Source organism: Haemorhous mexicanus, chromosome 2 (assembly GCF_027477595.1).
Source record: "Haemorhous mexicanus isolate bHaeMex1 chromosome 2, bHaeMex1.pri, whole genome shotgun sequence".
NCBI classification, from domain to species: domain Eukaryota; kingdom Metazoa; phylum Chordata; class Aves; order Passeriformes; family Fringillidae; genus Haemorhous; species Haemorhous mexicanus.
Genome location: NC_082342.1, coordinates 55,741,384 through 55,885,562, shown reverse-complemented (window position 1 = coordinate 55,885,562; position 144,179 = coordinate 55,741,384). Strand labels below are relative to the sequence as shown.

Below are 144,179 nucleotides of genomic sequence, written 5' to 3'. Positions count from 1 at the left end.
TTTGTGACAAATATGACTATTTAAAGAGATTAGACTAACAGAAACTGGAACTATCTGGAGATTAAATAAATTGGTGACAGATAAAGACAACTTGAAGACAGGCTGAAAAAGATTCTGTACAACTTTTAAAAAATGCTTCAGTCTACCCACAAATTTAGACCAAAACTAAAAGGAAACTTATTTTCTGTTTTATGACCTACAATTCTATAGTTCAGTTTTGATTTTTGGCTTCAAATTAATCTGAAAACCTTCAGAGACAGTGACGACCAAGTCCCTAAGTCTCTGCTGTTGCTGAGACCTGTACTGCTGTGAATACACACTGGCTGCTGTGGATTTCTTTAGTTTTTTTCCATATAATTGAGGGAGCAAATAGCTGCTACCCTATTTTTTCAGTTTTAAGAACTTTGAGTGTGTGAGTCCTGCACATATTTTTTGCCACTCTGAATAAACAGCTCCTTTCATTCAAACATTTGTGTTCACAGTAATAAAGATTTGGCTTTACTGTAATTAGTCATTGGTCTCTGAACAATTAACAAAAATATTTTGAGGAAAAAAAAGCCAGGGGGGAGAAACAGGAATACACAGCTTTATTTATACCTTATCCAAATTTAACGGGATGAGGCACAAATATTTACAGGAATGTCATGTCATGTCATTCTAGAAACAGCTGCAACTACACCCCACTGGGGAATTAAGTCAATTCCATAGAACTCAAAGGCAAAATACTTGGAAAAAATATAGATAGATGCCTGGCTACAGTGAAGACTTCATGGAGTAATCTAAATTTTATATACACAGACATTATATTTGTCACGACTAATTTTTTACTTTCTTTTCTTAAACAACGGGGGCCTAATGGTATTTTCAGTTGCTGGGATTGTGGTGCCTTACTCAATATTATGCACCTTGCTCCCAGAGATGGACATGCAACATTTAAACCTATGGGGATCACAGCTGTTATCAGTTTTGAAACAAATTTTCATTGGAAAATGTTGGTTCCATATAAAGCAGAGGTGTCTGCTGGTCTGGCAGTTTTGCAGATAGTTTGAAAAAATTTAATTCATTATGATAAGAACAGCAATGCCTGAAACTTTCATTTAGTTTTTTTTTTCCATCACGGTTGTATTTTTTGCATGCTGAAAAAAATTAAATTAGTAGATAAATTTCACTTTTTTTTTTTTCTAATAACTGGGAGAAGTTTATTAGAATTTTATTTTGCAGGTGAAATCAAAATTAGAATGTCACCGACATGTTTTATGAAAAATCCTTTCCTTAGGATTTTTTCCTCCTGAGAAGCTGAGAGGCCTCAGGAACAAATGTAAACAATGATTATCTGCTGCTGTGGAATGGAACAGGTGGATCTGTGATTGTTCTCATCTGGTTGTTTCTAATTAATGGCCAATCACAGTCCAGCTGTCCGGACTGTCTCGGTCAGAGACAAACCTTTGTTATTCATTCCTTTTCTATTCTTAGCTAGCCTTCTGGTGAAATCCCTTCTTCTATTCTTTTAGTATAGTTTTAATATAATATATATCATATAATAATAAATCAAGCCTTCTGAAACATGGAATCAACATTCTCTTCTCTTCCCTCATCCTGGGACCCCTGTGAACACCATCACAATGAGAATTTTCATAGAACTCAAACCTACACTTTGAACCATGGAGTTCCCATTTTAACTTGCCCCCTCATATGATAGATATCGCTGAGTTAGTAGGCAACACTACATTATAGGATAGGAATGGGAATAGGAAAAAAACCATTTTCTCATAAATTGGTTTCTTTTTCTCTGATGCTGGAGTATGAAACACTTTCCTGGTATTCTCCTGCATGGAAAGGTGATAGTGCAGTATGGGATGTTAATGCCATGCCCACAATGGATACAAGGATGGATGCTGAGCTGAATAAGGATGGGGGAGACACAGACTAAACAGCTGCCAACACATCTCACATTCTTGTGCCTCACCAGCCTATAAGGATGGTGGCAAACAAAATCATCTTGGCTCTCCTTTCCCAGTAAGTTCACATCACACCCTGTCCATACCCAGTGGCTTATTTGGATTGGTAGCTATATATTATTTTCCCACTCAGGGATGAAAGTCAGGGTGCACTAAGGTATCAGCGGGGTCAGAGGACACAGCAGCACAGCATCTTAAATGTTTTTATTGGGCTCAACTACTGTAAAGAATAATACAGTATTAGTTAATAATGCAAAGAGTTCCCCAAAGCAGTAGGTATGGTTGAGATCGTGGGGCCCTTGGGATGGTAAATCTGTTACACACCATTCTTGTTTTCCCTTTCCAGATGCTGTAACACAGTCTGACAGGACTGCAAGAGACATTTCAAGTGAAATCCAGTGTCTCTGCATTTCTCATTTTTGGTTTTTTAATTGTATTCTACAGTTTCTTCTGGCTTGTCTGCAGGAAAGTTTGTTTCAGGAAAGTCTGATTCAAGAAGGCAAATAGGTGAATCTGTCCTTCCAGACACGCTGTATAGCAGAAGTGTCTAGAGGAATATTTTTAGAGCTACTCCTGAGGTAAAAATACATGAAAATAAAAAAGGTGAAGCCATCTGAAACACGTTTTGTAGGAAATTACAAGCATTAAGCTAATAAGAAGGAGAATATAAATTTTACTATTACAAATCCCTCACCCATTGTAAAGTCATGCTTTAAATATATCTACATAAGAGAATATATGTTGAGTGTACTTGTGATTGGTCCAGGAAGAAAAGGAGCCTGTAGGCTCACTGAAAAGGAGTCTGTATGCTCAAATAAAATGTTTACCACTTCCTAAACTATTTAACTTCTTTGGTTTCATTGAAAAATGTTCTAATGTATATACATTTTTTGTTAATGTATAGAAGCCCGAATGAAATTGGAGGTGATGAGGCCTTGTAAGTGGAGATGTGAGTGCAACAGTCCCTGTCTGTGTACTGTGTTCCACTGTCTTTCTCTGTCAAATGTGCGTTCATATAACCCAATCTTTTGAAAGCAGATTTTACACGTCTCCCAGTTATTGGAATAAGTGCTAAGAACAAATTCAAAGCCTCCACATGAAACCCTAGCTCCAGGGCTCAGCAGCAGTGGAACCAGAACAAAGACTTTGATGACTTCTTGATTTGTCGAGAGAAAAGAGAAGCACGGAAGGAGAAAGCATGAGCCAAATGAAATCACAGTTTTTCTTTATACTTGGCTCCTGGCTGTCCAGCAGTGATTATTCCAGTTGTCTTTGTGGTTTTCTTTGGTGTGCTTTATCAAGTGATATAACTGCATGGTATGATAAGCTTATATTAAAAAAAAAAAAAATCTGTTTAAGCAGAGATAATTAAAGCTCTAATTCTTCTTTCTCTAATGAGACTCATATTATTTTTCTTAATTTAATAATCCTGGATATAAAGACTGCTGTACAAAGCAAAGAAAGGCACTCCAAATACTCATTCTGTTTGTCATTACCAGAAAATTAGCTCAAATGACGTCTGTTAACATTTTTTATGGAATTGCAATCTGCAAGAAAATTTTTAAGAAGAAATTAATTTGTCTGTTTATACTGTAAATTCCTCAGAACTCCTGACTGTTTGGATTTGATATGCTCAAAAGAAAACATTTTTTGAAAAGATTAGATACACCCAGTGAAGCCACATCACCCTGGGACATGGCGCATTTTTCCATTTAAAACCCAAGTGGAGACTGCAGAGATAGGAACCTGCTGTGTGTGAGCAGTGAGCTTGCACGTGTTGCTTCAGGCAGGGCAGCTCCAGATAAGCCTGGAGGCTGTGTACCACTGTTAGACTGCCAGCAGCCCAAGCACACACAGACCCCAAGGTTTAAGGCATCATCAAGTGCAGTTGGATAGTCCTCTGCAGCTTCCTCTTCTCCATGGCATGCCAGAGAGATTACATCTGGACAGACAATGGTCAGATATCCACCTGTAGATCCCAACTTCACAGCAACCAATCTCCTGCAGCATCTTCCCAGTTCGTCCAATTTGAAACCATCTTTCTTTAGCATGGATGGCTGCCATACTCAACACCAAAATGAGGGTCATACCTCTGCCTTGAATCTGACAGTTGTTTTCCCCTGTAGGAACACAAATATCAAATTTCCAGGAATCACCACTTTCTGTCTCACAATGACAAGATTCATCTCATCCTCCCTTTTCAGAATTTCACACTTTTTACCCATGAATTCTCACATCCAGGACAAACTTTTCTTTGATCATTTAGGATTTGCACTTCTACTATACTTTAGTTCTGCTATTTATATCCTTCTCTGTGGTTGATCATCACCCCACAAAGTTAAACCATCTTTTTCACAATTTCTTTTCATTCACATGAATATAAATTCCATACACTCTTTGACCTATTTCTTAAAGAGATTTCAAGTTTTTCATTCCCAGAATTCAAAATGTGACATAATTATCCCGCATCTTTAGTTTATCATTATTTCTCCATAGAAATTCCAAATATGAGTTATAAACATACTTATGTGTATTGTCTTGTTCACTACTATTAAGTTCTACTGTCCTCAAGTTATTTTGGTAAGAAAAGTTTTGGTTTTTTTTAAACTGTTTTATTACTTATTATTGTATTTCCTGGGGAATGCCCTGACGAAGGCAGGAATGATGAATCTGACTCCACGTTCTCAGAAGACTAATTTATTACTTTATGATACTATATTATATTAAAGAATACTATACTAAACTAAAGAATACAGAAAAGATACTTAATGCTAAAAGGCTAATAATGAAAACTCATGGCTCTTTCCAGAGTCTCAAAACAGCTTGGCCCCAATTGGCCAGAGTGTCAAAACAACTCACACCAGAATCCAATGAAACAATCACCTGCGGATAAATAATCTCCAAACACATTCCATATGAGCCAAACAGAGGAGAAGCAAATGAGATAAGAATTGTTTTCCTTTTCTCTGAGGCTTCTCAGGAGAAAAATCCTGGGTGAAGGGACATTTTCAGAGAATGTGAATGCCATAATTTATGCCTTCATAATCCGTAGTCTATATAACTGATTTACCCTCACTTGTACCTCAATCTCTGTATTAACCTTGCTAATCTATGTTGAGAAGTACATTTAGAGCAGGTATCTCAGTGTGGAGCTGCAGGCTGAGCTCTGGGCTGGGGGACCCCCAGAAAAGAGGCTGTGAAATGCTAACCCTTTGCATAACAAAGGATCTGTGGCCAGGTGAGGGGCACTCAGAACAGCAGCATCCCCACCCCTCTAACATATCTTAGAAACTGTCCCAGCACCATCTGGCATCGCAGGTAACCACAGCATGATCTACATAAGAGGCTGCTGGGTCAGCACACAGAGGGTCAGAATGCTGGAGGAGGATAACACTGCAGAAATGCAGCTGCTTCACAGTTTCACTATGATCAGCAAACAGCTGCCTGTGTGGCTAGACAAATCATATTATATCTGAACTCCTGAAGGCTTTAAGAACCCTTTGAAAATCACATTTTTGTGTCTCTATTTGACAGGGGCACTTTGCAAGACTTCTCTATTCACCCAGATATTTCTGCAATGTTCCTCATGCATCCATGAATCATGAGAGCATTTCTACGAGGTTATGCATTTTGCCGTGTGGATCCATCACTTGACTTAGGTTTTATGAAACAAATACTGTTTATGAAAACTTAATATTAGCCTAAATATTTTCGTAAAGCATAAAAACAGAGAGGGTCTATTTGTTTTACTGTTAATGTTCTCCTTGGTTTCATACTCTGAGCTGTGACATTAACTTATAATACTTGTGTATTTCAAGGCAATTTGTAAAAGAACTTGCTGGAAGGTACAGGGGAATTTAAAATCTCTAAATAGTTCCATTAACTGTGCTGTTTCTCAGTGAAGAATAGCAAGCTAAGAAGCATTACATATTAAAAATTTGTTTCCAGTTAGTATAACTGTTAGATTTTATTTCAAATACAAGCATAGATCTGGTGGGTTTTTTCAATCTAGCAGCAGATAATTTAAGAAACTTGGATCAGATATGGACAACATACATTGATTTTGATGCTGAGAATTTTTCCTTGATGAAAATGTTGCACACTTTGATTAATAAAGCACACTTTGATTAATAAAGCACACTTTGATTAATAAAGCACACTTCCAGTGTGCTTCTTACTACATCATCTGAAGTGAAACTTTGCCCAAGACAGTTTTAAAATGTTAGTTGTTTCAAGTATTTGGGCAGATCTTTATTTCTTTCCCTGTCATTACTTCATCACCGAGTCTCTTCAAAATGTTGAAACTAAGCTGAAGCTGTTTTACCCAGCACCAGAGTATGTGTAATTGTCATCTGTGATTCCAGACATCAAGAGCAGGTGACTGCATGTGGCTGCTCTTGCTGCATCTTGGAGGGCAAAAAATAGAAAACAGCTGCCCAAGAACAGCTGAAAGTACAAAATTTTAGAAATCTGCAGCATCTTCAAAACTGACCTCAAGTTATAAGAAGTTATGAGAAAGCTGTTGGGGAGTCTTAAAAACCTGCTACACTGTGGGGAATTATGTTCTAGTGTTAGCAAGCCCTGCTGTTGGTACTATCTGCCACCACTGAATCACCAAGGGCTTGACACGAGGACCATTTGTTGTGTTTAGGAAAAAACACATTTCTGTGCCAACGGGGATAAGGCTGCTTTGTTATGTATAACACTGAAAGTGCAACTGCTCTGATTTATCTCTGTAATCTCTACAATTGAACAATTAGTTTGAAATAAATTGTATTTATATATGGCTTAAATTACTGAGTGACACCTTCCCATGGAACTTACGGCCCTGGGAGCAGAACAACAGTTTGCAGGCAGTTTTCTATCCACATTAGGAGGGAATCTGATTCCTCGGAAACCTTGCTATAGTATACATTTATATAAATTACAAAACATAGTGGGATATAGCTTGTGTGTTAAAAAGAACCGGTAAAACTTACAATTCCATGCTCTCTGTTTTCCCCAATGCTTTTCTTTCTGTGAAAAAAATGAATGATAAACTTACTGTGGATTTATAAACAGCTATGCAGGACCATAGAGAGCTTTTTTACCCAAGACCTAATTCTTCAGTGGATTATACTGGTTTTTTATGTCAGCTAATGAAAGTAGAAACAGGCTACAACTCCCACCAGTTTATGATCCTATATTGTTGCTCCAGAAGTATGTCAGCTGAGGTGTCAGATATAAGACTAACTTTTTTCAAATACATATTTTTCAGAAAAAAAAGATATAAATTCAGCAGCTTGAAAACTTTTTGTATAGCTATTAAAAAATAAAATTTTCTTAAGTATATACTGTTTAACAATTTCAAAATAAAGCATTTCAAATTTTCCATTTTCAATATTTCTCTTAATTTTTAAAAATCTTTTCAGTTTTGTTATTTTATCTTAGAACATATTTCCAAAAATATAATGAGTGTGGGAAAATGTCCTCCTTTGACTGACCAAGAGTTTAGGAAAAATATTGAGAAAATAACAGAAAATATGCTTTCATTCATATGATTATGTTTAAGAAAAAAATATTACTTAGGTGAACTCCCTGTTCAGAAAACCACATTTTTTAAACCATTTTTATCATTATTAAAATTGCTTTTATGACTTCCTGATCTTCCTGTACTTGGAGGGGGAGGTATAAAAAAAGAGGGTGAGTGACTTCTTACACAGGCAGATAGTAATAGGACAAGGGAGAATGGTTTTAAACTAAAGGAGGAAAGATTTCGAATGGGTGCTAAGAAGTCTTCTGCTGTGTCTGGTGTACACAAAAGTGCCTTTGACACAATCAGGACATTTGGGGCAGCAGTGCAAAGGGACTTTCAAGAGCAGACCACCTGAATGTTACACAGTAGGAGTATCTTAAGGGGGTTGACCCACTTCAGTAGGGAGGTATCCATCATTACATTTATTGTTATGTGGAAATTGAGAGATTTGGAGTCATAATGTTTTTAAAGTAAGGCCAAGAATCATACATCTAGCCTGATTTTGAAAATAGTCTTTCTGCCATAAAAACATCAGGTATTTATAGATACTTCTTTCAGCTTTACAGCTGAAACTTCACACAACTAGTTCAGAAGTTACTTTAAATTCCATTTCAAAGTCTATATGTTAAAAAAGATTTTTTTTCAAGCAGGCAAACTTACTTTAAATTCATTGACCAAATGAATTCAAAAGCAGGTGAACAAGAAGTTATGTAAAAATCAGAAGAGAGAAGAATTCCCTTCCTAAATTTCTAAAACCTTTGCAGACCAAGTGTGACACAATGTTTTGTCTGTCTTTGTTGTGTTCTCCTGCCATGACTCCAAGTCAACACAATAGCATCTTGTTCCTGGCAGCAATGAGCCAGTAAAGACACTCTCCAGCAGTTAAATCAATGTGTTTGGAAGTGCCCTTTTTCTCAGATCTCTTGATAATTTTTAGGGGAAAATAACCCCAACTCTTCAGTTAAAAGATCTTTTATTAGTTTCCAAATGCTGGATGAAATAATACCTGAGGAATGTTATAAGCCACACTTTAAGCCAAATTCTGTCTGTAGTCCTTTTGAAAAGCACACTTTTAACCTCATTGAATAAAAATAGTGAAATTTTTCTAATTAATTACAGGTTCCATAATAATTTCATTAAAAATATACCTAAGGTGGAAAATAACCTCTTCCAAGAACTGCTTAATTTCTAAGAGGATCTGAGGCCCAGAATACCAAAATGTACCTTCTTGATACAGTAACAGAATGAAATAAACAGTGAAACCAGATTTCTTTACCCTGATTTTGCCAAACCTCAGTAAAGACCCTAGCAAAGTAGGGCTGGTGATTAATCATGTATGTAATTAACACTTGCTGTTTAAGGAATTTTTTCTACCAGTGTGAAAACAGTTTTATCTCACTGAGGGCTGTTGATGGAAAGATTCCTGACTTCCATTTCAATGTGATCAAAACTTTTCTGACTAACTAACCCCCCCTTTGTCTTTGGGGCCTCCCAAAAGCCTTCAGTTGACCTCATGCCATTACTGTAGAGCAAATGTAGGAGATTGGCAGAAGGTATGCAAATACACAGAGGGGGAAAATGTCAAGGAACATTTTAAGAACCTGTTTTTGAGGGGAGTTTTTTGAGTGGAATTATATTTTGATTGTTAAAGAGAAACTCTGTCTTCACAGAAGTCAGCTGGATTTTCTGCCGCCTTCAGAAAGGCAAGGATCAAATTTGCCTCTAGCAACTTTTCCTAATCCTTTTTCTCTGGATCTCTTCAGCACCATGATTCCATGATATGATTTGGAATAAATTATCAGATATCTTTTACTTGAATCCAAACTTTTTCACAAGAAAGAAAGCTCACAATGTATTTACTGGTTCATGGGGAATCAAAAATAAAGGCAAGTTGAACAGAGATGTACAACTGCCAAAGCTCAGCATTTGCACTTCACCATCATAATACAAGTACTCATCTTTAAAAAAATACACTCCTTTAACCCCAAAATATTATCTTTAATATAATGTGATCTAATTTATTGTGTGTTAATTATTATTATTATTATTATTATTATTATTATTATTATCCCTTTCACAATGAGAAGTTTGACAGCATGGTCCACTTCTCTTTGTTTCTCCTTCAGGCTCACTCTTTTTGCTTACACAGCTTATTGTTAAATTCCACTTTCTGGATTTCAAATGAGAGGATAAAATTATTTTAGGGCTATCAGTGCACAGAGAGACCAAAAGAATTGCTGCTGAAGGTGTATCTCATGTAACACTAAGACCATTAAACACATGGAGTAGAAAGAATCCAGCAATGTGTCATCTCTTTCCAGAGGCCAAGCTGTTGTGCCATTCTGGCAGCATGAAGCAGCAGATCTGGGGGTGAGTGCAGATAGACAGCACCTGCCCTCTGGCACTCCCTCTGACAACAGAAAGCTCACTCAGATCTCACTGCCCAAGTATCACTCTTGTACTCAACACTGAAGTAAAGGTTTGCCTTGTGAGAGCATTGCTGTTCCCAGCTGGATCTACTGACCCCTACAGTGCCACGAGCCACCACCTTCAGAGATGGCTGTCCTCAGAGCCCTGAGCTGGGCAGTGCAAACATACTGCAAAGAATTCAGCTGAATCCAGCTTCCAAATTTTATCAGTTCTGTTTTGTTTCCATATCCCTTCAGTTATCACCTTTTCTTGAAGCAGGCAAAGGCACAAACACCAAATTATGTTATGTGGCTAGCCAAGTTTCAAGGTCTACCAAGTAATTTTCACTAAGAAAAACTGAAAATTGAGTCAAGGGTCTTTGTTACAGAGTTATTTCTTTGCCACAGAATTAAAGCAAAGTGAAGACCCAGTTATTCCCATCCTGCAGGGATCTAAAATAGATATTACTTTACAGCTTCAAGCATCTTTCACCTGACATTTGAACCCTAAAATCCCCTTGTTAAACTTTCAATAGTGTCACTCATGTGTGGTTATTATTTCCCCTGTTTCTCACTTTGTCCCTTATGCTCTGCCTCAGAAATTAAGCAAACATTTCTCCATTCCTAAGTAGGTTACATGTGTGCTTTGCTGGTACATAAAGCAGGTCCACAACATTTTTACAACTGGCTAAAACAACCACTGTCTCATAATAGCAGTTGCTCCTGAAGCCCATTTACCACTTTCAGGGAGCCTAAATGTCTCACTCCATTAAGCAAAAAGCTCTACTAATGAAAACCTGTGTGAAAAACTGATGAAATGAGATAAAATAAAAGAATTCATGGCAAAAGAGTATGCATTTTAAAAACCCTGAAATTATTATTAGCCTCTAAATGCATGTAGAATTTTAACTAACAGCATATAAGGAGAAAGGCCACAGGATTTATGAGATAAGGGAGAGACTGCCTCACAGAAGGAAAGGCACTTTTATCCAACCAGGACAAAAATAGGAAGAAGTATCTGTTATTATCTGTGAATTTTTACTGTGAGGGTTAGTGTGGCTCAGGAGGGGCATATTTAGGCTGGAAGATATTACTGACCTGGGAACAAATGGACACGAAAAGGCCAGTGATAAATTCAGCTTGCAAAATACAAAGCTTTGACTCATTCCAGCGGGTTTGGAAACAGCCATTCACAATGAGTAGGCTTGGGGAAAAAAAATGAAATGGTTTTGCATTGGAGCTTGTAATTTAATTACATTATATAAACTGGTGGAGAATTTTGCAGTAATTAGAACATGGGCTTCATGACTCAGAAAGTCTTTGCCAGCTACAAAGACTACAGTCTGGTGTAAATCTCAGATCATGCATTCTTAGCTATTCTCATCATGTTTTTCCTTTTCAGTAACTTTGGATAAATGATAACTTTCTGTCACATGGTAGTGCCATTTAAAAAATCTCAAGAGTTTTTCTTTCCATGCTAAGTTTAGATTCACTGGGGACCTGAGTGATACCTGTATTCCTGAGCAAATCTGCTCACTGGGGCAGATTCTGTTTCTTTTGTTCTGTTGGAAAATTTCACTCTTCCAGGATTTTTCCACAGATCATGCTCTCAACTATGTGGGTAAAAAAAAAAAAAAAAAAAAAAAAGGCCAAAACTTTGGCCTCCAGTTTTTCTTCACAGGCTTTTGTGACTAATTAGGTTTTCATCCAATTATCCAAAAGTACTAATATCCTATTTCAAGCATTTAGACCACATCAGAATAAGACAAACCTAAGTTTATCCTCAGCAAAACTCCTTCCTTCTTATAAAGTGTGAAATCAGACTTAATGTTCTCTTGTAATGTCTCTTTATGGCCATACATCAAAAAGCTCGAGGGTTCACAGTCTAGGACTTTGAGGCCAAATAGTCCAACGCTGAAAATCTATAGAAGAAATCTTTATGGATCACAGCCTGAGAGTGAGACACAAATACTGCCCAGATGCACTTTACATTTCCACTGTTTGCTCCTTCCAGCTTTTGGTGGTAAAACCAGTCAAAGGTATTTGCAGCAGGTTGGCCTTTGGCATATAACTGGTACAGAGAGCTCAAGCCCTGGAACACACTGAAATAAAGGTAAGCCCTGGAACACACTGAAATAAAGGTCTCCACAAGAGACACACAAGAGTCAAATGTCAGTGTCCCCAAGCCTTCACAGGTGTGCATTTCTTTGTATTTATTATTTTATCCCAAACCTTTGGATAACCCATTTTGAGGAAATATAGCATCGAATCAATTAACTGGAACTTCTGATGTCACCTCAGCTACTTGATTTCTCATAGTGCATATACCAGCTTCAAATAAGATCCAAATCTACTAAAATCTCGTCCGACTTCTGAACTTCATAGGGCACTTTCTGGTTTTTGTCAGTGGCGGTGCTGCTCTCCCCATCAGGGTGGGATTTTGTGTCAGTGAGATTTTCCCTGAGATGGGCTTCCCAGCTTCCTTGTGCCTTTCATTGACACTGTTTCAAGAAAAGCTTCACTTTCACACCAATTCTCAGATTAACTCCCTTTTTACAGAAACACTTAGATGCAAAACAATAATTTGTCATTCAGTCCAGATCTTCATGCTCCTGTGTGTAAATGCAAAATTCTGATTTTATTTAAATAGTTCAGTTGTACTTTATTATTCTACATTTATTTATGCTTTAAATACTATGGTATTTATGTACTTTATTTATCTACATTTTTCTAATAATACATTTAAACTGATTTCACTGTCTGTCTTTTTCTTATTCCTTATGCTTTCCTTTCCTCTAGTTTTTATATGACACAACCAGATACTAGAAGGGCACTTTCTAAGACAATATAGTTTTCACAGGAAATTGCTGTGAAAGAAACAGCATCTATCACACAGCAAATTAAACCCAGATGCCCCATATCTTCTTTGGTGACTTTAGAGGTAACTTCTCTGGATATCTAAACATTAAAGGTATTCTGTATATCTTTCTCAGGATGGTCCCAGGAATTTTTTCTAAGGCTGAATAACACTTTTTTTTTAATAGCTCCCTTTGAGCTTTCAAGCTCTTTTATTTATAATATTGCATTATATAAAAACCAGCTGGATCTAAGCCATATACCTTTAGGCTTTATTTGGGATGCATACAAGTTTTATACATTCTCAACAGACTTGGAATTTCTATTGACATGAGTCGGTCAACCAGAAATTGTGTTAAAATATTTTAAGCTCCACAAGTATTGAAAATCTTGCTAAATGAATTTTACTTTCTCTTGGATTATGTCAACTCAAAAGAAAATTCAAATCAAGAGGAAAAATTTCCTGTTTGAATTGCAAGCTTTTAGAAAAACCTTGGTTACTAGAATTCATGGCTTACCCATGAAGTACATGAGAATGGCTTTATCCATGTACAAACATACAAGATGTTCCAACTGTGAAACTCTGAGCTGAGATGGAAAGAGGTCAGGGGAGAAGAATATGATTAGAATTAAATTAATAACTGGAAGACATCAGTGATAATGAAAGGCTTCAAGCTGAACATAAATTAATATGCATAAACTTGTTAATAAGGAGGAAAGTAAGTTTAAGGGGCATTAAACAGAAGAGTTTAGATCTCTTGGAATTTAGAACTGATGATTTAGAACTGATGAAGAGAAGCTGTTTATAAGCTGGGGACCTTTACCCTGTGTTGAGAGTCTTTCAGAGTGTGCTCATACCCACCACAGTATGAAACACATCTGGGAACACAGCTCATATCAATCCTCTCTGACATCTTCCTGGCTTGCAAACCTAATTGTATAGGCATGATGGAGCAGTCTTCCAAGTACAAGCCTAAATACTAAACTTGGTGGAGATGCAGGTGGTGTTGAAGAGCTCCAGAGAAATCTGGTGTAAAGCATATCAAGGTCCTGCCCCTGGAGGTTTCAAATACCATAACTTTGCTTCACTGCAAGCACACAAACTAAACTAAAGTACTTGCTTTAAGTGCAATGCTTGAAATGTCACCAGCAAGTTCAAACTGCCTCTGATTTCCTGAGTTACTCTCCCAGATCTCTTCACCAAAACTCAGATCACCCTAAAGCATTCATAATAACAATATAAGCAATCTGTAGTGGTGGCTAAGGAGCTACAGTCACAGGACCAGTGTGCAAACAAGATAAGACACAAAAAGTTCCCCAGTCTGTACAGAAACAAGCTATAGCTCCGTGTCACGCCGTTCCACAAATGAAAACAATCCTTCTGCAGCTTTTCCAAATTCATGATTTCTTGGTGATTTTTTAATTTATCTCTCTCCGGGGAAAAATGTGAACTTCACCCCAAAAAGGAGTGTTCATTTTGTATTGCAGCTTAGAAATGAATGCCACCAGCATAAGGGCAACATCTAAAAGTAGGACACACATGTCTCTGGGCAGCATGGTAGAGGAGGGAATCATAACAGAGACAAGCAAGGACACCTGAGGAACAAGCTGCACAGGCTAGGGGGTGGTGGTCACAATTAGAATCACCTAATACAAGAGTGTGTCAGGACGACACAAAAAAAGATGCAAAAGGACACAAAAGAATGGGTGAAGATAATAAAATTAAAATTCACTGCATTTTTATCCTACAGTGAAACAATGAATGATATAATGTTGATTTACAGCTTCATCTAAAAATGGTGTGAGCTGTACTTGTCACCAGAGGTATTATGTTTGGAAAGAGTGAGTTTCTCCAAGAGACAATGTACCTGTCAAAATGCAGTGTGCCTAACAAAAACGGATGAAACTCCCAGCCTAGAGATGAGACAGTACCTCATAAATTCTTTCTGCAAATTCAGTGCAAATTGGCGAAGGAAACAGGATAATCTGGAGAGCTGTTAACACAAGGTAATCAAAAACATATAGAAAGTTTCCATTCAACAGTCTAAGATTATTTTTTCTTTCATTTCTGGTCTATGTGACTACAGAGCCAAAATAACTTCATGTTTTGTTTCTATTTAATTCAGTTTATTTCTTGCCATATCTGACCAATGGCTTTGTGCTACGTGCGAAGAGGTACCTAAAAATCATCTGAATACACAGAGCAAAGTATCAATCTGTGTTTTCCAGTACCAGAAAAAAATGAATTCCTTTCCTCTTTCACCTTGTTTCTACTTCTCATCCACAGTCTTAGGGGAAAAAATGTTTATTTCATTTTTAAAACCTGAAAGCTGAGCCACCTAACACAGCTCACTTATCTGCAGAGATAAGAGCCTGTTGGAGAAGGCTGTTGCTGCAGAGCTTGTGCCAGGCTGTAAACATTGTAAGAGGCCATTTGATCTGAAGGGTTTTTCATTTGGGCCAGCCTCACATCCTTACATGGGCACTCACCAGATGAGCTTTGTTGATTTTCTGAAAACAACCCTTCTAAATGATTGTGGAATGAGATGACTTATTACTATATGACTTGTAGGATAAATATTTCCAAAATAAAACTAAAGTTTCATAAATAAGTGGAGGGGGGGAAAGTGCTGAAATGCATTGTGGTTGTTTATTGCTAGAGGGAAAAACACTAAATAATAATTTCTGTAAATTTTATGCTGACTACTGGAATAAACAAAAAAATGCTTATCCACAGGGGACTACATAAAGCAATAGATGAGGGTGCTTATAAATAATTTGTGGTAATGAGAGAAAGCTGTGTATATTTTTCTTCTCCATATGAGATATGCCAAAAGGAAAGTATGCCAAAAAGACTTATGTCAAGACTTTTTAAAGCCACAAACAATTTTGGCTCCTATGTCTACAGATGTCCTATGAGAGCTGGATTTACAGGTAAACAATGTGTGAAGCTGGAAAATACTTAGTGGTGTACAAAAACTATTCAACACTAATTTCTGCAGAAGCAGACACTGGTCATGGCCTGCAGTGTCTGTACAAGACCATGAAGGTAAAAACCAATGCCATGGAAGAAAATCAGCATTTCATCTTTAATTAGGGGGGGACCAAAATATCACCCCTTTGAATGAGCCTCTTGTTACAACCCAGGAAAGAAAGAGAGGCCTAGAGTTGTGATGTGAGAAGGACATGCAAGATTTCACTTACTCTGCAGTATGTGTTTTGTGACAGCACCAATCCTTTGAACATACTAAGAAGGATTAAAGTCAATATATATCCACAGGCCTCTGATGCTAATCTTGTTTTTCTCATTTTAATAATGTGATGCTTTATACAAAGTACATATACTATAGGCAGTCTTCCAGGACTTATTCAAAAAATATATTAAAATATTCAGCTGACATATTTTGACAAGTAATCTCGGTAACAGGGCTTCAGATGTTTCTGTTTTGTGGATGGTTTAGATGTCTATCACACACTAAGACATTCAACTTGCCATCAAAAAGGAGTGGAAGGCAGTCTATAAGCCTTGCACTGCAGAGAACTGTTATATCTCCCAGACAGTGTTATAATGGGATACAGCCAAACTGAAAAAGGGGAAGAAAATGAGTTGTCTACCCAAGGAGAAAGATCAGAATTAACTCCTCTCTGGAACAGAACTAAACTGTGCACTCAAGGAGAGGAAAGAAGCTGACCTCAGCCTGACAGGATGTTTAGAAAGGGAGCAAGCACAGCAGAGGCTCTGAGATTCTGTATTTTCAGGATCTCTCTACCCAAGGAAAAATGGCATTTGTTTTGAATTAGTGTGCTAAAGACAGTTGGCTGAAAATGGCTGCTGACACTTTCTATAAACTGAAAAGTGACCTAGACAGCAGAAAAGAAAGGTATTTGTCAAGGATAATAGGCCTGGAAAGATGCTTTGAATCCCCTAAACTGCCAAGCAAGCGGGACATCTGATCAAAGAGGTACAGGGCACATTTGCCCTAGACACCATGTAGGGTCCCAAAATTGTCTCCAACACCATGTAAGAAATTTAATATTGATGTTAAATGTCTTAAGAAGGCAGGGGAGAGGAAAAGATGAGCAGACATCTGCATGACACCCATGAAGTATAGCCATGAAACTTAGCAAGGCCAACAAAGCGTCTGTGTGGCACTTAGTTGCCAGCTGCAGTTAAAACACAACAGGAAGGCAAGTAGGTTACATGTTTCAACTTGAATGTACTTATTTCTTTATTAGCAGTGATTTTATAACACATTCAATAGCATTTTTAAGCCTTGTGCAAAGCCTGTCTTTCATGTGTGTTTATCACAAGTCAGGAGGTTACACTGAATCCCCAGAGGAGCCACGTGAAGAAGTGGACACAGATGAACCATTAAGATTCCTGTGCTGGTTCAGGGGGCTGCAGAGACTCACAAGCATAAGAAACACACCAAGTGTATCCAGAAAATATATTGATGGAAGCTGGAAAGGAAAGAGCCTGCTGATACAGAGAGGGATACAAACAGAGATATTTTGACTGAATGTGGAACAGGTGGTAAATCTTGCAATTCTATTCCCAAGGAAAATTTATTAATATGAATTCTGCATGACACTTAACAATTTTCATTGCATTAAAAGAGGAAGAATTCTTTATTTCACAGAAATATCATTAGCTGTTTTAAAATGGTATATGAATTACCTCTGTAATTACCTCTGTTATTCACTGCACTTAAATATTGCCTCAGGAAAGCTATGACCACATAAACAGTCCATAAACCCCCCATCTTGTTCTTAAATAAACTAGACCTGGGAGCTAATTATTGCATTCCTTCTTACTAAAGTGTACTCTTCCTTTCTTAGGTAGGAGAACAATCACTCCCTGGAGACCTCTATTAAATCTGGGCCTTTTGCTCCATGGATAAAATCATGGGAATTTCAGCCTTTTGTCCTAGAACTGATAGTGGTAAATCCTGATGATAGCATGATAAATATACAGAAATAAGAGTAGCAGTTTCTTAACAAAGTTTCCTTCACCTAAACTGGTAAAGAAATACAGAAAACAGCCTGGGTCTAACATGTTATGATAACATAGGGTGAGATCTAACTTAAACCTTGTGTTACAACAGCATCAAAAGTGTCCTAGATGCTGCTGAGAGAAAGAATTAAAAACTCTTCTCTGGTGTCAGCAGACAGATTATCTGGTTTGCAGTCAAGGCACATCACAGAGGCAGAGATTTTGGTGATGTCTCAGCATGTAATATTTTGGGATGACATAATTTATTAGGTCCAGCCTTATTAGGCTCCATGCTGTGTAAATAACTGCAGTCCTCCCAAGGTCACCACATTTCTGCTTTTTGCCACCATTTGTTGACTACAAAGTGCCCAGTGGCTACATCTGCTCCTCTGTGGGAGCTTGCAGACTCTTGGAATTGCCATGATCTAGTCAAAGGTAAGTGAAGCACAGGACAAAATGTTTATATGGGAAAGAATGTATTCACCATGACTTATTAGGAGAATTTTCCCCAATTACATTTAAGGAAAAAATGTTTTGTTCTTCCATGGGTGAGAGCAGTAGAGGAGAGCCAGGGGAAGAATCTGGAGGGCTGAGGACAAAAGTTACAGGCTGAGAGTGCAGCCAAGCTGAGGGGACTGAGGAGCAGGGAAACACCAGGGCAATTCCTGATGGAATCAAGCCTTAGAAATAGCAGTTTAATGCTCTGAAAGGCTGCACTAGGAACACAGGGAGGGAAGGTGAACACTGGCAGCAGCTGGGATGCAGGCCTTGCACCACATGCTTTGTGAAGCCCCCGAGATGAAAGCTCCTTCATGAGGCAAGGGCACATCTCCAACACGCTGAGTGACATTTTCCTCCAGGCTGCCACTGCTGGCAGCCCTGTGCAGATGTGCTCTGGGAGACACTCCTCAACTCCCATCCCCACCCCACAGATGCCTGGGCAGGGCTCTCAGCCAGAAGGTGCTCCTGGGCTCCTGGGGCGGAGGTCCAAGCTTGCTGGTGTTGGCAAGCTGCCCCATGCACTGGCAAGAGCTGCTCACAGCACCTGCAGTGACCTCCATCCCAGATTTCCTTACAAGGCTGGAGGTTCTTCCAGTTAGTGACTGTGAGTAAAACACAAAGAGAAATACATTAGATTTATAGATAGATTTTTATATTAGAATTGTATTTCCAGCTGTTCAGCTCTTGATTAGCAACACAGAAATATCCACTCTACACTATGCACAAATCTTATTGCAAAGCTGTGGTGGCACTGAACTGGGCTGAGGTGTGTGGGGTGGGTGAGACACACTCCTACACAGGGCACAGCAAGGGGAGAATGCTGTGGCTGTACAACTAAACTCTGTCCTCACCTTCTGTCCTCCATGGCTCATTTTTTGTCTATTTCCCTCTATACCAATCTTTTCTTATGTCTTCTGCGGAGATTGTGAACTCTTCAGGGAAGTATATCTTCACCCTCTGCTTATTGCTTGCAGGTTTATCCACTGATTTCCTCCAGGGCACTTCTGTCTTCACCAGGACCTACACAGGGCTACTAGTTTCTCCTCAACATTGCTAAATCTATACTAAACCCCAAAATTAGCGATGTGCATTCAAAAGTATAGAGCAGGAGGCCCACAGCACCACAGAGAGACATAAAGCAATCTTGCTCTGGTCTTTCCTTCTTTCTCTACAGGGCTACAGTGCTCACACTGAACCAGGACAGCCTCCTTGAGGACAGCCTCATTCACAGATGTGACCTTTTTTCTTTTTATTTATTACAGATGACTTCTTCATTCCAAGGAACAAAGCCTATGAGTCACAGAGGATCTGGTAAAGCCATTTTTGTCCTGCGGGCTGCAGCCCAGTGGCTTGGTCAGGCAACCCATCCTGATCAGATTCTTCTGAGAGCAAAGGTAAGTGACCAAACCCAGAGACTCTATTTCATGACAGATGAGCATGGGAATGACAGCACTCAGAGCACTCCAGCCTGGCATCACTTCCACAGGGCTGCTCCACCACTGCACCTTGTCCCCTCGGGCTACCTCTCAAACCCACAGATCCAATTACCTAGCAACCAAACTCAGGGCTCAAACACTTGTATCACATTCAGGCAGGAACTGCAAAAGGAGGGAGGCTATTGACTTGGGTCCAAATAATTATTTTGCTTAACGAAGCTAATATAATCCTGATTACTGGGACAACGGAGACTTTTAAAATAGCTATGGATAATTAAAATTAAATTTAACAATTTAAAATAACTACCATAAATATAGTCACCATGAATCACAATAGTGTACTTTGCATATACTTCTGATTTGGTATTTTGGATATATCAAAAACCAACTGATTTTCTTTGTCATTTCAGGTCCCTAGATTGAGAAATTCTCTTGGAGAGGAAAAAGAAAATGAAAAACCTTGGGTTTGTTGGTTCAAAGTTCCAAGCAATCACATTTTTAAGTTCTATGTTCCTATTTCTGTTTGCATATTATTTGGGGGATGAACCTGCAGACATAGAAGGAAAAACAGGGCACAATTAAAAACAGGGGGTGATGTTCTTTATCACTTCAGCTTAGAGAAAAACAGTACCTCTTCTACCACTCCAGTCAAGAGATGTTATTAAGAAAAAAAGATAAGTTATAAAATTGGTGTAGATGATCAGTATCTATAGCGTGCTGAGAAGCAACCAAGTTACTCAGCTTTTTCATGTGTTCTGAAAGTAGACCTACAAAATGTAGATGAAAAAGTGAGGGAAAAATTCAAGGTTAGATAAATGTTGCTTTTGCTTTTAAGGAAAAATAAAGTCTTCTGCAACTGTTTCTTTCTTAAAGAGATATTTTAAATTTTCCATGGTTCAAAAAAAAAAAAAATCTGTTACAATTACAGTCATTCCAAAACTGAAGAACCAGGCAGCTCCTTCTTACATGTCCTTTGGAAGTTCAGCTTTTGAACACAGTAACTTATTTGCCTAAATTGATCAAATCTGTTAGTTTCTGGAATGGCAGCAACACCTGTATCTATATGAAATCCAGGGCAGGACAAAAAGCTTCTGTTTGACCCAGCATGTCTAGAATCAGTGAAAAGATTCCAGGGCTTACAAGTGTTGCTACATTGAGACCCTTTGAGCTACCCTCAGCTAAATCATGTTATGCAAAGCATAACAGAAATCACACATAATTGAGAATCCTCATTTCTCTTCCATATTTCTGATATTCTTATCACAGTTGTATGCTTTCTACCCATTGCAATCAATTTTTCTACATTTTTAAAATGCTACTGTAAAAAGAAAGTATTATCTTTTTTTTCCCTGTTTACAAAACACCTGAGATTTTTCTGGGACACCTCTTCCTGCAAGCTATCTGACTCATCTAATACAGGACCTTGCAAGAAGCTCAGGGAATGTCCCTCTGCTAAGAACACCAGTACAGAGTACAGATGACAATGACTTGCTATAACTTGTTGTGGAATTGCAGCTTGCCTAGGGATCAGGTTGGACTAGGATGTGCTTGCAGGTCTTCTTGAGCTGTCTGCCATTCAATACTGCCTCATCTGTCAGAGGTCACCAGGCCCAAAAGCCACCCATCCCCAGTGCAGTGAAAACTCTCCCTAAGGTGGAACTAACATACCAGAGAAGCCTCTTTTGGGTCAATGCTGTGCTGAGCAGATCAAAGAAGATACAGCTGGGTTAAGTCAGTGAATTTATTTTCCCAAGGGACATATTTGTATATCTCATATGATGATACCAAAAATTCTTTAGATACATCTGCGCAAACTGGGGGCATTCGCATGGAAGGATGTTTGATTCCCTTTCCTCAGAACTGTGATTTACTCCACACAAAATAAATATCCAGTTGTGCAATATGTGAAGCCAACATAGTGGACTGGAGTGACCTGGTGCTCACTAATGCAAACCAGACTCCACAAGCTGATGAACTGCTCCTCACAACTGCTTCTCCTCAGTCCTCTACTATGGAAGTGGCAAATATTTAACATTAGAGTTTCTTTTTTACTTTGTTTTCCTTCTGGCTCTCAACCATGGCATTCATATTGCTGCTCTTAACATTTGTGAACAACCACTATTTTCATCATCTCTTCTCTCACATTTAATCTATCAAAAAAAACCCACACTTTTAAGTTCACATTTTTCCATGTTCTCAGAAATCTATGCTTTGGATCATAGTAATTTTATACTCATTTTTTTATTATTATTAAGCTAAAGAGAAGAAAGAAGCAAGAGGTATAGGGAGCTATGTGCATCCAAAATCACATTCTCTTGCATATGGAATGGAAACAAGGCCAGACACAGAAGGGCTGGAGAGGTTGCATAGGATATGTGATGTTGCCATTATTGAACATGTCCTGCTTTCATTAAGGTAGCTTCAAAGTTCAAACTCACTGTCATGATTTATCATGGGCTACTATTTCCCTCAAACCAAGGACAAACCAGGCTCTCAGTAAATCAGACATGAAGGCCACATTCTGAGACTTTGAGGCCACACTTTCAGGATGCAAAAAAAATTAAGCTAACTAGCAGGTTTACCTCATCATTAATCTCCAAGCTGAGCTGTGTGCACTGTGACACCTCAGTGCCTGTGTACTTTTGAACCCTGAGTCCATATTTTCTATGAGTGAAATCAATGACCACAGCAGCTCTCTCTGTCACCATGAGTGAACAGCAGGACATTGTGTTACCACGTTCCTGGATGTAGTTTCATGTCCTAATGACAGCTTTGCTCTGAAACTGCTTATGCTTTTTAAGAAAATTTTGAGGGGTTCCAAAAGTAGAAGGCACAGAGTGCCAAAAGGCCCCATGCATTACAGATGGCTTCTACAGAGGCCATTAACTCCAACTTCCTGAACCCTGATGGCCCAGGAAAACACAGTGCATGCCTGGAAGGAACTCAAACAACATCATGAACACTAAATGAAATCCAGACAAACTACAGATCCAAGATCTTTCACCCCCAGTCAGCAATGGCAGGCAGAGAAACTCACAGTGTTCAGTGCACCACAGGAGGATAGAGGTGCAATAAAAGAGGGAAACTTAGAGGAATTGATGAAAAACTTTAAGATAATATCTGGACAGCTTACTGTCTTTTTTTATTAGCTACTTGGGACAAAAGTAAAGGAGAGCAGATGAATAAGATAGAAGTTTTTCAGAGGTCTGCATCTACAAAATAAATCTGTGAATATGAGATATGAAAAGGCTCTTTAGATGACAGATTGTGTGAATCAACATATACCAGGGCAACCACCAACCCACAGCTGAAATGCAGAAAGTAGATTTATTTCATTACCTTGCTAACAACATGGGGTAGCAGAGACATACAGGGGGACAGGCTCCCTTAGGCTAAGGTCATCCTATCAAAAACGGGGAGCCTGTTGCCTGCCCCAGTATATCAAAAGCCTTTATGCATGCACAGTTTATCACAAGGCTGTGCTTTTATTATCTCTCTCTCCCCCAGCAGAAGGCTCAAGCATGTCTGTGGGAGTGCATTATCTCTGCACAGGTGTATTATTCAAAAGAGGCAGAGGATGAACAACATTAAGCACATTAAAAGTTGTTCCAAACTGATATTCTTAGCATTCCCAGCTGAAAGGTCAGTTTGAGTGAAACTATTTACCCCTCACCAAATCTTCTGGTTTTAACCTTCTCCTTGTAACTCAGATTAACTTGGCTTTTAGTAAAATTATCCTTGTACAATTACCAAGAAAGGTCATTCAATATAAAAAAAGGCCAGTTATAAGAACATAGTCGACTCAAAGCCATATGAGATAAAACATGTAGTCTGTCTATGTTGTCTTTTGGTTGAAGGTATTGTGCACATAGTGACAAATTTTTTCAGACAAAGAAATGTAGTGAGAAAACTCTGAAAACCCCACATAGCACTGCTGAATTTTTCACTAGATCATTTAGTGAAGACATTTGTAATGCAAAGATGAATGAACATTTGACTAGAAGAAGCAGGCCACACAATAAAGGATGTCTGAAAAGATGATATTGCAAGAAAATGACAAGAAATCCCAACTTTAACAAGAAAGAAATAAGGTGCCTTTCATCACTATATGCCAAGAACTAATGGGAAATTGGGTGATTGGCATTGGCCAGTCAGAACTGTCTGGAGTTAAAACTTAGACAGTTGCTTATGCCGGAGGATCCCAGAAGAAAGTGGAATGCAAGGAAGAAACATTGAACACCAGCTCATGACACCCGGAAATTTAGCAGGCAGAAGCTGAAAGTGAAGCTGAAAGACACAAGCTGTTTCTGCTCAGTGACTAAAACCAAACTGCTTTTGAGCAGTAACAATTTTCCTAATGATGTTTCTTCCTATAGACAATTGCTGAAGCAGCAAAGATAGAGGTGAAGACAGAGGCAGACACAAACTGTGTTTGAGCAGCATAAAGGGTTGTTCTGTTGCATTTGTTATAATTTCTCAGTTCAATCTAGTCACGCATCAGTCCTTTCAGAGGCGAGGTCATGCAGGTTTCTCCATGTTTCCAGTGACACACTGGTGTTAAACAAAAACATGTGGAGCAACGCAACTGTGTGCAGGCTATGGCCTCTAAACAGTAAGAAGTCTTTGTTACCTTATTTCAGCATATAATTTTATCTTTTCTGGATTCAGACCAGTGTTAGCTAACAGCATTGTTTTCCTTCATTTCCTAAGAGCTTTGTAAAAACTGGGCTTGCTGTTCCACTGTCCTAAAGCTGCAGGAGCCCAGCTCCACCACTGCAAGCAGAGACAGAGAATGCACCTCTATCAGACAGAGCATTGTGAGTGTGCATGCATCCCAGTATGAAGCATCCCCTGGGGATTTTAGAAATCACATTCAGCACTATTAAGCTTTCCTGGTGATGCCAGGATAAGCAATGGGAAAAAGAGGTGGTGGACATAATGGTTGGTTCCTGGTGAGAGCTGAAGGAGAAACAGATGTGGAAAAAGAAGATGGAAAATCCTCAAGACAGCATGGAGGACTGGGATGCACTTACTTATGCTTGGGATGGGGCAGAGATGAAGAAGAAAACCAAAGATAATGCAGAGATGCTCACTAAGTGCTAAGGGAGGGAAAAGATTTTTTTATCTCCTACATAATACACAATTAAGAAGAGATATTGTAAATCTCTTGCAAAGAAGACACAATGTAGAGCCATCTTCATAACATGTATGAAGCCAAATGACCTCACATTTAGTGGTTTGGCTATGGCTAATACTTTTTTCTTTAAAACATGAAGAAAATGAGCTCTGGCCACTCCTTAAGCAAAAAAAAAAGATAGGGTACCGCACAGAAAACTGAAAAACTTTTAGTAATAAATATCACAGTACCCCCATAGTCTTTGCATTATATCTTGTTTGATAGGCCAGTCCTTCTCTGGAAAAAAACAGAGAATGCAATAGATGTTTCTTCCCTTATAACAATCACAATAATATGACCATGCAAACTTTAGCCAACAGAGCTCTTTAGAATCTGAATTTTGCATGTGTGATGTTCACCAGGGTATGATGAAAAGACAAACAAAGCACTTTTCAGGGATAGATCCAGGCACACACTATCAGTGCTTTGGGACATCTTTCAGTCACACCAGGGCTCACCCCAGGCAGGATTAAGGTGGTTCTTGCTCCCTCTGCACCACCTGCACCGCCTGCTCGCGTGCAGATCTGAGTGCTCCTCTCCTTCCCTCCCTCCAGGAGCTGCTCACCCACCACAAGCTGGGTCAGCCATGTTTGTACAGCTCCTAGCACGATGACTCATGGCTGTGAGACAGCTCCAAATCGTTCATCACAGAGGGATCAGGGCTTGTGCTGGCACCCTCTTACGGCTTAGCTGCCAGCAATGGTTTTGTTCTCAGATTATGATACTGTTGTGATACTGACAGACTTTAACTGTTCACAGCAGTGTATGTTTCCCCTTTGCTTTGCAAGACTCAGTATAATCTTCTAGAGCTTTCCTTTCCATTTTCAGTAATGACTGTGATCATTAGAACATTCTGCAGTGTACCTGTATACTCTTTATTCTTGCTTTTTCACTATTGTAGTTGCTATGAGATTTGAGGTCTTTGGACCCATTTACAATTAGGCTTTGATTATGGGAATTTTCTGGCTTTTTGCAGATTTACAGATTTCTTCTCTAAGGTGTTTCTTTCAGGTTCTAACTCTCCACAACCCCTGGATTATTCAGAAATGAAGACAGTATGGAGGCTGTGGGAGCTGTGTTGTTTAGCTAGTTTAGGTGACTTTAAATACTTAAGTGCAAATGGAGGATAAAAGTTAAGAGTTGATGTTCTCAGGAAAATCCAGAAGAGAAGATTCTGGCAGTGTAAAAGGAATAAGGAGCTCATTGAAAGAGCCTTAAATTAGATTTGACAGAACAAATGGGCGAGACAAGCCTTGCTAGAAATAAGCCTGTGGGCAGCACGCTAATATTTAAGGGATGGTGTGTAGCCAGGTCCTTCAGTCTGTAGAGGTAGGGGATGGAGATCCTTCTGGCAGCAAAGACAAAAGCGCTTTCAATGTGATAGAAACCACTGAAGCACCTGAGAATGGTCACACAGGAATTTGGGCTTCCCTATCCAAAAATGTGGTAGGGTCAATAACCAAACCGAAGCACATCTGCACCAATGCATGCAGGATGGGCAACAATGAGGAGAAGCTGGGAGTCATTGTGCAGCAGGAAAATTAGGACATAGCTGCCATGGTGGGATGACTTGAAAACTGGAGCACTGCAATGGATGGCAATAAACTTTTCAGAAGGAATAGGCAAGGAAGGATGGGTGGTGTGGTAGTCCTGTAGCTTAGGGAATGTCATGATTGTCTGGAGCTTAATGACTGGGACTAAAGGGTGCAATGTTTATGGGTAAGACTCCAGGGAAGGCCAATGAGGCAAATATCCTGGTGGGTGTTGTTATAGACCCCCCCAAAGCAGGATGAAAAGGCAGAAGGAATATTCTGTAAGCAGCTGAGAAAAGTCTCACAATCATTAGCCCTTCTTCTAGGGCAACTTCTGCTCACCAGTTTGCTGGAAATAAAACATCAGAGAGGAAACAGACCAGGAGGTTCCTTAGAGAGTGTTAAGACACCTTCTTGACACAGCTGTCAGTGAGGAAACAGGGGAGGTACACCACAGGACACATTTTTAGGGAACAGAGAAGAACTAGTGGGAGATGTGATGGTCAGAGGCTGTCTTAGAAAGAGTAATAATTAAATGATAGAATTTTCACTTCTTAGAGAAGTCAGGAGGGAGACTGGCAGAACTGACAACTAGGACTTCCACAGGTCAGATTTTGGCCTGTTTAGGAGACTGGTTGATAGCATCCTGAAGGGCAAAAATGTCCAGGAAGTCTGGATATTCTTCAAGAAGCAAATCTTAAAGATTCAAGAGCAGGTTGAACAGACCTCTCAGGAAGACTACAAAAATTTTGTGATTTTATGTAGGGAGAAAATTAGAAAGGCCAAAGCCCAACCAGAACCTAATCTGGCTACTGCAGTTAAAGACAACAAAAAAATCTTTCTATAAATACAACAAAAATTGGCAGCAAAAGTAGAACTAAAGTGGCAAATGATTATGAAAAGACTGAGGCTATTTGCATGTCTTTAAGAATAATACCAGTTGTTCATCAGCCCCCTGAGCTAAAAGACAGGGACATAGAGAAAAGTGAAGTCCCCAGAATCCAAGGGGAAATGGTTATTGATCTGCAATACCACCTAAACATAGGTGTATGGTATGGGTGGGATCCACAAAAGAGTACTGAGGAAGCTGATGAAAGGGCTCACAGAGCTACTTTCGGTTGTTTACCAGCAGTCCTAGCTAAGTGGCCTGGTTCCAGCTGACTGGAATTCAGCACATTTCCTCCTCAGCGACTTCACTGAGGATACAAAACTGGGAGGAGTGGCTGTGGGACCGTAGAGGACTGTGGGACTCTTCAAAGGGATCTTGACAGGTTGGAGAGACAGGCAGAGAGGAACTTCCTGAAATTCATCAAGGGTATATGCAGGGTCCTGCATATTCCTGGGGAGGAATAACCTCAAGAACTGGTACAGGCTGGGGGCTGACTTGCGGGAAAGCAGCTCTGTGAAAAAGGACCTGGGGTCTGGAGCACAAGTTCTTTGAGGAGTGTCTGAGGGAATTGGGGTTGTTTAGCCCGGGGGAAAGGAGGCTTAGGGGGAAACCTTATCACTCTCTGCAACTGCCTGAAAAGAGGGTGTAGTGAGGTGCATTCAGTCTCTTCTCCCAAGTAACAAGTGATAGAATGAGTGGAAGTGTCCTCAAGTTGTGCTGGAGAGGTTTAGATTGGATACAAGGAAGAATTTCCCTACTGAAAGGGTGGTCAGACATTGGACTAGGCTGCCCAGAGAAGTGGTTGAGTTTAAAAAATGTATGGATGTGGTACCTGGGGAAATGGTTTAGTGGTAAGTGTGTAACAGTGTTGGGTTAATGACTGGAACTGATGATGATTTTAGAGATCTTTTCCAACCTAAATGATGCTAAGATTGGAAGATCTATCTGAGATACCTACACCAACCAACAGATCTCCCTCTTCCATGCATTTCTTTAAGCAGCTTCCAGTCCTAGCCTTTTGATGGTGCCTGTTTTGCATTTCCTTTTGTTTATACATCTGCTTAAACATCAATATATCTATAAATATAGATATATGCATTTTGCATACATATTCCTTGATATCTGTCACATACAGCCACCTCTTTTTTATTAGTTATTTTGCTATACCTGCCACCAGCAGTGCAACGAGAAGTATTTCTCTCACGAAGAAGCACTGGCATTTCCCTAGCTTGTTCAATATCCAAAAGACAGCATAGCATAACTGCACCTTATCAAAGAGATGATCATGACTAATGCTCATGGAATCTTGATCCCACAACCTGTACCAGTGAGCTCCCACAAAAGTCATAACTGATTTAATTAGCAGTAAGCAGCTATATTCTTCAGGTAAATGAGAGGATTCCACAAATATATGCATCCATCGACATGTTTTGGCAAAAGAAAACATTTTGTGAGAACCGGGGCCTTATACAATCACACACTCTTGCTTTGCAAAGCATTTTCCATAGACTGTATCTCATAAATATCCTTTAATAACTTCATGTTCTCTATGCTTCAGCAAACTGAACTTATTGCTGATAATTGAGTGGGGTCCGGGTGGTTTGATGTGATGTCACAAATGGGCGTTTCCCATTGGGAGGTTTCCAAGACATTTTTTATTGGAGTTTACTTGTTTATCATGATCTGACGGAAACAGTCCCATTTCAGCAAGACCTGTCAGGTATGTCTTGCTTGCTTGTCCCTGGCAGATTGCTGCACTCCTGTACAGGCAGTCCCTTGGCAGGCAGCAACCACGTGTACCACTGTACATCAATAATTTCCCTGAAGGATTTTGAAAATGGGAAATCCCATTATGGGATTTCTGGAAATCAAGCAAAAAAACATTTGAAAATTTGAAGGTACACTTCACCTCTGTCTGCTGTACCTTTTCTACATGCCATCTCTGGGAGTTAGAGGCTGCTCAGATGAGGAAGCCAGCAGGAAGCAGAGACATACCTGCCCTGTTAAATGAGAAGAAGCTGAGAAGACAGCTTAGCCACTCCACTCTGCTGTCATTTTATCTTGCTCCATGGTTCAGTCTTGGTGTGTTCCACCTAGCTGTCTCCCAGACAATGTCCTAGTATGGCTCTGGGGGTGCTTTACTAGAGTGATCCCTCTGAAAGCCAATGCGGACTGCTTTACATCAGATTTTGTACCAATTTTGTACCTGTCCTTCAGTGTTCTCAGATTTTGCATTCTGAAACACTCCACACAATTCCCAGTTCCCCCTCCCTAGAACTTTCAACACACAATCTAATTTTCAGGTTATAAAAACATAATTTTTCAGGCTGCAACACAGCCCCTCTCTGCACTGTTTTAGATGCCATGAATGGAAGCCCAACACATGCTCTTTAACTTTTAGGCTAACCAGACAGGGCTCAGGGAAAATCCAGGACAAAGCACCACATGTATAGCATGGCTGTCATGTTGCCACTGTCTTTCCAGGAGTTATGGTCATGATGGAGGGAGATCACAGATATCAGAGACAAATTTCCACCCATATTCTTTTCTAATCTTTACCTGATGTACTTTGATGTTGCTGTCCTCAGAAAAAGGACACTTGTACACAGCCCATCCTTTTGCTTTGCTTGTGTCTGCATTTACCCCCACTGACGAACCAAGCTATTGAACTGTTACAACTGCAGCTCCAGCAGCCCGGTCACCCCTCCTAGCAGTTCATGTGCAAACCTCCTCTCCAGCAGCGTTAGAGCGTGCCAGACATGAGGTGTCTCATTAGCTCTTGTTCCCAGCTTCCAGCAGTAGCTGGCACACCCTGCTGCAGTTTAAGCCTCAGATGTCAGATGTCATTGTGCAAAGCTTCCAGACACAACCCTTCAGTCTCCTCCAGTGCCTCTGCTCCTTGTCAGACCTACACTCCACAATTTCCATTCTTCACTTGGCAAGGACTCTGAGGCACTGATTCCATTTCATTTTCCAGTGAAATCTCAGTTCAGTAATACTTATTTGGCCTGGATTCTTAAGTAGATATTTCCAAAGTATTTTTAAAAATAAATATTAAAAAAAAACCCCAACCTCTGGCTATCTCTCTGAGATACCTCTTCTCAGCTTGATTGATGGAAAATCAACTTGATTTTCTTCCACTTCACCAATCATTTCAGATGTCTGCTCATTGATACATTCTCTGACTGAACTGTCTGCTTGAGATCACTGAGTTTTTCCATATGTAGCTAAGTTTCACCTGGGAAATGATTTATAATTCTCTTTCCTTTTTTAGTGAAGATTATAAGCATTCACTGTGATAATGACTATATATTTTACCTTGAGCAGTGGTTCTTTGGCCAATTTTTATCCTTGCAGCAATTGACTCTGAGCCACTTTGTGCCTTAGCTGGTAGATAGGTATCAACACCTATTGTGTTATTCTTACCCATTAGAGAAAGTTTGAAAAAATAACTTTGCATCTGGTGATCCAAAATACTAGGACCTGCTCATGCTTCAAAATTTTAAAAATCAGATTTGTATCTTTATAAGACCTTTGCATCTTTGTAACAGATTTGTATCCTTATATATCTTCAGATATATCTGTATATCTACTTTTTCCAGTATCATGAGAAAAAAAAAAATTAATGTGTGGTATCAGCATGCCTCGAAAGCTTTTAGACTCAGGAATTATTTATTAGTCAATGTACTTCAGTCACAAGCTAACCTAAGAAATTCCTGTTTGGTTACAACTGTCATTTTCCCTTATTCCTCATTCATTCTGGGCTGAAGCACAGTAGCAATGCCACCCAAGTTTAGTGCTGCACCGGAAAAAGTTACATTGGCCATTTAAAGTACCTAAAAACTCAGTTGTGCCAGGCACAGGAAGTGTTCAAGGCTGGGTTGGATGGAAGTCTGACCAACTTGATCTAGTTGAAGGTGTCCTTGTTCATTGCAGAGGGGTTACACTACGTGACTTTCAAAGGTCCCTTCAAACTACTCTATGATTTTCTAACCCAAAAGTAAGGCAAAGTTCCCATTCAGTCATTAAACTTTCAGCATATACAGGATGAACTTTGCATAGAAAGATAAGGAAGAAAATAATTACTGGTATGCTGTCTCTTTGAGACAGCATACCAGCAATTATTCTTTCCTTGTTCTTTGAGATTGAAGCTGGACAGAAATCAGAAGAACTTGAAAAAGGGTTAGTAAATCCTTGAGGTCTTGTTAAATGGTCAGTTGAGACTGAGTTGAAGGGAACCAGGATTAATCAATCTAAAGAATTTTTGAATTATTTCTCTAATCTTAATGTCAGTTTTCCTTTTAATCCACTGATCCTCATTTCTTAACTTGGCTTCTATGCACTGCTACTCACAGTGAAAAAAAATTAATGTGGTGATGACGAGATGGAAATATCAGTCCCTGCAACTGAACTCTGCCAATTGAACCCCTGACTTCAGCACAATGTAGCTGCAGAGCAAAATACTGCTGGACTGCTCAGAAACACTGCTCACTGTTTTTTTGGGTTTCTTTTTAATTAATGTAGGTCAATTATGAGTGAATTTACTCCAGCCATTATGAGTATGACCCCAGAAAAAATTTCATGCAGTGTATAAGTGACACAAAAAGCAGTCTTTCACATGCAACTTTTAAAAACAAATTGGTGGGTTTGGATGGTGAAAAACTAGTATGTTTTTTATAAAAGCAAAATATTTTGCCCTGCATTAAGCCTCTCCTCCCTTTGCTCCTGAAAAGACCATTTCCCAAAAATTTTTATTTCTTTCATCAGATTTTTTTCTAACTTAGGTGATTACTAAATTTTTTTCCAAAACAATAAGATTTCAAGAAATAAATCAAAAAATCTTGGAAGAAGTCACTGCTGTAGTAAAGCAGATGAAAACTCAGTTAGCACGTACCTTCTCACGAAGCTGACAAGTTGATACCCACTTCAACAGCAACTGAATAGCAAATGTACTGCAAAATTTTCTTTCCTTCCTTGATCTTATCATTATTTCACTTGGGCAGCGAGCAACTGCCTTTCCACTGTTACAAACTTTTTGAATGCTTCACAGAGACCACTTTTGAATGCATGACTATAAAATCTACCTTTAAATTGAGATGCTGAAAGTTATGACAAAGGGAAAATACCTCCCCTGGGGGAAAAAAGAAAATCAATAGTCTGATTTCTATCTTCTAAGTCCCATTGAAAAATTACTGAAAAGAATTGATTCTAACATCAGGGAGAACAAGAGCCATCAGTGAAATCAATAATTTCTAAGATATATGATAAACCACATTGTTTAAAATCTGTTTGTTTCAAGACTTAAGTTGTTGAGAAGAAGGTCACTAAATATCTCAACCGTTAGTGAGACCTGGAGTTTTCATCTTCTGATATCACACACACACCCAGAAAAAGAAAAAATAATTAAGAATTGTTACTATGAATAGGGAGAATATTAATAACTAGGATTCTGGGAGAAAAGAAATGATCAGTGATCACTGAGCTATGCCTCCTTACTGGATTGAATGAGGTGTACACACATCAAGTAGCAAAGGGTTGGATGAAAGTCTCTTCTTCCAGGCAACAACTGACAGAATGAGAGGACGCAGTCTGGAGCTGTGCCATGGGCAGTTTAGGTTAAAAGTTAGAAAAAATTCTTCAAAGAGTGACTGACCAATGGAATAGTCTGCCCAGGGAGGTAGAGTCACCATCCCTGGACATGTTTAAAACAGGACTGAACGTGGCACTCAGTGCCATGGTTTAGTTGATGAGGAGATGTTAAGTTAGGTCATAGGTTGGACTGGATGATGTGAAAGGTCTTTTCCAACCTCATTCCTCCTGTGATTCTGTGACTCTGTGAATCTGTGAACACCTTTAATATAACTCTTTGAGAACAACCCATCAGAGAATTTCTCACCCAATAAAGCCATTTTTTCATGTAGTTTTGTCCTATATGAGTGCAGTGAACTCCACTAAATTAACCAGATATGATGCCTGATATGACCAGAGTAAGCTGTCATAATGAATGCTGGTAGGTCTACGATTGCCATAGAATTTCTGTGTGCCTTGGTGGAGTAGGGTTGTTTTATATCCTGGAGGATAAAAAAGCCCTGATGGATGGTTTAAATGGTCAATGACTGCACTGCTAATGATTTGAGGATAAACATTCATGTCCTCAGTTCATTTCACATACTGACATTTGCTTCTCAAATGTACAGTGAAGTCCTTAGTCCAAAGTCAGAGAGAGCATTTATAAAAGTTTTGAAATTATTTGCAATTATTAAAAATATCTCAAAAAAAAGAATAATTTAGTAACCTGCTGCTCCCAGAGCTGGTTCTTCTCTGTTATTTCTATTGCATATCCTTTGGCAGCAGGTGTTAACTGATGCAAATGATTCACTCCTTCATGACCACTGTTAGCCAGGAAAGCTCTCCTTTGACATCAAAATGGTGGAGAATACTTGATGGATAGCAAGGAACTACTACTGAACTACTTGTACCTGTTGATCTTAGTAACCACAAGAGCTATAAAGTATCTGTTTGAAAATCAAGTTCTGATTGACTTGCCTAATGTCAGAGACAAGAAAAAAAGCCCTCCCAACACACAGCTCTCTTTCCTTGGGCTAATATGTCTTACATGTAGAGAAGGATGTAAAACACATTCCTTTTTGTATGTGGTAAAGATAACAGAAATACCTTCAGCAGTGGAAAGTACAGACTGGGATGTTTTTCATGTTATGCAAAAATGTATATGTACACTAGGAAACCACTGGTTGTTCAAAAGAACAGGGGATGCCAGGGGCAAAGAAATAAAATTTCAACAGTCCTTCAGTGCAGTCCGGGACAGCAGCACAAGGCCTGTAGCTCAGGAATGTCTGACATTGCTTGAAGAAATACAAATCTCAGAGCAGGTTCCTTTCCTCTTCTCTCAAGTGGATCTTTCATTCCATCTGGAACTTTGTGTTTTCTTGGCTACTCAGCCAGCTGCATTACAGACAGTGAATTAAAAGCTGCTCAGTGGCTGGAACTACAATGGAAATCTACTCCACAGCTGTGACTTTCAAATCAAATTACAAAAACCAAACACACCACTTCATGGTTTTAATACATACTAATGTAAAAGCAGCATATTTAGTAAATTCATAACTTCATCTACATGAAGTTCTGTATCTCCTCATGTCCAAGAAAGGCACACCCATTTGTCTCAGCCAGAAATCCAGCCCAAGAAACTTTCTGTCACTGAAAGTGCAAGTCTGGATCACTGAAATCCAGAGAGTTATTCCAAATTCACATCAGCAGAACAAAGATCAGAATCCGACTCAAATATTTACTGAATTTTGGAGTCTCTGTGTCTAGCCATCAAGAAATGCCTGCTGGATGCAAACTCTGCAGTCTTCAGGCAGAACACAAGGAGTCTAGTGAGGAAACAGACATGGATGGTATTTTCTAACATAGAACTGTTGAACAAAGTGTGCCAAGTGTTGTACATGTTAGGCACAGTAAAATGGAACATTGCAAAATTAAATCACTCACTATACCAGATTCTACATCTCAGCACAGGAATGGTTTGCAAGAATTATCTTGCTGTTATATTTTAATCTAAATCTCCTTTTCCCCTTAATGGATTACCCTCTGGTATTACCCTGTTGCCTTGCTGCCCAGCTCCACTAGGCACCCCTGTGGTGTCTGTACTCCCTTTGGAGTGTCTCTTATCTCAGTGTCTTCATACTGCACAAGACAGCATGCTGATGCTGAAACAAGCACTGAAAGAGTAGAAATATCCATGAAACACTACTAGGACATAATGGAGATAATTGCACAGATCCCAGAGCAGCACTGGCACATGAGCCAATGAGGGCTTTCACAAACACTTTTCATCTTAGCTGCAACACTGTGCTGGCCCAGCAGACCTGCCACTAGACAGGGGAAAGCCCCAGTAATGTGAACTGAAACATCTCTGTGCCTTTCTCTGCTGCATGGTGTAGAGTACCTGAAATATCACAGGGGCTGAGCTCACCACGAGGAATTCTATTACAGATGAATGTTGGCAAGTGAAATACTGTTAGTGAACCCAGGAAAAGCACTTTCCTATAAGAAGCCAGCAAGGCAATGTAGTCCAACTATTTGGGTTATTTCCTCTGCCACAAAGTGGCTATGAGCTAAATTTAGTCTAGTTATAGATAATGTTTCTCAGTACTCTTAAATAATTATATTGATTATTTTTATGTACAAAATGGGTAAAAAAACCTGAAATACAATATAAAATTTTTTTCAAAACTCATTTGGACTAACACTGACACATAATCTGTGAAATTTTACAAAGAAAATACTTTATTTCTTGTACAGTTATAGGAATAAAAAATGGAGCTAGACTTAGTTGTCTGCTACTTCGTTGGTCAGAGGAAAAAAGAGAGTCCTGAGCTGTGCTCCCTTCCTCCCTGCCTCTAAAGTGCATTTCACATGAAGCAATTAAAAGATAAAATGTGTAGGCTTAGATGTCCAAAAGTTAACCTCCTTCCTAGTTACATTCTCCAACCAAGATGCCACAAATCTATGCACTTCTGTTTTCCTCTGCTCACCAAGGAGAGCCCAGAGATTTCTGGTTTCAGTACAGCTATGGAAGGTGGAAAACACAGGTTCGAAGGCTGTGAAGATGAGACCAGATGAGGCTACACTTAGTGAGACACTGATCTGGTGATGCTCAAGCACTGGGAAGAGCACAGAGACATGACAAAGTCACATGGCCTTGCTAAGCCATGAGCATGTCAGACACATCAGGCAATGCCATGAGCACAACACCTTGCTCAGACCAAGCCATGTCTGATGGGACAGGTCTGTCACTGAGCCTCAGCAGAGAAAGGCTCAAGGCAGGGCTGGGCTTGGATTAGAAGCCAAGCTGAAGTCATCAGGCACAGACACAGATCCCAAAGCCACTAGGACCAGATAAACAGATCTCTGATGAACATCAAGTTTACTAGGAAGTTTAAACATTATCAGTGTTGGCTGGTATTCAGCAGAGGCATAGGACATGCATTTTTTTGTCAAAGCCTTTTGTTAAGCCCCTACATGAACACTGTGGACTGCAAAGGAGACCCCTGAGTTTATTCTCTGACAGTATTTAGTCTTAGTACAGTGGAGAGCAAAGGAAGAGTATTGGAGACTTGGGCAATAATCTAAAAACAAATTGATGGTTTCTTTCCTGGTCTCACCTTTATTCACAGTGACAATTTTTACATCTTCAGCCCAGTTACCTCTGTGTTATCACATCTGCCAGCAAAGCTGGCAACAGTTCCTGCTGGCCACACACACAGCTAAGTGAGCTTTTTGACCATGCAGGCCTCTTCATAGGTCTCCTCTAGACTTTATTTCCAAGCTGTTCTATCCAATGCCAGTCTATGTATTCAACCAGTAGACTCAGTCAATTTATTTTGGAAAATATCTAATAATATTAAGAAATTTCAGACTTCCAGAGCCAAAAGATGAATAGTGAAAGAGTTAGTAGAAGGCTAAAAAGTGAGCTTATTTTTTCAAACAGTGAAAATCTAAATTTTTCTAAAGCTGTTGTAAAGAAAAACCCCAAAAAATAGTGCCAATAAGGATGTACAGTAAGATGGTAGCATACTGATTTCATCCACCCAGTCATGTGGCTAGTAGTAGTCTTGGACCAGGACCACATGATTTCCCTACAGCATGAAAATGAATGTGACAAGAAAAGTTATGTGCTTCAGCCTTTGGCCCCATGGTTTAGGAGTTCTTGGAAAAAGCACCATGTACTTTTTTTGATCTCTCTGGAATAGCCACGATCCATCCTCCAGAGATTTGTAAAACAAGGTCATGCTGAGGATATCCCATTCCCTTCTCTATACCTTATAGAATGTGGTTAGAGATGTTTCTTCCAGCACTCATGGATTATCACTTATCCCTCACGTTCTCTACTCTAAACTGTACTAGACAGCTTAAAAACATCTGTGTCCAAGTTCCTCCTTGGTCTATACTCCTTCATGATGAAACTATGGCTTCAGCACCATCTCAGTACAGTGAGAGGGACTCAGAGGTGTCAGGGGTCCAAACTGAGGAAGGTCAGCACGTGCGGCATAAGGAAAGCACTTACACTGGTAAGACACACATCCAACTTCCCCAGTTCCAGCACCAAAAAGAAATTACACATCTGGGGAAAGGAAACCCTCACAGGAATAAGAGTAATCTCACCATCAGAACAAGTAATTCACACTTCTTATTCTTATTATTGTATGAATGCTATACATCCCAGACTTTAAGATCCCACTCTCACATGAAAAACTTTTTAAAGGGTTGTATTTGTTGCATACCTGTCATTAGACAGCTACAGTACAGGGCCACACCTGAGGTATCCAATATCTTTTTTAAATTTAAGGTTTACAGCAATGGGCAGTTTATGTTTTGCTGGGAAAGACCTGACCTACTCCATACCACAACCATGAATCAGCCTTTCTGTGAGCCAAAAGATATTATTTCTGCTTTCTCATGATTTAACACCTTGAACCCCTGTAGCCACAAAACCCCCAGAAAACAACAACATTAATACAGTTCAAGCCAACAGGAGAAACAAAACCATGAAAACACCAAGCAACACACTTGATATTTTTTCCCATATTTTCCTATTTTGTTTCTTGGTGAAGATGTGGGGAATAAATTTACGTTCAACCTCTACAATATAACCATTAGGAAGTGGAAAAAGACTAAGACTTTAAACAAATAGAAATCCTTCCCAAATAAAAAAACCACTTTACATTGGCCCTGACACCACTTGACAATAGAGAGCTATCAAAACCCACAATAAGAAAGAATCCTTTTCATTCTCAGAAATATTACCAACAAATAATCCCCGTCAAATAATTTCAAATCAACAACTGTCATGAGAAATTGCCTCCCTCATGCACACAACCTCAGTAAACTTTTGTATGGATTTTTCTGTACCTATGACTCAATAGAACCATACACTGAAGGTGTAGATCCTCACCAGTGCTCCTGAACACTGTTTCACACTGGGACCCAGAAGCCTGCCTTGTCACTGCCATGACCTGGCTGGCAGCTAGTGAGGTCAAGGCATCTTATCTTCCCTCCTCATCCCAGAACAGAATCCAGGAACAGAAAGCATTCTGCTCTGACAGCTCCTTCCTGGCTGACCCCCGGCACTGTGAACCTTCCCTTCAGCATCCTGTGCTTGCACAACTAGACCTTGAATATCTGCTGGGCTTAGTCAGGAGGATAACCCTGCCCCAAGCACCTCCAGCCTGCTTTCCCACAGCATGCTGAGACATCACTTGCTTTCTACATTTCACAGCTGAAAACAAGAAGGCATAAACACCACTCTCAGAAATCCCTGGTTATAATAGTAGGGATTCACGTGCCTCAGGATAAGTAAGAGGTATCTCAAAATTGATCCTCTCCACTATTGCTGGCATTCCTAAACACTAAAATACATTCTGTCACAACTGCTGCCTCTACTCATCATACCATGGCAAATGCATTCTCTTTACTTGTGGGTTTATGCACACAACCACTAAGCAAGGAGCAGTAAGCAGATATCTGCTGCTTAGTGCTCTCTGCCATAAAACTTTCCAAGTTAACAGACAAAAAATGCTGTTTCCACAGAACTAATAATAATAGGTCAAAAGAAAACATCCTCTGAGCAACTAAAATTTCTAAGGAAATCTTTCTTAATCCGTGGAAGTGGAGATTACTCATAGCACTGGAAGGACTACCAAAGGTTTCACTCCCACTATTCATCAATACTTAAAACTGACTTCCAGGTTCCAAAAATATTAATAATTTACCTAAGAAGTAAAGTACTTCCTTGGAAGTACTTTTCCAAAAATGAGAAACTTATTTCCAGCATTTAGGGTATGGTAAATATTACGAATTCAGCACAATTTTTCATTAGTACTCATTTGCCCTAATATCAAAAAAATTGTACTATTGCTACAAGGACCTAATAGAGCACTTACACACACAGACAGCTTTGATGGGAATAGTCATGTGCTTAAGACAAATGTATCCCTAAGTATTATTTGCAGATAAGAGCACATCTTTTCAGGCCCATTTCCCTAGCTTGTTGAAACACAACCAAACACAGCCATACAGAGCAGCAATGTACCAGTTGCAGATACTTTAAAACAGAAAAAGCACCCCAGCTATTACATAGGATCAGTTTCATGAAGAGAAGTATCCAGTAGCTGCCCACAGAGGAATAGTCCTGACAAAGAGGAAATATGAGAAATAAAATAAGCAGAGTAAAACTGAGACTTTCAAAAGAGTTATTATATAACTTGTGTAACACAAGATGAAATCTCATACTGTTGGGAAAATTCACCAAGTGTTTCCCTCCATAGGTGTACAAATGGGATAGGGACACAGCTGACCTCTGACTAAAAAACCAAAAAACTAATGAGGTGATAGAAAGCAGACAGGATACGAAAAGAGTGCTGGTCTGCAGCAGCCTCATTCACTGGGTATGAATGTCTTTGAGGTTTTGAATCACAGCTGTGGAAACAAGCTGCTGAATTTCCACCCCTAACTCTCCCAGTAATTTTGTTATTTAAGTATAAATGCTCTGGAAGTCAGCATTAACAGCAAACTGCTGAGTGCCCTTTGTGAGCAGAGGATGCCAATGGGAGAGAAGCTGTGACTTACAGCTATGTTTTCATGCAACTGAGGAGGCACAGAAATGACCCAGATAAACTGTGCTCAGACTGGGCTTCTTTCTATATCAGGAGCTGATCTGAATTTTATAGCAAAAGTGAGTCTATCGATCAAACATTTTTAACCTTGATGATTATAATAGATAAAGACTCTGTGTTGCAGTGCTCTGTCTGAATCAGAATAAAAATGTTTTCTATGAAAGGGAAGACAAAATTTGGATTAATCTTTGTTCCTCAGACACAGTCCATTGTTTTAAGAACCTATCTTTTTTTTGATCCTAAGGAGCACTGTTCTTACACCAGCTGGTCCACTATTATCTGGGTAAGAAAGTCACTCAGGCTCTATAAAGTATGATTTTAAATAGTTTTTTTTATTAAAGTTAAGGAAGAAAGGGAGTATACTATAGAGGTTTTCAACATTATCTACTTCTCTACATCAATAAATAGTGTAAGCACTTATGACTGCTTGGCTATGTGCTAAAAAGTGAGCACAAGCTTGTAACTCAAGTTAAGCAGAATGTATCAAACAGTCTTCTCTTACCACCCACAAATGCACATTCTCTTGGACTGCCTCGACTTTTCCCATGGCCACATCTTGAAAGACTCTTATCTTCAAAACTTCTGGAAGAAGATTTTTTTCCTAGTGCACTTCTCCTCATCCATGTATGAAAAACTTCCACCTTTCATCATTTCAGCATCACTCCTGGCTCTGTCCCACGGTCTATGGGAGAGGAGGAACAAGGAGAAGTAGGGTGAAGTTAAGATGTAACTACCGCATGAACTATGAATGCAGACAAGAGACAGAAGCCTAATGACTCAAGAAGCTCAGCTGAACAGGTTTAGGTTGTGGCAGCTTAAGAAAATGCTGCCTCTTTCTGCTCACCTCAGCATCATGCCAAAAGATTTAGCAGGTGCAGATGGAAATAATCTCAGAATTCTCAGTTTTTCATTCAAAAATCTGAGGTTTAGCTGAAATCATAAAGCTTTATTGGCTTTGACATACTTTCAAGTGCTACTGGAGGTTGCACAGAGCTCTCCACAACATCAGAAAGTCGTCCTGGGAATAAAATAGGACAATTAAAAAAATATTTTTCACTAATTTCTTCCTGGTTTTATAGCCATCTATCCCAGCAGATGTTAAGTGCCTCCAGTTGAAGGGTCAGGAAGATGATTACAAACCTGAAAGGCTTTCTTTGGAGTCTCTGTCTCCTTCCCCTTTTGATGATGAGCACATGATCCAAAGAAACAATTTTTTCTCTCTCTGTTTTTGGTAACCCTTTATTTCCATCAGCTGAGGGAAAGCTTTGAGGGCTTTTTAGACCCACTTTGTAGCCAACAAGATATAATCACAATTTTATTTCTGGGTAGAGCTATTTTAGAGCATTAATCTTCTGAACCCTTCCAGAGGTGTGTTACCGACAGTTTACGCACATCAGGACACAACAGCACAGGGCAGATCTATTCCAGCTTTCTAAGAAAGAGGCTTATTTCTCTATAATTTATCATAATCTGTTGCCTGAATGCTGGCAAGCAACAAGGCAAGCTCTGACATATGGCAGTCTTTTATGTTGTAATATTTGAACATTATTAAAGAAACGAAAAGGAGGGTAAGAAGGAAACTCCTAAAGGATGGTGTGTTTGGTTCTCCTTTTGAAAACATCCTCTGGCAGCAACACAAGAAAGGGCTGCACCTGGATCACCACCTTCAGACCCTGACTCATTCATCATAACTGAAAAAGTCAGAAGGAGGTCAGGAGGAAGGAAGAATCAAGCTTCATCAGAGTCAGTTCCAGAAAGACTTCACATACCCCATTGCTAGTAAATACTTGAAACAGTCAAAAAAGCCTGAATTGGACTACAGAAAAAATCTGTTTCTGGTCACACAACCAGAAACATGTTGTGTTTGCTGTTTTCATGGTGTATCTGAGGAAACTGTACCTGTAAGGTGGCCCAGCTAAAGCCAGTTGTCCTGCACTGCTGTGGCACTTGGATGTTGCTGTGTCATGGGGTCAGAGAGACAGTCAGAAGGCAGACCTGACTTTATCCAGCCTCTACCAGGCTCCCTGGGATTTAATAACGGCCTATGGTTCTAGAGGTAAAACTAAAAGATAAATTCTCTCTCTAAAAATTAATACTGAACACGTCTCACTGCCCAGTCTGGACACTTGCTATCTACAAATAATAACTAGGAAGGGAGAGTCTCTACCTGACAACCAGGCAGCAAATTGGAGATGCTAACCTAAGGAAGACATAGAACCACAGAATCACAGGATCACAGAATGGATCACAGGTTGGACGACACCACAGTGGGGCATCTGGTCCAACCTCCCTGATCAAGCAGGGCCACCCTAGAGCATATGCCACAGGATTGTGTCCAGACAGTTCTTGAATATCTCCAGTGAGGGAGACTCCACACCCTCTCAGGACAATCTGTTCCAGTGCAAGGTCACATACAGTATAGAAGTTCTTCCTCATGTTCAGATGATACTTCCTGTGAATCAGTTTCTGCCTGTTACCTCTTGTCCTGTTGCTTGGCACCATCAAGAAAAGCCTGGTTCCATCCTCTTGATATCTTCCCTTCAGATACTTATGGATATTGATGAGGTCCCTTCTCAATCTCCTCCATGGAAGGTGTTTTATGGTGGACTAGTTTATGGGTACGTGACAAAGAAACCCAGCATGCTAAAAGGAAAAAGACTTGAGACAGGAAAATATATGGTGCTCAGAATTAGAGTTCAGAGAAAAAAACAACAGTCAAAAAAGACTCTGCATGCTGTGGCAAATAGCAGAAACCAGACTCTGTGAAAACAGAAGGAATAATAACAACTGATTACACTGCTTGCAAGAACTTGACAGTGCCATCATAATGAGAGTAACACCGAAAAAGATGACAGCAGAAACACAGGAAAAAAGTGGAAAATCTTTGTTTCTTAGTCTAAAAAAAGAGTCACTGATAGATACATGGATAGATATAGAGAGATATAGGTATAGATATAGATATTGATATTGATATAGATAGAAGATATAGCTATAGATATAGATACAGTATAGAATAGTACCAGGTAATGACAAGAGGAAAAGCAAGTACTTAAAGAAGAGTTAAATAAGATAATTTTTCCAGAAATCGCAGCCAAGCAAATGACACCATAGGGTTTGTATTCACTCATGGTCACTACAGGAAATAAATTTATAAACTCTATCAGATATTATAGACTATACATACATATATATATATATATATATATAAAAAGACTTTTTTTTCCAAAGTGTTTTCAACTGAAGCAATAAATGTTTTAATACTTGATTTTTTTTTTTTATAGGAGATTTTTTCATGCCTAATGAATCAAAGAGGAGATAGGAGATACCCATAAAAATACAGTGACCTTTTGGTGCAGAATACCCTCTAAGGTATGCTCTTTCTTTAGACTGAGTAGTCAAAAAGTTTCCCTGGAAATATAATCAATATTCCAGAGTAGATAGGAAAGCATATGTAAACTATGAGCGGTATATAAAAGTATGACTAAGAGTGTCTGTGCTTCTTTCAGAGGACACGTGCCACTCTGATCTCACGTCATGCTAAAGAAATTAGAATCTATAGGAGCAAATGTACCATGAGTAATGTTGGGCTCATTGCCCACATTCTGTGGATTGGAAACCATTGCTTGAGAGCAGCATTGCTCAGATGAGGATCTGAAGTGGTGTGTAAGATATGAGAGTGATGTGACTGCTCTGTGAAATAAATGCCTCAAAAGCATACACATTCTCACCATACAAAAGTACAAAGTGGAAACTCATACATCTAATAAATTATCACTAAAAATACATTATTTTTTTCATCTGATTGTGAATTAAAGCCAGTATATTGTATAAGACACTTGGCAAAATTCTTTTAAGAAAGGTTAGGCTACTTCTCATTAGAAAAAATGTCAATTAACACATCTCTATAGTATTTGAATGCAGTGAAACAGCAAAAAATAGGGCAGTGTGAGGAATGCTTAAGATTTTAAATAAAATTTGTATTGTCTTGAGATTCTTATAAAGAAATAGGAACAGTGTCATTCTGCCTGAGTGCTTGACTGAAAAGAGAACAACTTGAGAGGACCCAGAAACTTGTAAAGAAAACTAATTTGAATAGAAAAGCTGTTGAAAGCTACAATAAGGAGCCAAAACAGGACATGCCCTGTGCCAGAGAGCTGCACACTTAACTATTTAAGTAAACTCCTCAGTGTTCTGTAATTATAAAATTGTCCTAAAATTGGAGACTAAATTAACCACCACTACACATGGTGATATTTGCACTTTCCATCTTCCACCTGGATTTCAAGGAAACAGCAAAGACAGAGCTAATACTTCCCCAGGTGAGAAGGCCTATGCTAAGTGGGTCTTGGATGTGATCAGTAAATTATAGTATAATCAGTAAATGATAGGAAGTAGTAAATTTTCATCTCAAACATTACTAGGGCAATATTAAAGCTATTAGGCAGTTTAATGACACATTAATTGGGAAAACAAGTTTTCTCTAAGTACTTCTTTCTCTTCCTCCCACTTCCCAGATTATTACAGAGCATTTCAAACCTGTCTTTTTCCATAAGCAGCAAAGGATGGGACAAGCATGGGCCATTAGCTGTAAGACTTGGAAAATAAACATTTGGAAGTGCTAATAAGCTCTCAAGCTCTCTAGCTGTGCCCCCAACCCTAAAGCCAGTGCTCTAACAGGAAAGAAACAGATGCTTCTCTTCCAGCTCTCCATGTGGTGATAAGAAACTTGGATACATTCCCCCACTGAGAGCTGCAAGGTCATCCAAGAGATGAGTGTGGGTGTGAACTGTGCTCTGTTCGCCTCTGCTCGGTGTCCAGCAATGACGTGTGCTGTTTGTGCTCTAACTGGAAGCATGCTACAGAGAAGCTGTATCTAGCTCTAGGTCTGATTTCAGCCTGAGGAAGCAGCAGAGAGCACACTTTAATTACAGGTCTGACATGGTTCAGTGGACAGCAGGAGTATTCTTCCACATAATGGATGTGAGTATACATGTCAGAGAAAGAAACTAAACCAAATAAACCAAATTAAAAAAAAAAAAAACCAACTTGAAGTGCAGACTGGATAGACCTTTCTCTACCAAATGTTTTATAATCTGTGCATTCATCATGCCTTCATTTAATAAAATCTGCAATGCAAAAAGGAAAAGTCAACTAAAAGCAAAGTTAAGTCTCCTCAAAAATGACCAAAATTCACCTGTGGCTATATCTTCATCCATTTTCACCAAATTTCAGAGCAACTAATGAAAAATGACTACTCCTGATAGAAGGTCTGAGCAATGAATGCATCTGACAGTCTGGCAGGTCCTCAGCTATCTGAAGACATGATGTACCTAGCTAATGCAATGTACTGTTCATTGGAAACAGTGAACACACTTCAAAAATTGGAACGAGCTCTCATAACCAAGAAGCAAGATAGACCCTGTACTGCTCTGAATGTAAACACCTATGAGCCCATATTGTGTTCACATCAGAACTTTCAATGACAGCTTCATTTTCAGTATGAATGTCCAAAATGCATCCATAATCATAGACAGAGTCAAAAATGAGAATTATCTTTTAGATAGTCTTCAGCAGAGCATGAAAATAACTTTGATCCCTTCTAAACGACTTTTTTTAAACAGGAGTAGGATTAAATAATACCTTCCTTTTTTGCCTTCCTACACTGTAACTCATCCAGAGCAAAGCAGAACTGAGCACCAAACCTCAAAGGACATGGATATTATTTCCTTTAGAATACAATGTATCCCAGAGATAGTTTCAAAACATTGATCTTTCAACTTTTAAAAAAGGTTTCTTAAGCCAGTTCTTGGAAACTGATAAACCAGAGAACCGCAGAGCCTACATCTGCTGTCTGTACGAATTAGGAATTACTCAATCACTGAAACTGAGATCATCAGAGCAGCGGAGGTGAAAGAGGGCCTGTGTTGTCCATTCTCCCTCTCTTCTACCCCTAAATCAAACCTATATTGAGCAAAAGGGCATACATATAAAGCCAAACATACTTCTACATAATGACTCTTCAAGGAAAAATTATGAGTTTCCAATGAAATACATTTTTGCTTGTTTCTTTTTTCGCTCTATGTGCATGATTATTTTGCTCATTTTTTGGTATGGCTTACTCATAATTCTGTATTTGCCTAATAGTATGCAAGTTTGATAAACAGCATGCTAAAATGTAGCCAGATGTTTTCAGAGGCAGCCCATTTTTGAATAATTCCAGGGGATAAAGGCGGCAGAACTGCACTTCTTCCAGGGGTGGGCGAAAAGAGATGGTAGTAGTTTTGACAAGAGCCAAAATCTAAAAGAGGGAGGGACATTCCAGGAAACAGCAGAGAAAGATGATAATTATGAGAGCCCTCTATTATCAATTAATTTTGAAATACCAAAAAAAAAAAAAAAGTGGATCTAGGGAAAATAGAGGATGTCTTTACCTGGAGTTTTCATGGCTGATTAGGTGATCTGTGCCAGGAGGACTCGCACAATCAGTTTCAACTTACCAGCTCTTCCAGGAATCCCTTTGTGTACACACAATCACATGGCACAAATCACAGTTGGGTGTGTGGCCAAATTTAGAGAGCTCCCATTCTCACTGTTGGTCAGGCCAATCCACACACTATTTCACATTAGGCTTATCAAGTTATCATAGTGGCTATTTCAGCTTTTCTCTTAGCTACTTTCCTTTTTCTCCAAGATTTTCAGTACTTACAATAACTCCTGCATTTCTGTTTTGCTACATTAACTAATGTTCCATGGATTCATGCCATTATCCGAGCCTTCAGCTCTACAGAATTTAGGCAAAGCTGTCCTTAGAAGGCAGCCAGAAGAATAAATCATAAACCACATTACATTTCATATAGTGAAGTTAAATTATTTCACTGCTACCAGGAGTATGATTATTATTATTATTTTAAACAAGAAAAGAAGCAAGGATGTACAAGTAAAGCCATTTAGGTTCTCTTAAAATTTTTGATATTTACATAAAACTCATTATTGGGCAACTCATTCACATCTTAAATTCAATTGTCCACAAATTCTTTCTTTTTTAAATGCTTTTGGCTGCTGCATCCGTGAGACCCATTCAAGCCATTTTTATGACTTCTTAGTTTTTATATTGAGCTTGTAATGGCATACTAAAAAAGGGGGTTTTTTTGTGATGCCCAGAAAGGATGTTCCTTGCTCTGTCTAAATCAACAGACTACTGCAGTCCTATATTGAAGCTTATAGCACAAACCCATCCCTTTCCTAGCAACTCCTACCCACCTGGTATGGCAGCTTGCTGAATAGCTGAGGTGCAGTAGTGGCATTCAGCAGTGAAGAACATACTATTAAGGGAAAGAATTTGGGAGGATAATGTGATGGGAATTAATTTGGGAGGATATTGTGGTAGGAATCAATGCTCACTGGAAGAGATGAAAATGTACGGAAAGAAAATTGCAGTTAGGGCTCCCGAGGCATGGAAAGAGAAGGCTGTTGGAGGATAGAAAAGAAATATCCCACTACATAGGGATCTGTCTCTATTTTCATACTATTGAAGCAAGTATTAATACTCCTATATAGCAATACTGAGAGAAGACTAACAAATTATATACTTCATTAAGACAAAGTATTAGAGTGATTTGAAATCATGTGGTTTCAATTATGGTTCCATAAGAACTCATAATGGTTTCCATTAGTAATTGGAAAGGAAGGAGGAAATGCACCATATTGCCAATCTGCTCTTCAAATCCTGGCAGCAGAAAACCCACCCAGCCTTTAGCTTAAACTCAGTGAACTAAATTTACACTCATTCAACTGCTACGGAAACCTTCTCAGTTTTGACAGTATTTGTTTGCCCTTTTTTTCCCTAATTTCACAGTGTTCTAGCATAATCGTATCCTTCAGCCAATTGCACTTGTACAGAGAGAAAACATGTAAAAATTATTCAAAGGCACTGGAAGTAGAAAAGCCTCTGGTTCGCTTTTAAGTTCAACATAAACCCTTCACATTGTTTTTGGGTTTAAATGTGGTGAAAGTCACGCATTGAATACATAGTTATTAAATACACATTAAATAAATAAGTGCCATGGATGAAGGTAACTTGCTTACTTTCTTCAGGCACAGACATTTGCTCACACTTGCAACAAGAATAACTTGAAAACTTTTGCCAAACATCCTCAAATGCGTTCCTGCTTCTCCCCAACCACATAGAGTAGACCCCCATCCCCAGCTGGTCTAAATAAGATGAGCTTCACTGAATTAAATTAATTCTATAATAAATTAATGAGAGAAGTTCAAAATAGCACGTAAAATTTTGGAAGCAGTTTCCCAGTTTTCAATAGTATTTAATCTGCTAGGAACTGTATCTGTCTATATAACCCACTACTTCCATTGATTGTGTAAGACTTGTGAGCCCTTTTGTGACCTCACCTCAGAGACATTTTCACTTTCCAGTACATCCTGCTGCAAACTAAATTAATCCTAATATAATATTTTAATAAACTTTTGAAAAACTTATTAATGGATCTTTTTCCATTCTGAAAAGTCCATCAGACAAGACTAATCATGTTCAGAATCTGCTATTGTAAATGAAGAAACTTTCTGGTGAGTTCAGGAAATTTCAGTAAGCTCCTTAGTGTGTACCACCCTCTTTGCCAACCAAGAAAGCTGAAGCTCCTGTGAAGATGACTGCTGCCAGGCAGAAGCAGAGTAATTTGAAGGGATTTCTGAGGAATTTGAAGAATGCAATCTTCCTCAAAAATGAGAGAAATATTTTGCATGGAAATAAAACAGAGAAAAGCCACTCCTCTGATGAAAAATAGAAATCGCTGTCTTGCTCAATTGTTCTAATGAGTTTTCTTGGTAAACACACTCACACACACCACCATGGAGCCCAACAGGACCAGTTAACATGGAATACCTGAGAACATGAGCAATGCCTAGTAGTTACTGAAAAGGAGTGTCAGCTTCCCAGCTACTTTCAAAAACTCTGTCTGGTTCAAAGCCTGCTACAGCTTTGTCAACATTAAAGATTAAAAAAAAAACCAACTTTCTCTTAGCCTAAAAGCTCAGTGAAAATGAAAAAAAATCAAAGATCTTCCCAAATCAAGAGACCATGCATTATTTAAAGGGATGGTTGCAACTCCCTGTATTTTTTTTTCTTCTTCCTGCAGCTGTAACAGAAATCCATAATGCACACTTTGTTAGACTTTGTGCCATTTCTTATGTAAGGCTAGTGCTTCTAAACTGCATGGCTGTAGAATGAGAATCTGGACCTTCATGTGAAACTGGTCTCTAAGTTTTGAAAGAAGTCTCATGCAAACAAGTCTTCCATAAACACAAGAAGAAAAGCCACAAGTAGTGAAGCAGAAAAGAAATACATTTTACAGAGGTGCCTTTTACATGACATATCATTACACCATGTGAGTCATTGCTGTGTGATGCATTCAAGCATTGGCCAGCAATAAAAGTAGAATTAGACATTCATACAGATAATAAGAACATCCAAAGCTCTTTTTGAAAAGGTTAAAGATATATATTATTCTTACCTTAGCTCACAAACTAATGAAACAGCCAGGAGGAGGAAGAACTTTCTGAAAGGCAGGTTAGCTATCTGCCTGACCTTGCATATATCTTTCTCAGATGTTGGCTCTGCTACGACTGGATAGTGAACTGAATGAGCAACTCTTTCCAGCTCAGAGATAAATACAGAGTTCCTGCTGTTATCTCTGGTGTTCTCAGGTATTTTCCAGAGGCCCCTTGCACATGCATTACATACTGTTACTCATTGCACCACACCCATCCCCATGGCTCCCGAAGACCTCGTGCTTCCAAGGGCTTCTCTTGCTGTCAGGCAACCCTGGAGACTCCAGTGTGGGGTCCACAACACAGAGCTGAACCAGTTGCTATGAGTTCACTCTGCAAGAGCTCAGCCCATTTCTCCTCTAAGATCTCAGAGGGGAGCACTCAGCAGAGCAGTGTCTGCAGCCCTGCTCAGACAGAACTGAACTGTGCAGCCACCCAGAAGAGCTTCTCGAGATCTGATGGACACCAAAGCACACTGCAGAGCAGCAGTATGCCAGAACAATCATATGCAATGGGCCATGTCCATCTTGAGGAAATGGACCCAAACCCAAGCCCATTTGCAAACCACACGCACAAACGATCCAACCCTTTACCCTAGACCGAACCCAAGACTCAGCTGTAAGCACGTCTAATAGTAGAAATTGTTCAGATTGGGATCTGAATCAAAGATTATGGGCACAATTCATGTTTAATATTTGGTCATGTTTTGCTCACTGTTACACAGTGTGAAGGCCAATGCTACTCTTCTTTCTAATTGCTTGGCGCCACACCGTTGGATGGATGGAAAACAATGTTCCTATATAGTCAAGATGTCTGGTTTCCAAAATATATATTTTCTTTTCTTTCTTAAATATCAGAACAGCTGAGCTATAGGTAAGAGAATGCTTTCATTAAACAAAAAATCAAAATGTCAAATTCTTATATCCTAGTGGAATAAGAGGCTGGAAGCCTGGAAGATGCAGTCACTTGTAACTTAAGCTACTAAGACTCCAGAGAGTACTGACAGTTTTCCAGCAAGTGAAGCACTAGGCCTCTCTGTACATGAATAGGCTGTATCCTCCAGAGGAGCTCACACTACAAATGCCAGCATGATTTTCCCAGAAACAAACTGTGCTTCATAGCAGCATTCATTCCAGACTGCAGGAGGGACAACACCAGAAGGCCAAAGGAAAATCAGCATAAGGACCAAGTGATTTATAGCATTCATCGAAGGCAGTGTTATTACAAAATGAGGAAAATGTCTCCTCTTTCAGCACTTTAATCACTTCGGGCAATGTAGATGCCAAAGGCTCACACCTTTGTATGCAGACCTATAATTACAAGACATAAAGCAGACGAAAGAGACCAATGACTCAGCTATGCTAAATGAGAACAGTTACAACATCAAGCAAAATCTCTCACTAGTCAGTTTGAAGGACCAGGTTAGGGAACAAAGTAAACTCATTCTCAATTTTTACAGAGCGCTCCTGAAGCTCTTCACCCTGCTCTGGTGTTCAGCAACACAAATTTGTCTCTCCCACTGGCACAAACAAATAGCAGTGCAATAGTATCGACAGAAGCAATGAGATCAGTAGAAATTAATTTGATTTCTACTTCACCATCTGCTTTTCCTCTGTTGAGCCTCTCCTGATAGTTGGAGAATCATTATCTATAAAGCTGTTAGTTTTCTGGGGTCTGATTTTTATTTGTCTTTTTTACTTGCTTTCAGTGCCAATTCAGTAACTGCAAAGCTGCCTTATGAAGTAGCTCCGAGAAACATGCCCTCTAACCAAGAAACAGAGCTGGTTCCTCACGTGTTCCCTCTTGCCTTCCTGGATGGAAATGTATCTACTTTCTACACCAAGTTAATTATTTGGTGCTGAATGGACTCAAAGTAGATCTCTTTGCCTACCTGAGACTTAGGTGAACAAGAAAGCAATTTACTACTAATGGTCAAAATGGGTGAGAAATAAATTGAGGGAGGGGGTGGAGGACAAATAAAAAGTCACCAGTCCAGCTACAGAATCTACAGACTCACATCTGAAAAACTGGGCAGATCATAAGAAAAAGGAAGATTATTGGAATATGAATTCATGTTCTTCACACGAAAAAAAAAACCAACAAAACAACAAAAAACCAAGCAACAACAAAACGAACAAACAAAAAATGCCCCCACCACCACTCTCCCGAACTCCACTATATTGTCTAATAGTGTCTGATTTTCAGCCACTCAGACTCCTGGCTGAAACTAAAAACACAGATGAGGAGTATCAGATCTCACCCTAGAAAATGCCACTTTGTGCTTCCAGATCTTTTCTGCACTTGATGCTTAAAACATACAAAGCAGGGATTGCCATATCAGAGCAGACTTCTGATCCATCTATCCAGTAAAAACTTGTGGGATAACCTATCTGAAGAAAGAATGTCTTGCTTACTCCAGACAGTCGCTGAACTATATTCTGAAGTCCAGGTACTTATCCAAAACTAATTCAATGTTCCCACTATATAAACATGTCTAATCTCTTGATGCCTGCCAAATTTTGTTCCAACAGCTCATACCACAATCACCTAAAGAACTTCACCATAAATTTGGATGTTTCAGATCCTGATGAGTTGTCCAGACTCATCTTCTGATGAAAATGCCTATGAATAGTTATAAAACATGATTTAGATGTTAACACACAACAGCATTTTCAAGCCTGGTAAAGAGTCAATAGATAAAGCATTAATTCTTATTCAAATTAATGTCTCTTAATGAAATGGAGTGTCAATGCCATGCAGGAAGAACAAGTCATGACCTGCACTTTGTTTCCAACAGAAAATGTGTTACCAGAGTTACAAATGTGTTTTAGAGACCTGGTGCAACTGGTGGAAAATTAGGTTATAAGAACTAGGGAGCTACTCAGCCTGGATTTCAAACCTCAATTCTGGTAATATTATTATATTAGTGTATATTAACTAATATATGTCCATATAAGAGAGAATAGAGCCAACCTCCTCTGACTCATTAGTTCAACTCCTGTCCAAACAAATTAAGAGAGAAAGTTAGCTATTCATTATATGGAATGGAATGGAATGGAATGGAATGGAATGGAATGGAATGGAATGGAATGGAATGGAATGGAATGGAATATTTCAGTTGGGAGGGACCTACAACAATCATCCTCTCAAACTGCCTGACCACAATTCAGAGCATGTTGTTAAGGGCATTCTCCAAACTCCTCTCAAACACTGACAGGCTTGGGGTATTGACCACCTCTTTAGGAAGCCTAATAACTGCTCCCCTAGTTCCTTAGGAAGCTCTCTTTGACAATGGGATTTAAATGATGGGAAAGTAATAGGACCCCTCTGAAACTTATGTTGTTTTGCAAAAGAAATAATGTTCCAGGCTTTCCTAGAGACCTTACCTACCTATAACACATGTTTTAAAGGGCAAAAGACATGAAAGGAAGTCTCTGAGGTGCAGATACAATGTCAAAGTGCTGCCAAATATCTGTGGAGTAAAGATTCTTTGAGAAACACAGCATCAGCAAATGCATGTCTGGCTAATTCACTCCAGCTGATCTGATTTGTGTTTACTAGCAAAAACACAATTTGTTGTTTGGGGGTTTTTAGAGAGGTTTTTTCATTTTGCCTTCCCCTAAAATATAGAGTATTGAAAGATGTCCATCCCTTTCAATTTGCATCTTAGGAGCATTTTCTTTGAAGAGGTCATTTGGTGCCAAGAAAACAAAATATCTAGTTAGTGCTTCTGCTTGCAGACAAAGCAAAATGATCAACAATCTGTCAAACACTGCATCCCTCTTCTCTTCTGGCAGAGCAGCAGCACACAGAACAGAGCAGCGCTTGGGTGAAGGGGCACCCATCCTCCCTGAGCTGCCAGTCCTGAATCTGCTCAGGCATTCCAGTTTTCTCCACCCACTTTTATTTTCAACCTCTCCTTAGCAATTTGTCCAAATGAAATACAGAACTCTGTAACTTAAGCCCACAGCACACAATGTATAGATTTTCTTAGAAACTACTCACAAAACCCAAAGATCTGTGGAACAGAGGTGAAAAATACCACCATCCACTTAAAAATAAGTAGATAATGGCTACACTTTACTGTAAGGAAAGCTTAAAACGACATTACTTTACTTATCCAGAACTGGGGGCCCACACCTCTTAGAGGTTTTGGCTGTCATCCTTGATAGCCAAAGTGAGCAGGCTTTACTGGGAAAAGTCTCGCGGTCATGAGAGACAAGTAAATAAATTAACTAGTAAAAAAAGAAAAATCTTTTATCAGGCAGTTAAAAAAAGATCCTTCAACTGCCTTTTCCCAAAGCTCCCTTCAGGGCTGTATATTAGAAAAAGATTAATGGTGTGCTATTTAGCACCACCTTGTGCTGACTTGTCTTTTTCAAAGGAATGCAGTCAAGGGAGAGAAACACATTCAGTCTTGACAACCCAATGCATAAGGGTAAAACACTTGGGTGATTGGGTTGGGTTTGTTAGATTGGGATTTTTTTATCACAACAGCAATTTCAGACTGTAAATAGCAAGAGCAAGAATTGCCATAATTTGCCATTTAAAAATTAAACCAACAAAACAAAGCCTCCAAACCTGTACAGGCAAGAGAGACTAGATCATAAGTAAGAGCAATTTCTTACAGCTTTTACTTAATTGTTACATATTAACAAAGCAGGCAGATTATTATATTTACTATACTACAGCCACTCTTGCAAACCTGCCTCAAGAATAAATCTTTACCACATGTAATTAGTGAAATTAGATATAATGTAAAAAATGTAAGTTTACTTAAACCAACTACTTTTGGAAAAAATTTGAAAGCAAAAAACCTGATTTCGAACTCTGTGTGCCACAAGTTTAATACATCAGGGCTGATCTCCCTGTGTCCATGGATGGGGTTGTGGAGTTCTGGTCCCTCTACCTCAGTCTTTCAGTGTTGGCAGTGATGCTCACAGCCCTGCTCACAGACAGACCTGTGCATTTTTCATCCTCAGAGCACCTCGTTGGGGTAGGAAAGTGCTACTATTGCTACCTGTTGTGCAGGGGGTCCTTTGCTTTATCCCCTGCCCAAAGTTGTGAAGCACAAGATTTTCGGACCCAGAACGGGGGTTTGGATTTCATTTCTGTGACCCTTTCTGCACGTGCTGCCAGTACCAAACCCTGTTATTGATGTTGTATATAGAAACTCCCATCTCAAGGTTAAAGGCCTAGTCAAGAAGCCTGGCAAAACTCTAGTAGCCTTTTCCAATTGTTTTTTGTGGTTCTTGGATTAGATGCTATGAGAACAGGTGAGGTTCCATAAAGAAAAAACAATCCTTGCCTCCCTGGCAAAAAAAAAATAACAAAAAAAACCAAAAAAAACCAAACAAAAAAAAAAAAAACCAAACAAAAAAACCCACCCAGAAACAAAGTATTTCAGTGATTTCCAAGAATCAATTGATACTTCAGAGCTTGGATTTTCTAATATTTTTAATGTGCAGTCTTTCCAAAGCCTATGAGTAGTCATGAAACACAGCAAAAAAGCAGCCTTTTCCCTCATTTTCCTGCAGAAAGTCTGCACGAGGCAAGCCACACCTTTGCAGGGAGCTCCCACCCTGCATCAGCCCTGACACTGAACTCCCTGCTTCCAGTCCCAGCTGGGAAGGTCAAAGGACTGCTTTCCTGGAGAAGAGTGTGTAAATAACATGTAGGTTAAACAAATGCTAATTATGGGCTGACAGCTGAGCCCCTTGGCAGCCTCTCTGCTTGCTGCCTGCATGAGGTGGTCACGGATTTTGCATCACAGTCTGCCTCAGAGGGAAAATTCACTCTTGGAACTGGCAAAGGTTTATGGAAGAAGGGAAAGTGTAATTAAAAATTCCCCTGAGAGGAGCTACAATAGGCCAGGTTGGATGGAGCAGGGACACCTTCCACATGCCAGATTGCTCAAAGCTCCTTCCAAGCTGGTCTTGAACTCTTCCAAGCATAGGGCATCCACTGCTTCTTTGGGCCATCACTCCCACAGCAGATGACTTATTTTTAATATCTAATCAAAGCATATCCTCATTCAGTTTAAAGACATTACCCCTTGTTCTATCTTTACATGTGAAACATACACATATGAAGCTGAAAAAATATTTCTGGATGATTTTTAAATGGAAAAATGAATGCTCAGCTTCATTTTATTGAACAGTCCACAGTGGATTGGAAGGATGAAGAGGCTCACTGTCAATTCATTCACAAATTAAACTGTAATCACAAGTCAGTGATAAAGATAGTACAACAGACCTATCAGTCATTATCACACCTTGGATGTCTTCAGTCAAATAGCTGACATTATCTAGAGGGTTTGAACTTGATAAATTTCAAAGTAGCACTTGCAGTGCTACTGCAAGTGATCTTGCTGACAATAAACCTAATTAATTTTAGATACCACAGCAAAGGAAGCAGTTTTGGGATCAAAACTTATTAAATGAAATATTTCCTTTGGTACCACTACCGACTAAACACGGTCTTGCAAAATCTACCATGATCTGAAAAGAGCCTATACAAAATGATAGCCAAATAAAATAAAAGGAAACAGAAAAAAAATAGATTAGCCTAATGTTTCTGCACTAGGTATCAGGTTGTAAAATGGGTTCAATGCGCCATTGCAAAGAGAAAAGTGAAGCTGAAATATAAGGAGTTTTTCAGTTCAAATGAAAGAGGGAAAATTGGGCAAATTTATTCATTCTGGCCTGCATGTATCCTATTAAAGACAACTATTTGGAAAGAATTTCTATTAAAAGCCTATATTAATCTTACATGTAATTCACAATGCAATCTTCATTGCCCATCTTGTGCATCCAGCTTTCTTACATTCAGTGGTTGCTTCAGGGATGTAAATTAGACCTCATAAATTAGATCCCAATCATGCTGGAACATCAGGGAAGCAATAGTGTCTGAAAACCTCTGAAGGAAGATCCTGTTTCTTTGTTTTATAGTCAGATAAACTGATGCTTAGATCCATTTTGGATCAGCTACCTCTCTTTCCCCTGAAGGACTAGGGACCTCTTGGCCACATCTCCTACCTTCCACAAAGTTGCAAGAGCACCTTCAGTGAAGTGGCTTCCTTCAGTCAGAAGAGGTTCAAATCCACATATTCCACAAGACAGCCCTGGGATTCAGGGTAGCAGGTCGCTCAGAAGAGGTGATTTATGTGCTGTGCGATCAGGCGTGCAAGAGGCATCACACCAGAAGGAGAATTGTGATTAGAAGCTACCAACAAGGACACTCAGCTGGGACATAGTAAGTATGGAAAGCCTTCCTGAAAGTCAGCAATAGAACTCTGTATTAGGTTTCCCCCCTTTTCTTTATCTTTCCAATCACAGGTTTCTCTCTGTAGATTGGTCAATAAATCTCATGCTAACATCATTTTCTTGGAAGCCATCAACTATCTTGTTGATACAGAGTTATAAAACTCTTCCTATCAACAAGAGATGTTCTGTTTGAATGTTTGATTGAAGATGCATGTACTTTCAGAGAAGAGATTCACAGCAGATTTAACTTAAAGTGGTTTTCCCACAGCATATCCAGACCTATTTACCAATGCTGCTCACTGAAGAGTCACCAAGGATGTCACTGAGTACAACACTTAATGACAAAGATAAGTTCTCCAATATTTAAGGACATACATGACAATCTTCCAGTATTCCAGTAAACTCTGGAACTTTTCTCTGGTTTCCTGAAGAATAGTTATGTCTATCAATACATTCTTCTACAGTCCTGTGATTTTTATTTGTACAACTGAATGAAGAGCTTGATAATCTGTAGGAGTCCTGGGATCTAAAACAGAATTGTTGAATTGAAAAAAAGTTTTCTCTTTTTCAGCCCAACTTTTGTTCACAAACAGGTTGAATTACATCATCTGAAACTTGAACATAATCCAGAATTGGTGGGTTGGGAAGTATGGGGAGGAATGAGAAGGAATACTTTATTTTTATTTTAAAAAAATGTTTTTCTGAAAAGAAATGTTTTTGTATGAATAATGTTATTTTGTATGAATATGTATGTGTTTGTATGAATGTTATTTTGCTAAGTGTACAAATAACTTTTTTTCCCTACAATATTTTTAGAGCTATAGTTTTCTTACCAAATTCAGCAATTAAACATGACAAATAGTAAGAGTTCATTTCATGTCCACAAATCCAGTTCAAAGCTACCTACCTCTAGTAGTGGTAAGACTGCCAGATTACCAGCAGAGCTGTGAAAACTACCATACTTGAGAATTTTCCATTATTAATTTGTCCTGAAGCAGCTGGATGAGGGATTCAGCATCCCTCCTGCTCAACCTGGGAACTTTTCAAGCTCCCCGTAGCCAAAAATCTAGTACTTTTTGTTAGATCATGTCTAGACATAGTCTAGACCATATCCAGTCCCCTCAGATATGTACACATCCCAGTTCTCAGGCCCAGATGTCCATATCCCAGCTTCTCATCCTAGTGTGTGTGTTCCCTGCCTACACACCTCATCCTCCCACATGCCCTGTTTTTTCTTGCAAAGGAAATCCACATGCCTACCCTGGACAGGCTCCATGCAGTCTCCACTAGCTGCTGAAGAAGCAGGACTTAGAGGCCAGGACTTTGAGGACAGATGATGTGGCCAGGATCCAGGTTAAAAAATCCCATTTCTGAGATGCAGGGAAAAAGCAAGACAAGCTGATTCAGTAGCCTGGACATTGGTACCTAAAGTCATTTTACAATTACTTACAGTGTTAAAGACACAGAGCTAGAAGGTGTGACAAGAAGCTGTGGATGACCCATGTGCCTAAAGAAAGGCAGCTGGAGCCCAGGGAGCCTACATTAAGGCCTCCAACACATTTCCAGAAACCCCAACTAAGACCCTCAGAGTTACATAAATGAAGGAAGTGAAATGGCTTCTTTGGTTTTTTTTAAAGGCTAGCTAAAGTATTTGCAAAACAGACAGCAAGTGCAGAAGTAGTTTATTGCCTCTAGCTTGATTTTCTTCCAAAACTTTTTCTTGGTTCCACCAACAGCCATACATCACACTCATTAGTAATAATTTTTTCCTGCACTTTACCACAATTAATGTGCATGTAATATGTAATACACACACTTCTTTCTGCTTTCATTCAGTAAGTCCATAAATACCTATTATTATCTCTGTAAAAAAACAAAGTTAAGGCCTACCAGTTCTTCATTTTCAGCTCCACATGCAAAAAGAGCAAAGTGTCCAGTATGACATTTACTCATGCCCAAAGTGACTGAGCATCACTGACCAGCTTAAACATGGTGAGACATGAATAAAGCACAGCATCTACAATGAGTAAAATTCCAATTTTGCAGCAACAGAGACTTATCATTTTTCAGAGTTGCGAGCATTGATGGAGCTAACTTCAAAAACCAACCCTGAGGTAATTCTGCTACTCTTCTGACACAAAGAGATCAAAAATTGTCCTAGGTGTTAATTACCTTCACTAGATCACTTCATTCACATGTTACTAATTAGGCCATTCTGGGATCTGACACAATGTGTGCAGTGAGGTTACAGACAGTTTCTCCTGCCTGATCCAGGCATCTGATCCTCTTTTATATTGTCAGAGCATGAGGTCTTCAGTCAGTCCTTGCTGTTGATTACTTATGCCTTGGGAGTATGCTATGCCTTGGCAAAATATCTGTACATTTTAACCAAAATGTTAAAAGCCCGAACCCCCACCTGAGGTTACACTGCAGATATTTAGATCAAGGTGTTGTTTATTTTAATTACTGTGTCTCAGATTTTTTCAACATAAAGCAGGATTTCAAAATCTTATATAACACATCATTTCTTTTTCCTTATTAATGACAATTTTTAATTAGAAGTTCTTTCTACCTGAAATACATACAGAGAAGTAGACAGCAAAATTCCCCAGGTAAAAACAATGTTTCAAAAGTGTATCTCATGGACACTCAACAATAAAAATTTTATTGACTTTTAAAGATGTGGAAATGAAAGCCAAGGAGTAAACAGTATCAATGAAATTTGATCTAATTATCAATGCAGAGCACAGGGTTAACCCCAAATCCAATACCTCATAGCAAGAATGCTTAGTATTGGACTCAAATCAAAATGGATTCACCAGCATCAGCAGATTCCTAATTAAGCATTTGAGGACCCAAATCCTTACCATTACTTCATTAACCCACCCAGTGGTGAAGAGATGTGATGTGAATGTGCACATCTCACATCCCCAGATCAGGTCACATATAGGAAACGGGTTCATATTTGCTTCCCCAAACCAAGTCTGACACTATGGCTATGAGCTTAGGTTGAACCTAGAGACAAGTAAACATTTTCCATTTGCTCCTCAGACTTATTCCATCTTTCCAGCATAGAAGGAGCAGGAGAGACACTATGATGGCCCACAGGTATTAGGAGACTTTGAGCTGCCAACACAGCAATATGAGACCTGGAGAAAACTCAAACAGGGACAAAAGACATATTACACCCCTGGTGGACTCATATCTGAATTTAAATTCATAAAAATGTGACAAAAGACACCATTAAGGATCACAGGACTTCATTTGAAAGATGGCAACGGAGAAAGGAGAGATACATTGCCACAGTATTCCTCAGCAGGAACTCTTCCCATTACAAACTATCCATGAGGTGGTAAAATGAGCTCCAGCTGGCAATTTACTGCGACTCTTCTGGGATAGTTATTGTAAAATACAATCACATGGTTCATGTATATTGGGCCAAGCACACTGAGTGAACACTGAATGTATATAAGTTTGGTTTTTTTCCTACCACAAATGCAAACAACTATGTGTGGCTGCATTAATTCAGGTTCACGTTGCATGGCTAGAAATTATGAGGGTAGGTAGAATCTGAGAATTCTGCAGCTAATCCAGGAGTTTCTAAAGGCTCCAGTTCTCCCTCCAAAAGATGTCAGGTGTTTTGTGCTAGAAGGAGTCAAATCTAAGGAAAATTTATCCTTAGAAGAAGAGGAAATTATGTGGTTTGCTGCTTTTCTTTTCATATACCAGCAGTGGACTATTTACTTATATCTTCAGAGTAGGGTCATTTGACATCATATCAAGTCATCTTCCTTGACTGTCTGGCCAGATAATATTAAAACCACTATATCTACAAAGAGGACTAGAAGAGTAAAATGGGGGTAGCTGTATGTCTCCCAATACAAAATATTGAGATCTATACTCATGAAAAACATACTAAGAATGTAAAGACATCTTAGGAGTTACTATATATAAAAATAATATGGCATAAGTTAATACCCTATTTGCATTTTCAGTCTACAGTGGACTTCCAAATTTCTCTGCATATTCTTGCATGGAATCAAAGGAAAAAAAGCTATTAGTTTGTTTCACTGATTGAACATGGTGGAATGTGACTAGTTTGGTCATAAACTGGGACATTTGTCCTGTTTTATGCTTATTCTCCTCTGTGATTATTACAGCGCAATCTGAGCTACTTTAATTTGGAAAGAAAATGGAACAGAAGACTATGCAATGCTGTGGATTTTCCCCACCAGTTCCCCAGGAGCAGGAGAGCAAAAGAGACAGAAATAGGACATCTTTGTTCTGTTGCAGTTCAGGTTTTATTAGATTTGAGGTTTGGGTTTTCTGAAAGAGTTGTTTATTTCCACGCTGCATTAAAATACAGAGTCACATATATTTCTTCTTAGAAAAAGCCAAATTAAAAGAAAAAAAATATGCTGACATTTGTAATGATCCTTAGTTCCCAATGACTTCTTTCCAAATCCTCCCACATTGCCAGGAAAACTTCATGAATATTGCATTGTGCAGAGATGAAAATCATCAACCAAGAGATTCAGGATGGCTTTTAGATACCCTTGGCCTGATACCCTAAATATTTTGATGAGCTCTTGAAACTAACTAAATGTACCATAGGAACCCACACTTTGTTTGAAGGACAAGTCTGATGTTAGCACCCATGAAACTGAGAGGATATGCAATAGCAAACTGCATTATTTCTAACATCCTGAGAGTTAAAGGACTCATGTCCAGCTAAGTTATATTACCATAGTGAACGCTAATATTATGAAGGCATGATTAACTATCTCAGCATAATTACTTTATGTAACAAGTATGCCTGATGCAGAGAGATTTCTTCCCGGGCACATCTTCCAAACTCCTCACAGCCAATGGTTTAGGGCGTCCCTGAACCAAAAGTCACATCCTGAGTATGAAGTTTACTTGTCATCTGGGGATCTATATTCCACAAAGAAGATGAAGTATTTTTGCCTAGACTTCTGCTGCCACTTCTAGAAGCCTATAGACTTCTGCTATATTTTTCATGATATAGCAAATCATTATGGAGAAGATACTTCCTTTTGTTTCTCTTCGGTTTATCAGCAACTATCTCTTTAAAAGAAAAAAAAAAGAGCTCATGACTGAAATTAATTGTTCCAAGTTTTTAAGAATCATCTTTTGTTCACCTTCTCTTTAACAGTCTTTTGCAGATTGTTATCAAATTACCCCAATTAGACTTATTTCTCCTCAGCTTCAACCTGCTGAGTGTATCAACAGGTTCTACAGCCTCTTCCCACTGCCAGCACTTTGGCTTTGGGTGCTCGTGACCAATTCTGGCACAGTGTGGCTGAACTTTGGGTGAAGCTGCTGGGAAAGAGCTGAGTGAGAAAGACCCAAGAGATGCCTCGCTGGGGACCTCTTCCCAGCTTGGGATCTGCTTTTGGCCTGAATCCTGGCCCACAGTCCTTGTCTGAGCAGCACTCAGGGATGCCTGTGCCTGGCCTTGTGCTGTGACCACCTGCTGCCTTGCCTTCCCAGCATGGCTTCAGACCAAGTCTGTCATCACAACCTGGTCTAGAAATGAGGGTCCTTTACTGTCCTGATAACCCCCTAGATCTGCTCTGCTCCTCCTATTTGGGTACCATGGGACAGGCCTCCTGTCCAAGGGTCTCTACAGGCTCTATGTTCCTTGCAGAGCAGCCCAGCATCCACTCCACCCTGACTGGCCTGAAGATGTCAAAAGACACTATTCTGGACATACAAGCCTCTTTCACTGCTCAGAAGATACAGTCCCCAAGGAATTGTTTCAGTAAGCTGACCTGGATATTACTTCTCCTTAAGGCAAGATATCTCATCATTGGTACTGTTGAAAGTGTCTAAGTGACCTGACAGATAAGCATGGTTAACTATACATTGCTCATTGTCAGGAAAATTTATCCTAATTTTAATGACAATAAGAGAGAACTAACTCTGGGAGCCAAATGGATGATGGGGTAAAATATAAGCAAATATTACATAGACATGTAAATGGTATTTAGGCAGATCTATAAATCTACAGAAGAACAAAGGATTTTAATAAAGAATAAAGGTTGTTTGATGGCTAGAACTTACGTAAATTAGATACGTTTCCATAGTGGTTTTAAGACAATTCCCAGTCTTATCACTCTTTAATCTTTCAGTAGGGGAACCTTTCTGATTGAAGAGCTTTTAATGGAGTTTTTATAGAAAGTTAATGGAAAACCACTTGCAAGAGTAGCTAAATCACCATGAATTCAAGAACCTTCCTCCTGATTTAAAACTTCGTCTAACTGAATAGCTTTAAAAAAGTGTAAAAATCTACTGTATGACCAGGAGAATTGTCTTTCTTATCTAGTAACACATCTAAAATCCAAGTGTACTACAGCAGATGCAAAGCAAGACCTAAGTATTCTAAGCCCTTCAAGGATAAGTCTAGAGGTAAAGAGTGCATCACTTATTCTAGTTAAGGAAGAAATGACCACATTTAAATTGAAACATGTCATTGCAAGACCCAAAGCTCCATATTCCACATTACATCATGAAAAGGTAAGGGGGGTGTGGGGGAGTGTGTGTCTGTCTGCCTATCTTTTTTGACAGAAAGTTTCCATTATTATTCTTAGGAGCCCTGAAGCAGAAAAAGAGCACAGTTGTGGGGGGAAATCCACCAGAGGGAAAAAACACATGAAACTATTCCTATTCACATTAGCTTGGATGTCTAGACATAAAATGTGATAAGTTATCAGTAGCACATTAACTTAACGCATGGCCTTTAAAGATTCATGTGCAAGCAATGAACTTGTTTTATATTTGTCCCTGGCATAACTCATGATCATTCTAAGCCAATAGCTGTAGACACATGTCAAGTGTGCAAATATCTTTTGCATTTTTATTTGACCTTTATTGCTGGTTTGCTTTTTACCTTGCTTCTCCCTTTACAAATTCTTTATGCTTATGGAAACTGAAATCTTTCTCCATGAATTCTTGCCTAAATTCTGAACCAGGTATAATTTAAGAAGCTACAGACTATACTTTTCTGGTTAGACTTAGTGAAGTATGTACAGCTCCTGGATATTTGAGATAAAAGAAAGATTTACAAAATTTAGGGGTGGAGATTTTCTGTTGGAAAACTGGTCATTAATAACTTGTAACTCTCATAAGTCCAGAGTAGGTAAACTAGAAGAAAAGTACCCATAAGGAATTTTGCATGCAAGTGAGATAGAGTATGCTGAGCTGGAGTGGCTGTCCTAGTGATATAAGGTGAGTACAGCAATACAGGCTCTTCATCACATGAACACCCATACACAGAATGCACATAGATATGGAAAAAAAAAAAAGGAAGTAAGTTTTTTATAGTAAAGCTAAAACTTTACATAGAATACATAGAAGATAGTTGAGATAAAAGAAACAAATTACTTGCTACAAATTCCCTTAAATTTATATGAAACCATTATTTTCTTCTCTGTCGAGAAAATAAACATAAATCCTTCAAACAGAAGCACATACTGCTAGACTGTCAGAAAAAGCAGATCATGGTGTATTTACAGCCTTTGCTCACACAATGAAAGCAAACTGGGAAAGGAAGCACATAAATCAAAGTTCACAGTGATGCCAATGCCTGAAATGTGGGACAGGACATCAAATCTTCTGCTTCTGACTATCTTTGATCTCAAGACAAGGTATTTAAACCCATTCATTGAGACTCACATACATGCCTTCATTTCCAAGGAAGGTGAAATGTGGCCACCCACTTAAAGACTCACTCAAATTCTAGCACAAAACAGGTTCTAGTTTCCCCTTATTTCATTTGCTCTACACAATAAAATATTGTTTAAAACTTACATAAATAAGTTAGAAACATAAATAAGTTAGAAAAGGATTTTAAAGGAATATGAAATTTTACTACTGCAGATTCTCTCTGGATGTTTTCTAAGGCTTTCTAGTAGACTATCTAAATGGTATTTTACATGTCTTAAGCAGTGGTAGTCCAGATGCCTTAATAAAAGGTTAACTGCTTTTGGATTCACTGCCATTGTCTGGGTAGGCCCCAAAGATGTTTCTGTAATACCAAAGGAGAGAGACAATTAGGAATCAAACTTCTTAGTCAGACCTTCATGTTTTACTGGAAAATGTGGGCTTCTGTTCATAGGAATTGGAATCTGGATTGATTCTGACATCTAACAAACAATGACCAATTCTCATGTAAGTAGTTCACTCCCACCTTCCCCACAGGACCTTCTTTATTGCCTGAATTAGTCATTTAGTCAGACTGATATCTCACCACCACAAATAAGCAGTTTTTTAGCTGTAAAAAAGAACAATTGAAATGAGGGGCATTGATTATGTTTCCTCATGCAAGGAAACAAACACAACGTAAGAATGACTCACATTAATTTGTAAATGCCTAGGAAGTCATCAAACCTCACTGTTCCCACAGATAAATATTTTGTAGCATACTTCACTTGTCTGCAATAATAAAGTCAAAGCATTATCTCTGTGAGCCACAAGTCTTTCTAAGTTACAGCATATTTAACCTGAAAATACTCAGAGACTAATTACTTGCTACAAATGTCTGTTAAATTTATACAAAACTAATATTTTCTTCTCTGCTGGGAAAATAAACACTTCAAACAGAAGCACATACCAGCTTCAGAAAAAAGCAGATCACAGCATGTATAAAGCCTTTGCTCACATGATGAAAGCAAGCTGGAAAAGGAAGTAGGTAAATCAAAGCACCCATTTCTATTGATGCCTACAGCTGGAAAGTAGCTCCCAATGCTCAATACACATATATGCAGCTGTATTCTCAGCCTCTTTAGCACCACTTTTCCCACAAAGGTAGATCAGCACCTCCCAATGGGAATGGCCAAAACCAGGTGACATTGTCTACAACAGGCCATATCCAAAACCACATCCTTCCACCTCATCCACAAGTGGAAGCTGAGTGATTGGAAGACATCCCACCATTGGGTCATAAACCCAGCTCACAACAGTGAAAGTACTCACATATGACTCAGCTTCACAGAGCAGGGACACTCCCAAGCCCTGCACTTCTGCTCCTTCTGAAATTAGGTTAATAAAATCTCTTAAAAAAACTACCTGGCTACATATTGCCTTTTCATAATCTCTTTCAGATGTTCACTGGTTTGTTATGATTTGTGTTGCCATAGTGACTGGAAGTCTCAGGTGACACAGAGGGACTCGTGGTAAATGACACACTAAAATGTACTGAGTCAAAGTTCCTCTGAAGAGCTAATTTAGGATTAATGTGCTCTGATTCCTGAATGGAGACAAAACAAAAGAGGGCTGTTGATGAAACTTCAACCCCAGAAGCCTACCTTGTCTTCAGTGGAAGGAAATGCACTAAACCACTTAAAAATCACGAACCAAACTGCTCCAGTAAAGATTGTGGAATGTAAGGAGATGAAAGCCAGTGACGCTTTAAATCATGACACTGCAATTTGCTACTTCATTAGCTGATTAATAGCAAGTTCAGCTGCCCTCACATGAGAAGAGTGAAAGGAGTGGGAAGGCATTAACCTTACTTTCTCCTCTTTTTCACATGAGTTAAGGCTTAAGGAAGAATATGCTGATGAGAATGTGTGGGAAACTGGTTTTCTTGCAGACCCACAATGGTTGGAAACAATATTCTGAACCCAGATTTTAAGAGTGACATCTCAGGGTTAACCACAAAATACTTTAACGACATTCTTCAACTCAATGTTTTATTGCTTTTTCCTCAAAAAACTATACAAAAACCCCACAGACAAACTAAACAAGACCAGTAGGAGAAAACCTGACTGGGTAAAAAAAGCCCTGTACCTCAAGATGGAATGTCCCTGTGGTTACAACATTTTAGGAGATTTTTTTATTTCCAAATCATTTTTGTAATTTCTTTGTTCAACGAGATGAAATGCAAAGTCCTACATGTGGAGATGAACAACATCAGGCAGAGGTATATGTGAAAAGCACCCACATATACCAAGTGAAAAGCAGCTTGACAGAAAACACTTGGTGAACACCAACACGAGCCAACAGTATGCCCATGTTACAAAGAAGCCAAGGTTAACCTGCACTGCATTAGGCACAGCATTGCCTGCAGGTCAAAGGGGGGATCCTGCCCCTCTGACACTGGTGAGGCTGCCCCTGGACAGTGTTCATGTGGGGCTTGTGAATGCAACAAAGACATGGACATACAGTAGGGAGGGCAATAAATGGCCAAAAAGATGACGCAGGTACTGAAGCATCTCTCCTATGAAGAGAGGTTGAGAGAGCTGGGACTGCTCAGACTGCAGAAGAGAAGTCTCAGGCAGATCTTATGCATGTCTATAAACACCTGAAGGGAATGTTTAAAGAGGACAGAGCTGGCCTCTTCAGTGGTGTCCAGTGAAAGGACATCAGAAAATGGGCACAAACTCAAACACAGAGATGTCATCTGAACATCAGGAAACATCTTTTCTTGCTGTGAGGATGACCAAGCATGGGCACACCTGGCCCTGGGAGCTTGTGAACTGCCCATCCTTGGAGATATTCAAAACCCAACTGGCACAATCCTGATCAACTGGCTTTGGGTTGCCCTGCTTAAGAAGAGATATTGGCCCAGACAATTTTCAGATGTCACTTCCAATCAATTATTTTGTGTTTCTGTGACAACAGGCAGCTATATCAATATTTACAACTTCATGCTCATCTTTAACTTATTTCATCTTTTCTTTCTTTTCTTATTTCACATTTTTTAAAGTAGCTGTAAAGAATGAAATGCAGAAAAGGCTTATTGCACCACACCCTCACACAGCCTGTCATATAAACACTTCATTTTTTGTTGAATGTAAATGTTTAGTAGACTAAGGCCAGACTTTATCTTCCTTAATTCTGTTTATCTAAGTAACTAAGTAACTTATTTGTCTGGGCTCCTGCTGCAAGCAGTACAGCTCATTACAGGCATTGTTAACTGTGCTAAATGGGCATTTTTATGCAACAGAAACCTGAACTGTCACCAAAAGGGAGGTTTCCACATTCCCCATGCTCCTGCATCCCTCCAGGGAAACAGACAGTACACTGGAACCTGATTCTGCTTATTCCAGCAGCTGCTAAAAGAGACACAGAAGGAGCAATGGCATGAATGGAGCCAGAGGCACGCCGACTTAGAGTGGGCCTCTGGCCATGACCTCAGTCTACTTTTCTCCACTGGCTTTAAAAAAATAGCTCATACTAGGCTGTGTGCTAGAAAGAAATTAATCTCTTCTGTTGTAATTAAATGCATTTCATATTAAATCTGATCAGTTCAACTGTGTCTCAGCAAAACCCTACAATCTCCAGTGGTTCAAAATCAAGTCTTGTATGTCTGCATGCAGTTCTCAGTGATGAAATATATGCAAGAAAAAAAAAAAAGAAAGGTAGAATTTTATTTTTGTTACTTTGATCAGACACCTTTACATCAATTGTTAGAATTTTTAACTTAGTGAGAATATGAATCAATACTGTTACTATCTAGTGCTATGTGATAAAAGGGAGTGTGAACGACAAATAATCAGAAAGTACCTACTGAGAAGTTCCACTTAGGCACAGAAAAACACAGTCAAGCATAGCATGATAGTAACAAAGAATGTGCCAGTTACCCAGAATAATACTAAAAGAGAAACATGCTTTCTCTGTGATAATAATGTGATACACAAAACTATCCCAGAAGGAATGAGATCAGACTCCAGACATTTTTAATATGGTCATTTTTCATCTGTTCATTAATCTAATTCATCATTTATATTCAAGATTTGCATATTTAACTCACTGGACATCTGTCTGTTGCTTTCAGTCTAGTTTGTCTGACACAACCCCATAAATGCTCCCATATGTCAATTACTTCATTCTAGTAAACACAGAAAAGGGATGAGGGTGCCAATGAATCTTGCTAAGCTTCTCCCACAACTGAATCACTGTGGCACAAAAAATAAAATACTATAAAAGAAGTACTAGGAAACAATCACAAGAAACAGCTGCCTAGATTCACAGATTGGATTAAAGCAACATAGCTGATGTTAGAACCTCTGGGGCCATGACTCAAAGGAGAAGCAGACTGTGGCTATTCAGGCTACTTCTCAGGCTTTGCCTGAAGTGTTACACAGCAATACCTTGCCATCCTACTGCTCCAAGGAATCACCTACTGGCTGCTGCATGTCCAGAAGTCCTTGAGGAGTGCCAAAGGCACATGTGCAAATCTGTTACATATACACAGTCTAATCCAGGGGACACAGAAAACAAAGGATCCCCAAGTTTTAAAAATTTTCTATCCAAAGTTAATTCTTGTTCAAAGAGCAGGCAAAAAGTGAGCTTAAAACAATCCTACCAGAAATGTTAACACTCATCTGCCAGAGATATGAACATTTGCATTCATATGAGTAAAGAAAGCTGCAGAAGCTATGCAGTAACTTTCTGAATACTGAAATCACCAATTTGTTGCAATATTTGGTGTTGTTCTCAACCTTTGTAATCAATTATGGAGTTTGGTGTCTCCAACTTACTTAATGACAAAGCAATCATTGCTACATCACCTCCATGCAGACAGCTTCCCTACCTCTCTATTTTATTCTGCCTCAAAGCCAAAGTAGTAATGATAATTTAAGTGCTGGGACCTGAGAGACTTGGACAGTTCAGAGCTACCCAGATAATTTGAAGTCATGCATACAGAAAAAGGCTTTCAGGAAGACTGTAGGACAGGATTTTCGGTAACAGGCTACCACATTTTAAGCCACAATTTTTAAATGCTTTACTAAGAATACAAAACTTTTACATTTGCTAAAACTTTTCCTTGAATGAAAAAAAAACCCTGAAAAAAAAAAATAGAAGAACACAGGTAAAGAACTAGAAAGCCTGGAAGGGACAGGAAGAGAGAATGAGGCATTGTTCTGTAAGTCCGTAATATTAAACTTGCCACAGGAGACCAAAAGAAAATAAGGCCCCAGTTTTAAACCTATTTAATTTTTATTAATTATTAGCCTCTAACTAAAGGTGCAAATATATGCTGTCATCCACATGAACATTAAAATGTTCTTATAAATTTATAACTGTTATATAAGTTTAAAACTGCTCTTACAGTTTTATCCAGACCAATTTAATTTCTCCATTTAATGTAGCTGAGTTTTGGCAGCAGATTATTTTAGATGTGCAACGGCGAAGAAGGTGGAAAAGGAAAACCACCAAGAAAAGCATTTTTTTCTAAGAATAATCCATAGTTTTTATATAGAGTTCTTCATCTCAACGACACCTGCTTCACTCTTCAGGTTTTCAGATTTCTTGAGGTAGTCTTGGTGATATGGGAGCAGTAGAATTACAAGTACAGAACAAACAGCTCTGTTTCTTTTCTGTAAATCAGTGTGGCAAGCATGAAGATCCCCTCTGTCCAAATGAAAATTTGCTGATTGACTTCCTTAGTTGCTTGCTTCCAGCTGCTACAAAAAGATGTGGCTAGTCAATGAAAACAAGCCTAGTTTACAGCTTTCTCTTCATTTTTAAATGAATTACCTGTTTCATTCAAAAAATACTTTATTATGATCACCCCATGGCTGTTTTCCCCAGCTTTTCACATCAAGTTTCTTTGTTGTAAATAATACATAGAAATACAGAAAAGTATGGCCTTCAGCCAAAATAATTTCCCACTCAAAAATGAGAACACTAAAAGTCTCTGAGAAAGTCACATAGTGACTCAGCAGGGAACATGTAGAACATAGAAGAATCTGAGTCAGAGACATAGAGTTTATTGACTGCCGTGCATCTCCCTGGGAGAGAGATGTCAAACAATGGGCTCTGAAACACCTGACTCTCAAAACAGAAATTCTAAAATGAAGAGCAGCCCTTCGTTCATATGGGAGTATGTGTGGATTTGAAAAGTGTGTTAGCATGTAAAATTCTCAAAAAATAAGGACAATATTAGAACTTAAGAACATAAAAACTGCCTTTCCAGCTACAAAAAGACCTCTTTTTGTAGCTGAACCTTTTGAACCTTCATTTGATTGAACAGTGACCTCTAACACTTGATTAAAGGAAAAGAGAAGAAAAATATAAGTATGGAGAGATATTCTTTTAATAATATTTTCTTCATTTCCCACAATTTCCAATCCAGAGCCCACCATTACTGAGTTATGCAGAACATCTTTCATCCCTTTGACTTACCAGAAATACCCTTTTTTCTCTATTTATATACTGAGAGATTGTAAAAAGTCGTTCTCTTACTCAACCTCTCAAGAAAATGTATTCAGAAAGTATGAAAATTAATGTCTGGAAATGCCTTTTCCTCTTTATATCACTAAATACAAATGAGTAAGTAAAGTTCAGAAGCTTCCCCCATATGTGGACATATTTTTCTTCCTTTTCTTTTTTGCTGTTTTATCTTTTTTTTTTTCAATGAAGAGGCAATAAACTTACGAGAAGAGGGGAAAAAATAAAGAATATAGAACAAACCGTAAATGTTATTCTAATACATTCTAAGAGGAAAAGGAACAAGGAAAGAATAGTTTTGAAAAAAAAAAACCAAACCATTTAGTCCAACTCTTGCTGGGTTTGCAAGAAGACTCCCGCTGGAAACCCTAGCTAGACTATATTCCAAGCTATGTGGTTTTAACATTTATCTGTCCAAAGAATATCTACAATATCTGCTATGCAAGCCACGTGTTATTTGCACCATGCTGGGGGCATAGGGTGGCCGCAAAAAAGGAAAATCTATCCGTGACAAATCAGACACATAATGAGGGAATGACATAAGCTGTTTTTTACTGAAAGGTCTCACAACCTTTCATGCAATTTTGAGGTTTCCATTTGAGTGCTTGGGTAACTTTCTCCACGTTTACAGAGGTTGCTCTTTTTCTCAAAGTGGGACTGATTGAAGAGTGGGATTTTTTCTAAAATCATAACAGGAAATATGAAACAATTATGTCTCAGTGGATACATTTTCAGCTGTTTTTTCTTTGGATAATTAGAACAACTCTGAAGCAATATAATTAAGAGGTAAAGCTTACTGGTCAATTTAATTATGTATTTTGTGGTTACACAAGAGAAACCTGGTGCCTAAGTGATACTGGCTTGCTGATATCTGGAGAGCAGACTTCTGTCTTGAGTGAGAAATTGCCTCCCATTGGACTGGGCCACTTTCCACCCAGCTTCATGATGAATGCACCATTGGCCAAAGCTGAGCCCATCAGACACACAGGTAATTTCTCTGTGATAACATATATTTAAAAGGGTGAAAAATGCTGCACAGCAGCATCTGGGAGAGAGGAGTGAGAAATTACGAGAGAAACAAATCTGCAGACACCAAGGACCCTGGAGAAGCAGAGGGAGGATGCACTCCAGGTACCACATCAAAGATTCCCCTGCAGCCTGTGATGCAGAGCACGGTGAGCCAGGCTGTTCCCCTGAAGCCTTGAGGATCACAGTGGATGAGATATCCACCTGGAGCCAGTGGTAGGCCCCATGCTGGAGCAGATAGGTGTGTCCCAAACAAAGCTGCAGCCCATGGACATCCCACTCAGGTGCAGGTTCCTGGCAGGAGTTGCAGTCTGTGGAGAAGAGACCACACTGACACAAGTTTTCTGGTGGGATTTGGGAGCCCATGAGGGACCCGCACTGAAGGAGTTCATTCCTAAGGGACTCTTCTACCCAGTGGAAGGAGGAGCAAGTTTGTGAAGAATTGCAGCCCATGGGAAGGACTCTCAAGGAGAAGGTCATGAAGGACTGTAGCCTATGTTTAAGGATCCCACACTGGAACATGGATAGAGACCAGGGAATAACGAGTGGCAGAGACAACATGATGAACTGATTCCCCATTCCCCACCCTCTGTGCTGATGAGGGTAGGAGGAGATGGAAAAGTTGATAGTAAAGCTGAGCCCAGAAAGAAGGGAGGGGTGGGAGAAAGGTATATTAAAATTAATTCTTATTCCTCATTATTGGCAAATAATTATTTAAACTAAATTAATTTTGCCAAGTTGAGTCTATTTTGCCCATGATGGCAATTGAAAAGTGATCCTTCTCTCCTTAGCCCACCTACAAGCTTTTCATTGCATTTTCTTCTCTGGTCCTTTTGCTGGAGAGAGAGTGATAGAGAAGGGCAGGACAGGAAAGCACAGGAAGGTGAGGGGTGTGCGGAATGTAAACTCTCACAGCTAGTGAACAAACCTTTACTTCTTGTGACCACTAGAGCAGTGTTTCCTCAGTCTTCCTGCTGTGTCAAGAATCTTCCTAACTATATTTACAACATCTAAGACTGTGGCATTATTTGAGTGTTACCTGAGTCAATCAGTACTGAACAAAATCTTGAGCAAAATGTTAGAATAAAATCTGAATCTAAAGTTGTCTCTTCTTTATAGAGAAATACAAACATAAGCCACACATACTCTGACCACTCTTTGTAATACTCTGAAGCTCAGGAAGGCAACACTAATAACTGGAAAAACTCCACTTGAGGCATTTCTATTTACTCCTTACTATGAATTCTTACTCATTTATTGTCATGAAATGTTATCTACTTTTTGATATGTGGTAGGGTAAACAGTGCATTTGAAAGAGGTAGCTGTCTGAAATGATATACAAGGTAGTTATTGTAGAAGGCATTAGTTTCAGACAGAAATAGCAAAAGGCAATGCCAGAGACTTCTCCAGCTTACAGCTGGATCAACTTCAAAATCTGATTTTTTGTCTCGCCATTCAGAACAGAAGAGTAAGGTTTTTTAATTAAGCCTGTTCCTAGCATCTGCAGAACTGGAGAGTTGCTGTCTACATCAAAATAATGCTTGAGCTGCTTAAAAGACGAAGTTATGAAGTCAAGAGAAAGAACATCCAGTATTTATAACCCACATAGTTAAATTTGTGGTAAAACTCGTAATGAAAGAAAATAACAATTGCACCAACTATATTAATTCTGAAGGATCCCAAAATTGCAATTAAGAATTACTTCCCAAATAACTGAAATCAAGCAATACTTTAAAATTTACATTATACTGTTCAGAAGGCCTTTCGTAAAGACAACACAAAGTTGTACAATTTTTATTCAAATTTCTAATTTAAAAATGTATCAGTATTTTTTTAACTGTCTGAGTAATACTGTGAACTTAAAACCAGGATTGGATTACTTATATGATATAAAGTTTATAACATAAATGCAGAACCAGTGTCCAACACTTGGGCATGAAACAAAAATCTAAGGTATATTAACAGAGACATGATTAGCAGGACAGTAAAGGACAAAGGCTTGAATCAGTGTTAGACTTTGAAGATAAAATTTTGATGTCACCAGAGCTAGAGTGGAATTCCATGACCTTAGAGATTTCCAGCATCATGGAACCCAGAACACCCGGACAGAGCTGACAGCTATGTCACAAGACTCACGGGGAAAAATGTGGAGCAGCTGAATTCCAGAAACGTACCCCTACAACTAAAAAGGGCATTAAACTCACATGCATAGGAAACAAAATCATCTCCCCACCTATATAATCAACTGATCCAGTTTATGCTAAAAGAGACACTTACAGGTGATCAGCTGAATAATCTTTTAAGAGTGTTGAGCTGAATTAATGCAACTGAATCCCACTCTGTTCCCCGTACTGATCTCTTTATTATATCGGCATCTGAGGCACCTCACAAGAATGTGGAAACTTCTTTTGAGATGCAGAAGCTTAGGTGACTGTAGTCTGGGCATGACTCCCACCATGGGTTCTTGAAGATACACATACTTGAACAATACCTCCATATATATACCAGAACTTAAACCAGAAATATCATAGCCTGTCTGGAGTTCTTTAGTGATTACAAATGCATAGAAACAAATAGAAACAGATAATACACCCTCAAGTATCAAGTCCTCTTTTCCACAGCTGTAGAATGACAAGTCCAAAGTAAGACACATCTTTTCCTTGCCTTCACACACACCAGAAGCTGTGACATACTTTATTTCCCATACCAAATGTGGTATTATTAATACAAAAAACCAGTAGCACCAAAAAATAGCCCTTGACACAGCAAGTGTTTAGACAATAACTAAAAGTACCATTGACTTGAGAATATGCAAACATGTGTGACCTGCAAAGTCAAAAAGCGTGTTGTTTCCGAGGCAGCAGCTTGTTCTGGGCATAGAATTAACCCTTTCAGCAAAACAAAACAAAGACAAAACAAAAAAGACCTCAGATTGTGGAGGGACTCACGTTAGTGAAAATGCACTATGCTTCTTTGAAAGCCACAGGTGCAGGCCTATCTTCCTACACCTTCTTCCAAGACTGAAATGAAATCCACAGACAAAAATTCCTTAAAATCATAAGGAGTAGCTGTTAGTTTTGATAAGATATTTATTTTTAACACATAAACAGAATTTACAAGCCAGCTTTTCAGTGGAACATATGGAATAAATTGGCTGTGCTCATGTAAGAAAAGCCTAAAGACTTTAGACTTCAGCATCAGTTCAAAGTTTTGCATTTAGTTGTCATTTACAGCATATATAAACACATAATAATACATGAAAGAAAGAAAATTAAAAGCCAAAACAAAAAGAAAGCAAATTCTCATAGCTTTCTGGATTCTCTAAACAAAAAGGAGATAGAGTGAATCTGTCTGGAAAGCAACTAAAAGAAATCGGCTTTTAGTTGATGTTCTCCTTAACAGACACTCTCGAAGTCATAAAGATGAAAAGCAGAGGCTGCCAACAGCTGGAAACAAACATATATTCTCAAACAAAATTATGACCTGATACATAAGACAAAGTTACATCATAAGGATACTTGGCCTTCTCTTCATGTGATTTTTTTCTATGCTCTGCCAGTTGAGCAATATTTAATCTGACTTTTTTTCAGAACTACTTATTCATAAGAAGGACTATTATTTATACTGAATACCATTTTAAATTGACTTAAAACAGAGGCATATAGAAAAATTTTAAATTTTCAGACACACAAAGGTAATTGCAACACAATAACATTCTTTCCAGGCTTGAGGGAAAAAATGAAGGGGCCTGCTGTCAGCCATTGCATTTATCAGTTATTAATTTTACTATAATTAAAACTAGTATTAAATAGCTTAATCCAGACTTCCTTTAAAAGGCTCACCTCAGAGGAGTCCCAACTGCCATTTCAGGCATTAACTGGAAGTACAGCTCAGCACAATCACCATTTGTTATCTGTCCAATCTGTAGAGAAACTCTGCAGCTGGCTAAGTTACTGATACCAGAGCACACGTGACACCTAGAATGCTGTGCCTGGGACTTGTCCGAAAAAATGTCCTCCTGATAGCTCTGGAAACTCAATTTCATTTCACCTGTTCCATGCATAATAAAACAAGTAAAGCGCTCCTCCAGGCCCAGGCCTGTCACCTTAAGAGCTCAATTTTTGAGGTATGTTCAGAGTACATGAAGTGTACCAATCTCTCCATAAGGGAGATTGAAGTGTCCCTCTTTCCATCATTGCACAAGGATTAGAGTGATTAGCAAAGATTTGTATGATGGCCATGTAAGTCCACTCCTTTCTTGGGGGATTAAAGATACTGTTCCTGCTGTCCCAGGGAATCCCATCCCCACAGGTCTAGGATATTCAGAAAAATGTATGTTTCTAGCATAAGACAGCGTGAGGGAAGAATGAAGAAAATGGGAGTGGTTTTTGTTAGCTCCATTCAAATTGGGCCAATTTTCATTATTAAGAAAAGGTTCTTCAAACTAGATAGGGAGAAAGAACAAGAAAGTGAGGAAAAACCTCAGAGAAAGGACTGATAAATGTGAATCTAATCTTTGATCATCTTTTGAGAGCAAGAACGGATGTTGCCTTAATTTTGTTACTATGGCTTTACCTTCAAAGGAAAGCTGAGAAATGCTGTGATTAACAACACTGCTGTTTACAACAATTTCAACAGTGCAGTGTATATGATTTCCCAATCAGCATGTTGGCACTCATGAAACATCCATAGGTGCTTAGCTCTGCCTAACATAATTACAATATGTTTCCACTACAAAAATGAGCATGCCAAAGCACTAACTTGCTCTGCCCCTTCAGCAAGCTGCCATAGCATAGTGTGCATGCAGGCTGGTAAAGTCACCATCTTCCAAAACAGTGATCCTGGGCCAGATGTCAGTTAGATGGCAGAGACTAGTGCGTGGGATCCATCTTCCAGAGCTTTGAAGTGGCCCACACGCCTCTCTGCATGTCTGACAGGACACAGGCACTGAATAACTTCAGACCCACAGATGCTCTCACGTGGGCAGTTGCTGAACCCTCTGTGTACATGCTGCCTCTGGATGCTCATACTCCCAAAGCTCCAACTGCTTTGATTTTTGTATTACTTTTATCCATATCAGACACCTTTGCATGCTTTCTCAGGCTTGCCTTCTTGGTTGGAGACAAAATTATTCGTCAGCAAAGGATCCATGACACACATAACCTACGCCTTGCCTTGGGACTCAGCAAAGGAACAAAGAAAAGTGCTATTGAGGCCTGCAATTCCCTGCAAAGGCAATTGCAATAAGGAGGGTCCAAGTCTGCTATGCATTACCTCTTAAGAGAGGAAAAGTCTAAGGCCTCAAAAACCAAAACCCATTGGCAAGACTACACTATGCAATAAGTGGGATGACCAACAATGGATGAAGAATTTCCCCATACAGAAGGCCACTTTTGGAGGACTCTGTGGAGAATTGGCCCTGGATATCCACCCTGAGACCATCACAAGCCACCAGCCCATCTCAGTGGAGAAAAAGATTGGCATTTGTTACTCTTCACTTCATTACCCCCACTTCTGCCAAATCCTGGGTAACCAAATTAGTTTCAGAAAGCTTCTGACATGCAGGAAGGTGTATGAGATTGCTGAGGCCACCAACTACACATGACTAGTACATAGCAGCAATGCTTGATTATTATCTTTGGCATAAGTAGTAGGACAGAGATGCACTGAACAAGTAACTCTTCTTAAACTGGGTGTCCTGAAAGACAGTATCACAGAGATAATGTGAGAGTCAAAAGGCTTAAAAAACTGAGGCTTCAACACCACAGTTTGTTCATACTGCAACATGGGGTGGCTCAGCCAGGCCTGGCAAAAAAAAGAACAAATTAAATTATCCTGGACTGTCAATGTGCTACAGCAAAAGTTCAATAAAGCTTACAGTAATAAATAATCACAACACATATAACCCTTCCTGATGACATAGATAAGCAAGTTTGTTCTGCACCATCTTACAATATTGTGAAAAATTTAAAAGAGTCCACATTGCTTCTCCTAATTTTGGTTCACTAAGACAAGTTGAAAACAAATCCCAGCATGCAGCCAAAAGTATTTCCTTTGTTAGGGAGCATTAACAAATGTACAAACCCATCACATTGCATTCTCCTGCAAACACTGATATCAGACCTGCTCAGAAACAGAACAACTTCCATTGTTCAAATTCAATCAAATTCTGTAAGTGTGTGATCTCAAAAGAATAATTAAGCCAATTATCATAGAAAGAATCTTAGTTATTCTGGATAAACACACAACTGTGAAATTTTAAATTATTGACTTCTTAAAAAATTTAGGGAAGGAGGGAGGTCTCACTCTCTGAAAATGATAAAAATAAACACTATCAGACCTTGCAAACATCTTGCTCTCAGTTTAATGTTCAGTCTTCTGGTTCTCCTACAGTCCCTTCCATCTGTGGTTTTGCAGCTTCACTACTCCAGAGCCACACATGGCAGATGTCACATGTCAACCTGATCTGAGATTTGTTGACTACTGGTCAGGCAACATGGCTACTGGGCTGGCAGAATGCCAGCAAAGCCAGGAGCAGAATCCCACTGTATGTGGCTCTATTGCAGCCACAGTCCTTCCCTGCAGCACCCCCAGCACTGGCTTGGAGCACACCTCCACAGGCAGGCACACATTCCTCCTGCAATGCCACAGGCACAGCAAGAAGCTGCTGCTGCTCTTCTCACCCCCACTTGCAGGCACACATCCATAGTGCACGTAGACAACAAAATGAGAAATGAGTGCTGTGTGTTTAAACACACACTGATCACTTGAAAGAGATGTTTCAGATAGTTTAGATGCTGATCTCATAACAAACAATGGCAAAGAAATGAGCATCACTGCCAGTCTGGAGGAATACTAATTTCTCATCTCTTCAGGCTGCCTGTTCTTGTCACAAGGTAGATCTGGCCTTGTCAGGCATACAGTCAATACAGGAGAAAAAAAGAATGTTTTCTTTCTTACACCAGAAGCAGTATGAAGCTCCTCATCTGCTTTCCCTTGGCTTTGTCATACACTGATGTAGAAAGAGTGTTAAGCCTTTGTATAGGTTTGCCATGAGCCTTGTGGCTCTCCTTGCTTTAGCATGCATGGATTTTACAAAAGGAACACTACAAAAGAGCAGAATAAAGGATGAACAAAGTACTGATCATGTGCTGCATTTTAGTTACTCATAACAAGATTAAATCAGTTCCTTTTACCAGCAAGTAAAGCACAGAAGTCCCAGGACTGTGTGTGAAATGTGATGTTGAAGACCTTGACCCTGCTTTGGATTACCAACCATTAGTATTGCAACCCCTTCCTTTAAAATGTTGCTGAGAAAGTTACAGGATTTGAATTAACCCTTGTTCTACGGAACTAAGAAAAATTCCTTATACCTGTCTCTGATCTTCTTTAAGTAGATACTTAGATAACCAGTACATAAAATGCAATCACAAAGCTGGAACTAAAACTGCAATAGCAATTTAATAGAAATTTAGAGATATAATAATTAAAAGACAGATAAGATGTTTTTCTCACTGCTCTATAATTTTATAATAACTGCGGATCTACCAAACTAACCTACTTCAGCAGTGGTAAAAACAATGGATTATTTAATATTAACTGCATTATGTAATATATTCTAAATTTCCATAATTTAGAAGTCTCTCACGTAACTTCCATTTCTGGCAACCTCTTAAGAGATTTCTCCCTAGCATTTTTAACCACTTACCTTAGCAGTACAGCCCTGACCTCTAGTGGGTTCAGTGAAACAATATTGCAGGCAGGATAACATCCTAACTTGGTTTCATAAACAGGATCATTTAAACCTGGAAAATGTAGAAAACAAAGCCATGCAATCAGCCAAGGAATAGCTGTTTTATTAAACAGATGAAAATTAATTGCAGGCTAACAGCAGTACTGTGTTTGCCTTATGACAACATCCATCTGATTGATGAGGTGTTTTGATTCTCAGCAGATGACTGCTCATTCCCATTGGGAACTCTGTATTCTGTAACTCTTAGTTATCTGCAAAGTTTGCTTGACTTATCTTTTTTTTGCAAACTTACCTTCAGACCAAAAGATACCTATGACTGGATTCAGAAAAACATGTAAGACAGGTTAGGGATAAGTACATTCCTATTTTTCTGTGATCTAAGAATTAGATTAAGACCTGATTGCTGCAAAGGTTTATGAACCTCTATTACATTCAGTAAAAATTTAACACTTGCATGATACACTCCAGATACTCAAAGACTGAGGATCTTAGGTTTCCTGTTATTTTTATCCCACAGTGAAAATTAAATCCAGAGCTCTGACAAGATTACTGAAATGATTTTCCAATTAAGTATGGGAGGCTTCCACATAAAGACTGCAGAAAATATGCAAGAGACATCATTAAATTCAGCTGCCTTCATCTAGAAGGCCAAAGAAAGACACAAAGTGATGGGAATGTGGTCTGCCTCTCTCAAATTCCTAACAGAGGATAAATGATGCATGGATAGCCTTAACAGGATAGCCACAGATTCTCTGCCATACTCCTTCCTACGTGTCCTACAGTCTCCAGCACAGAAATATCATGAAAGCACTTGTGAAAGCTGATTCTCTTCTGTCTATATACCTGCATTAATGAATATAATGTTGTTCGGGTTTGCTGTGAACTAAGCAATTGGAAATCAGGCCAAACTAGACTGACAGAACATAACAAAGGTGACACTATTGAAAATAATAACAATAACAATAACAATAACAATAACAATAACAATAACAATAACAATTTTTTTTTAATTAACCAAAGATACCTCTTCCAAAGAGTGACAAATGTGCTGTACTTTCACATCATCTGTAAAAGTTAAAAATGCAAATATGCAGATATGTTTTCCAGATTCTGAGTTCTGTAAGAGAAGGCCAACAAATCTGTGACTTATGAAGTCTGGACTACTCAGAGCAGCCCATCCAAAAATTAATTATGTGAAATAGTACATTTCTTTGCTTATTTATTGCAGAAGATGCTCAATAAAATATGTGATTTTTATTCTTTTAAGGAGAAGAAAACATCCTATTTCTATCTTTATTACAGATTTATTAATTCAATATCTACATTAATTTTGTTCATAATCCAAGCACATCTACTAGTCTTTGCCAAATAAGAATAATTTGACAAAAATTTCTAGTGATCCTGAGGCTGCCCTTAACTTTGCAATTCTTGCACTCAGACATCATTGCCTTAATTAGAGGGCCTCGTTTTATTGTTCCACTATGGTTTGCCATGGCAACTTCACTGTTTAGTTCACTGCTTTAAATGGTCATGTTGGATCAACTGGTACTGGACAAAATTCTCTTCCCAGAAATACTTTAAATATAATGGTTTCATTGTAAGCCTCCCTTTATGTGCTTGCAAGCTAGGTAAGTTTGGCATCATAGACTCAAATTTTTTGGCTGTATCTGTATTGCCCTAAGTTCTCCTTGAAATGCCTTCAGTGCCAAACTCCTCCAACCACAGGTTCCTTGGCTCTTGGAAAGAATATGACACCTACCCCAAATCCAAATACCAGACTGAGCTAGCATCATGAGACATTAATTACTATAAGCATGCTTTGGCATTCTCATAAGGGCTTCTATGTAAGCCCATGTCAAGAAAAGGACCAGCCAGAGCAGCCTTCCTATATAAAGTACAGCCTGGATTGCATAACCTCCTCAGGCCCAAACTAATGTTGCCTTGCCTGCCTCCAGACCATCAGAAAGCCAGTCTACTCTGACCACCGTACATGTCCTCAGTTTTTACTTCCTTCTCCCTGCCTTTCTCAAGAAAACAGGAAAAAAACTGCATCCAAATCATTCCTTGTAACCTCAGCCTCTGGCTTACTCCCTGTGGCTCACAATGTTTTGGACTTACCACCTCTACTAAATCTCCTTGTTTTATTTGCTATCCTGAAAAGGATTGTTAGCTCCTGAATTAATTATCTGAGAGGACAACATTTCTGTGTACAGAAAGGCAAACAAGCCTTTACCCACTTTATCTCCTACTGAATAGTTTTTGCTGTGTGTAATAGGAAGTGTCAAGTTCAAACAAGTGGGGAGCAATAAGGAAAGAATGGAATTAAACATGCCTATGTCACAAAGTGTAAGTCAGAAAATTCAGAAAATCAAGGCTGTTTTAAGGGGTCTCTACTAAGCATCTCAGAACTGAGGTATGAACTTGCAGAAAGGCTCAGTTTGAGATGGAGACAGATAATTCTAGGTGTCTCTGTGTGTTACTGCTCCCACAGTCAGAGGAACTCTTCAAGGCAGCCAAGAAGTCCCAAGGGAGTCATTTGGTTGACCAGCAGGAGGCTGACTAAGACAGGGGTAATGTCCCCTGAAGAAGACAGATCTCTCAAGTTTTGTGCTACACTTGCCAGACCTCTAAAATTCTATTTAAACGGTCAAGTTAGAAATATCTGCTTGCAAAAGAATGGATGGTTATACCTGACAAGGTGTATCTGACTTTAAAAGTAAATGGGGTTTCTTCATGTCTGCAAATCATTTAAGTCTTGAATACAGATGTACATAATCAGGGTAGGAAATGTTACCACAGGGATTTATAACTACCCACGCAGAAAGTCAATGACATAACTGATTTAGAATGCAGGAGTTCATGGCTGTTTGCCCTAAGTTTCATCCACATGAGTCTGTTTCACTTGAAGGAAGCATTTTCTACCTACAGCATGCTTTCATTTCTTTTTAATGTTTGTACTCAAATGAGAGGGACCATACTTGAATTACTGTCTCAGCTTTAGCATATAAATCTGACTCAGATTCATAGGCCTGTAATCCATTTAATTTTGAAAGAGCACAGGAAAATAAAAAACAGCTTTGCAATTTTGTACTGGGACAGGTCTATCAGTATGGCTACAGAACTCTGGTACTCCCATGCATACAGCACAGAAATTCAGAAAAATTTAGGTTGAAGGATAGCACAACTGCATCCTCAAAGGAGATTCAAAATTGGATGAAATGCAGCTGCTGAACTGTTGGACCATGTACCTATTTAGTGCCTAGATGAGTCAAGGAAGAACTGTCACCTGCTCCTGCTCCAGGACAGAATTCTGGCCATCTTTTCTCTGGTGATCAGGAGCAACATGGGCTCCTAAAAAAATCAAACTAGCCTTCTTGTTGCTGAAAATAGGTGTCCAACTTATTTATGCCCATGGCTGAAGAACAGTGATCTCATCAGATATTTTTATTCTATGCACTGAGAACCTCTGAGAGACTCTAGACACAACCAGTAATTGATTCCCAACATTTTTGGCTGTGCTCTGAGATACAGAAGAGCTCTTAAGAATCCAGTGCTGAAAGCAAAACAGTGTCAGCACCAAGACAGAGTACCTGGGGAAGTGGTTTAGTCCATCCAGAGCTACCTGGAAAACCCAGTGTCTATATTTTCTTGAGCTTTCAAGTCATCCCTTGCTAGGACATGTCAGCACCACAAGGTTAACAAAGGCATTGAAGGGTGGTGTTAGGTGTGGTTTTTCCTATAGGACTGGCTGCTGATCACAGGGTAGCACGTTCGCTCATTGCTGTGAACAAATAAATTATGGCTCAGCCAGAAGTGCTAGAAAGGTCTGGGAAAAAAGTGCTACAAGTCATAAAAGTGCTGTGCCCAGGGATATAATGTACAATGTGTGGTGTAGATGTGCCTGGCAGAGCTTGAGTATGGATGCTCCATGGGCTCCCCAGGGAAGGGATTGAAGCACCAAGCTTGAGAAGTGTTTGAACACTCCACTCACGTACACGGTGTGACTCTTGGGGACGGTCCTGCGCAGGGCCAGGAGACGGACATACCAAATATCCTTACAGCATCCCTGAGACACACAGGATCCCATCCTGATCTTCACATGGGCATTAAAGCTGTCACTTGCAGCGCAGTCCAGGCTCCTTACTACCACCAAACCCCTCGAATTCCTCGGCGCCCATCCGCGACCCTCCCCTACCCACACCCTGACCTGCACGGCGGCGCCGGCGGCCGCTCCCCGCCCTCGCCCGCCCCTCGCGGTCTCCACGGCGACCCGCCCGCCCCTTCCGGCCGCGGCTCGGAAGCGGCGGGGCGGAAGCGGCCGGGGCGCCGCGGCGGGGGCGGATGCGCGGGCTGGCGGCGGGGCCGCTGTGCCGGGGGCTCCGCGGGAGAGGCCGCCAGGTACCGGCGGGCACGGGGGGCCCACGGCCGGGAGGGGGCGGCGGGACGGGGCCGGGCGGGAAGGGAGGCGGGGGCCCGGCCTGCGCCCTTGGCTTGCGCCCGCCCGGCCCGGCCCTTCCCGGCCGGCTGCTGCCGTCGGGGGCTGCGCCGCTCGCTCTCCGCCCCGGCGGGTCCGCGGAGGCGGTGGCAGCAAATTTTTTTTTGTTTCTTGATTGACAGCTAGCTGTGAGTCAGTTTTAAACCAAACAATGCTAGAAGACACCGCTAGTGGAGGTGTTGGCTGTGTTTGCTATGGTGTTGGCTAATAACACCTTCTCAAAAGCAAAACAAAAGAGCTGATGCGGTGTGCTAAACACTCTGGTTTTCATGAAGTGTTTTAACCTCCTGTGCATCGGTGGTTGTGACATTTGGGATAGCCTAGGTAAACTGCTGCGATAGAGAAAAGCGTATGTACATTTACGTGCTTGTTGCTTTACTGTTGAATAAAACTAATGTGAAATGATTGTGAAAAGTAGTAGTAGTCATTGGAGTGAGAGCCTCTGCAACAGCAGCGGATGGAACACTTGTTCCTACTCTTGGAGGAAACTATGCAAATGAACTTAAAGTAGAATTAACCACCAGAAATGTTGGATTTAAACGAAATGCCCATTTCATTTCTCATTGTTTGGGTTTTTTTCTTGAAATTTTTGTTTTCAGTTCCCCAAGTCTGACCATCAAATATGATGCTTTGCCTGCTACAAGAAACTCCTTAAGTACTTCTTTTGCCATTTGGCCACATGGCTTCAACTACAATGGTAAGTTAGGATTTCAATCATATATTTTCAGATCTTTTTGCTCTAGTCTGCTAGCTGGCTGCCTGATGAGGAGAATGCCACTAATATTTGACATTTTATTTAAAAAAATTCTTTTCCTTGTTACTGCTGATTTCTGGTATTTCCCTTTTTAGGAGTGTCTTCATAGCTTTTGGATACTTCTAAACACTTACTCACTGGCCAGTGCAGCATAGGAATTGCCATATCAAGCTAGTGGTGTTTTCAGTCAGGAGGTTGGGTCTATAGAAATACTGCTTCTACAGAGCAGTCTTTTATTCACAGATGCTAATATTGCCATGGATTTTTACCTAATGTTAAACAGTCAGTGAACTGAATATTTGAAATCATACCTAGACATAGGTATTGTTGAAGTATCTACTAGATTTATTCTCTTATATAGAAAGCATCAGTATTTGACATTTTCCTTAAAACACCTAGACACTTGAAAATTATAATGTTCTGTCATGGCAGGTTCTACCACACAGTAGCATGGTAAGTAGGTGGGGGGATTTTCATGAACAGGTAAGAAATTTTGTTTTAGGTATATTATGTGAGTGTTCTTGTTGTATATTTCTTTGTTGTTCTTTTGTTGTTGTGTAGTATGGTTTTCTTCACGGGATTCTATTCTAATAAAAGATTATCTATGTAATCACTGGTGTTACCTTAGATTGGACATGGCTTGTGTGTCTTCTGTTCCTTGAGGCTCAAGGAGAGGTGTTTGCTTTTAGGAGCAGCTGATAGGGATGGTTTAAACTGAGGGAATAGGACAAATGTATGTTTGGGAAGAGGTACATATTACAGGTGTTCCTAAGCTTCATCGAATATTAGACCTTGTCAGGAGTACATTGCTAAGGACTTCATCCAGCTGCCACTGAAGTGAATACATTGCTTCCCTGGACTTACCTGACAGTGAATCAAGCTCCTGGCATTCTCCTACAGTGCTTTGGTTCTTAATAGTGTCCTCTTTTTTCCTCCCTGCCCCAAGTCACTTTCATTGTCTGGTTCATTTAGCAGCTGCACATTATTCCTGCACAAAGGATGTCAGAGCTTAAGTGAGTGCCAGAGAAGGAACATTAGAAACCAAGGAAGACTTTCTTAGAGTATTTTTTTTTTCCACACTGGTGTTTGTTTATTCTGGTTTGAAATACTTGTCAAATTTTAGTCCAAGAACTCTTAATTTGGATCTGTGAAGTTGTGGGCTCTTTTTGAAATAAAAGTGTATCAGCTGCAGGTGTACTGAAGTAAAAAAACATTCCAAAAGAGATAAATTCATTAAAATAAATGGTATTGAGTATACCATGCTATGGGATATTGAGAAGCTTTTGCAGATTTTGTTGTGTTTCATGGGGTTGGGCAGACTTTTAGCCTACCTTGGAGAAAGTCTGTAGTGGAAACTGGTTTTGTTTCCTAGCCACCTAACAGTATATCATAAGGAACACTTCTTAAATTGTATTATGTGCAGAAGTAAAGTTCTGAGCACAAGATCTTTGTTTCCGCTTTGTGAAAAATAACTGTGCTGATACTTGGGCACTGGTATCTTCTGGACATGTTTGGGGATATTTTGGCCTAACCTTTCTGTTGAGTTAGTGACCAGCATAACAAAGGAGATCTGATTTTCTAGTTGTCATCTCTAATTGTTTTGGGTAGTATTTCTTACTGCTTTTATTAGGTGTAATTCCATTCCTGGTTTTAATTCTAATTGCCTTTCATTGTTCTAAGGCTTCATAATTTAGCCAAGCCTTGTGATGCAGTTGCATGAGGTTTTAGTTAAGTTTAGTGTGTGCCAAAGAATTTTTGAGCCCATCTTCTAATTATAAATTTGTATCAGTTGTAGTAGGGTTGTTGGGGTGTTTTTAATGTATGAGAATGTTAAAAAAAGTCATGTCATATAATTTCTAAAAAACCCTTTGTCATTCTTGCAGCAGCAAGCTTTAGAACTGGCATTAGATCGTGCTGAGGTAAGAAGCAGCTAAATTACTTGTTTGTACATAGTTTATAGGTCTTAGAGTTATAAAAACACAACAGCTATTTTTTATTTCTCCTGAAAAGCAGTAGAAAACCACATTATGTAAATACATATGTGTGTAATCACCTGTACATGTAACACTGATTTTGCAGAAATCTCACTGAAATTGCTGTCATGTATTTGTCTCTTACCCATTGTACTGAGAACATCAAGTACCATGGTGATAAACTGTGCAAGACTTGAGCTTTCCCCTTCTAAACCAGCAAATCTGTGTGCTGTGAAATAAGCAGGCAGAAATATATGGTAAAATCTTGTTTGCATTTTTAAGGATAGCCTAGTGAGAATGAAGAGGCAAGTGCCTTCATGTTCATGTTCTTTAATGCTGTCATCTGATATAAATTACCTTGAACCCTTTTATGGGAAATACATGTTCCTGTGAGAGAACATAAATTCTGAATGAAGCTGTTAATTGAAATACTTCAAACAATAGAGATTTGGAGAAACCTTGTTAGAATATAAATTGCATTTGCTGGAGATTGCTGTCTCTCTTATTCTTTTTAAATTCAAACGTTGAATGTACATGAATTGCACTCATAATGCACAGCTCTATAGAGAAAAATAATGTAAATGAAAAAGGCAAAGGGAGAACTTCCTGAAATTATCATGTTGATGAGTATTTGATTTGTAAATGTTGTCAAGCCAGTATGAATAAACTTGGTTGTACCTTAGTGTGTTAACCTCATGAATTTCAGTAGTGGTAGCTGAGTACAATAGTGTTGTAGTGTTAGTTACTACTGTAATTAAAAGATGTGAGTGTAGAATCAACACCTTGCATGGAACTGATGCCATGGGCATGAAATGCTGTTTTTAACAGCTAAATTGAGCTGTGTTCTTGTTGATGACTGTAACATAAACCAGATTGTGTTTAGTGCGCTTTTGGAACAGTCATGTACCATAACTGTTAATTACTTTCTGTATACGTGGAACGCTGTCTGGCAACGATCTCTAGTTGTGTGCTAACTAGAATTAAATTTCTTTGTAATGTATGCTGGTTTCTTGTTTACTTTTCTCTTTTAGTATATCATTGAAAGTGCCCGTCAGAGACCTCCCAAAAGAAAATATTTATCCAGTGGAAGGTACCAAGAGTTTCAGTATTTAGTTTCTTAATAGCATTTCTTTGATTTAATTTTGGTTACATGTTGAGTCTTTTTAATTTCAGAAAATCTGTATTTCAAAAACTTTATGATTTATATATTGAAGAATGTGAAAAAGAGCCTGAGATAAAGGTAAGTGGAAATTGCTGAAAAGCTTTTCATTTCTGTCTAAACAGGCAGGTTTAGAAAATACTTTGGTTTTAATTCCACTTAATTGCTTTGTTAAATGAAGTATAAACCCTTCTCACTGAAGTAGTCACTTAAAGATAAGACTATATAATGTGAATAGTAAGGCCTAGGCTGGCTTAGTGAGCTGTTCATTCTGTCTTAATCCTGTGTCTCCAAAGGGCACTTGTGTTCAAGTTCAGGCCTGTGTCAATGCCATGTGCATTGTTGTTTCACAATCAATTGCTTAGCATGACTGCCACGGAAAAATGTGGAAAATTTTTCAGACCCTGTAGTTTTGTTGTAAATTCTGATTAATTTCTCCAATTGTTGGTAAGCTAAGAAGTTTTGTGAAAAATTTTCATTATGCTAGCAAAGAGACTCAAACAGGCTTATAAGTTCTAAATATAAGGTGTAAAAGGTACAAATTACTTTGCTAAACTCCTGAATGTCAAATTAGACAAGAAGCTAAAGCTGTGGAACCTGCTGTATTGCTGCTTTCAAGGAAGTAAAATGAATGAGAAGACAAATGAGCACTCAGGTTAACTCCCAGTTGATGGCTGTACCCAGAGCTGGTAGAGATGAAATATGGTCTCCAGACAGAGGCGGTAAAATTATCTGAGGTTCAGGATTCATTGTCTTAAATTCTAAGGGGATTTCAAATGTTACAATTTGTAGGATGTTTATGTGGTCTCTGAAACAGTCCAAATAATTATAAAAATCTGTTATACATCAAAAAGATAGTTTTACAGTTAAATAAGGGAATAGTGTCTGTGGCTGCTGGATCAGATTGCAGCAAATAAAGACAAGAAAATGCAATTAAGAAAGCTTCCAAATGCTCATTATTTTAATCCTGGAGAGAAATGCCTTCTTCCGTTAGGAATATCTGAAAGTACTAAATATTTTGTTGTTATCAAAGTACTAAATGTTGTTGTTATCAAACAAGTTGTACTGGATTTATGATGTTTGTAGAAATGATACAAATAATGGTGCACTGTAGATTTACAACATTTTAGGATAATGTTATTCTTATTAACTCTGTCTGTGACCTTCCAATTCTAGGGTTTGTAATTTTAAATGAGTAGGATTTTTTACGAAAATCTGTGTCTATAAGCATGCATGATAATACATACTATGTTTACTCTGCTGACTACAGTACAGTTAAATTTAACTGGGCTTGTTTAGATGTGTAATTTGTCATTAATCTAAGTAACAGTCTAATAAAAACAATTGCTTTTGTTTTTATTTCTGCTAATTATTTCATAGTATTATGTTCATGAGCAATGTTTACTTTTAAAGCAGAAGCTGAGACGAAATGTGAACTTACTTGAGAAGCTGGTTATGCAGGAGACATTGTCATGTCTGGTTGTAAACCTCTATCCAGGAAATGAGGGTTATTCACTGATGCTCAGGGGAAAAAATGGTTCAGGTAATATTTTTCTCTTGAATTTTTAAAAATACTCAGAATGCTGTATTAAATTTTAGAATGTGTTGTTGTTTATATTTATCTGTTTCACTTCCAATATAATTCCAGTGGAGGGTGGGAGAACAACCAACTGTACTTGAGCTAAAAATTTGCGTAAAGCTCTGAGCTGTTTATCTACAGACAAAATCTGTAGATATGAGTCTTTTTGATAGCCTTCCAGTCTCTTATTTCCCCTTAGTTTCTGCAGCTGCATATGCAAGTTTCACTTGCTTCAGGTTCCTTCTGTCAAATATTCTTTCACTGCTTCCCGTGTCTAGATCTGCCCAGAGGCATTTGTGTTCCACTTTGGTGGCATTTTCATGCCATTTGTACTGCCATGGGCAACAAGAGCTTACATTATGTCAACTGGGAGCAAAAGCTAGCACAGTAAGAGCAAACTAAAACTCTTAAATGGATGTAAAAAATAATAGCATCCAAAAAAATTGCTATGTGTGGATAGGTTTCTGTCAACCCTGATTTTTCCTGTGGCAGGTTTTTGATTTCTTAATGTGTTTTTTTGAAACACAAAGGTAATGTGTTTTGTTTAAATTCAGACTCTGAGACCATTCGTCTGCCTTACGAAGAAGGAGAACTGCTTGAATATTTGGATGCAGAGGAACTACCACCTATTTTGGTTGATCTTTTAGAAAAATCTCAGGTTTGAAATTTTTGTTTTTAAAGAGAACTTACGTATTGCATCCAGACAGACCTTGATTTTTTGAGTGCTTCACATAGATGATTGTAAGCACAAGACACTTGTGCATATGAAACTGTAGCATTTAATGCCCCAAATAAATATTTTATTGATACATAGGAAAAAAACAGTACTTTCTATTGAGGAGAAGGAGATTGCTATGATTACAACTGTGAAACATCTTCAACTCTGCTCTAGCAAAATTTCCTTTGTTCATTGTCATTATGTAATATTTGGCATGTGAATTTCTTACAACTGCATTGCTGGCATATGAAAGCACTGCATTTGAAGCTTGTTTTTTTAGGTATGTCTAAGACAAACATGTCTGTGTACATAAAAAGGACTGCTGGTCTGAAAAACTTAGTCATGAGTTTTATTCCTAGTTTCACTGAAGTTTATATGTTATATAGCAAACTTCTTTTTAGAGGCAGGGGAAGAGTGATAAATGTTAGTTTATTCAAAAGCTGGTGTTTTTCTTTTAACCAGGTTAATATTTTCCATTGTGGATGTGTCATAGCAGAAATACGGGACTATAGGCAGTCTGGTAACATGAAATCTCCAACCTACCAAAGCAAGCACATTCTTTTGCGACCTACAATGCAGGTAAAGAGGAGCCTTAAAGTAATTTTTCACTGTTATGATAGTTCATAGACTGTATATGCACAGTTACTGAACATGTATTATCAAATCCTGTTATTCATAATTACCATTATGTCTTTTTCCTCAGACTTTAATTTGTGATGTGCATTCTATAACAAGTGACAACCACAAATGGACACAGGTAGGTTAGAGGTAATTTAAAAACTTTACAGTGATGTCATAAATACACAACAAAAAATTATTAACATTTTTTTATTTGTTTAATAATTTTGTTCAGTTTTTTCGAAGATAATGTCTACATGCATAGGTATATAGGAACTTGACTACTGTAAAAGTTTTCCTTTTTTCTATATTTATTAATAGCTGTGTATATTACAGGAGGACAAACTCCTACTTGAGAGCCAACTTATTTTGGCTACAGCAGAGCCTTTGTGTCTTGATCCTTCAATAGCAGTGACCTGTACTACAAACAGACTCCTGTACAACAAGCAGAAGATGAACACTCGCCCCATGAAACGGTAGTTTTCAGTAGGAAATGTGTTTTCAAAGAAAAATAGAAGTAATGCTTTATGTGAAAATTTAGCTCCTCCTATGTAATACCTGCTTAAATAGGAATGTGTGAGAAACAGTCAAGAAATTATATGATATTTTTCAGTGTTCAGTATTGTATTTTATTTTGGTTACTAGTAGATACTGTAGTGTGCTCATTTTTGTAAATCAAAAGAAAGTATATATTTTCTTAACATTATCAGTTTTATTGCAGTTTGGATTTGGGGTTTTCTTTGCATAGGTTTTGTGTACGCAAGTCAGATGGCAACTCAGTTATGAAAAATACATAAACAGATATGTTGCATATTGGTCTCTAATTTGTTAAAAGCTACATATAAGTTTCATCCTGGATGAGCAAATGAAAAGAATTATTTTTATGTTTGGCATTCAGGCTAAACAGAAGTGTAAGTTTATAAGAATATTGGAAAAACTTAAAATAATGTGGTATGCACTATGTGCAAAATATTGAAATTATTTCACTTTTGTGCATGGTCGGGCCCTTTTTTTTTCCATAGAAGCTTGAAACGTTCGTTCAATGTGTTTGTTCTATCACAAGAGTTGCATTCACTCTGTAAATAGGAAATGTATTAATGGTCTGTCACAATTACTGAAATATTTAAAAATAAATTTTTATTGTAATACTATGCTAGTACAAAACCAGCAGCAATTTCTAAAGAAATATAAATAATTAATTTGATCAAGCTGTCCTTGAAACTAAAGCTCGGTGGTCAACAAATACTCCACTAGAAAAATAGGAAAAGGGAATAAATGAATGTCCAGAACAACATTACTGAACCCATGAGTTTGTCTTGAAACAAAGACAAAGACTAGAGGGTATTTACTGTCATTGTAACTTTATAGTTACCTAAGTAGGACAAGGATCATTTGATGGAACTGAAATTATGGTAATACATAAATATTTTAAGTTTGGCAGCTTCTTAATTACTCATTTTGGTTATGTATTTAAATTAGGCATTTAAAAAATAACCACATTCTTAGTGCTGAAACAGATGAACAGAATACTGGTATGTTTTATAAATATGAAATCATAATTTAAAGTTGCACAGTGTAATCCAATTACAATCCAAAAGCAATTTTAAATTAGTATTTGCAAACTTATTAGTCTCAATGTAAGTAGCAGTTCCCTGCGTATTTTTGGTTTTGTACAAGGGCAGTGGAGAAGTTAATGTTGATGGTTTTACGAGCTTGGCTGTCATTTTGCCATAGGTGCTTCAAAAGGTACTCAAGGTCCTCTTTGAACAGACAGCAAGAAGTAGCTCACTACTCAACTCCACCTCAGCTCAGACTACTTGACTACTTACAGAAAAGGAAGGAGAGGAAAGCAGCCCAGCAGTATGACCTCAAAATTTCAAAAGCTGGAAATGTAAGTGTTCTGAAAAGTAATATACTTGTAACCATTTAATTAAATGATTTAATATATTAATCCTGTTTTTCATTTTCCAGTGCGTAGATATGTGGAAACAGAACCCTTGCTACTTGACTGCTCCTTCTGAAGTAGATGTAAGACCACCAATTGTTATGTATACTTAGCAATTGTTAGAAATTGTATTATATGAAGAAGAGTCTAAGTAACCAATGTCAAAGAATGACCTTTAAAAAATGGGATTGACTTAAACATTTGCAGTTACTTTTCTGTACCATAAGGTATAAACACAAATTAAGCCACACTGTAATATATTGCAGTTGTATCAGAATAGTTTGGATGAAGTAATCAGTACAAACCAATTGCTAGCATTGTTCCTCTGTGAACTCATTGAGCACATGTCTATTTCAAGTTGTCTGATAGTATGAAAACCCAAAAAGCAAATGAGGTTCGTAGATTGTTTAAAATGAGTCACTTTTCATCTTGGTAGAAATTTCTGTCTTTTGATATGTTATACTAAGGGACATTAATATTTTGAAAAGTTTTATTTTTTATGCAGAGAATTATAGTTGAGAGTTGTTTTTTTTCACTGTGTGTGCATTTTTCTCTTGGGGGCATTCATATTCTTAGTTTTTGGCACTGCCAGAACGCATACTATTAGTGTCCAGAATGGACTCATAGAAAATCCTGAGTTGGAAGGGACCTACAAGGATCATCAGGTCCAACTCCTAGTCCTGCAAGACAGGACAAGTCCCAAAATCATATAATGTCTTACCCAAATGCTTCTTGAACTCTGTCAGGTTGGTGCTGTGACCACTACCCTGGGGAGCCTGTTCCAGTGCTCAGCCACCCTCTGGGTGAAGAACCTTTTCCTAATATCCAACCTAAACCTCCCCTGACACAACTTCAAGTCACTCCCTAGGGTCCTGTCACCAGAGAGTTCAGATCAGTGCCTGCCCCTCCTCTTCCCCTCACAAGGAAGTTAAACCTGCAATGAGCTCTCTCCTCAGTCTCCTCCAGGCTGAAAAGACCAAGTGAGCTCAGCCACTCCTCATGCAGCTTTCCCTCAAAGGCCCTTCATCATCCTCATTGCCCTCCTTTGAGCTCTCTCTAGTAGCTTTATATCCTTCTTATATTGTGGCACCCAAAACTGCTCCCAGCACTTGAGGTGAGGCAGCCCCAGTGCATAACAGAATGGGACAATTCCCTCCCTTTCCTGGCTGGCAGTGCTGTGCCTGATGCCCCCCAGGACACGCCTGGACCTCCTGGCTGCCAGGGCACTGCTGACTCATTTAACTTGCCACCAACCAGGATGTCAGGTCCCTTTCCACAAGTTTTCTCTACTATGCTGAGATTTTTTAAGAGACTGTAGACTAGACAAGACTGTAGCTCTGGACATCATAGGGCTGCCAAGAGTGCAAATGACAGTGAAATGACAGTGTAAGTTTCTACAAAACAAACCTCTCTTTTCACTTTAACTGTGTTGTACCTGACTTAATCAGAGGCTTTAGGAATTACTATTATTGTGAAATTACTTAACCATTCCACATTGCAGGCAATGATTTCAATCTGTAGTCAGAAACCATATTTCAATCTTCTGTTAAGTTTACCATAGCAAATGTGGTGTAACGCTGTAAATGTAAAGTTCTGAAGGTTCTTCAATTAAGTTTCCTTAAAGAAGTATAGGAGGTAACATAGGGGATTTCTTTTCTGATCTCTCTGTTTTCTTTAAGGTGGAAAAATATGCCAAAGTAGAAAAGTCTATCAAGTCTGATGACTCACAACCAACTGTCTGGCCAGCACACGTGAGTTATTTAGACCTTTGGCCAAACTTCACTGTCTCTAGTTAAAATGCCTCTTATTTCAACCAAATCAATGTAATGTGGAATAATCTTCCCTCCCCCAATTTAATTAATCTTCCATGTGTTACAGAAACATGGGAAGATTACCAGAGATACTTGTAATTTTATACAGTAAAGCAAGCATGTGTTCAGTCTGATTTCCTCAGATTTTCCAGAAATACAAGGATAAGCAGCTTATACTAAAGAAATTATCATAATTTACATGGAACTCTGCACAACAAACTGCTTTCTTTACTCAGACATTCAAAGGCTGATTAAAAAGAATTTTATTGAAATCAAAATGTTACATTTTGAAAGAGGTCAATATTAAATGCCTCTTACAAAAAAACTCCTTCTGCAATGTTTAAGTTGAACTTTAGGATTTTTGTCACAAACTGATTTGATCAGAAGTAGTAATTTAATATAATCATTGATCAATTCACATTAATAATTATTAATTCATTGATTAGTTATGTGATTAAATCACATAATTGATTTTTTTTTTAATTTCAGAGGCAAGGTACTAGCTTTATTAACGCATGTATCATGATATTTTTGTAGTTGCCTGTTGGAAAAAAGTAATACTTCCCCATAGAACTTAATGTTCAGCTCCAGCATTTTATTCTCAACATTTTTTGCATTGTCATAATTCATATAAAACTGATCCTGTATATGTTTACCAAGTCTGCATTTCCATGTCTAATATGATTGTTTGGGATTTGCAATAACTTTGTATTTTTAAGAGGATAAATCCTTTTCCTCTTATCCTATTAATGTAACTTCTGGAATCACTTTCATATTAGATAATGCACCCCTTCCTACAGAGTGTTATTAAAGTTACTTATAGGATGTTTCTTTCTCTGTATTGTATATGGAGTTGGTCTGCTTTACTTGGTGTTTTGGTTAAGGCTTGTTCAAGACTTACGAGGTCATTCTGTCTTTTTAGGAAATGAAGGATGATTATGTGTTTGAATGTGAAGTTGGTAATCAGGTTCAAAAAACAAAACTGACCATTTTTCAGTCTCTTGGCAATCCCTTGTACTATGGTAAAATTCAGACGCTCAAAGGTGATGAGGAAAATGACAACCTATTAACTCCATCACAGTAAGTTACATGTTCTTTTTTTAAACTATGCTGTGATCAGTAGGTGGAGGAAAAGAAACGTTACTTGTCATTTTCAGTCACAAAAATACTCTAGAGCTAGAAGTCTGACTTAAGATTTTTTTACCAAAAAAAAACCCAAACCAAAATGTGTACAAGCAACCATCATATTTCAAATGTACTTTTATGTTAAATTGGTACATTCTTTTACATTAAAGATACTTCGGGGGAGAAATAAGACCACCAGCAAATCCAATCGTGAAAATTGTGGAGACACTATGAGATGTTGTTACACTCCTTTTTGGTGATACTCAGAATCTTGATTGTTCTCAAAATTTGCCTGATGCCGTGAAAGCGTGAGATGTGACTATCTTCTGTTTGCTCTTAGATCCAGTTGAACTAAATAAATGAAGAAAAACATGAGCTTCTGAGAAGCTTCATAATTTTGAATTGTTTGGAATATGCTGGTTTTGGTGTGGTTCTACAAAGATTCTCTGCTTTCAGCTGTTTTTGTTGTATGTACCAGATTATTTGTGTGGAGGAACACATGCAGCAGAGTAGAGCCTATAAATTTCACTAAGGCAAGGAGCAGTGAGGCTGAGCAAACCTTTTAGTTCTGCTAATGAAAGTTATTTTTATCCTCTAGTATGTAATCATTCTCTTTTTTTTTTATGAAAATCTTAGAACATCCGGAGTTTTAAGAATATTTTATCCCTAGACTTGAGCTATTCACTGTTTGCTTCCATACTGTTGTGTTTTAACCCCAGCTGGCAACTAAGCACCTTACAAGCACTCACTCCCTCCTCCCCTGACCTTCCTGGTGGAATGGGGGAAAAAATAGCAAATAAAAGTGAGTAACCATGTGGCTTGAGATAAGGATAGTTTAATAGGTCAAGGAAAACCTTGTAAGCAAAGCCTAAAACAATGAATTCATTCACCACTTCCCATGGGCAAGGGGGTGTTTGCCTGTCTCTGGGAGGGCAGGGCCCCATCACACCTGATGGTTACTGGAAAAGACAAATGCCTTCTCTCTAAGTGCTTTCCCCCAGTCCCTTCCTTTTTGCCCTGGCTTTATATGCTGAGCATGTTGCCATATGGTAAGTATGGAATATCCCTTCCTTTGGTCACTTGGGGTCAGCTGCCCTTGCAGAGTCACTTTCTCACTTCTTGAACACCCCTAGCCCTTTTGCTTGAGGGAGACCTTTGTCACTACTGCTTAGGAATAGCTAAAACACCCTGGTATTACCAACACTGTTTTTAGCACAAATCCAAAACTGCTCTGTGTCAGCTATCATGGAGAAAATTAACTCTACCCTAGCCAAAACCAGCACACATACTTAGTGCTGATCTTTTTGAAACAACAGTGCTAGCTTAGAGTTGTGTAATAAGGCTGGGAATTAAATTAATTTAGAGGGATTAAATGCCTTGAGGGTTTTGGAAATCATTGCCAAGACACTAACAATTAAAGTTCATCAAAACCTGGATAACTCATCCTTGGCAAACTGTCATATGAAATGAAAGGTGAAGTAAACATTTTTGTTGTTCAGTAAAATAAAATGTTTTATACTTTTTTTTGGTTTTGGAGCTGGAGAAAGAGAAACTTCTGTAAAATTAAAGAAACATAGTAATGAGTTTTCAAGCCATAAGTGTTATTATGCAAAAGAGAGATACTTATGTGGAGGTCTGGAAAATCATGGGGAATTGGAATTGGCATAAGTGAAATCAAACAATGGAAACTAAATGTTTGCTAAAATATTATGCATAGGACTGTTTTGACCTCCCCTCAGCACGCTTGTATTTCAGTCTGAGTGTACTGGTATGGTGTTGGTTTATACATAACTTTTTCTTTGTACTTTTACATAAATAATTCTGTAGCAGTTACTCGGTTACATTTTTTTTAAAAAATATAAAATCCAAAACTTCTGTATTCTGCCTTTTGCTTTGTAGGTAATTTGCTGTTAAAGGAGACCATATTAGATCATGTGTGTATATTGTACATATAGTTAGGAAGTCAAGTGTGTATTTCAAATACTGAATGATACTCAGTCCATTGAATGGATACATTATCATTTGTATTTCAAGCAGGTATGAAAAAAATATAGCACTGCCATTTGTTTGAAGCCTTGTGATTATAAAAATATGTTCTTTTAGTCCAATTCATGACTGAAAATGTACTTTACATTTTAGGTTCCTTATTGGTTCGAAGACTGATGCTGAAAGGTAAATTAATATAGTTTGTACAGCTATTTGGCTTGATGACAAATAATAAATTTTGTTCCTTTTTGGCAGTTGTGACTGCCAGTGCTATGGTTATGGAAACAGATGCAGAACAAATGAAAAAAAAGAGGAATTAGTCATCATATCAAGAAGTAGAATAGTGTGTAGCTTCTGTATTTAACAAGCAAGGAGGAATAGAGGACATCAAATACGTGAGTACACCTGAACTCAGACCACTTAGCAGTAATTCCTAACATTTGGCATGGTAAATTAGAAATAATGGAAATGGTTCATTTAAACTTGTCATTTGAAGTGTAATCTAGGATTTAGTATTTATACACCTTCATTTTGTGTATTGTGCATGTCTTGATTCAGCTTTCCTAGAGAAGCAAGTAATAAACCAGTTTTTCAGTATATTTTAGTTGTAGAATGAGTAGGAGTAGCTAATTCAGGGATAACTGAGGCAGCAAAATAAGTGAGTTTTAAGTGTTTGTCAGAGTACATCACACTAGACTGCCTGTGCATATAAGCACAGAACGTTTGAAAAGCAACCTCTGTTAGAGCCAGTTGTGGTTTTGTGCCTCCTTAGGATACTGCTGGCTATGTACATGCCATAGCTCTTATCTTCACACACCCTTACGTGCCTGGCAGGGAAATGAGTCTTTGATTTGATCAAAAATCAGTAATAAAGTTCTTTTTTTAAATAGGTAATTTTGATCAAGAAATTCTTTGCTTATATTCTCTCCTGCCTCCTTTGTGCTGATACTTTTGCTGCTTGTTCTGTAAGCTGAACTGGGGAGATTGGCTGGCTGAAAAGTAAAACAACAATATTACAAGAGCCTAATTTTAACTGGGATTGATTTCCTGATCATGTTTGTCACTGGCTTGAACAAGTCCTTTCACCAGAATAAGGAACAGGGTTTCAGGGACAAAGACAAGAATAAACAGTAGGGGAGTGCAGGACCACCTTTTTGAGTACATGGCATTTTACTACCCTGATTCCACCAATTTTTAAGTAAGTCAGTCTAAAATCTAATTGCTGCAAAAAGTGCACTGCCCCCTTTCCTCTGTTGTGTGTGTCAGGGCCCTTGCTTATGTCTGCATTAGTCAGGTAACAGCATATGACAGAAGCAGGGCTACATCAAAATAAAGAGAATTTCATCACATTTAGGTGTGAGGTAATGGAAATATTCCAGCTGGTTTTCACTGAGGTCCAGTCTGCCAGAGTGTAAGTGACCACAGCACTTCAGTTTTATATTTCAAGGTCATTTTGTATATTCACTCGTGTTTGTGAAACAGTATTCCCTCAGCTTGGTTGTCTTAGATTAGTAGAGATGTAGTATCTGATTCAATTTGATAGAACAATATTTTAAACTTGTTTCCCTGATGCTTTATCAAATGTCTCTCATAATGCTCACAGGGGAGTGATTGTTCAGCCCTTGCATTTAGACTCCTCCTCTGACATAGACCTCAAGCTGAAGGAGGGTTGACTGTTTCACAGGCAGCAAAACCAGAAGACACACTTTTATAAAATATTCTGGATCTCTGTATAAAAGGTGGAATGGGATCCCTGTTGACTGGCATCCCAAAGATCTGCAGTTGCTTTTGGGAATGGAACTGTTCTATTGTTTTCTATATTCCTCCAGTAGAGTGTTTCTTACACTGTGTTTTGTATTAGGAAAAAAAAAGAGGTTCAAAAGCAATAAGTCTAAGAGCCCAGGAATATAATGTAAAAAGATACAAAGAGGTATAAGTACGTTTTATATATGTGCCTCGCTATGTTATATAGAGATATGCTTACACAATATATAAAATATAAGACTACAACATATACAATGATGTGTTTATCTGTAAGTATCTACTTTGGAAGTTCAAACTTGTTAATCTTTTTATGTCCTTATTGTTTGTTTCAGGGTGGTGAACCAGTACCAGGAGTTAGTGCAAAATGAAGCTAAATGTACTGTGAAAATGTTTCATAATTCAAGTGGATCAGTCAGTCATCTTTCTCCAGGGAAGGAAATGGAAGTGAGTTTATCAAGCTACAAATTTCTTTTATTTGCGCTTAATTATTGAATTATTAGAATAAGTTTTGCTATCCACATTTAACCTAAACTAACCTAACCATGTTATCCTGAATGAATTTTTAAATGCATTATGGTCATGATCATTCAATGTGAATATATTGGAAAAATTAGTGGAATGCAGTTATGTTTTCAATGTTCAAATTTTGTCTTTTAGCTGTTTTGAGGGGTGGAGGGTTTGCTCTATATCAGCTCTAGTTAGCTCCAAAGTTTTGTTTTAGCATTTTGCCCTGTTCAGGTAAACCTTTCATAGAGCAGTATAGTAAAATGCAGCTGTGTGTCTTGTTTTGCAGGTCAGTAAACACAGAAGCAGATGGAGTAGCTGAACTTCTTTTACCTTTAGACATTCAAATTGTTTTCAATTTGAAGAGGAAAACTTAAAAAAACACCCAAACAAAAATCAATACAAACAAAAGAAACAAAAAGCCAAAGGCAAAAAAAAAAAGCTCAAACATATTAAAAAAACAACAAAAAACCTCCAAAACATAAACCCCAACAGCTTTAAAGTGTCTATGTTTACATGCACACACATTTCTACATTTCCAGTATAAACTCTTGCATTCCCAAATTTTCCTGCCTGTTGGCATTGCCTTGCACTTTACTTGCTGCTTCTGGCTTTGTTTGGTCAGAGTCAGTACTTCAGCAGTGAGCTGTATCTTTTACTCCAGCTAGTAAATGAGATTTGTATTCCCTGGGGTATTTCTTTGACATCTTTCCCCTACATATCTACTTAAAAACTCCAGCAATATTTTTCAGAAGGAGGTAGTTCCTGGTGTCAAGCAGACCAGCAGCATTCCAAGGCCAGCAGTTGCAGAAAGGAATATGGATGTTTCTGTGTATGTGTGCACACATACAGACATGTTACATGCATGTGTGTACATATACATTAAAATCATATAATAAATGGGTGGAAGTGTGCTTGCTAAAGTCAACTTGTCTGCCTGTCCAAGCCCCTACCAAAAGCTGGACTAGAGTTACTCAAGTTACTATATTTAATGATCCAGTAACCATTGGAATAGGGCATTGGTCTTTATTTTCAAAATCAAGAAAGCAGATATTAATACAAAAACAGAAGGGTAATCCTCGGAATTTTCTTCAAAAGAGTCTTTTTTTATAAGCAAGCAGTTATAAACATGTAGAGGGACTGTCTCTTATCACTGAGAATCAGTGGAAGTTAGGCTTACCAAAAAGGGTGATTCTGCACAATGCTCTGATTTCCTAGCTCATGCACACTTAATTGAGATTCCAGTCTGTTCACTAAATTGCCAGCCTCATTTCCTAGTTTCAGCAGTTTGCAAACTGTATGTTTGTTTAAACAGTACTGTCATTTATGGATATCTGCTATAAGGTAAAACCACATAGAATATATTTCAATGTGTTTCACTGTTGAGTCTTTAGACAGTGTCAGCTATTGCAATTAGGATGTAGGGTCTGTTACGAGTGACTGAGAGCTACAGACTCAAATAGTTGAAGCAGATATATGTTCAGACAACCTGATGATTAGGTTACAAGAGCAAATAAAAAGGCTGTATCTTCCCTCTAAGAGTATGAAGTTCTGGTCCTACTGAAGCCAGTGGGGAAATTTGTCTTGATTTCTCTGCATTCCAGATTCTCCTAAATTTATTTGAAATCCTGCTCCCAGGATAAAGAATTCTGATCCTGTTCTTTAAGTTTGTCTTGGTTGAAAATGGCAGGTATATAGAGAATGAATTAATTAAATTATGTCATTTTTCAAGTAAAACCTGAATGTTTTATTATTTCAAGTGTATTCATCACTTTTGTGTTTGTGAAAATTACTACAAGAAATTCCAGAATTATGGAGGAAAGTGAAACTCTTTAATTATATTACTTATTTCTTTGCTCAGTTTAAATTTTTACTAGCACTTTTGTGCTTATTGATGGTAAAGATTTTATCTAAAGAGAGTTCATCATAGGTTATTTTTTTAATATAAATACATAAGCATCTGAAATGGCTGAAACAAATATTGTCATAGTTCTTAGAAGCCTTCATACAAATCAGTTGAATTGTCTTTTCTGTCACCTATGTGAAAACTTTTGTCATTGCTGTGGTAGTGTTAATTTCTCTTTCCTCCCAGCAGCCAGAAAGTGTATCAGGCTCTGTTCAGTCTTCAGTACTGGGGAAAGGTGTAAAACACCGACCTCCTCCTATCAAATTACCTTCAAGTTCAGGAAGTAGCTCTTCAGGTAATTATTTTTGACTCAAACGTCTAATTTTAACATGATCTGCCTGTTGTAAAATGAAAGGATATCCCTTTAGTTAAGATTTAATTTAAAAATACCAGAATCTTATCTGTGAGAAGAGCATGGGGTTTTTTGTTTGTTTTTTTTGTAATTTCTTAATATATTGTTCATGAAATTCCATCCATTCAAGTTAACATGTACTCACAGAATAGTAAGGTATTTTAATTATGCTTTTTCAGGTAATATTTTTAGTTCACAACAGTCAAGTGGCCATCTGAAATCCCCAACTCCACCTCCTCCTTCTAAGCCTCCTGGTCTTTCTCGGAAACAATCTATGGATCTTAATCAAGTTAGCATGCTCTCTCCAGCCGCCATGTCTCCTGCGAGCTCTTCACAAAGTGAGTCACGACCTAAATTCTCCATTAAATCTTAGGCTTTTGCATAAATGCTTCCTGAGATAAACTTCTTAACCTGTGGAATGATGAAACTTAAGTGTACAGTGTACCCTAAATTGTATAAGTTGTGCAGCTTTAGGCAGGTCTCTTGTTCACTGTATGTATTTTATGTTTATTGTAACTGTGTTCGTTTTCTGTATATATATGTATGCACCCTCTGTGTATACGTTTTAATACATTTTATGCAATTAGCATGATCTCCTCATATATGAAAGGCTGGTAGATGATGTGATGAGATAAATTCCAAAGTGTAGATTTTTTTCCTCCAGTGTAAAAACAGTATGTTAGATCAATTTGCCTTTACATTATTTAAGCATCTGGTTTTTTTAATGTTATAGGAGCTGGTGCAGTTGTGTATCTGTGTATGTATATAATCTGATCAGTCCCAAGGTGATGATACAATAAACGATAAGATGATTTTTTAAAAACACTCCTACACTGTTTTACAAATCATTGCTGATTGCAAGTGTGGTGGTGATGCTGCTGATGATAGCACCGTATTCTCAGGTGTAAAAATGAAACTTTCAGTCAGAAGCAACATTTTAGTTAAAGTATTTTCTTTAACACTGACAGGATCATTGTAATCTTAGCTGTAGATCATAAATGTTTTTTAAAACATGTATGTGTCTTGAGCCATTTCGTGAACAGATCTGTACAAAGAGGAAACCATAGCTGCAGTTTCTCAATTTTTTAATGAATAATTGTATACTGCACATTCCAGTATCCTGCATGGTATTATAATATTCTTTTTGCATTAAATAATTTAAAATCTGGGTAGCTCAAAAGGTGTAACTTTTCTGCCTTCTTGTTTTGCACAAGATAAAAAAGAAAACTTAAGTTTTCTTCCAAAATACTGAGTCTGGATTTATGTTAGTGTTATGAATTGTGAAAATCTGCACACAGTTACTTTAAGGCTCTGGTCACCATTCATATTTATTTCCTTTCTTTCTGCAGGACATGAAAGCTAAAAAAAAAAAAAAAATAGAAAAAAAACCAGCTCAAGCTTTGTGGGGGTTTTGTTTTCTTTTTCTTTTGATAGACTTTGCCTACTGCATCCACAACAAATACAGCTGTATGTGTTACATTTAAGTAGAGAGAATTACACAGTAGCTTTTAAAGATGCAGTATTATCCTCTTCTATGGTTCTTAAATATTAGATAGTTGCTTTTTATTTGCTTGATACTTGGAAAATTGCAGTTTGACTATCTGATGAAATTTAGATCAGCCCCATGATCATTAAAATTGTACATGATCTTGCTGACTCTTGTTTTCCATGAGAAGTTTTTAACAAAACCTATTGTGCAGGCAATACATGGATACTATTTGTTTAACAGTTTAGGACAAACATTATTAAGTTAAACTGGTCACTAAGAAATTATTTTAAGTATTCCTGAATAGAATTATGACTTGATGTATTATAGATTATGGAAGCCTTAAAGGAAAATAGAAATTGGTGTATGCCACAAGGAATGAAGCATGGAGAATGGATTTTCTTTGTGATTATACTGCATCCTTAACAATGAGTGTGTGCTGCAACACTTGTCATGTAGAAATTAACACTTGCAGTCTAAAAAAACGGAAGAAATTGTCAATGCTAAGTAAGATTCCATTAACCTTATACAAAAAGGACTGGCCTTTTATAACAAACTAGCACTTTTTATTTTTCTCAATGAGCAGGGTCTGGAACTCCTAAACCATCTACTCCTACTCCAACCAACACCCCTTCATCGACCCCACACCCTCCTGATGCTCAGACCTCAACTCCTATTACCCTTTCTGCCACCCCTACTCCCCAAGATTCAGGCTTCACCCCTCAGCCCACTTTGTTAACCCCGTTTGCTCAGCAGCAAATGTCTCTGAGCCAGGCACTGCCTGTAATGACCATTCCTCTTTCCACCATGGTAACATCCATTACTACAGGAACAACCTCCACCCAGGTCATGGCAAACCCTGCAGGACTTAACTTCATCAATGTAGTGGGCTCTGTGTGGTAAGTCTTTTGTTATGATGGTTTCTTAATTTGCCATGGGGTTGGTTGGTGGGAGGGGGTGTGGTCCAGGACTGTCCACCATCCGTTAGGGTAAATATTTTTCAGGATCTGCAGCACGAAGAAAAGATCATTCCATTTGTAATTACAAAGTGAAGGACCAGTAGAAATTACTTGTATTTTTTAAATAGGAGTCACCTACTATTAGATTATTGAAAAGATCTATTAAGAAAGGCCTTTATTGCTTTCATCTTTGTGGAGTCATATAGGTTCATTTCTGAAAGCTTTATCTCAATTTCAGTGATTTCTGAGGTTTTGCTCAGTAAGTTTGAAAACTTTTTATTAATCAGAGGGGAGGTAGATCTCATATGCAGACCAATCTAAATGAAAAAGGGGAACAGATTTGTTTCTATCAATTTGAAAAAGCATTGAGGTGAAACACTCTTTGATCCTTAAAACTCATTTTGTGGTTTGAAGAAAATAATAAATGCTGTCAAGAATAGATAGTATGGTATAACATGAACTGTTTTTTAGACTAAGGAAAATTCTGCGATTACGATGGTCAGTGTAAGACACATAGTGTGCTTCAATGCAGGTATCAAACATTCAAATTACCCAGCTAAGGTGTTCAGCAGCTGGTCGCTGTTGATAAATTGGACTTTTTTTTTATAGGGGAAAAAGAAAATGCAAACCTGTTCCTTTTATGATAGTACAACCATTTTGAAGACTGTTGATCTTTTAGTATTTCTAGAATGAAAGGACCACTTGTGGTTTATTTTTAACAGTTGATATCAAAGAAGAAAAAAAACAGTATGTGCTCATAATATGAAATACATGTTATTCTCTAGGCAAAATGTTTTTTTTTAAGCTGCATTGATGCTTTATCCATAGTCCCATAATTTACAGCAAGTTACTGATTTACTTGCCATGAGACAGAGGGCAACAATTTAGTTATTCAGACTTACTTGTGCCACTTGGGTTTGATGTGTTGTCTTTCCTCTTCTACAGTGGAGCACAGTCATTGATGAGTGGTTCAAACCCTATGTTGGGGTGCAACACTGGTGCCATAGCCCCTGCAGGTATAAATCTGAGTGGCATTTTACCCCCAGGAGGTCTGGTACCAAGTGCGCTGCCCGCTGCAATGCAGTCTGCCTCCCAAGCAGGTCAGTGTGACTGAATGGAAAAGCCACCCTTCAGACAGGGACAGTGTGAAAACATTTTGTGAGGAAAATGGACTGAAGTGGCCTTTGTGTGAAGAGGTTGTGTATTTGATTGCTGGAGCTCAGGAACAACATACATGTTTTTGTATTCAAGGTGTAGGCTGTGTTGGAGATTGTTTTAAGCTGGGTTTTGGTGAGCTAGCCTGGAGATACATGGTCAAAACCTGGATTGTTTGTGCACTCAGTAAGAAGTTCGAGAGAAACTCTAAATTTAAATGAAATTTTGATAATGATGACTGCCAGAAAAAACAGCATGATTGAACTTAGAGGCCTCACTTTCTCAATGTGTGGGGCATTTTATTCTGACCCTGGTACTACTTTATTCTTGTATAACAATTAAGTAGTTCTTTATTGCCTTCAAATGCAACTATATAAATCTTAAAAGCACAATTTAAATTATCAGTTTATTTTTTCTGAACATATAATTAAAAAAGTCTAATGTATGGTTATAAAATGAGAACAGTAGAAGACTTCAAGATATCCATCCCTTATACTAAGAGTTAAATCTGTCTAAACCATACTGAACCAATGTTTAGCTAAACAGTATTTAAATATCTTTACTGAAGAAGATTCCAGTCTTCCTCAGTAGCTGCTTGGAGTGGCTCATTATCCATGCAAAATGTTTCCTTCTAATTATATTGCATCTCCTGAATTGCATTTTTTTTTTTTCCTCCTATATCCTTCAGATGTGAAAAATAGTTGTTCACTCTTTCTCTTTACCTTCTAAATATCAAACATGCTGTCATGTCCCACATTTGTCTTTTTCTGATAGATCGTATTTTTCAAACCTTTCATAATCCTGTCACTCTTTTCTAGACTGTCCAATTTGCTTACATCCTTCTTAAAATGTGATAACCAAAACGGGACACAAGCCTGAGCTTGGCTGATTTACCACTGTGGAGCACAGCAGAATAAATGCATCTCATCTCTTTCACAACATTCCTGTTAACATTTCCCCAAATGAGGTCTGCCTATTTTTTATCTGTATTTTTTGCAACAGCATTACCTTAACATAAGAATGGCTTTACTGGTTTAGGCCAAAAATCCATCCAGTTTATATTGTCTCTGACAGTTGCCATTAGAGGGTACTGAGGAGAGTGTTTGAGATGAGGCAAAAGTGTGAAATGAAACATCCCTCGTCTACAACTGTACCTCTTCTGGCAATCTACAGCTTTGAGACTTTCTCAGCTGAAGAATATCCCCATGGATCTTTGTGCTTAATATCCTGTGCTAGATTTCTGTTCTGTGGATTTATCCAATTGGTTTTTGAACCCATGTATATTTTCAGAATCTCTACAGCATCTTGTGACAGTGAATTTTATAAATGTAAACTGTGTGAAGAGGTTCTTTTCTTTTGTGTGCTCTGTAGTTTGTGATATGGATGATTTGGATATGTTTGTGACCTCCTGTAACTTCTCGTGTCCTTTCTTGCTGTATAGACACAAAGATAGTTACAATTTTGTACTTGGTCATTTGTCTTTTTTTAAATCAATGTTACTGAGTTTTGGACCATTTCTTCAGTTCATGAGGATTGCTTTTAGTCCACTTCAGTCCTTTCAAGCACTATCAACCTCTGCCAGCTAGGTGTCACAGATTTGTACATGCTGTGCTGTCATCCACACAACAGATGCAAGTTGTGAGCTGAGCTAGGTCTCTGCAAGACCTCCAGGGCTTCTCTTTGATAGCTGCTGTCTTACTGGAGCATTGCTCAAATTTGGGGTGGGATTGTTTTCTGTTAAAGATTGGTAAGAGTGTATTACTTCATTGGGCCCTTGGACTTTTCTGGATTTACTGTACAAACAGTAAACCTTTTAAAGGCAGAAGAAGAATCACTGAAAAATAACTGCTGTGGTGATCTCCACAATCACCTTTTCTGTAAATGCACAAACAGGTTGTAGGTCACAGGGGTATAATGTTATCTAGTGATACAGATTTCCTTCCATTTAGTCAGCTCTTGTGCACTTTGAATCTGAATAACTATGAACTGCATTATGGAAAATACAGCATTTTATTAAGTTTACACTTAATTTACATTTGCCAGTATTACACTTTTATTATACTTGTATTATTATACACTTAGTATTTACATTCAATTTACACTTTCCAGTTTTCCAACTTCCAGATGTTTAGAAATAGTCCCAGTGGAAAGGTGTACTGCAAAACACAAATAGAACTGAGTAAAGACTCACTACTAATAAAAAGATGTTTTCTTTAACAGGCAGCCCATTTGGTTTGAAAAATACATCAAATCTTCGGCCCTTAAATCTTCTACAGGTAATTGATATACTTGGACACAATAATAATGATAATTTCTTATCTTTCTGTAGAGACCTGCTTAGTGCTGCTTATTGCACTGCCCCACACAGATCTTCAGAGCCAGTTGGTCAGACCATTTACTTCAAATCTTACTTGCTTATTTAAAAGGCTTAGAATAAGAGAAAAGACATCTCCATAGACGTACCAGGTGGAAGTTATATTCCTAGCTCAGAAAAAAGCAGATAATTCTCAGTAACAATATAAAGATGCTGACATTTGAATTCAAAAGATTAATACTAAAATACAGTCTTTCAGGATTTGCCTAAGGTTTCACTGTAGATCACAGACTAAACTTATAATTATACTGTACAAAATAGTCTAGTAGAATCACTCAGAGGTTACACATAGAATGCCTAAAACCCAAGCTCAACATACACAGGTAGGTGCAGCGATAGGTTTAGAGGGTTTAGGAATGGAAGTTCATGTAAGATAGCGAGTTTAGAAGGTCTGTAAAAGCTTTATTTGCTCTAAGCATACAGACATATACAAACATGAGCAGATGTTTATTATGTCAGAGTTGCATTTAAAAGCAGAGCAGGGGTTGTTAGTGAAACTGGGCAGAGTTCCTGAACCTTGAAGTCAGCTGCCAGATGCAGGTGCAGAATTGCAGCTTCAGTGTTCCACATAGGTTGCACCATGCTTCAAAAAATTACTACCAACTTTGCTACTTCCTCTTCCCACTCCTGTACACTCCAGAAACAAGGAAAAGGACAGGCACAGGAGGCAGTTATGCCAGAGTAGAGCTCTTCTGTAGAATTAAATGCTTGTATTTGAGTGATTCCATGTTGAAGGACATTCTTTCAAGCCAGCTCTGCCACTCATATAAACGAAGAACAATTTAGCTGAAATAAGTGCAATTAAAGCTGGGGTAAGGGAGAGGAATCAAGGCCGTTCACTATCTATTAAAATTCAGTGGAACATTCTAAAAGTGGAAATTATATACAGTGCTGTTGAAGACTGGCATTTATCTTTCCAGTATCAGTACAGTGCATTTTAATTAAAATAATTAAAATATATTTTCCTATGGAAATATATAAGTTCATGCAAATTTGTTTCCAGTGCATGAGCCTTTTTCAGAAACAGCAACAATTGTAAATTGATTGACTTTAAAGGCATTACAAAACAAAAATCAAGCCTCTGGAAAGTACGCCACTATCAATACTATGTTCACCCTAGAACAGTAGGAAACTCAGCAGTTTGATTGAATTATGCCTTTTGTTTTTAATCTTCAACAGCTTCCAGGTGGTTCACTTATTTTTAACCCACTCCAGCAGCAGCTGTCACAGTTTTCTTCACAGCAGCAATCTCAGCAGCCTACAACCTGTAGTCCTCAGCAGCAGGGAGAACAGGTGTGTGCTAACAGCCCTCAGTCTGGGGTGCATGGATGAAACAGTTTCTCCTATTCTCCCCATCTCCACAAGTAAATGAGCCATTACCCCATAGATCTGAAGGACAGGGGGAGGAAACTTCCTCCTAAACTTTCGCAAACAGCAGAGTGCAGTGGCTCTGTTGCTATGGCTGGAGCTGGGTTATACTTCTTTATTTATGTCCTGTATAGAAAAGCTGTAACTGCTGAGCATTGTCTAATTCTGTCATGGAGAGAGCCAGTCCCACTGTATGAGTGGTGTAAAATCAGCTTAGTGCTTTGTTTATCATAAATAACAGGTATATCAGATGAACAGAGAAAAAAATGCAGTCAGGATTACTACAGAGAAACAAAAACTTGTTACTGACACTGCTGTGAGTTGGCTTACAAACCTCACTGCTGTAGTTCAGCACAATTTTCTTTGCACCAAAGGAAATACAAGTTGTCTTTAAAGCTGTAATCTTAAGACATTTGCTCTGCTGCTCCCTGTAGTTAGTGTTAAAGTTGATAGACACCGATCTGTCCTCAAATGACAAATTTTGAGTGGTCAGTTGCACCTTAAAAATCCTAAGGTGCAACTACCAGGTTAGTATTAAAAATCCTAACCAACATTGATGCAGCAGTGTTAGAAAACTAGCTGTTCTGCTTTTGTGTCCTCAGACACAAAAGCTTTCTGCTTAACCAAATACTCTCTACTGGATACTCAAGTTTGTCATAATTTAACTTGTGATACTGTAGACTGTTCATAAATAAGATGCCTCTTTTTTTTTTTTTTTTTTTTTTTTTTTTTTTTTTTTTTTTTTTTTTTATGGTATATAGCCTCCTGTGCCACAGGCCTTGTTCTGGATTGTGGGAAGGTTTAATGGGAAACTTTCCAATTTGTTCACAGCATCTGAATCTCTGAATGTCAGTTAGGAGTTGAACTACTAAAAAAAAAAAAAATAATGTGACCTTGTACTGTTGGGTTTTATTTTCTAGATATTGAACATAAAGAGCATTTATAAAAAGGCTGACGTAAGCATAGTTCTTGTGGCAGGAAGTTCTGGAGAAAACCAATCTCTGCATTGGTTAAACTGCCCCAAGGAACTTCTCTCATACCTTGCATTATAGAGGAAGGGGCTGTTGGCTAAAATGAGATATTATGAACACTAAATTCCTTAGCTTTGATAAGGATAGGAATGTATGTGCTCACAGTGCTTAGTGAAAAAACTCAGGCCCAAAAACAGCAACAATTTTCTGTGCTACCAATGTAATATAAATATGCATTCTCTCTCATACTTAGGGATTTTCCCCACATGGTGGTTCTATGACTCTTACTCATCATGGAGGTGATGATGTCTCAACATGCAATCTTTTGGTCTGGTTTTCTTAGATCTTAGTAGCATTATAACGTAATGCTAAAGAAGTATTGCAACTCCTGGACTGAACCAGCTTTTTTCTGACTCATAAGCCATGCAGTTTTCTTCAATTGTGCATATAATGCTTTATTTCCCTGTGTTATAAATCAGTGCATAATTTAAGTTCTAAAAGAGGTCATAATTCAGCACCCTTTGACTTCAGGAGACACTAGGTCAGACTCCACTAATTCCTTTAAAGTGATTACTGTGAAAACTACTCTGTTCTGAAAATATGATTTTAAAGGCAGGGTCTGTGTTTTTATGAAATTAAGGTGTGTAGCACAATATGAACATGGGAATGTGTCAGCCTTTGCACACTTTGATTGATTTGGACCTTTGCACATTGATATCTCAGGGTCCCCTGAAGACTTAGGGGCTGGGAGTTGTACAGGAAATTGTCATAAGGTTACAAACATCAAATGTAGTCTCTGCTAGACTGTAGAGAAATTGACAACTACGTGGACTTCTGCTGAGTAACAGGAGCAATACCCTTTCTGCCAAAACAAAGCTGTTCTAGGGTATTCAGTATCTGTTTGTTCTACTGTTAGTGACTACACTATAGCCTGTATCTGGCACAGACTGGATGACGTAGCATTAAATGTTTTTAAATGGCACTTCAGAAGTTTGCCTTCACACTGGCTTTATTTGCTTATTCATTGATATGAAAGTTTGGTAATAAGGATCAAGCTTTTCATTTTTGCTAGGGGTCTGACCAAGGTCCATCCAATCAAGATCAGGCATTATCTGCCCAACAAGCTGCTGTAATTAACCTGACTGGAGTAGGGAATTTTATGCAACCTCAAGCCACAGGTATGTGCTTGCTGAGCCTCCTTTTGTAGCAAAGTGTTTATGTTGATAAATTCACACTGAAATGAAGTTTGGTCTTAAGGAAGTCTTACGTTAGATCAGAATGATTTACTGCTTATTATCAGGACATGAATTCTATGAGATATACTCAACTTCTAAAGCATGCACTTCTCTGCTTTGTTTGGCAGTTAAGTGCCATCAATTGATAGTATCACATGAAAACAAGTTACACTTAAGACAAAATGAAAATGCAGGGAACTTCATGCCAGACTTCATTAAGGAATGTTTCTTTAACTCTGTGCTTAACATCCAGTGTGAGAAACCTTTGTGTCTCCACAAGCACTTCATAATCTAATTATGTTCTAACTAACAGAGTATGTATATCATGTATACTTTATTCTGCACTGTTCCAAATCTGACTCTGAAACTAATTCTATTGATCCCCCTTTCCTGTTACACTGTATTCTTATGTCTTCCTCCCCTGACCAACTCAACCTGACCTCTTTGACCTGCCTGCTTTCCCCTTCTCCTTTCTTAGTGTTGTCTCAGCTTGGCTCTGCCGTGAACAGACCTGGGCAAAGCCTTCCTCAGCAGAGACTCCAGCTCTCTTCTGCCTTGCAACAGCAACAACAACAAGCCTTGCAGCAGCAGCAGCAACAGATACAAGTAATCCAGCAACTTCACTCTGACTGTGTTAAAAAAAAATTTAATTAAAAATACAATTCTTGGCTCCAAAATCAAAAATATTGCCCTCTTGGGCTCTCTTTTTAACTAATGCAGTTATGATCTTGCAAATTGAAGGAAAAAAAAAACCAACAAAACCAACATCTATTTGGCAAACCATCATTTGGCAAGACCTGAAATCTGTGGTTCTCTCAGCTTGGAGCACTGAATTTATTTTTATTCGTTTAAGCCCTCCACCTTCCTGATTTGCAAACATTCAAGGGGTGCTTGTGGCACATATCTAAATACTATACCAGCTGCCAATATATTTCAAAATGGCATGGATGTAAGCACCTGGAAGTTCAAATGTAGCACTGCTACAGTCAGTACATGAAAGCCAGAGCTCTGCAAAGCTCCTTTACCATTCAGATGCTTCATGAAAACATTTTAGCATTTTTTTTAGCACACAGTCTCATGTTTATAATATATACAGAAAATTAATACAATGCATACACTGAGAAGCTATCACATTAAAAAGGTACCGTATAACCCAAACACTCAGTGAAGTTGCTGAGTTACTGCAGTTACTGCAATGAAGAGAAAGGGCAAAGAAATAAAGCTGTGCACATTCACATGTAAAATGTTAGCTTGTGCCCTCAGCAGGCTTCTGTGCCACTGGTGCTGCTTGACTGTACCCACTGCCCCAGTACATGGTGTGTTCCTTTTGTCAACCTGGTGCTTCCTTATTTTTTCTTTCTCTCCCCCTTTTCATTCTTCCTGATGTGAAAGCTTTATAGTCACCACTAACAAGCTTTTTCTCCCTTCTCCTCCATGGCAGCAGTTGCGATTCTTGCAGCATCAAATGGCTATGGCAGCGGCAGCAGCACAAGCAGCTCACCTGCATCATCAACATTCAGGCAGCCACTCAAAAAGTAAAAGGAAAAGAGGCACACCAGCCCCTCCAAAATCATGAGACTTGCCTCCCACCACAAATAAATTGACTGGAAGGGGATTTTTTTTTTTCAGATTGTTAAGGAAAAGGCTTAAAATAAAATTAGTGTTTTATATTACTGGAGGGAAAATGAATTTTTGACATTATACTAAAAGAAATGAACTGATTTTGGAAGCCAACCTTACAGAACTTAGAAATTTCATCTATAAAGCAGCTAGGATCTGGTTTCCTCTAGTCACTTAATTTTTTAACAGAATGTTTTATCTTGTATTTTTTACCAGTCAACAACATTGTACATAGAATGAGGGTGAAAAACATTTTAGAAAAAAATAAACTTTGTAAATGTAGTATTGGTATTTGTTTATTTAGTACAAAAGGTTTGTGAACACTGTAACAAATACAATTTTTACAAATCCATTTTTGAAAAGAGCTCTCTTTTTGTTCACTTTGGTGTTATACTTTTTATTACTTTGTCTATGAGCTTCTTTACTTCTTTGTGTCTTGTAATTGCTCTGGTGATACAGTCCTGAAGCTTGGCTCCTGTAAGAGGACTTCCACCTAAACATTGAAGGGAAAAATTTGATTTTCTACTTATACTTCAGTTATGTGTATCTAACTGTGATTTCCAAATGTGAGTATTAACACAGTGTCATTACCAGCACCTTTCACTGGGGAGCATACAGCTTTCCCAGCCCTAGCTTCAGGCAAAGATAATGGAAACAAACAAGAGTTGTAACAGGAGACATGCCTAGAATTCGTCCTCTCCCATGACTGCGTCTTGAACTTTAGTCATGCCACCCACCGTCTTAAGACTCCTTTCAAGAGCAGGTAATTTAATGACTATTCAAGCAGACGCTGTTACCATAAAGCACCTGCATCTCACAAAGCAAAGTAGGTACAGAATATTTTCTTGACCTAACATAATCATCTCCCATTGGCTTCTTTGTAGTAAATTTAGAAGTACCTGGTTTATGGACAGAACACAGTCTGCCTTCTTCATCAGTTACAATGGTTACTGTTCCAGTTGCTAAATCTTCTTCTTCAGCAGTTGGATCAACAATGAGTAACGTGCTTGTGAAAGAATTGCATGCAGATATGTTGGTATACATTGCTCCATTAATGTTATTGCAAAATACAATTTTTACTGTAGTCTTACAAAATACTTGTAGATGGATTTTGTGCTCAAGCTATCTGTTTTCCTACCAAAATGCACCAATTTAAAAAGAAAAAAAGAAAACCAAAAAATGTGGGAGATTCCACATAATCATGTGTTTGTGACTCCGGAAAATAGGCATATAAGTGGTTTCATAAATTTGTGACAGCCATGTATTGCAGGAAAATGCCACTGAATTGCCATTTGCAGTATGTAATATGAAAGACTGCAGTTGTTATTTTGTAGTTACACTGAAGACTAGCTTTGGTTTTAGGTGTAGGCTGCACTAATTTCTTCCAGCTACCTTAAAGCAAAACTGATTTCCACTGGTAAGTTCACCAAAGTGGTTCTCAATTTGTTGTCAGTGAACTCTAACATCACTCAGACTGGGAATAGTTCAAAAGCAGATTCATTGGGTTGCTTAAGACAGCTTATTCTGGCTGTCATAACTGTCACATGAGCAGTTCAGTGCATGGTTGTTGTACAGGTTGCTGCCACAGGAGCAGCCCTGCAGCAGTGCTCCTCAGCCATGGCCACGCTAACCAGCAACCTACCACTTCCATTTATTCAAGGAGGCCTTTTATGCAGAAAAAAAATGCCTCTGGAAGCCAGAGTATGTAAAGGACTTTATTGAAAGGGCTATTAACCAGAATTTAAAAAAAAACAAAAAAAACTATGCAAACCACACAACACAGGCAGCCACCCCCTCAGTACTTAGTTTTAGGAGCTAAAAGGAGACTTCAGTAACTTGTTTGATGCAACAGCTAGTTTCAGTGAAGGAAACAAAGCCCAGCAGTCACTCATGGAAAGCATTCTTCCCCAGGTCTATGTGTAAGTATGTGTGATTTGTGTGTAAATAATACCTTACTGACAGATGCCTGCCTAGTATGTTACTCAAACACTTAGTGTACATCAAACTTCAGACCCAGCAGAAGTGGTATTAAAGCAATTAACAGAGGCATTCTGAAGTACCAATAATGTCCTGCTCTGATGCATTTTGATAATCACTTGGTCAACAACTGAGATTGTTGCTCTCCCCACACCATTTGTTATTTGGATGAAAGGTCCTTGCTATTAATTTCTGTGAATACACATTAATGTGCCATAACCCCCCTAGATCTCCAAACAGACCTAAATCTTGAATAACACAGTGAGCACTATCCAGTCACTTTCTACTTTGCAAATGGATGTCACCAGAAATGACTGCATTTCTTATAAATAGCAGCAAAGCACATTCTTAACATTCTTAACCTAAGGAAGACCCAGTAGACAATTTCAGATGAGGAGTCAAGTTATCAGATGTGATTACTTTGAATTCTCATAATCTGATTCTCTTCCTACATGAACAATGACTTAAGCATGCTGGTTACACTTCACCTTGGGTAATTAAGTTTTCAGTTATCCAGGGGTTCTGTTGTTCTAACTGGACTGTTACTTCCTACTTCCTTTGTTGACTACATCCTTGGAATAAGCTGTTCAAAAACTACCATCTTTTCTATCGGTTACTTACACAGGCTTCTAAAACATTAATTGCACTGGTAACGTTTTCATCTTAAAGATACTTAAAAAGCCTAAAACAGTACCCATCCCTGTACTTTTAAGCTTATCTTTTAGGTTGGGAACCACTACTGCTTTAAGCCACAGAAGAAGCTACAGAGTACAGACTGCACTTTGTTATGTGCACTCCTTACATCGCAGAACCAGAGGCCCCTTCAATGAGAGAGGCTGTGGATTTAAGATGGGTGGAGCAGCATTGCCTGAGGCTCCACTCTCATCCCTGGCAGATAAGCACAAACATCACCAGTGGTATCCTCTGTCTTTCATTTGTTTTACAGACACTGTTGTTTCCATAAAGTACAAAACAGTTTGGAACTTACTCATCAAATACAGCAAATGATGTGGCAACCGGATGCTTTCTGATAATCAAAGGATTCTTCTGTTTTAAATTAACTTCTGATAAACCAGTTTCTTCGTTTATTGTAACCAATGGCAATTGCACTGAAGAGATGAAAAAATTACAGTGGTCTAATATTAAACATGCTGGGTTTAGCAGGCCTAGAGATGTTGACAACTACTGAAATATTTAAGCTGTTCTCTTAACCCACTGAAAATCAATGAGAATAGCTTTTCCTACATTAATCGTACTCTCTACAAAAAAAAACCAAAAAAAAAAAACAACTTGAATTCAAGGAAAGCATTTAGCTTAGAATGACCTGTTCAAGGAAGTGTTTGATTTTTATATTCAGGGTAACAGAAGCTTTTCTCTTTACACAGAAATATTTTCTACTTCCAAAATGCCACACAATTAAAATACTTTAGACTCTAGTACTTTGGATTCTAATACTTTAGAATATTTACCCAAAGTATTTTTCCCCAAGTCTACTGGACATATAAAAACTAGGAATGTAGTCTCATGTCATGAATTGAATACATCTGTAGAAACAGTGCAACCTGACCTTCAGCTAACTTTTGCTGTGACAACCCATACATTGCTGGTGACAAGGAGGAGAAGAGCAAAGTAGCCACACACCTGCAGTCAGGCCACACATTTTTTTACAAACGGTTATTCATTAAGGAAAGGAATATTCTCTACTTGTGTAAGCAAAGCCTCCAACAGCTCATTCTGTCTACACAAAATACATTATCAAAGTAATACCCTGATGTAGATGTTAAACTCTTTAATGGCCAGTGCTGAAAGACTCATGTATCTGACACCAAAGAACACGTGGCAGAATAGCAGTTAGTCCTTTAAGAAAGCAATAATAAGTCTACAAAAGAGATCCTGTTTTTCAGGTGTTACACAGCTGTGGCATCCCACCACCATTTCCACCTTGAATATGCATTCAAATTACAGGAAACAAACAGTCCCATTAACTAGTTACCCACTTATCAGGGTTCAAAACAAATGCATTTCTCCAAGCAACAATAATCAGAATGTCTCTTGTTCTAAGGAAGACTTACCATTTTTTAATGCTGCCAACAAAGCAAAGACACTGGCATCCAGAAGGTTTCCATCATAGTCCAGACATATGATATCACAGTATAACACCCACGCAAGCTATCAAAAAAGGTTTGCACATGTGAGATATTCCATCAGCTAAGTAAATGGTGCAATATATTAGAAAATTCTGGCCATACTAAATACAGATACTTATTTCTATCATTTGAATTTTGCACTTAGGATGTAAACTAAGCTATGAGGACTGAAAAGCAAAAACAACACTAAAACCCCCTATAACCTCAAATACCTCCTGTATCTGTACTTGTGTAGAGGTCCTGTGATCTTGTTACTACCTTCCTCTTCATTATGAGATACAACTTACCTTACCATTGGCAATACACAGATCTTCTTTCACTATCATCTGTGAACTAAAATGAAATGAGAGTAAGCAAGGCAATAGAAAACTCTTGCAGAGTTGCTTGTATTTGAACAGCACTAAGATGGTTCTTACTTTTCAATCACATCTGCAATGAACTGGCTCGCTGCTTGAGCTTCTTCACCAGGTGGTCCAGAGCGAAACCTCTCGGCACAGAGGGATGGCAGCTCCACATTTGGAACTAGGTAGCAAGAATCATTAGTCATAAACCAAAGAAAGCAGGCAATGGTTAATCAAAAATAAAAAACAGATGCTATTAATACTATTTTATTTACTTCAAATGAAAGGCTAGACCAAGAATTTTTCAATCAAGCCTTCCTAATTCTCCCCTGAAAAATAAAGTTATGCATGAGCTTGTATTAAAGAACTTTTAGTACTCCCTGTACTCAGAAACTATATGTTCCATGGAAAAGCACATACTCCTAGCTACCACTCTCTGTTTATAATCCTTCTCTATCATGACCCACACAAATACCTCTTTAAGTGTTAAGCACTTTTCAGCAGATCAAGAAACAGCAGCATTTCCATCCCACTGCCTGACTTTACTGGTATGCTGTCTGCTTTCCATCAACCATTAAAACCTGAGGCTTTAGACTGGAAGCAAAAACATGCATAAACATTCATGAAAAAAACCTAAGCATAGTCAAGCTTACTGAAAACAACATACTTGGGAGATGCCTTAGAAAAAGGGGATTTTGTCTCTCGATTCCACAGAATTATTTTATTTCCAAAGAAAACTCCAAACAGGAGTGAGGAGGTACCACCGGGACTTACAGTTCCCTGAGAAATATACAGTTTTTATTTCACTGTTTTTAACAGTTACATTTTTTGCCTACTGAGACTTTGAAACAGAAGTTAACATGCCTTTGCACAACCATGCATGCCACTATCTTTTATAGAGTACCTTCTCCCTCTTAATATACACAAGGATGCAGGTTTCCTTCCATGCCCAGCCTGGAAACAGCAACAAAAAGGTAGCTGTATATGGAAAACTCACAAGCAAAGCAAAGGGAATACTAGATGCCTAGATGTCAATTTTGAAATTAATTTGAAGAGCTGTAATAAAATTTCATCCAAATTAATTATTTTAAAAAATCTACAGAACACAATTTCTACAACCTTTTAGCTGAAGTAATACAAAACCTAAGATGCATACTGAAACACTTACCAATATATCCCTTATTAGCAGAATCCACTGCAGGTGCAGCAAGTTCCTGGAGAAATAGAGAAGATAAAAATAAAGAATTTTGTACAATATTTTTCAGCTGTTCTATATACAAATGGTTGTCTTCTTCCCAGTTATGATTACAATGAGATTTACAAAAGTCATATTTAATCAGTCCTTGTCTGTACATTTCCTACAGAAGAACTCAGTACAGTGATGAACAGTCATTCGTCTTGTAGGTCATGGCAGGCCAGCAGAAGAGTTGAGGCTACAACGTACTCAATAGTCCAGCCAGCTCATTCCCACTACACTTACTGATCCATTTTCAGGAACTTTTTAATTACAGAGCTTTTATCTACAAATAACAGGGACTTCACTTTTGTACACATCTTTCCCCGTACACAGTGGGCATCACAAAAGTACATGTTCTCAGACTATACAAGTAGGATTATACAATTACATTATATATTAACTTTCAGGTCTGGAAGTAACTCAGGTGAAAGACTGTAATTGCATCTGACTGGCACATTATTGTAACTTCAAGGGCGATCAATTCTAAACACAAATGCACGAAGTCAGCTAACAGATAAATAAAGATAAAAACCAACCATACCGCTTTTACTCCACAAATCACCGTGGTATTTCCTAACTTCACCAGGGCAGAACCATCTGCAGTTGTAATTGAACCTGAATAGAAAAAGTACTGTTCAAAAAAATCTATTTTCCCTCCAAAGGGCACTAAATAACATCCAACCTTCATGGAGTGTTTACCTTCCAACATTTTATACTAAACACAGCCTAAGCAAAGTCTTGAATCCAGAGTGGGACAAAATCTCTGTATTAAACAGTCAATCAGACAGAACGGTTGAGGTTCTCCAGCCTCCATGCTTAGGCCCCCCTGCATGGCAGCAGAACCCTCTGGCATATCAGCCACTCCCAGTTCAGTGTCATCTGCAAACTTGTGAGGGCATCTAAATTGTGCTGCACATACAGGAGCAGAACAGACTAATTACACTGTGCTCGTTAGCCCAGGAACAGGACTGGAAACAATGCTCAAGGATACCACTATACCATTCATCCTCTTTCATGCTTATTGTAACTGTAAAGAAAAATCCTTCCTCTTCCTGGTTTCCAAATACAAGAACCAAGAAAAGCAATTAGCAAGTCATTCAGGTCACCACTATAACCTGATATTAATAATACCTCCCCCATTATTTTTCCACATAAGCACTTGCCTATGTTGACAGTGGTTGTCCGAAATTCACCCAACTCTCTTCCATCAGGCCGACAGTTCTCCTTCTAAAGAAAAATTACAAACTTCAAATTAGAAAACATACTTTATCAAATAACACAGAACTTCATAAAAAATATGAGTTTTTCATATCAAAAATGCTAGGGAAAACTCAAGACTCTAGCTGCCTTTTCATCAACTGATATGTAGTTTGTGGTTGTAAAAGAAAACTCCTGATTTTTAAAATTAATTTAAATTTATTTAGACAATAAAACAATAGACTGATTGTCTCAAGGGTAGGTACTACAGGAGACTAGATTCAGAACATCACCCAAGAATGAACACGCACTGGTAAATTTAAAAAGAGAGTTTCTACCTGCCTGCATTGCTTAGTGGAGCTCTTAAAATTAGAGTGAACTTAAGAAAACAAAAGAAAAACCCTGCACTGAAAGAAAACATAGCATTCAAATACCATCAGTCAGAAGCTGTACAACATAACCCTTATGTTAGAAACTGAAACAATATTCCATCATTTTAGATCTGAATTGTTACTCACCAAACTTTCCAGCTTTTCAAAAGCAAGCACTTTTGGTTCAATTATGAGAACCAAAATTTGCAATAATACTGGACCCATTTCTAAGTCAATACAACTTCAGTAATAGCTGAACTAATTTAAGGTAACAAAAGTCAGTGTTCTTCCTCTGCAGTTACAGTGTGCATGGTTAGCAGCAATAGTCTCTATTACTAATTTTTGCAGCATCTAAAAGACTGGTTTGACATAATTTTGTACTAGGCAAAAACCTGCGTCTTGGTCAAATTTAACCTGAACTCCTTTCAAGACCAACAGAAGCATTTACCCATCAAGATGAACAGTATCAACACCACAGATGGAAAGAAAAGCATGTTCTGAAGAGCACAAATGTTTTTCACCTGCTCAGACAGTTTTTTGGGTTTTTTTTTTCAGTTTCCATTTCCATAGCTTCAGATTTCCATACAGACAAGTTAGAAGAGCAGAAGAAAGCAAGAAAAAATTCACTGCAAGGAACTTATACAGGCATCTTATGTTTCACTCACCAAAAACCTCCTGTAATATTCCAACGGTTCCACAGTTCTAGAACAAATAGAAAGAGAAGTTCAAATGCAAGCTCCTGAGTAGGCAAGACACAGGGAAAAAAAAAAAAAAAAGAAAAAAGAAAAAAAATATGGGAATCAAGATGCCTGACAAATGGCAAATGTGCTTCACAATACAGTTATAGAACAATGAGGAAATTTTAAACTAAACAAAAAAAAAAAGATGTTTTTCTAAGTACAGTTCCAAAATACTCCTTCCATACAAGGAACCTGCCTGCACATACACTGAACAAAAACTGCTAGCTTTTGCCTTTTAAGGAATGCAAAATGGAAAATTTTACTACATTGTGTGAAATATCTGTTAGTTCAAGGACTGCATTCAGATGCAGAAATTTGTCTAAAAATTTTTAATTATTCAGTTTTTCTTAGAGTCTTTGAGAAAATGTAGAACTACAAAATATGCTTCATGCAGCGCTTCAGATGAGAAATAATTGATGCTTAATTAATTAATCATACACTAGTAACAGTGCCTGTGTATTAGTATTTTAAACAGGGATCATTAAGGTAAAAAAACCACTTTCATAAAAAGCGTTGCAAATATTTAAACAAAGCATTCACGGTTTTGTTAAAATAGCTTCTGGGACAGGGGTGGAAAAAAGATAAATGGAATAGGCAAGTTTTTCAAACGCAAACTAACACACAGAGGCATCACCAACATAACGGCCAACATGAATTGGCTCCTGTTGGCTCTACATATGTTGGTCCTGTACCACTGGATTATAAACAGGTCTGTTGTCTTCCAGTTCATGTAACAGCATTTGCAAAACCTTGTTTGAAGCTTTTAAGCCATACAATAGAATCAAGGATGCTGGGACAGCCTACCCAGAGAAGCTGTGGATGCCCCGTGCCTGGAAATGTTCAAGGCCAGGCTGGATGGGGCTTTGAGCAACCTGGTCCGGCAAAAGGTGTCCCTGCCCACAGCACAGGGATTGGAACTGGATGATCTGGGAAAATCCCCTCTGATCCAAACCATTTTACTATTCTAAAACGAGTAGTTATAAACGGGAATTCACTGAATTCCCTACAGTTTTAACTTCCTTATAATTCGACTAGCTGTGTAGGATGGAGAGTAGGAAAACGTTTGTCACCTAGATGATTGGCCACCGGAACTGGAACTTCCCCAGGGCAGAGGTCACAGCACCAAAACTGCCCGAGTCCAAGAACTACTTGGATAACGCTCTCAGGCACATGGTGACTCCTGGGGATGTCCTGCACGGGGCCAGGAGCTGGACTCGCTGATCTCTAAGGATCCACCTCGGTTTACTCTGCAATTCTGATACCAGGTAGCTCCGGGCCTCACTGAGCTCCGCTTTTTGCCGGGCGTTTTCCTGGCTGGCCAAACCCCGCTCGCTCAGTCTTTCCCGCACGCGTCGGGGGCTCCACAGCCCCGCAGCCCCGACCCCATCCCGCCCACACGCGCCGAGCCCGCTCCGTGGGGCGTGCGCCGCCGCAGCGGTGACCGAATAAAGCCCTCGAGGGTCCCCGAGCGGCCACGGCGGTGACCGGATAAAGGCCGGGGCCCTGGGAGACGCGGGCGGGACCCACAGCGCGGCTCCGGCGGGACTGCGCTCCCCGGGCCCAGCACTTACTTGAACGCCGCCGCCATGGCGGTGCCGTCTCCGCCCCGGATGTGGCGCCCCCTGGCGGCCCGCCCTCCCGGCAGCCTCCGCGAGCTGACCGGCGGTAGCGGCGGCCATAGGGGCGGCGGCGCTGCCGGGCCGCGACCGCCGGGGGGCGCTGGCGGCTCCCAGCGGCACTCGGCGGGCGGCGCGGCCGCTTCCGCGTCGCTGTCGCGGCGCGCTGGGGCCCCGCGGCTGCCGCGGGCGATGGCGCTGCCGCCGCTCCCGTCCCTGCCCCTGTCCCTGCCCGCAGCCGCGCTGGCGCTAGCGGCCCTCGCCGCCTTCCTCCTCGTCCTGGTGAGAGCCGCGCACGGCGGGCCCCGGGGGGCTCCGTGGCGGGGGCGGTGGGCGAGGCTGCCCTGTGCCCACCCCCCGGTGCAGGGCAGGGACCCTGCCGGGGGTCTCGGCCTGCCCGGGGGTCCCACGGTCCCGCCGCGCCCCGCAGGGGGTAGGGCCGGCCCGGGCTGGGCGGCAGAAGCCGGCAGGGCTGCGCTTGTGCCGGGGGTTGTGCGGGAAGCATGTTTCGGCAAGGCATGGGGTGCCTTGCCTGGCAAAGGGCACCAAGACGGAGCATTTCAGCCTTACAGTATGTCTTGGGAAATGTCCTGGTAACGCCTTCGCGTTAACCATTTGGGAAGTGGCTGTGTTTCTGCCTGTCTGAAATGCCCTGCGAGATTAAGAAGATCGACCCCCTGGAAAGCGAAATTCTGCTGCCTATCCACAGTGCCACGTATGCATCCTGCCCAGGGAGGTGGCGGAGGCACCGTCCCTGGAAGTGTTTAAGGAAAGATTGGACGTGGCACTCAGTGCAGTGGTCTAATTGATACGGTGGTATTGGGGCATCGGTGATCTCAGAGGTCTTTTTCAACCTAAGTGATTCTGTGTGTGATGTCACCAAGTAAAGGTGCTCCAAAACCCAAGTTCTACTGCTTTTTTTTAGCCATGCATAAAGCAATCAGAGTCTTTTGCAAGCACATATGGCTGGCCGGTTGTGAGCCTTGCCATTGATTTCAGTGGCTTGGTGGGGGATCAGAGGTGGCACCTGCTTATGTGCTCAAGATTACTGGGGAAGTAGCTTGGACCATGAGTTTGGAGGCACCTGAATGCTTTGTAGTTAAAAACAGCAGCAAGCCAATGATGCTGACAGTGGTCAGAGTGGGAGTAACCAAACAGTGTGAGAGTGTTTTGGTCCTGTGTGAAATTCCATAACTGTTACCCACCTTATTACTGAAATATACTTGGTTGCCCCTGGTAGCACATTTAACAGCTAGGTAATCTTCTAACAGAATGCCCGACAACGTTTTTCATTTCTTCTTCATCACAGATTTGTGTAATCGCTCATGTAACTGCCAAAACAATGCCACACGAAGATGCTGAGTGCAGGAAAGGATCTGCACCAAATTTACGTGATCCTGCTACAAGAGAGCTCTCTGTCGTCGTGCCTTCATACAATGAGGAAAACCGGTGTAAGATTTTTCTAGTTTTGGGAAAAAGAAGAAAGTCTGTCAGTTGTTACTGTAATAATGCATGGGTCAGTTGAGTTAGCAGTAGATTCTGACAGGCCAGATTATGTATCAGATTTTGGACACAGTTTCCAGAAAACAAGTCCAAGTACATTGGATTTCAAAATTAAGGCATAGTGTAACTTGATTTCTACTGCTAAAAATAGCATGGGGCACTTGTAAGAATCCTCTTAATTTTAATGAACCCCAGAAGAATGGCTGTTCATTGCCCCTGCAAATGCTGCAAGGCAAGAAGTAGTAAAATACTTTTTAAATTATTTGAGAGCTTCCCACTCTTTAAACAACAACAGCAGCTTCAGACAAGCACAAAAAGGGATGATCTCATGGGTTTGTGTTTGACTTGGCCATAGATAGGAGTACCTGGTATTGAGTGAAGGCTTTTAGATGTGATGGAAATAATCAAGCTCTTAAGCTGATGTGGCAGTACACAAACTGACAGCTTGCTTAAATAGATAAAGTCAGTGCTGGTTTACAGGGTCAGTCATAAAGGGTTTTTTTTTTCCTTTAATAATGTGTGGAGAATTACATACTTCAAAATGAAAAGTTGGCTCCTCAGAAAAAATGTTTTTATCCTGTCTTTTTACTACGTGTGTGATTTTCTTTAGTGTTCTTTCTGCGTTCAGAAAGGGCAGCACTTAGAGTTGCAGCTGCTAAGCTTGGTTACTGAAGGTAGTGTTGTATGAAAGAGTTGATTTGCTCAGCCTTGTTTTGTGGCTCTTTTCAGCTTGCTTGTGCAGGTGCTTTTGGTGTTACAAGCTACTAACATGACTTCCTCCACCTTTTCTCTAGTACCACTTATGATGGATGAAGCTTTGGATTATCTAGAAAAAAGACAGGTATTTTCTTTTTGCATTCAAAATTCATTGTTTTTCTGTGTATTATGCATTACAAGTCAGTGATCTAGTCCCTTTGTTATGTTAGTGTACATTAAAACGGTAGTACTTGGCCACTTAGAAATAATGCTTCTGTCTCTTATCAGTTATTTTTAGATCGAGTGCCAGAAAGGATTTTTAAATTAAGTAAAAATTTGTTATGCTACTGTAGGATGAAACAATCTTGAAATGCATGAAATCTGCCCAAGACAGAGCTAAGGATTAACCATGCATTTAACTTTCTAAACTAAGTCCTGGTTTGTTCCAGCAAGTTTCATAAGCATCTGTTCTTCATTAGGATTTGTTCTCTGGGGAAGAAGCTCATTGTGAAAGTTTGTGGATTTTTGTTTTGTTTGGGTTTTTTTTAAAAGTGATGTTTTTCTATGCTTCCATCTTCTACAGCTAAATTGATTTTTCAGTTCTAGATGGTAGCATGACAAGCCAGTGTAACGGTACCTGCATCAAATAGGCAAAATTCTGTAATTATGCCATCTTAACAAATTTACTACATCATATTAGTATCTGTTGACACCTGTGAATGACTGCTAGGAAGAAAAGAATAATGACATTTGAAAGACCTACTGCCTACTTAAGAAATTGTATGAAATTGAAGAAATTTAAATAAAATGCATTATTTCTGCTTTTATTTTTCAAGAAACAAGATCCTTCATTCACTTATGAAGTGATAGTGGTTAATGATGGTAGTAAAGATCAAACTGCAAAGGTAAGAATAAGTAATGTCTTTCCAAGCAATCAGAGGCATGAATTTTGTTTGGGTTTTTGTATATTTGTGGAATATACCAGTGGTTTATATTTATATTTTGGTCCTTGAAGCAGTTGACAGTTGAAGTTCACATTTCTGAATTACCACTGTGGTTGCACCATGGATGGTGCATATGCACATGAATACACATATAATTGTTTTGCAAATTCTAGTTTTCTTGATTGGCAACTGTGACAGGCATTTTTCTGCAGCTGAGGTTCTAAGAATTCTAATCAACTTCAAGAAATTTCACATGAAATACTCTACATGTGCGTAGTGATGATGTGAATATGAATTTGAGGAAGCTAAAAAGTCTTTTAAAATATCTTATTCATACTGTGATTGACAGAACAGCTGACACAGTTCTTTCCCACACCCTTTGTGGGATTGTTCATTTAAAAATCCATGTGCCAGTAGTAGTATTTTCAAAATAGTTCTGTTTTCTTCTGCTTTTGATGTATGTCACTGACAAGAAAGGCTAGCCAGCTTGTGGGGGTTTTTTCCTACCGCTTGGAAGATGTTTGAGGTAGACACTAAAATGCATATTGCTTTAAGGATTGCTGGTAAATATTTTTGACTGCTGTGCATTCTTTGTACCATCTCTTTCAACTGAGCATACAATGGCTGCAGGCCTCTGGACTTAAGAAGACTCAAGACAACCTGTAGAAGAAATTAGGAGAAAACTCAAGCTTTCTCTTCTCAACAACATGTACCAAATGTTCAGATCCTTGCAGTGTGAATGGGGTTTTAGATCAATATGAGTTTTTCTTCAAACTTCAAATAGCAGCAAGACAAGTGAGAAATAGGTGGCTGTCATAGAAAATTGTATTTCTTTTATGAACTATTGGTGTTAATAGAAAAGGTCTGTAATAGTATGATATAAATTAAATTAGGATTGAGTTTTTTAGAGGTGGGAGGATGGGGGTTGAGATTGCTTAGGGAAATATCCTGTTCTTATTGAACATTACTTTATTTCTTCAGTCTTTTTGTTTTGACTGTGACCTGTTTTTTATTTTCCTAAACAGACTCCAGCGAACACTGGCAATGTATTTGTGCCGACTGAAGTGGTTATAGCTCTGTGCTATTAATTTATTTTCTTTTGAAGGGTGAGCAAATGTACACTTCTCCCTTGGTTCCTGGTTTTGTTTTATGCTGGCTTTTTGTGTATCTGTCAGGTTGCAAAGGCGTACTGCAAGAAATATGGAAGTGACAAAGTGCGAGTGATATCTTTGGAAAAAAATCGAGGGAAAGGGGGAGCAGTCAGGACGGTAATTAATACTTTCATCTCCTTCTCTGTTTGAATTACCTGTGCCCAAATATGCAGAAGATAGAGCTGTGCTGATTGACATTTTGAATTCAATGCATTAAGAAAATTATTAGGAGAAAACTGAGTACAGATTCTATAAATTAAAGGAAAAATATTTTTCAAAAGAAATTTATTTTAGATCTTGGTAGCGGTGCTGTCTTTCCAGAAAGATCAATAACAAAGACTTTTTTATAATACGAGAATTCAAAGTGGAAAAAACTGCTTGAAGCTCATATTCATGTTAGTTCTACTTAGAAATATGCTTGTATTTGTAAAAGCCAACCAAAAAAATAACCCAAAATAGTTACAGATTAATGTTAAGCTTTCGTAGAGAAAATAGAGCCAAATTGGCAAACTTCACTCTCCAGGTCATGGCTGTGGTTTTTAACATGGCTGATAAATAAGAACTCATCCAGCACAGTTTATGTTTACTGAAGCCCACTGCTATCAATAGTCAAAACAGCACAATTCATGCTTTCTCATAGATATTATCATAAAATGAACACGTTCTGAATATGAAATAGCTGTTACACATTTAGAAGGAACATTTTATTCCTATGACGCATGACACCTTGCTTTTCTGAAAAGGATTGTATCATCTGTGGATTGTCAGTGATGTGTCCTTATCTGTATTTTCAGCTCTATCTTTAGTATCTCAATTTATTTTTTATGAAAAATTAATTACTGTCAGAAATGGAGAGAACATAATATTGGAACATATGGAACTGTTGTAAGAAATACAATTTTAAAGTTTTTCCAAGAGAAGGAGAACAATTTTCTGTGTGATACACTTTTACAATGCATGATGTAGAGTGGATGTGTGTACAGCTACTTCCTTGACAGGCATTTCCAGATGCACACATGCTTGGTTGCAACAGTACTTCTGTCACACCCACTGCTAATTGTTTTCCTGTCTGGACCCCTTAAAAAATTAAATATTTCTGACCAAGCATATGGCAAATTAAGCTGTGAAACCTATGCATCACAAGTGTTTTGCAGTGATACTGTGACTTGAGACTTAGTCTTAAATTAGTTTTGAGAAATAGCTCTTGAATTTTCATGAAATGGTGTTAGGAAAAACTCGCACTGCATCCTCCTTTCCACAGCGCACATGACAAAGAAAAGCCATCCACTGCAGTGGCCACTGCTAATCGCTGCTTCTTGGTGCTCCCCTCTAGAGCTGACTGTAGCAAGTTGTTGCCTTATAGATTTAGGCTTTCCTGAGAAGGATTGTTAGCCTTTCATGTTCAGTAATTGTCTGTCACTGTGGACCCTCAGAGTGTGAAGTCTCTAGATGTTATTACCATAGGTAAATTACTGTTAGTAGCAGAATATTAAGACTCACCTGCTGTGTGGAATCTGTGAGATATCACTATCTTGTTACTACATAGGTTTTTGGAGTGTCTTGCACCTTGCTTATGACAAATAATTGATTACAAAGGTGTTGATTTTTGTATTGATTGCTTTCATTGCAGGGTGTCTTTAGCTCTCGGGGGAAAACGATTCTTATGGCTGATGCAGATGGAGCTACAAAATTTGCAGATATTGAAAAAGTAGAAGAAGGTCTAAAGAATCTCCGGCCATGGCCAGTGAGTATAAATTCTCATGCTTTTACTGCAACACATGCATACTTTAATGCACAAGATAGACTTTTGTAGTTCTCTTCAATGTTTTGAGATCCAGTTGAAGATCTAGGTGTAAGTCTGAAAACCAAAGTGTAAGGTTAGAAGCCTCAAGAATGGGCTGTCAGAAGGAGTTTTCACCGAGTTCTTACCTCCTTTGCATCCATTGTGCCTACTCCAAGGCAGTACAGAATGTTCTATTTGCTGTTTATCCTTCCTGCAAATTGTTTGAAGTTGTTCTGTTCTGTATGAATACCATGTGATGCCTACTTAGTTTTCTTTGTGAACTGTTTTGTTTTTTCATTTTATCTGATGTCATCCTGTATACCTTTAAGGGTGCATCTTAATTCCACCCTCTTTTTTATAGGCTTTCTTTTCTCAGGGTCCTTAGTTTAATGACAGTATTTGGAAGAACTTTTGTTGTACACAAAACTTCAAGAACCTGTGGAACAAGAACACCTCCCTGCACAGTCATTCTCTTTTGGGAGCTTGACTTGAAAGAACTGAGGTTAATTTTCTGCTTAAATGCAGATGGGTGAGGTACTTGTAGCTGGTTTCCCTGAGTGCCAGAAGAGATGTGCAGCCTTACAGAGCTGCAGGGGATGTACCTGTGGAAGGGGTCACAGTGAGTGCAAGAGCCACAAGTGCAGGACCCAGCAGGCAGCCTGTGACCCTGACACTCTTCCCTATCAGGATGGCAGCAGCTGCTGGTTCTCCAGCACTGGCCTCAAATAGAGTAGATTTGAGAGATTTTATGTGGGAAGTAGTGTGAGAATAGTGTTAAACCTTTTGTTTTGATCATGTTGATTTAATTTGCGATTATTTTTTTGGTTGATATCGTGGCATTTTATTTGTTTGAAGATACATCATTGCAACAAGTGCTTTATTCTGTTATTGCTTCCATCATGCAATATTTAAGGAAAATGTACATTGTAACACTTAGTTCCTAGGAATGCTGCATGCTTATCTGTGCTGCTAACATTTGCCATATGCATAAAGTAAACAATTTAAAGCTAAACAAGACCTGAATAAATTGAGGCAATTTGCATGCACCTTATGCAAATTGTAATAAACTTTAGATTGACTCTTAATTGTAAAAGACTGATTTAGGGCCAAAACCTAGCAGTAGAAGAAGTGTGCCTACAGGAAGCAGAAGAGTGTACTGCTTTGAAGTTTTTTTTTTTATTTTATGGTTCTCAACACAAGATTCCATGAATTCAAATAATATTCACTTAAGAAATAACTCTTTAATTTATATTCCTATACAGGAAGGGATGGCTATTTCCTGTGGTTCTAGAGCTCATCTGGAGAAGGACTCAATAGCAAAGGTTTGTTTCCATTTCCTGCTGTGTACTAATAACCAAATATTTCCATTATTTGTTTCTGCTCTACAGGTTTTGCAAGTAGATAATCAATATTTTTTAAAGATTGGAAGCTAAAAATAAGAAAAAGCTTGTCATACGTGCAGGATGTCCTCCATCATATACAAAGGATGTGTTCTAGATTTTAAGCACTTTGACCTCCATTCTGTTAGTGGTCCAATTTATGGATTTAATTTTTATAGTTGAGAGTATTTCACAAGCAGAGCTTCTAAACCCTGACAGAATTGGTAGCCAGTAACCAGTATTGGGGCTCGAAGGGAAGGCAGCTGATGAGTTCATTATTATTGATTTCCTTCCTGTGCAAGAAGTTGGCATGCAGATCTTGAAACCTGTTTAAAATGAGTTAGAGATAATTAGCAGCCAGCTGTTTGAAGAGTACCTCTATTCATGGGAAAGTGGTTTTAAGTCTTCTGTATTACTCATAGTAAAATTTTTGAGTTTTGAACACACAGACGGTACTGTTCTATGTGTGACTCTCATGTAATAAACAGTGATGCAGAGGCACATGACTTTATCTTGCATCTGATTTTCTGATGTCTTGGGAGACAGTAATTGACAAAGTACAGGCATGGAACTTGTATTGTAACAGACACATTGCTGGGCTCATTTTTTAGCATCATTGGACGTGCTCATCATGCTGAATGTTCTCAAGAGTAAGCTTTGTTTATACTGATGTTTAGTACTTGAAATTATTCTAAAATATATACACAACTACTAAAATAGTTGAATAGAAGTTCAAAAGAAGTTACACTGGTAATGTTCAGCCTCTGGTAGATCTGTACTTTTTTCTTCTGGTTTGTGTTGGAGTGGTTCACTCTTCCCAAGTTCTTGCAAATATTGCAGTGTGTATATTTGCCTCCTCGATGCATCCTCATCCTCAAAAAGAAAAAGAAACCAAAACCAAAAAAAGAACTCAACAAGAAAAAAACCTTCATCATTATCAGAAACTAGGAACTACTACAGGGAGATTATGTAGCTGATAAAGTGGAGCCCAGAAAAATGTTTCATTGCATGGTCAAGTACTGGTTGTGGACAGACTTTTCTCAGTGCATTCATATTTCTTGAAGGTCTTGCTACGTTAGGGAGAGGAATTGGAAAGGACTTTCATCTTTTAATACAGAAGTATAATTGTTTGGGCATGTCCATCCTTTGCTTCCGGCTTCTCCCCATATTTCTGAATTTTTAAGAGGAATCACAAACTGGTTAGGTAGTACTGATTTGCTTGAAATGTGTAGTCCATTTAATTTCATCACTCAGTTGTCCCTAGACTGGAATAGAAAGACTACCTTTACTATAGTGGGACAAGACTATAGTCTTTTTTACCTATTGTATAGTGCAATAGGTATTAAAAAGTTGCAGAGCAATCTTTTAGATGTTGGGATTTCTCTCTGGACTTACTGGCATCTAAAACAGTAGAATGAAGCTGTGATAAGCAGCTGTATTGAATTTATTAAAACCAGAATTTCACCCTTATGTTCAGTCTCAATACATCAAGAATTCTGGTCTGCCTCCAGAATTGTTAATGTCCTTTAATGAATCTATACTATGACTTGCATAAATAGTCTTAGGAGTGATAAGTATAACCCAAGAACTCCTCTTTGTGAAGTCAGTGCACAGTTTCACTGTCTGACAATCATGCAGCCTCCTAGTGCTTCCCTTCTGCCCCTGGGGGGAGGCTGGTGTTCTTGGTCACAGAGCCAAAAGAGCCAAAGAAGCCACACCAGATCCACCATTACCCCGGGGCAGGAGCATTTTTCAAAAGACACAAACTATGAATTTGTTTTTCCTTAAGCCAAAGGCTATTGCATAAAAAGCCAAGCATCTTCTCTATTTTTCAAGTGAGATTCTAAATTGTTGGCTTTAAAGGCATCTCTTATCACCCAGAGATACTTAACACTTGAATCATTGGCTCCTAATGATTTTACAGGATATATCACTTGCAGTCATAGATACAATGATTTAAATTTAGCTTGAGAACAGCAGTGAGTTAAGAAGCAATTTTTAGATCACAGTTCTAGTTGTTCAGGAACTGTCTTGAGTAAAAGACTGGGAGGGACCTGTGCAAATCCAGACTCCAGCCTCTGGAGTTTATGGCCAAACTTATCTGTATGACTATTGGGTCAGGAACACAAGTGTAACCAACGAGTAGGCTGGGTACATTTATATACATTTGTAGGCTAGGAATATAAAATATATCTGTGAAAGCAAAAGAACAAAAGAGATGACTGTAACATTGCTGGAAATATAAAATTAAATATCTTGCACAGCAGCCTTTACTTTAGACCTTGTTTTCACTTAGTCCATTATATACTTCCAAAGAATCCTGCAGAAGATACTATGGCTGTTCCACTAATTATTTGAAATTCAGGTGCAGGTTCCTGCTTTACTTAATAAGGTATAATCCAGAGTGAAAAACTGCTCTGAACTGGGGAGAGGAGAAAAAGGAACTTGGATTTCTCCTATCCTAGACTATACACATGACTGGCAAGTCTTTCCCTAGATCAAAATATTTCTCTTTCAGCCAATACTTTGTTTGTACTGTAAAAATTTTTAATTTCTGTTTTCATTCCAGTGCAAAATACAACCAGTTTACAAACTTTGAAAGCTATCACAAAACAGTATTACTGTCCTATAAGTCAGTTCTCTTCAAGCACTTCTTCACTCATCACTCAAATAAAACCACCTAACTTCTCTCCTTTTGTCCACAGCGCTCTTACTTTAGAACTCTCCTCATGTATGGGTTCCACTTCCTGGTGTGGTTTCTCTGTGTCAAAGAGATCCGGGACACACAGTGTGGATTTAAACTTCTAACCAGAGAAGCTGCCTTGCAGACTTTCTCAAACCTTCACATAGAACGCTGGTAAATTGTTCCTTTTTTGGTGGTGGTTTTTTTTTATAATTGAACATAGGTTTGAAAAAATAATTTTAGTGCTGCAGCTACAATGAAGCATGTGATGTCTGTGTATGCATCTCCGCTGCTTAGTTTAGCCAATTATAATATTGCCTGCATGGCAGCTTCAATTTCTTGTTATGTTAAAGTATCCTGGTAGTTGCTAGAAATTCTGTGTTCTTATTAAGATACATTGTAGGAAAGTAGTTGGGTATTTAATTTTATTCTTTATTTAATTTCATTCTCTTTTCTCAAAAGATGTATGTAACCCTCAGTAGGATGCTTTGGTTTTGCCTTGTCATAGGAAATGGTAATTGATTAGGAAAGAAGAGAGGGGAAAGAAGAGGAAAAAGGGCCTCAAACAACTGAAAATCCCAATAACTTCTTTCTTCACCTCCGGAAGAAATTTCCAACAAACAGGTTTTCATGGTGCTGTAATTCACTCCCAATTTCTGAGAGTCCTCTCTCCTTTTACAGATATAAGCCATGCAAGCAGAGTAAGAAAGGAAAGTTAAGGGTTATTAATCATATTCAAAACTCCTATCAGTGTTATTTTTTATACATTACAATTCAGTAATGCTTAACCAAAGTATTTTATGTAAAATCAATATCTGATAAGACATTTGTAATTGCTGAGGACTCTAAAGTGAAAAGAAATGCTTATTCTTTACTTACTTTCTTGCTAAAGTATTTTATATGAAGAACCTTGACAGATATCTTTAATTTCAGAAAATTGAAAATTATGTGTGGCCTTTTAATTACTTTAGAGCTCCTTTAGTTATAGTTTAGCTAAACAGTTCCCAAATGTGAGTTATACAGCCATGACTACTATTGCGGGACTGAAGCACTATTTTCGCACAAATACCAGAATTTCTGTAGATTTTCTATGCCACAATTTTTGCTAAAAAGGATAGTTTAATTCATCAAACTTCTTCAAACTATTGTCTTCATTCAAGAAAATCTCTCATGGGCTTATGTTTGCTTGACAGGGAACAGAGCTGCTGAGCAATGTTCCCATACACAAATGTGTGCAGTCCTACAGTCCTAGTCAATTGCAATGTGTACAGTTTTAGGCTGAGCTCTGACAGCTGTACTGCCCCTCCAGGCTGCAGTTGCAAAGGTCGTGTCTGGGCACATGAATCTCGTGTGGAACAGAGAGCTATTGTTGCATGGAACTGAGCAGTCAGCGGTCAGAAAATCACTTTCCCACCTGAGTGGTTTGTTTATTGCCCTAAAGGAGACTATGGCTGAGCCAGAAGTAGGATTTGTGCTGCTACCTCCAAACCCAGTCTTGATCTATAAATCTCTGTAAATTTCACGTTCAGGGATTTTCTAAGTACTAATAATAAATGGTTAAACTCATATGCAAGGCTCAGAAGTGCACATCTCAAAATTACCTTGTTTAACTTCATTTTATAAATTAAGCACTTTAAAAAGAAAACTGAAAGAAGTAAATGAGGATAATCAGTTTCAGCTGTAAAAACTCAATCTTAAATTTTATTCTTTTTACAATTAAGGATTTTTTTGTAATTGGATTTATTGGTTATATAAAGTGTTTTTTAGATAAAAACAAGCTTTCTTCTGCACTTCAAATAAGTAGCACCAAAAGAATGAAAGAGTAAAAACAATTGTGCTGTACCCCGTTATCCAGTAATAGAAGCAATGAAAAAGGGATATTGCTAACATTTTGTAGTAATTATATTGTTGGTGTGGAACATACAGATCTTCATGTCTTAGTTCATTGAGCCTTGTATGTGCCACTAGAAGATGAGCCTTCTATTCTTGCTCTTTTATCTACAGTAATCCATAAACTTATTCCTTGTATGTTTTATTATTTATCTGAAATGTGCTAGTTACTGATGAAGAATGCTTGTTTTGTGTGTCAAGAAAAGAACAACTTAAGTTCTTCCAAGAAAGAAGCTCTTCAGATAATTATAAGTCACAAATTGCCTAAAACAGCTATAGATTTTTTGGGTCTTTTAAAATTTGGTTTACTTCTGGCAGTGTATTCTCTGGTTTCATGCTCATCTCTCTATCAACAGTCTCTGTTCTTTTTTATATTTATTTTCTAATTTAAACCAAATCTGACAGAACAGTAGAGATTTCAAGATCAAAAGCTTTGGCAAGGTTTGAGGAAAATTAAACCCTCTTAGAGGAGAGAAACTCAGATTATTGCCACTGCTGAAGAAAAAACCCTATAGCAAGGTCTCAAAAGTTACTTTTCTGCTCCTCAGCTAGTCATTTTGCATCTGTAAATGGGAGATAGCATGTCAGTGCACAAATCAAGTATTGTCCCCTTTCCAGGTAATATTGAAAAGATCTGGAAATAAACTGGGAGATGGGGAGGTATAAGTATGGGAGGAGAGTGCATATGTTCAGGGAAATGATAGTCCTAAGTGAAATGTCAACATTGTACAAGCAGTTGGGATAATTACAATAGGAAATCATATTGGGACATCAAACATTCATCCCATAGCATTAGATTTCTTTGTATGTAATTGTGTAAGAATCTGAAATAGCTCAATGCTGGAAACTTCTTTTTAAGCAAATCTGATAACTTTCTATTGCATAACATGTGTAAAAAGGAAAATACAAACTGGTTAGGCATTGTGCCATAGAGGTTCTGTACATATCATGAGTATGGAGACAGAAGAATAAGAAACAGTAGTTGGAATTGTGCTTCTGCTGACCTGGAACAATGTGGCCCCAGCTGGGTCACAAAACAACTTGTTCATACTGAAACCATCAGCAAGGAGTAGCAGAGGAGCCACTATCTTGGTACTGGATAAGGGGCTCTGAAATCTGGATTTATTTCCGCTTCTCTGTCACTGCACTGGGCTACTTGACATCCAAGGGAATGGACATTTGATTCTCATTGAATCTTAAAATCCCACAAGTGGGTTGCAGGTCTGTTAGGTACTTGAAGGGGTGTTCAGTTCTGTGTGGTCAGTGTTCAGATGTTCAGAGAACAGCAGAGGAGGGTGCTGGATTTAATAGGATAAAAGCCATCTGAGTTTAGCACCCTGGTCCTTGAGCCTGCCGAGGGCTCTCCAGCTGCTGCACAGGAACGTGTGGTGAGTTGCTGAAGGGAATGAACACCAGGCTTCTGCACAAACCAAATTGTCTGTCCTGTCTGCTCAAGCTTAGTCAGGCTTGGATTTGTGGGGCTACTACAGTGCTAGGTGAATGCTTATAAAAAATATTTAGACGAAAATTGAGACTTAATGTGTTTACTCATGAAGTTAATACAAAAGTACTATAAAATCAGCTGTCTAATAATTCCCACCGGCTTAGACCTTCACTTCTTAAAGTTTTCACGATGCTTTTTCCATTCCAGTAGACATTGATGTGATTATCACCTCTTTAATATTAAAAATACTAGAAAACAGATTTTTCTTCTTGCTGCAGTGAATTTGATTTATAGATGCTTACATTTAAGAAATCTTGAAACTGAAGCATACAATGAAAAATACAGTTTTATTATTATGGCAATAAGGATCACGTAACACTTCTTAAAGAGAGACCAAGACTAGAATATTTTTTTAATCTAACCCTAAATTTAAGACAGCATTTGAAAATTAATAGATACTACAAACTGTTTATATATTCAATACTTACATCCTAAACTGGCTTTTTTTGGTGAGACTTCTCATTGTCTTTTTTGTTTAACTATCCTTTAGCTGTGTATATATGAGTATAAATGAAACATTCTTGAAATTTACTTTCTAAATCGCAAGGTTTTGACATTGGTTTGAAATGAAAGCAACCTTTTGAACAGAGAGCATATGCTTTGTGGTTTAGATTCTGAATTTGATTACACAGCTAATCTGTTTTTCAGAAATGGATGGAGCAGATTTTTTAATTTAAAACTTAAAAGAAAATTAAAAGAGATTTTATAAAAGCATAACAGAGACAGTTGGAGTTAGTCACTTCAGGCTATAAAAGAAGATCTAGTTCTGCATCTACAGTCTTGACCTGAAAAATGTAACTGTTCGTGTTAAATTTTGATGCACAGGAGAAATACTGGAAAATTAAATGGTCTCGCTGGCTGGGTTTTCCTATCCTAAATTTGATCATTGATTTCTTCTGACAGCAAAAAAAAAAGATAAACTTTCTTCCAGCCAGAAAATGTCTATCCTTAGGAGAACTAGACATAGCAATTACAGTCCTACCTTTATGATAAAAGGAGGGGAAATTCAAAATGTAGTTCTAGTCCTGGTTTGATTGACATATTTTTGTGAAGTGGCAATTTATGATGGCATTGTACCAGTCAGCAGATCAATGAAGAGATCACATTGTTGCTATTACTTTTATCTATAAAAATTGCCTTGTGCGCTGAACAAGACTTGTTGTTTGACATTTAAAACTGGGAAAGAAACTGGTAAAAAAAATGTTTCTCCAGTTTGTCACTAATCTCTAAATATGAGTTGCTATATAAAAGTTACAGAAAAATCAGCATTCATATTGCTGCAGAGATTTTTTTTCCCACTTTTGTGCCATTGCAGACCAACACAAGCAGTGGAATGAATTGTTTTTCCTGGTTTTGTGCATGGCAAGTAGAATTGTTTATGAGTGTCTAGTCAACGCAAAAATATTTTTGCTGTTTTAACTCTGTCTGTTTTGTCTTTAAAAAGTCCTGCTCTTGGCTGACATGTGGACTTTCAAAAGCCCAAGTTCAGCTAGGGCAGTTCTTGCAGTCTAGCCCACTTGGCATCTTATTTCATGGTTAGACCTCTTTGACCATTCGCTGTTTTCTTTGTCTTTAAGAGTTTCTTGGAAAAACATATCTTGGATATACAAAACTCGTAAATTCCAGTTAGAACATTATAGCTGAAGGCCTGATTTTGTTTTTTAAAACACATAATACTGGACCAGAAAAAGAAAGAGTCCTAGTGAAATGTTAAAATACAAGAGGATAGATATTGTATAAGATCAAGCATCTTAAGGATTCAGTTTAAAAAGATTGAATTCAATTAAACATTCAATTACCAGCTTGGTTTTCAGATGAATTTTAGCCAGCATTGTCTTAAATTGTAACTTAACCAAAACACAACCACATGGAGAATTTTTTCTTTACTTTGCAATACATGTTTGTGGTAATTAGCACATCATGGAGCCACTATTAGAAATAGATGGGGAAATCATTCACACCATAGATTTTTGGCTATCTAACTCTGGATACTTAGATTGGAATGTGAATTCTTTCAGGCTGGAGCCAAGTTTGGGTGTTCTGAGCTGTGTGTCCCCCTCCCAAGAGGCAGCAGAATGAAGTACATGGTGTGAATAATATCATGCTCTTTCTGGGAGTGGTTCTGTCTCAGGTTAACTGCTCACAAATGGCACATGAATTGCACTTACAGCTCATCTACGGGCATGGCTTTGATCTCCTCTAGGGTAGGCTCTATTTAACACACCCAAGTTCTGTATGGTTCTCTTGTACCATCTGGATCTGGTGATCTGCAGTGTGCCTGTACTGCTGTCAGTGTATTGAGAACACTGCAGCCTGTATTCCCTGACTAACCATTCTGGCATACTGAAAGGTGGTGGGGAAAAGGGATGAAAAATGATAACCCAGTGGCATCTACTGAAGTCATTCTCCTTTCAGCTTTGAATAGGTTGTGTTTTTCTAATTTCAGGATATGTTCACTGTTACCCAAATGGCAACCACACGTAACAATATTAGTGTTCAACCTGATTAATTCCTGTGCTTTTAATCTCTTACTTTGAGCCCTGTAGTTCACAGAACTATTTAATGTTGTTGTTCTGTGATGTATATGCTGACATTCCAGTAATCAGTTGTCCACAGGAATTACTGCAAATAACTATTAGTTCACTAGGCTAATAGTTTATGTAATACTTTTAGAGCAGCTCATACAGTCTAATTCATCAGACAATTATTCTGCGTCTCTTAAGATTTTTAGTCATTTAAGTAAGTATTACAAAATTAGATTTAGTCTTAATACACATGATTCATAAACATTCAGAGGTGAATACATTGGGTTTTTGGCTTACAAATGTAAAATGTCAGCAAAAAATTAAATACTACCTCTTCAGTAGAAGAGACCATGGAGTGATTAATAAAAAATATTCAACCCTCATGTAATGACAGCAATGAAATGACAGGGCTCCTTGGAGCAATTTAGTTCACTGAGGTAAAAAAAATAATTATTCTTCTAACTTTTTTGGTGACAATGAAAAGGCCTATGTCCTAATCAAAATCAGACTTGCCAAGCAGCTCTAAATTCCCTATACACAATAGCTGTAGCCTCTGTAGATAACATCTGTCTGTGCTGCCTTTGCTTGTTTTAGTGCTGTCCCATGTGGAATCAGTGGCTCTCCTGTCATGTACACAGAGAGTGCGAGTCCAGGTCTGTGTGTGTGTGCCTGTGATCCACCAGCAAGCCAGCCTGCTGTGGTCTGCACTTCAGTGGGAACCTGCCTGTGTGCGTCAGACCTAGTGCACATTTCAGAGTGGACTGCTGCTGTTGTTGCATTTATTAATAGTTTTACAGAAATGCACTACTTAAAAGGAGAAGGTGGCTTGAAGTAGAAGGAAATAACATCTGAACTTGGCAAGCAACCTGCTAAAGTGTGTCTTCTGCCTGCTCTTGATCACTTTGTCCCTTTCCATCTTTTCTCTAGTGTTAAATGGAATTACCAAAGACATGCGTTCAAGCAACTCTTGAAGCATGAATGAATAATTTTGGGGTTTTTTTATTGCATACATTTCCTCCAGTGACAAAATATTTTCTTTCACTTCCAAAGAAAACTGTCTTTGACTCAGTAACAAGAATTTAAGGCAAATTATCATAATCTTAATTGTGATTTGTGTTCAGCCCTGTCAATAGTAGCTACTTTCAGTTTCATATGTTGATTTCTAAACAAGCATTAAAAGCTGCCAAACTACTTGTTGCCTATCGAAAGTCTGGTGTTTCATAGCCAGAAAGCCTACTTGAGAATGCATTTACAGGAATGAAACAGACAGACAATTCTCTGTGCAGAGACCTGAGGGGGGATTAAGATGCATTCTGGACAAAGTGAATAGGAAGGAGCACCAGACACAGCAGGATCACTGCCCCGGTTAATTTTGCCATACAGCCTGCAAAAAACTGAGCCAAAAAAACCCTCATGTCTCTCAAGAGGGTTTTTGTGTTGTGCATTAAGTGGTCACTAAACTGTTGTTTGGATTCGGTTGTGCATGGTAACATAAATAATTTCTCACTTCTGTGCTGCTGCCTTGAGTTCCTTGACTGAGAAAGTAAAAGGAGCACCCATCAGATCAGCATAAAGCCACAGCAGATAGATGTCCTCTTTGATGAAACTGCTAGACATGTGGAGTGACTCTGTACATTTGACTGCTTGGTCTTCATGGTCTTCAAAAACATTTAAATTGTGATTATGACAGAAGGAAAAGCAAGAAGTGGGCTGAACACAGAGTGATCTATACCTTCAAATACAGGACACAGTGAAGTATTGTTGTCTGTATTTCGGCTGTGTTGTGAGATGTTTAGTCAAGAAAATTAATTTCCTATCCGTGTGTATCTGACCCATAGAGCATTGGTATCAACTGCATAAATGAACAGTCATTTAATTAACATTTCCACTGTCTTTCATCTGAGAGTATGTGTGATTATATTTGGTATTTCCTGTTCTTCTTCAGGGCGTTTGATGTGGAACTTCTTTATATAGCCCAGCGCTTGAAAATACCTATAGCAGAAGTTGCTGTCAACTGGACTGAAATAGAAGGTAGGGAGATAGTTCATGTTCTTACAAGATTCCTGACATGTCAATCCAGAATAACAGATCCAAGGTTATTGTCCTATTTACCTGGTTTTGATAGCATACAGCCTTCTTTCCATACAAATTCTGAATTTCATGTCCTTGCCAGCCTATTGCTATGGCTTGGTACAGAAAGCATAGGTGAAGGGGTAGCATGGCAGAGAAACTCTACAGTCCCACTGGAGACAAAAGTAAGGAATTACAGTGCTAGGACAAAACACGATTTTGGCATGTCTTCTTGCTGTAATGTGTTAATAAATTAGTGCAATTTTAAAACACTTTGCAGGGAGTCTGACCATCATCACTTACTGATTCAGTTCTATTTCACTGTATCTTGCCTTCCAAAATTCTCAGCTACTAAGGCTTCCTCTAGAGTACCATCTCTTCTTAAGATATGGTATTGTTTCAGACCTGTAGGGAGGTCTCTGCCACTAAGTTCCTTGGAAGTGAAGCTCCACTCCTTGCATATTTCTTCAGTGCAGAACCAGCTTAAGAGGTACTGCTTCCTTTGGCTCACTTCCCCCCCATCAAATGCGGCTCCTCTATTTTTTTGCCATTTTCATGTCTTTTCTGTTTTTTTAATTTCCTCAGCACAACCCCTGGACAACAGAAATTACAATGAACTGTAGTAATGATGAAAGGTGCAAGTAGAGAATGTCCTGAGCCAACTTTACTAGAAATGTTTCCTTTCAGTGCAGTTCTGTGTGTACATTGCACCCAACACAAATATTAACAGAGATGGTAGAAGGCTTGGTTTTGTAGTGTGGATTCCTTGCCTTGCCTGAAGATAGGTACCTTCATATTATTCTTGTAAGACAGGCTGGCGATCCTCTTCTCCGAAGTTGCTAGATAAAAAATTTGCTTAGTTACTGGTGTTCAGGTTCCTATTTACTTGAACAAAGCCTTGTCACAGTGTGCACAAGAGCAGTGCGCATCTTGTCACATACATGGAATTACTGTGCTGCTGCAAACTAGAGTGTCTCACCTATGGCATAATGTAATACTATAAAGCAATTGCTTTCAAAATATATATTTTTTATTCATGTTAAGATCTAGGTTGTGGGGCTGAGTATGCTGAGAATGCCGAGGTTCATGACTGCTTAAATGTAAGTCTTGCCGGTGCTCATTTTTTTCCTAACAATGTCGTTCTGATTTTCTTCTTCATTAATCACAGGTTCTAAGTTAGTTCCCTTTTGGAGCTGGCTGCAGATGGGCAGGGATCTTCTTTTTATACGACTGCGATATATGACTGGTGCCTGGAAGCTTGAAGCAAAGAAATGTAATTAGGTTATTTACATTTTCCAAATATATTATTATGCTTAATGGAACACAAGAACAGTTTCAATCAAGTGAAGTGGTGGTGAAAGCTGAGGTAATTCTTCATTGCTCCTCTGTATGTTTCATTTTTGCAGCATATATGTGTTTTGTAAGATTGTCTGCAGAGAATTTCTACATTTTGAAAAAAGAAAGCATTTCCAAAAAGATTTTCTTACGTGGTAATCAGGTTTTTATTTTATTAAATCGTAGCTTTAACATTTCTTATAAATTCATTCAAATAAATATATCTGCTTTTGTCTCATCGTCCATCTGGAATCTCCTTATAAAAAGAGGCACTCTGTTCAACATTGTGCAATGTTCTGTTGTGAATGACCACAGCCATTTGTTTCTGTTATATCTGGAAATGTTAGGACATATTGCAACTTGGAATTATCATTCATGGTTCACGCTGATGCATGTTTAGATTCAATGTTATGGGAAACATTATTGGATTTTACTGAGTTATAACAGTAATGTTCATAAAGTTGTTCTCAGGACTTCCGTTAGTCCCTTGACATTCCAGATGTTTTTGTCTGACGCTGAAATAGTTTTCCTGAAATCCAACTGCAGATCTTTTCCAGACTGTAGAAGGTCCAAGAGAAAGCACATTTAATTTTTAAAGGTCTTTTATAAATGTGTTTTGCTCATACATACTTAGTAGTGCATGCTCAAGGCTAGGAGTCCTTGACATCTACAGATCTGTAGTGAAAAGGGTATGGAAAGCTCAGAGCATGCAAAAGTGAGACCCAGTGTACACCGGGGACTTGTGCATTAGTAATGCCAGTCTGATGTTGTCATGCTTCAAATGAGATCAGAGACAGAGGGAGGGTCTTGACTCTTTCATACTAATGTCACACTGCATTACAGTACAGTCACAGTTTCATTTGTGCTTTCAAAGCTGTGAATTGCCAACAAATTAAGCCAATCTGTCTTCCTGAAACTTGTACAATTTTGAAGAGCTTTAAATAATGAACAGTGTATGGTTGTACTTTCACATTTGAATTCACTGGTGATTTTTCTTATTCTTTCTGTAGTACTGACTTGAGTTTTGCTTCTGTTAGGGTTACCTCAGTTTTCTATAAAGTGCTGGAATAAATTCTCAAAAAATATATTCAGTTTGACTTCACAGGCTTTATTCTCTTACCTTGTCCAAATATATGTCTGTCACCTCTGCAGAATCAATCATGACTCCTCATTGCTATTAATAGAATAAAATACCAGCTCCTCAGGACATCTGCTACAGTGTGGATTCACAGAATCAGAGAATATTCTGAGTTGGAAGGGACCTATAATGGTTGCTTCTATAGGTGCAGCCTTACACATTCCCTTGCAGCGGAGATAAGAGCCGAACTGGAATAAAAGAAGGAGCCAACTGGGATGGAAGAAGAATGGGGAGAAATAGAAAAGGAGCATAATCTGGGGCTGAGGTTGAAAGCCAGAGTGAAATGGAATATTTACTTTAGCTGAGAAAGATGGTTGGCTTGGCCT

The 144,179-nt window shown here is 38.6% G+C and overlaps 3 protein-coding genes and 1 long non-coding RNA gene across 21 annotated transcripts; 2 read left to right on the top strand and 2 right to left on the bottom strand.

Moving 5' to 3' along the window:
* Positions 1-16,934: 16,934 nt before the first annotated feature.
* LOC132324279 (uncharacterized) lies at positions 16,935-49,645 on the bottom strand. 2 transcript variants are annotated; one of them, XR_009485558.1, is made up of 4 exons: positions 49,487-49,645; positions 42,440-42,620; positions 40,465-40,644; positions 16,935-18,833 (listed from the first exon to the last, which is right to left on the bottom strand). It is a non-coding gene; the product is annotated as an uncharacterized LOC132324279 (long non-coding RNA). The 2 variants fall into 2 exon arrangements; XR_009485557.1 differs by lacking the exon at positions 42,440-42,620.
* Positions 49,646-84,059: 34,414 nt separating this feature from the next.
* SUPT20H (SPT20 homolog, SAGA complex component) lies at positions 84,060-113,908 on the top strand. 15 transcript variants are annotated; one of them, XM_059838881.1, is made up of 25 exons: positions 84,060-84,167; positions 84,864-84,961; positions 85,451-85,471; positions 86,905-86,937; positions 88,023-88,081; positions 88,165-88,231; positions 89,564-89,693; positions 90,284-90,387; positions 90,910-91,026; positions 91,151-91,204; positions 91,402-91,541; positions 92,800-92,956; positions 93,037-93,093; positions 94,690-94,761; positions 95,744-95,901; positions 98,086-98,118; positions 100,029-100,140; positions 102,293-102,401; positions 102,638-102,796; positions 104,531-104,843; positions 105,849-106,003; positions 108,279-108,334; positions 109,612-109,725; positions 111,844-111,949; positions 113,448-113,908. In XM_059838881.1, the coding sequence occupies exons 2-25, from the start codon at positions 84,944-84,946 to the stop codon at positions 113,543-113,545; spliced, it is 2,442 nt and encodes an 813-aa protein (XP_059694864.1). In that variant the 5' UTR covers positions 84,060-84,167; positions 84,864-84,943; the 3' UTR covers positions 113,546-113,908. The 15 variants fall into 15 exon arrangements, with proteins under 15 accessions (XP_059694864.1, XP_059694875.1, XP_059694867.1 ...); XM_059838892.1 differs by having other exon boundaries at positions 86,902-86,937; positions 89,567-89,693; positions 102,296-102,401; positions 113,451-113,908; XM_059838884.1 differs by having other exon boundaries at positions 86,902-86,937; positions 89,567-89,693; positions 102,296-102,401.
* EXOSC8 (exosome component 8) lies at positions 113,907-123,325 on the bottom strand. Of its 2 annotated transcripts, XM_059838897.1 has the most exons (11): positions 123,208-123,323; positions 121,562-121,598; positions 120,492-120,555; positions 119,870-119,943; positions 119,260-119,305; positions 118,167-118,272; positions 118,038-118,083; positions 117,676-117,772; positions 116,592-116,712; positions 114,526-114,632; positions 113,907-114,119 (listed from the first exon to the last, which is right to left on the bottom strand). In XM_059838897.1, exons 1-11 carry the CDS (start codon positions 123,222-123,224, stop codon positions 114,004-114,006), a joined length of 831 nt encoding a protein of 276 aa, XP_059694880.1. In that variant the 5' UTR covers positions 123,225-123,323; the 3' UTR covers positions 113,907-114,003. The 2 variants fall into 2 exon arrangements, with proteins under 2 accessions (XP_059694880.1, XP_059694881.1); XM_059838898.1 differs by lacking the exon at positions 114,526-114,632 and having other exon boundaries at positions 123,208-123,325.
* Positions 122,758-143,800, top strand: ALG5 (ALG5 dolichyl-phosphate beta-glucosyltransferase). 2 transcript variants are annotated; one of them, XM_059838896.1, is made up of 10 exons: positions 122,758-122,901; positions 124,562-124,703; positions 125,550-125,596; positions 126,288-126,356; positions 127,571-127,663; positions 129,177-129,290; positions 130,592-130,651; positions 133,414-133,565; positions 141,256-141,341; positions 142,549-143,800. In XM_059838896.1, exons 2-10 carry the CDS (start codon positions 124,595-124,597, stop codon positions 142,659-142,661), a joined length of 843 nt encoding a protein of 280 aa, XP_059694879.1. In that variant the 5' UTR covers positions 122,758-122,901; positions 124,562-124,594; the 3' UTR covers positions 142,662-143,800. The 2 variants fall into 2 exon arrangements, with proteins under 2 accessions (XP_059694879.1, XP_059694878.1); XM_059838895.1 differs by lacking the exon at positions 122,758-122,901 and adding an exon at positions 123,381-123,534.
* The last annotated feature ends 379 nt before the right edge of the window (positions 143,801-144,179 follow it).

Bases quoted from the DNA above. Each gene is read 5' to 3' on its own strand.
- SUPT20H (XM_059838878.1), top strand. The intron at 91,205-91,401 runs GTAGGTTAGAGG...TGTATATTACAG, and splicing joins ACAACCACAAATGGACACAG to GAGGACAAACTCCTACTTGA. The intron at 98,119-100,028 runs GTAAATTAATAT...TGTTTGTTTCAG, and splicing joins TCGAAGACTGATGCTGAAAG to GGTGGTGAACCAGTACCAGG.
- EXOSC8 (XM_059838897.1), bottom strand. The intron at 119,944-120,491 runs GCAAGTGCTTAT...TTTTCTATTCAG, and splicing joins GACAACCACTGTCAACATAG to GTTCAATTACAACTGCAGAT. The intron at 116,713-117,675 runs GTAAGTCTTCCT...TCATCTCTTCAG, and splicing joins GTTGGCAGCATTAAAAAATG to TGCAATTGCCATTGGTTACA.
- ALG5 (XM_059838895.1), top strand. From the start codon at position 123,445: ATGGCGCTGCCGCCGCTCCCGTCCCTGCCCCTGTCCCTGCCCGCAGCC. The intron at 123,535-124,561 runs GTGAGAGCCGCG...TCTTCATCACAG, and splicing joins CCGCCTTCCTCCTCGTCCTG to ATTTGTGTAATCGCTCATGT. The intron at 127,664-129,176 runs GTAATTAATACT...CTTTCATTGCAG, and splicing joins AAGGGGGAGCAGTCAGGACG to GGTGTCTTTAGCTCTCGGGG.